This window comes from Triturus cristatus, chromosome 3_1 (assembly GCF_964204655.1).
Source record: "Triturus cristatus chromosome 3_1, aTriCri1.1, whole genome shotgun sequence".
NCBI classification, from domain to species: Eukaryota; Metazoa; Chordata; class Amphibia; order Caudata; family Salamandridae; genus Triturus; species Triturus cristatus.
In genome coordinates this window covers 1,041,146,984-1,041,291,162 of record NC_140583.1, presented here as the reverse complement: position 1 = coordinate 1,041,291,162, position 144,179 = coordinate 1,041,146,984, and the positions used below count along the sequence as shown (strand labels likewise).

General features: G+C 46.0%; 1 protein-coding gene across 1 annotated transcript; it reads left to right on the top strand.

The window, feature by feature from the left end:
* Positions 1-47,005: 47,005 nt before the first annotated feature.
* Positions 47,006-103,796, top strand: LOC146861465 (uncharacterized). The gene is made up of 5 exons (XM_085645779.1): positions 47,006-47,115; positions 47,313-47,335; positions 52,147-52,205; positions 52,798-52,869; positions 97,224-103,796. The coding sequence occupies exon 5, from the start codon at positions 99,777-99,779 to the stop codon at positions 100,980-100,982; it is 1,206 nt and encodes a 401-aa protein (XP_085501905.1). The 5' UTR covers positions 47,006-47,115; positions 47,313-47,335; positions 52,147-52,205; positions 52,798-52,869; positions 97,224-99,776; the 3' UTR covers positions 100,983-103,796.
* The last annotated feature ends 40,383 nt before the right edge of the window (positions 103,797-144,179 follow it).

The following is a 144,179-nucleotide window of genomic DNA, read 5'->3' as shown; positions in this document are numbered from 1 at the left end:
TAATCCCCCAACATAAAACGCGCCACAGGACTCGTTTGCACAGTGGTGAAGGGAGGGGGTGGGGCCTGAGGTGACATGTGTACACACACGCCCTGTGGCGCGTTTAAAGTTGGGGAATCAATTCCTCTTCAATCCTGAGGGTCCCTGGGGGCCAACTAGCCCATCAGGTACCTCCAGTAAGTGCCACAGGGCTGTGTTGCAGAGAGCTGGTCCAGGCCACGCCCCTTTTTACACCTCTCTGCAACGTAGCTCTGTGGTGCTTACTGGAGGCACCTGGTGGGCTAGTTGGACCTCAGAAACCCTCAGGATTCAAGGGGACTTTATCCCCCAACTTAAAACGCGCCACAGGACATGTTTGCACAGTAGTGAAGGGAGGGGGCGGGGCCTGAGGTGACATGTGTGCAAACACGCCCTGTGGCGCCTTTTAAGTTGGGGAATTAATTCCCTTTCAATCCTGTGGGCCCCTGGGGGCCATCTAGCCCAAAAGGGTGCTTCCAGTAAGCGCCACTGCGCTGCGTTGCAGAGAGGTGGTCCAGCCAAGCCCCTTTTTACACCTCTCTGCAACACAGCTCTGTGGCGCTTACTGGAGGTACCTGGTGGGCTAGTTGGACCCCAGGGACCCTCAGGATTCAAGGGGACTTAATCCCCCAACTTACAATGTGCCAGGGGGCCCCGTTTGCAGAGCGGTGGAGAAAGGGGGCATGACCTTTGTCTACCTCTCACCAATCCCACTATGTGGGGCTTACTGGAGGTAAAAGGTAGGCTAGTTGGCCCCTAAAGGGCCCCCAGCAGTGAAGGGGACTTCAATCCCCATCCAAGAGCGCGCCAGGGAGCGCGTTTGTAGAGTGGTGGACAAAGTGGGCGTGGCCTGGTACGAGTACTTACCAGTGCTGCTGTGTTGGAGTGACTGGAGGTAATAGTTTGGGAAGTCGGCCCCCAAAGATGTCCTTGGTGGCCAACTACCACTCTTTTCACCTCCAGTAAGTCCCACACAGTGGGATTGCTAATACGTCTTCGGAGGCCATGGCCCCCTTTGCCTACCACTCTGCAACCGTGCCTCGTGGCAGACTTCGGGATGAGGGATGAAGTCCAATTTAGTCCTGAGGGAGTTTGGGGGCCGAGAATCCCTCCTGGTACCTCCTGTAAGTCCTACGTCGCATAATTTCTTAACGTTGGTTGGACGGCCAGCACCCTTTCTCCACCACTCTGCAAGCACGACTACTAGTTAAAGTAGCATATTTCTGCACCTCTGACTTAGAGGTAGTTTTAATCCCCCTGCCCTATTATATACTAGAGCCTTACAGTGGAGGTCGGGCTAATCACAGGGGTACTCCAATGTATAGTGTTCCCTAGTGTATGTAGGTGTTTTCACTGTATTCTAAGTGTCTTTTAGAATAGCACTGGCTCTAGGCCTGGTTAGTCAGAGTCAGTTACCACCAGTACCCGTCTGAAAAAATTGTGGGCACAGGATGATATTGCATCAAGGCCTCTTTCTGCTCCTCTGTTGGTTCTTTCTGCACATGGCTTGCTTCTTCCTGTACTTTTCTTCCTCTTTGTGGACTTCTGTTGCTTCTTTCTGCATTTCTTTTGCTTCTTTCTGTGCGTTTTTTCTTCTTTCTTCACATGTCCTACCTCTGTAGGCATAGTTAGAAACTAGCGTTTAATAAAACTTTGAAATTCACTTAAAAAACCATAGGTTTCAGGCACGTTATAGTTAGAAATTTGCATTTAAAAATCCTTTGAAAATCACTGAAAAAAACATAGGTTTTAGGGAAAGTTATAGTTAGTTGGACATTTCACTTGTACAAAACCAGAGAAATTCCCCCGTTATAGTTAGTTCAGCTAACTATAACTCGCGCCCCCGCAATGCACTGCTGATGACGTCACATATTACATCACTCATGACATGGTCAGTGACATTACTGATGACATCACTGATGACATCTCAAATGACATCACTGATGACATCACTGATGACATCATCCATGTGATAATTTGATGCATCTTCTCACACCCTAATATAACCTTTGATACATCCACTCTAAATTACAGACTGCCATTCTCAAAACCATAGACACTCCAACACCAATAACTACATACCCACTCACGGATTCTTAGATTTACACACACATCCACTCACTCACCCGTACAGTCACTCATACTTATGGTCACTCAGTACAGGACAATCATATGCACTCATACACCTATATAGACACTCACACACCACCACTCATCCATAGAGGTACTCACACACCTAGTCAGTCATGCAAATAATTAATCACACTGCCATTTACTCACCTATACAGTTATACACACACCAGCTCACTTACTCATACAAATACTAGCACATTTGTACGCTCTTATACAGACACTGATACAAGCACACACTCATCCATACAGCCACTCTCACAATCACACACTCTCACTTATAGCCATTTATATACTCCAACACACATATATACTGCCTTTCACATATGTAGTTACTCACACATGTACCACTGAGATATACATTCACTCACTAACACACCCATACACACACTCACCCACCCATACAGTCCATCACAGATGCACTCTTGAAACCATGCACCCACTGAATCACCCACTCACACATCTATGCACAGAGTCACACACACCCCACCCACACAAACACTCAGGCACCCATACAGATACTCAGACAACCAATCCATAACCCATATAGACACTCATGTAGCTATTAACAAACCCATGCATCCACTTACACACCAACAGACAGATGGATACTGAACTAACTATAACGGGGGAATTTCTCTGATTTTGTACGAGTAAAATGTCCAATTAACTATAACTTTCCCTAAAACCTATGTTTTTTTCAGTGAATTTCTAAGGTTTTTTAAATGCTAATTTCTAACTATAACATGCCTGAAACCTATGGTTTTTTAAGTGAATATACAAATTAGTGTGTTTACTTGTGTATTTTGAGATGTTGGGTCAGGGTAGGGAGGGCAGGATGCCCCAGGGGGCATTGGGGGGCTTCCTCTGGCACGTCAAGTTCTTTTTGCCACAGATGGTTGAGTCTGGGGGATGTGTCCTCCAGGGATATGATGGCAAGAAAAGAAAGGTCAGGTGGGAGCACCTTCTAACCCCATGATCTAAATCTTTTGTGTGGACAGGACTGTCCACCAGTGGAAGCACCGATGCCAGGATTGTGTTGGGCGTGAGGGAGACCTACTGGATCACCTGGAAGTCATCATTGGCAGGCAAGGTGGTGGGTACATGACAAAAGTTGTTTGAGATCAGAGTATGATTCGACTGTTCCCAATCTAGGCCCAGAACCATATCTATGCCACCCTTTTAAATGTGCTCTATTGCAAGATGAAATGGGTGTCATGGTGTACTGCCCATCGCAACACACATTCCCATTGGAACATTTCACATAAATTCCTGCCTGAGAAGCTGTGTGATACACAATGCAGGATATTAACATGTCAAGTGTCCCGACACACCTGTGTTAAGACTTATAGGCCCATTTGACTACACAACGTCAAGTATATTGGCATTGGGGAGGATAAAATTGACTTATGAAGCTGTATATCAAGTTGTAGTCAGATTTAGCTCACATATACTGGTCAATTCTGAAAACCCCACTTTTAGAAAGTTGGTATTTTCTTGTCATAACCATTTGGTGTCTGCAGCCTGTTCCTGGGTCATGTGACTAGGCGTAGCTGGCAGTTGGTATTTGTGTATTGCTCTCAAACAGTGGGACAAAGAGAAGTTAGGTGTTGGTAGGATGGGCCACTCTGACTTAACGAGGGGAAGGGCATGTCACCTACTGCACTTGCACATCACAAAAGCTCTGCCTGAACACACTCACAGGGGTTTCTTACTAGTTTTTTGTGTCCCCAGACAAGCTGATGCCAGGGCAGAAGGAATGGGATGCCTGACACCTCATGGGGGTAGAAGACTGAAGAACCTTCTCCCACTTCAAAGCTGGCACCAGGTATACATATTGGACCCTTAGACTCAACTCTTCAGTACAGTTCTAGACCTGTGGAAGATTATAAAGAATGACTGCTGTGCTGATTTCCTTCAAGAAGGACTGCCACTCTGCTGCCCTGCTGTGTTGCCCTGCTGTCCTCTTGCCTGAGTGGGAAGGTCTGGGCCTGCATCTTGAACCCAAGACCACTAGAGTGACTCCAAGGGCGAAGTGCCTTGCCTCCTGATCGGAGCCTCAAGGACAGAACAGGCTCCAAAAACCTTGAACCCAGAACCTGGGCTGTGCCAGCTGTGAGTCTTGCCCTTCCAAGTGGTGCTACTCCAGTCTTTGACCCTTGGAAGTGGGCCTGATGGGGCTCTGCCAGCCCATCTATGGTCCCAGCAGTACCATCACAGCACAGTGCTTCGCCTCATCATGCACCACATCAGAACCGCTGCGCGATGCTTCGCCTCACCAAACTCCATATTGCAACCACTGCGCAATTCATCCTTGACGCAGACCTATGCCTCTCAAGCCCCTCGTTGAAGGCATCCTCAACAATGATGCAGGACTCTGCATCACAAGCCCTGTAACTTCTTTAGAACCAGCCAGTCAGCGATGCATCTTTCACGCAGGACTTTGCATCTTAGGCCCCTAATTGAACGTATCCTCGATGACAATGCAGGACCTCATATTGCAGCCTCGCAGACCCTCGAAACGCCCACTGCTCGGTGCATCTCCACATCAGGTCCTCACATCGCATTGGGTGGCGATGCATCCTCGACACTGGATCTCGCAATGCTCTAAAACATTGATTAAAGGTAGTCTTGTTCAACGGGCCTAACTTGGAGCGTGGGCCAGCTACAGGGACCATCATAGACGACCTGAATTTAGGACTTAGTCCTAGTCCGGCATGACCAGATAACCACGGTTAGTGCTTTGTGCTTTCAGGCACTATTTTCACTTATATCTTTAAAATTGCATATCTCCCGTTATACTGATTGGATTTCAGTTGGTTTGGTCGTAAATTATTGATTAAATCGTGCCCTATTTTTCTAAAGTGCTGTGGGAGTTTTCTTGTATTGTGTTTTCACATTATCACTGTAAGAACTGCTGCATAAATACTTTACTCATTGCTTCCAAGTTATGCCTGACTGACCTGTGCCGAGCTACGAGAGGGCTGAGCACTGGTTAATATGGGGTTTGCTTATGACTTCACACTGACAAGGATTGTGGTTGCTGATTGAGTAGTGTTTCACACCCCTTATCTAGAAGCCCATTTTTTACATTGGGGGCAGCAGTGGGATTAGAACTCGTGTTTGTGCAGTGCCATACAATGATTTTGTATTACACTGAAAATTCCAGATACATAATCTGAGACCAACTCAAGCCTTTTTAAATTTAAATTCCCCCTAGTTTTCTGATTGGCTGTTTTCCTTTTCTAAATGTAAGTTCTCTACCTTTTTGTCTTGTCTTAAACCATAGAGATGGAGATGGAGATGCTCAATGTGGACAGCCTCAGCAGGGTTGAGCTGCAGAATCTCTGCAAGGAGAGGGAGCAGCGTGCAGGAAAGAAGGCCACAAAGCAGGACCTTCAGACAACCTCCCTTGCCTATGAGGAGCTCACAAGGATGCAATCAAATCCTGAGGAGTCTCAGGAGGAGGATACTAATGTAGAGGATCATTATGAGGAGGATCTTAATTTAGGACTAGAGGAGGGCGTGACTTTGGGCCCTGAGCAGGATCACCCAGAGAAAGGAGACCATCTGCCCACAGAGAGAGAGACCAGCATGGGGGTTGGGAGCAATGTGGTTTGAAAGAGCCTGTCCCTGGAGGAGCTGGAGAACAGGAGGGCAGAAAGGGATCTCAAACTGAAACTGGAGGTCAAAGGACAGGAAGGCTGAGAGGGCCTCGGCAGGAAGGAAACTGACCATGAAGGAAAAACTGGCCTTAGAGTGACTGGCTCATGAAAGGTGCCTCAAAGAGCTGGTTATTAAAGCCAGGAAAGCAGAGTCCAGCAGGTATGGTGTCAGCATACTCCCAATGCCTACTGTAGAAAATAGAGTCTAGATTCCCAAAAAGCTGCTTTCTTACTTTTTTGTGGGCTATGACATAGATAACTGGTTTGAGGCCTATGAGGTTGCCTTTGACATGAGCCAGGTCCCCGCGGAGATATGGGGGGAACAGTCCCAGGAGGTATATTCCCAATGAAGGGAAGAATGTCCTGTTAGCCCTAGGGAAGCGGGACATGATGGAGTATCCTCTCTTGAAGGAGGCTCTGACCAGGAAGTATAGGCTGATGCCTGAAAAGTATAGGCAGACATTTAGGGACATCAGGAAACTGCCCCATCGCACCTGGATGGATAGTGTGGATCATTTTGCAAGGCACTGGATGGTTGGGTGAAGGGCAGTGAGGTGAAGGATTATCAAGGGCTGTATAATCTGATTTCTAGAGAGGACATGTTCAGTCTGCCTTCTTTGCAAGCTCTCTGGGGCCAATGAGCTACAAAATAAAGACCCCTGGCTCAGCACCAGGGTCCACAAGAAGGTGCCTGGGAGTCACGCCAAGAAGGGTGGTTCAGGTGCCCCCCAGCTGAGTGAGGAGCAGGTCCGGAGAGACATAGCCAGGTCCCAAAAAATAGGTGGGGGAAAGGGTTCCCATGCCCCTTCTGAGAAACAGGGAAGAGGTTATGGTGAGCGGTGGTCCATGTTACCCCATTTCTAAACCCACACAAGTAGGGGGTATCGGTCTGTCCTAAAAAATAAAACCACTGGTAGGACCTCTACAGGGGTGTCCAATGTGGCCTTAGGAGTAAGTAGTCCCCAGAGGCAGGCCACAGACCATGTCATGATATGCTTTAGCTGGGAGGTAGACTCAGAAGGTGAACTGGTGATCCCTGAGGGTGGGGGTCATCACGTCCACTAGGTTGAAGTGAGGGGGGTCCCTGTCACTGCTCTGAGGGACAACAGGGCTAGCCAGATCATGGTAGTGGAAAGGCTGGTTTCCCCAGAGCAGTACACCTGCCAGGTGTGTAGGGTATCCCTAGGGGTGGACTTTTTCCTCCCCCATGGTCCCTGGTATCCCTGATGTGGGGTGGGGAGATGACCCAGAGAAAGGCCATAGTTGGTTCCCAGATGCCCTTAGACTGCATTCTAGGGAATGAGTTGCCCATGGTGTCAGGAGAGCCGGGAGGGGCGGTCACCCAGAGCGCCCAGATAGTTCGGGTTTCTGGGGGAACCACTCCCAAAAAGAGGGCACAGTGGCCCAGATGGAGGGCCAAGAGGTGGACACAGTCTACAGTGGAAAGACCAGTGGATCAGGGGTTACCAGCTCTAAGAACAGAGCACCCGAAGACTGACCCTGGTGATGTCACTTCTGACCTGGAGGTGCTCTCTGTACTTTCACAAAGACAGAGGACTGGAGACCTGGCCGAAGCATACCTCTGCATGACACAGATAGGGTGTGTCACTCTTGAGAGGGTGGTGGTTCCCCTCTGAAAGTCCAAGCCCGCCAGACACATGTTCAGCCTCAGGGTACTGACCATGGGCGGAAGGCCAGTCTCAGGCTACCACTCATGGGCTGGTGGTAAGGAGAGTGGTCAGAGAACCCTGGATGGGGCCTGGACCCTGGTTCTTTACACTGACAGTATTACAGCTCGTAACTTACTGTTATTTGTGTTTACTCCATTTAAGTCTCTGTCTTAAATATAAGAAATGAGAAAGACATCATTTGTTATATGGTAGTTTAAACATTCAAGGGAGCATGGGCATAGCATCCTCTTCATGCTTAAGTCATGCATTAAGTTCCAAGCCTGATGAACCTCCATGCCTCTGAAAGAAATCACAGTGGACTGCTAATTGTGCTCTGCGTTGAAAATCATTCAGATAAATACAGGATTCATGCAAGTTCCTGAATAGTGTCACTGTAAATGTTGTCTGTGGAGCGCATTTTGAATTTGCATGCACTGCAATGTTGATGGCAGCACAATGTATGAAAAACATGCATCGCATAAGATAATAGTGCTAATAGTGATTGGTTTAAAAGTGATAATGCACACACAGTGGTGTGAAGAGAATGACACAAATAGCCTGCATTTTTCAAGAATCAACATCAAGTACTTGTTGCTCAGAATTTCCTCACAATATGGAGGCTCTAAGGGGGTGAGTCCTGTAATCACACACTGTGAAGGATCAGATGTAATATTACAAGGCCCTTCCTCTCTGGGTTATTTTTTAGGAAAAGATTCCCCAGCGCATACTTACTTCATCAAGGGTGATCGCCGCCTGGTTGAGTTACCTATTTTCCGACCTCTTGAGTTCCTTACGCTACTTTGTCCCCAGCTACATATGATTAAATACTCTGCGTGGTGCAGCGGTTCCGGGTACACGTGACACAGGGCCGGTCCTAGGATATGTGGGTCCCCGGGCAGAATAGGAACATGTGAGGCCCCTAAGCAGATACGACGTGGGATCGGATCGGGCCGGCTAAGAAAGTTCTAATTTTCCTTTAAATTAAAATTACACCCCGCCCCCACAGTTAACAGCCAACAACCATTGACAAAACGCAGCCGCGGCCGACTGGGTTTTGTCAATGGTTGTTAGAAGTTTAAGCTAAATGAGTAACTACCATAAATGATTTTACTTTCACCTTGTTGTTTTGACCAATAAGTAGCTCCTTCACACACACTTGCATAGAATCACAACTGCAATGCAGGACCATTGCTTTTGTGCTCTGCAGAGATGCCATATTTTGAATGGTCATGTAATCTGAACACCTTTTTGACCCACAGACAGGCCCAGTATGAAAGTTGTACTGCCTGCAGCCTCAACTCCAAAGTGCTCAACTGTAGCCTGTTCTAAACACCTGGAGGCGACTCAGTACAAAGGGTGCATCATCCAAGAGTAATATGCTGTGAAATAAAATACACAAACACACATGCTGTAAATAGCTAGCACTCTTGGCGAATGCAAGATTCAGTAAAGCATGAGAAATGTAAACAGGAACAAAATTACTGCCATGGATTACCCTAACAGCAGGACCACTGGAATTATGTGGCAGGAGAGGGTTAAATTATGTGGCAGGGTGAGTAAATTATCTGGCAAGAAAAGGCAAATTATGTGGCATAACCCGGCACATTTTGAAATAGTATTACTTCATTTTCTTAGCCATTTTTAAACTTGGTAACACTGTTTGGGCACTGGTTGCACCCCATTAGTAACAATTTAACACCCAAATTTAGTAGTGGGAAACAGAAAGTTGCCTATTCCAGCTCTTCAAAGGGCCTTCCCACATGCAGCAAGACGTGTCGCTTCATTTTTTGTAACTTTTGAACTGTTTGAGATAGAAAGCAATTTTGTTGTTAAAATCTGTAGATTATGCAGCAGCTGATGGATTATATGTCAAATGCATAATTATGCAGAAATAGCCGCCACCACACAATCGCATAATTCCAGTGGACCTGCCTAACATGCAGCATCAGACTGGGACAGAAAATAGGGCTCTGTACCAAAATGAAAGTGGCCCCCATTAGGGAGTTAGTTAGCTAGAAAAGTGTCCGATGTTTGCAAACTAGCGCAGTTTTCAACTTGTAAACACATGCTGTATACGTTTTTTGTAAGGTATGGAAGGACTGCACTGATTTGAGTTTGCTGCAGGCAATGTTTGCTTTATTCAGCAGCGGTCCGTGGAGGGAGTTCCGTGGGGCGGAAAGGCGGGGCGGGGGAGGGGCAGGGTGGGGGGTACTAAACACCGGAATATGGATAATTGGAGGTAAGTAAACAATTAAATAAATAAAACGAATTTTGTAGCACGCGCTGCACCGCATTTTGTGATGCAGGGCGCGTTACAAAATTCGTTTTATTTATTTAATTGTTTACTTACCTCCAATTATCCATGTTCCGGTGTTTAGTACCCCCCACCCTGCCCCTCCCCCGCCCCGCCTTTCCGCCCCATGGAACTCCCTCCACGGACCGCTGCTGGCTTTATTATCATAAAAATCAACAGTAAAAACTGGCTCACTTGACCATGAAGCAGGTCAACAACTAGCCAAACAAGCATTTGCAATGCAATCAGTCTCGCCTTTGGGACCTTATATGTATTTAGCTATGCAGCACATTAACCTGTGTGCTGAAACATCTACCGTTCTTTAAAATGGAGGAAAAGTAAACACCAAACTGCGTGCCACGCCAAGTATGGGAACATATGGAGAGAAATATCACCTTTCAGCGAGAAATGGTACAGTAAAAAGCCCTGATTTTAATATATCAGGGCCTTCGGTGGTCATATCACTGAAAATACAAGATTTGAAAACATTATTATTGTCTACGGATGCTCATGGAAGACAATTTCTATGGACTGGAATATGGAGAATGTTTAAGTGATTCTGGTATTTTACTGACCACTGCTGGTCGATTTCTATCAGAAAGTTAAATAGAGGCAGTTGAACAAGCAGAAATCAATTCTGGTATTTTACTGACCTCTACTGGTCGTTTTCTATCACGACAGTTAAATAGAGATAGTTGAACAGAAAAAAAAGTCCCTAAACGGAAGCAGACAAGTCCTAGTGCTGATCTCCAGAGCCCACAAAGTACATACACATATAAGTATATACTAAAGTATATACAAGAGGTCTCAAATGCTCGACCTAAAAATGATGAAATAATGAAGTACTACTATTACAAAATGTGCATCATTAAGCTGCAACATGTGCCTTTTCTTGGGCATAATTTACTCAACCCTGCTGCATAATTTGGCCCTCTCCTGCCATAGAAATGCAGGGGCCCTGCTCATAGTGTGTGCAACTTAATGGAAGGTCTCTGAAGTACTATGGACGACACTTCTCTTTTAATTGTGTGCAGGCTCGAGGCTTCACTGGAGCGCTGTGTCCAAGTCCGGGAGTATCATGAGAAGTATTGCATGTTGATTTAGAAGCCACTGCTCTGGGTAGTGATTAGAGATGGAGTGTATGTATGAATGGGTAAAGGGCATGATGATGAATGAGCAGGTAACATGGTGGATGGGTAAAGGGATAGATGCAGGCATGAGAAATTCTGACTGGACGGCTCGTGAATGTTCAACAAGAAGGTACATGTTAAACAAGTGAGTCACAGGTGCACCCAGTACAGGAATCCATCTAAGGCAATGGATAAAGGATGCTGAATATAGCGAATACATGATTGGCGAATGGAAAGTGTTGGACTTAGCCCTTCTGGCCAGTTCACCCCTTGAACTTTTTGCATTATCTTAGCCTTTTTCCTATGTTGTACTAGTGGTTTTAGGCCTCTAGGCGCTTTCACACTGTGTCCCAATGGAAAGTGCGTGCGCTCTGTGTATGTTTAGTGAGACTGACCTGCCCTCCCGTAGGAATGCATGGGGGATCTGAGTGACCGTGTTAAGTCCTGATGTGAGAGGAGTGCAGGGTCGAGTTTGGTATGTGCGAACTCGTGAGAGTGAATGCTGCGCAATGATGTGTGCGGCGTTACGGTGTCTTGTGTAGAAGTGCCACTTCTAGAAGCTGGCCTGTCTGTATAATAAATGTGCAGTGACTGTCTGGCTTGCGATTGGCTGGTGTGTCTGGCTCCAGGAGTCAGGATGGGTCTGGCCCGGTGGTGAATGGAGAGAGCTGCATGTTGATGGCAGGGAGGAGTACACCTGGGACCTGAATAGGGCTGGGTTTTCCCCACACAATGCTGGCTCCACCCCCTGTGGTGCGTCTAATGTCCCTGGCCTGTCCTGTGAATAGGGAGAGGGGCTGAGCAAAACAAAGTGCTCAGGAACCAGTTGCATCTGGTTCGCCCTTCCCTGCACCTTTGGAGACAAAGGATTCTGTGTATAAAAGAGGGTCTGGGACCCAATGAAAATGTTCTTGTTCTTGGACTCGAATCTGCCAGGGGCGTGCTGCTGCTGGGGCTCAGGGGAAGGCTTGCCTCCCTGGGCCCTGCCCAGCCCCTGGATGCCTGATGGACTTCTGGGACCTTTTTGGATTGATTCTCTTTGCCCCAGGACCTTTGTATCCTTCTAGCGCCTGGGAGCGCTTTAAACTAAATTGGCTCCCTTTGATTTGAGAGGGAGCCTGTGCCTTGTCTTTGCAGCGCTGGGCTGCGATCTTCTGAGGAAATCCCGACGTAGGGATTTCCCTGCATTGTGTCCTGTGCGGGTGCCCACCCCGCTCATTTATCTAGTTTAGTTACGGGTGCCCACCCCGCTTATTTAGCGTCTCGGCAGGTGCCCACCCCGCTGGTATCTTTATGCAAAGTGGGAGCCCACCCCGCGTCTCACTGTCGCCGGCCGGAGGCCGGAAAGGAAGTCAGGCAGTACGATGCCTGGAGCGAGGCGGGACTTCCACCTCATGAAAGGAAGTCCCACCCGCCAGGGATGCGAGAGGGAGAGAGTGCTGCCCGGAGCCTCAGAGGCTCCATGTCGAAGTCCCGGGTCCCAGGAGAGGGCCCGGGTGAAGAGAAGTGGCGAAGGGAAGCCGGCGCCTGCCTGTGCGGGGCTCCCAGGAGTGAGGGAGAGCCCCGCGGGCGCCAGCAGCCAGAGACCAGAGGTTCTCCCCACCGCCTGCATCGCCACGAAGAAGCGGAGTCCCCGACAGAGCCCGGTGAGTGGGGGCTCTAGTATGCATGCCGCCTCAGTGCTGGGGGGGCTCTTCAAGGCGCATGGTTGGTGCTTTGGTCTTCTGAGCGGCCCCGTCTAGCAGCGGGCCGCTCCAACGAGGCAGGCATGATTTTGAGAGTGCAAGTGCTCCTCTCTCTTTGGGGGCAGAGTGGTTTACAGAGCCCCGCGGGGCTCTAGCGATTGGCATAATTATTCTAAGAGCCCCGGGTGGCTCCAACACGTGGGCAAGTTGGTTCTTAGAGCCTGGATGGCTCCAACGTTTGGCGCATATTAATTTCAGGAGCCCCGTGTGGCTCCACAGTACTGGGGGACATATCGTTTTTAGAGCCTAGGTGGCTCCCACATTTTGGACATTATTTCAAGGGCCATTGAGAGCCCATGCCTCATTTTACTTCCCCAGCTGCGCAGCACTTAGTGCCAGCTGCAGCGTTTAGGCCCTGTTCTTGTCCCCAGCTGCCCAGCAAGTAGTGGGCAGCTGCTACGTTTAGGTTCTGGCGCAACCTGGACCCTAATGTGATTGAAGTACTATTGTGTTTTAATGCTTATGGTGTTAGGAAATGTACTGTGTGTAGTATGTTTTGCGCACCCTGTGTTAATGCTTATGGTGTTAGGAAATGTACTGTGTGTAGTATGTTTTGCGCACCCTGTGTTTTATACCTCTAGGTATGATTTCTGCATAGGAGGTTGTTTTACCTGTTTAGGTTTCTGTTAGGGAGATTATACTTCCCTGTGTGATATACGCCCCTAGTGTAATAATACTTAGGTGGTAGGGTCTAATGCGTTAGACTTATGAGAAATTGCATAATGTGTTTATGCCCCTGTGATGTATACAGGATAGGTTTTATACCTGATTCTATTATGATAATGCTGAGGTCATTATTGCGCCACTAGTTACTGGTTGTGCTCTACAGTTATAATTTGTGTTACAGTTGGTATATGTTTTACATTTACAATTGGTGATTTGTGCAAATTCTGACAGTGGTCCATGTGGCCCTGTCTTGTGTAAATAGTCCCCTGTAAAATTCTGCCCAGTGCCTGTTGGCACAGTGTAAATTATGTGATTATCATCTAATGTGTTTATTATAATACAAAGGCTATTTTTTATATATAACCTTGTGTGGAGTTTCTTTTGTGGTGGGCCTAGGGTGTTGTTGCTGTGTGCGCGCGCAAACGCTTTACACATTGACTCCGGGATAAGCCTGACTGCTCGTGCCAAGCTACCAAGGGGGTGAGCAGGGGTTATCTTTGGCGTGTAACTCCCCAGCCCTGACTTAGAGTGGTGGTTTCTGCCTGGCTTTGGCGCAAGCCCCAGCCAACCAGAAATTCCATTTCTAACATTGGTGATCAGCGGTGGGATTAGGACTTGCGTTTGCGCAGTACCACAGCGACGACTGGCTGCACTACAAAACTCTGCATTTAGATAGTCACATGGAAAGGGATTATTGTTCTAAATTTGTTTTAAGTGTCATTTATGTGGAAATGTGTTTCTGGATTCACCAGTAAGGGTGGGATCCAGTGGTGGCAGCAGATGTGTGTCCAGTGCATGTATTCCCATTCCCAGTTCCCAGGGTAATGGTACCTGTGTCACGTGGTGGTCAAGTTGAGGAATCAGGGGCGGTAGAAACTGTCTTACCAGTCTTGGGAGGGGTTTGGGGATGAATGTGTAATGCGCTGGATGAATGTGAACGTCCCATTCCCAGTTCCCGGAGCAATGGTACCTGTGTCACGTGGTGGTCAGGTTGAGAAATCAGGGGTGGTATAAACTGTTTTACCAGTCTGGGGGGTGTGTGTGTGGATGAATGGTGTGAGTTCTCTGAAATAAGGAGCTTGCTGAATACTTTGGTGTGAGTTCTCTGAAATAAGGAGCTTGCTGAATACTTTGGTGTGAGTTCTCTGAAATAAGGAGCTTGCTGGTTGATTGGGTGAGAGTTCTCTGGGATAGGGAGCTTGCATTGGGGAGTGATTCCAAAAGGAGTGGCTGAGGTGTCTTCCAGCCCAGCGTGGTGGAAGAGGTTCAGAGTAGCCCAGCTAGGTCTCGGTGTAGGGGCTACCGTCCTGACTCTGCGGAGAAGGAGTGGGTGGGACTGCGTGTCTCCAGGTGCCCGAAACCCAGTCTCAGGGCCTGGATAGTTTCTTTAGGGAACATCAGGTCGGTGGCCTAGGTTGTTCCAATAGGTCATTTGAGGAGGATCTCCCAGTGTCTAGAGGACGTGGAGTGTCTGTAATCAGAGCTCCAGCAGTCCTGGTGTCTGGCGGTACCGCTCCAGTTGGGAGGGTACGGAAGTCCAGAGGGAGGGGTGAGAGGGGGAGGGAGTCCCCAGTGGGATCCAGTAGGTCAGGGACCAGCCGGGAGGGCTGAGTCGCCACTGTGTGACCGTGGTGTCACCACTTCTGTCCTGGGGGGTCTGCACGCACTGTCAGATGGACAGGAGGTCGTGAGATCAGCACCAGGCAGACTGTCACACGACCCATTAGTTATGTGTCACCCTCGGTAAGTCCTGGTTCGCCAGGCATCTGACCAAAGGGTACGTCCCTCGGTTGGGGAGCCAGTAGTCGGTGTTTCCGGATCTGGACGTAAGGGCAGCTGTAGTCCTGAGGGCAGGTGGGGCTCATCTTAAGTGAAGAGACCCTGCTCTACAGTGGAAGGGGGTGCAGAGGGAGGGAGTCCTCTCCTCTGACCCCGGTGGATCCCAGGTGGTAGACCAGTTGATGGAGAGAGGTCCTGAACTGGTGGGAGAGTTGTGTTCTGGAGGGTGGTTCCCTGGGAGGGTGCGGAACCCCAGAAGTAGAGGTAGGGTGGGGCATTCTTGCCCGTGACCTCTGGTCAGCCTGAGGGTGCGGACCCTAGGTTAAAGGATCAGTGGTAGTTTGGAACTACACTGAGAGGGAGAGTGGAGAATGGCTTGTATGCCAGGGGTTACTACACCCCACTCTGGGTTTGGCAAGAACCAGTGGTATCTGGGTAGCCTAGGGCCTGGTCCTGGCCGGGGACAACTAGGTAGTACCAGTGGGGTAGCCTAGTTGGGCCTGAGTTTTTTTCGGTTGTTTTTTTTTCAGATGGAACCACGTTGATTCAGAATTGCGTAGAACCGGAGGGTGTCCCTGCAGTGCGGGCCTGCGTCCGTGTTCTATCACCCCAAGCAGGGAAGACCATCACGGTGGTGATTGGTCTGCCCTGCGTTTTGGCTGGAAGGGGGTTGTGTTGGACTTGGTCCTTCTGGCCAGTTCACCCCTATAACTTTTTGCATTATCTTAGCCTTTTTCCTATGTTGTACTAGTGGTTTTAGGCCTCTAGGCGCTTTCACACTGTGTCCCAGTGGAAAGTGCGTGCGCTCTGTGTATGTTTAGTGAGACTGACCTGCCCTCCCATAGGAATGCATGGGGGATCTGAGTGACCGTGTTAAGTCCTGATGTGAGTGGAGTGCAGGGTCGAGTTTGGTATGTGCGAACTCGTGAGAGTGAATGCTGCGCAATGATGTGTGCGGCGTTACGGTGTCTCGTGTAGAAGTGCCACTTCTAGAAGCTGGCCTGTCTGTATAATAAATGTGCAGTGACTGTCTGGCTTGCGATTGGCTGGTGTGTCTGGCTCCAAGAGTCAGGATGGGTCTGCCCCGGTGTTAAATGGAGAGAGCTGCATGTTGATGGCAGAGAGGAGTACACCTGGGACTTGAATAGGGCTGGGTTTTCCCCACACAATGCTGGCTCCGCCTCCTGTGGTGCGTCTAATGTCCCTGGCCTGTCCTGTGAATAGGGAGAGGGGCTGAGCAAAACAAAGTGCTCAGGAACCAGTTGCATCTGGTTCGCCCTTCCCTGCACCTTTGGAGACAAAGGATTCTGTGTATAAAAGAGGGGCTGGGACCCCATGAAAATGTTCTTGTTCTTGGACTCGAATCTGCCAGGGGAGTGCTGCTGCTGGGGCTCAGGGGAAGGCTTGCCTCCCTGGGCCCTGCCCAGCCCCTGGATGCCTGATGGACTTCTGGGACCTTTTTGGATTGATTCTCTTTGCCCCAGGACATTTGCATCCTTCTAGCGCCTGGGAGCGCTTTAAACTAAATTGGCCCCCTTTGATTTGAGAGGGAGCCTGTGCCTTGTCTTTGTAGCGCAGGGCTGCGATCTTCTGAGGGAAGCCCGACGTAGGGATTCCCCCGCATTGTGTCCTGTGCGGGTGCCCACCCCGCTCATTTATCTAGTTTAGTTACGGGTGCCCACCCCGCTTATTTAGCGTCTCGGCGGGTGCCCACCCCGCTGGTATCTTTATGCAAAGCTGGGGGCCCACCCCGCGTCTCACCGCCGCCGGCCGGAGGCCGGAAAGTAAGTCAGGCAGTACGATGCCTGGAGCGAGGCGGGACTTCCACCTCATGAAAGGAAGTCCCGCCCGCCAGGGATGCGAGAGGGAGAGAGTGCTGCCCGGAGCCTCGGAGGCTCCATGTCGAAGTCCCGGGTCCCAGGAGGGGGCCCGGGTGAAGTGGAGTGGCAAAGGGAAGCCGGCGCCTGCCTGTGCGGGGCTCCCAGGAGTGAGGGAGAGCCCCGCGGGCGCCAGCAGCCAGAGAACAGAGGTTCTCCCCGCCGCCTGCATCGCCACGAAGAAGCGGAGTCCCCGACAGAGCCCGGTGAGTGGGGGCTCTAGTATGCATGCCGCCTCAGTGCTAGGGGGCTCTTCAAGGCGCATGGTTGGTGCTTTGGTCTTCTGAGCGGCCCCGTCTAGCAGCGGGCCGCTCCAACGAGGCAGGCGTGATTTTGTTTCAGGAGCCAGCCTGCGCCTCCGTGGCCCCATTTGTTTAAGAGTCCCGGTTAGCAGGGATTCCACGGCACAGAGAGTGCCAGTGCTCCTCTCTCTTTGGGGGCAGAGTGGTTCACAGAGCACCGTGGGGCTCTAGCGATTGGCATAATTATTCTAAGAGCCCCGGGTGGCTCCAACACGTGGGCAAGTTGCTCCTTAGAGCCTGGATGGCTCCAACGTTTGGCGCATATTAATTTCAGGAGCCCCGTGTGGCTCCACAGTACTGGGGGACATATCGTTTTTAGAGCCTAGGTGGCTCCCACGTTTTGGACATTATTTCAAGGGCCATTGAGAGCCCATGCCTCATTTTACTTCCCCAGCTGCGCAGCACTTGGTGCCAGCTGCAGCGTTTAGGCCCTGTTCTTGTCCCCAGCTGTCAAACATCAAAAATACTACTAGAGAACTAGGGTCTAAGGGAAGAATATTTATAGACCTGCCCAAGTTCCAATCCCCACAACTAAACTATACACTCAAACAAGAACTGGGGGTCTAATAACAGACAGCACGGAAGAAAAAAGAGAAGGAGGTTGGTGCATAGAATCAATCCCGAACAGTCCTAGAGCAGAGCATGGATTACCATCAATCTCACTCGTAGGATGGAGCATATAATAAGAACAAAATAGCTCTCTCGATCGTTTATATCATTTGGTCATCCAACTTTTGGCAGAGGTATGTCTCTTGATCATGGAGACTGCCTCGCTTGTTTGAAGCTCTATTGCTCATTCGGGCTGATGGATGTTGGCCATAAGACAAGTGAAAAAGCTGTTGTGTCCAGGATGAATAATCCTATAAAGTGCAGTGCAAAGAAAACAGTGGAAACTAAAAAAGGTTGTGTAGAGAGAAAAATCCTAAATATTCCATTCACTCCGCACACCTTGATTAAAAGAGTGTAACAAAATTATAGCAGTGCTTCCTAGTGACTGCTATATATATATAGGTCGACATGTTTCAGCCATCCGGGTATACTACCCACAGCTTTCTTCAGGACCTGTATTTCTCTAAACCATGCTACTGCAAACAATTAGTACACTACCAATAGTGAAACGTGACCACACATATCCAAAATATGTGAAAATAAATTAAAATAAACAAGGTTGAAATTAATACAACCTCAATGAATCCTAATCCTCTGGATCACAGGGTGCAATCGTCACCCCACGTGATCTGGGATTGCACCTCACCTACCCTGGAACCTGGCTCGGGTGAAGGAGGCCCCACTCTGTCCGTCGTTGCCCCAAGTCTCTCCGAGCAGGGTGGGAGGCTCTCTCTACACAAACTTTTTTAGTTTCCACTGTTTTCTTTGCACTTCACTTTATAGGATTATTCATCCTGGACACAACAGCTTTTTCACTTGTCTTATGGCCAACATCCATCAGCCCGAATGAGCAATAGAGCTTCAAACTAGCGAGGCAGTCTCCATGATCAAGAGACATACCTCTGCCAAAGGTTGGATGACCAAATGATATAAACGATCGAGAGAGCTATTTTGTTCTTATTATATGCTCCATCCTACGAGTGAGATTGATGGTAATCCATGCTCTGCTCTAGGACTGTTCGGGATTGATTCTATGCACCAACCTCCTTCTCTGTTTTCTTCTGTGCTGTCTGTTATTAGACCCCCAGTTCTTGCTTGTCCCCAGCTGCCCAGCAAGTAGTGGGCAGCTGCTACGTTTAGGTTCTGGCGCAACCTGGACCCTAATGTGATTGAAGTACTATTGTGTTTTAATGCTTATGGTTTTAGGAAATGTACTGTGTGTAGTATGTTTTGCGCACCCTGTGTTAATGCTTATGGTGTTAGGAAATGTACTGTGTGTAGTATGTTTTGCGCACCCTGTGTTTTATACCTCTAGTTATGATTTCTGCGTAGGAGGTTGTTTTACCTGTTTAGGTTTCTGTTAGGGAGATTATACTTCCCTGTGTGATATACGCCCCTAGTGTAATTATACTTAGGTGGTAGGGTTTAATACGTTAGACTTATGAGAAATTGCATAATGTGTTTATGCCCCTGTGATGTATACAGGATAGGTTTTATACCTGATTCTATTATGATAATGCTGAGGTCATTATTGCGCCAGTAGTTACTGGTTGTGCTCTACAGTTATAATTTGTGTTACAGTTGGCATATGTTCTACATTTACAATTGGTGATTTGTGCTAATTCTGACAGTGGTCCATGTGGCCCTGTCTTGTGTAAATAGTCCCCTGTAAAATTCTGCCCAGTGCCTGTTGGCACAGTTTAAATTATGTGATTATCATCTAATGTGTTTATTATAATACAAAGGCTATTTTTTATATACAACCTTGTGTGGAGTTTCTTTTGTGGTGGGCCTAGGGTGTTGTTGCTGTGTGCGCGCGCAAACGCTTTACACATTGCCTCCGGGATAAGCCTGACTGCTCGTGCCAAGCTACCAAGGGGGTGAGCAGGGGTTATCTTTGGCGTGTAACTCCCCAGCCCTGACTTAGAGTGGTGGTTTCTGCCTGGCTTTGGCACAAGCCCTAGCCAACCAGAAATCCCATTTCTATCAGAAAGCGAATGGCAACTGCAGAGTGAATGGTCTCTGTAGAGAGAATGGTGACTGTGGAGTTTATGATTACTGAAGAGAATGGTGACTGAATGGTGCGTGGTTGCATGAGGATGAAAGGTGACTGTAGAGTGAATGGTGACTGAAGAGAGAACGGTGACTGTGGAGTGAATGGTGTCTAGAGAGAGAATGGTGACTCGCTGGGTGGTGAATGGTTGTATGATGGAGAATGGTGACTGTAGAGTGAATGTGACTGGAGAGAAAATAGTGACTGTGGAGTGAATGATGTCTAGTGGGAGAATGGTGACTCAATGGGTGGTGAATGGTTGCAGGAGGGTGAATGGTGACTGTAGAGTGAATGGAGTCTACAGGATTAATGGTAAACACGCAGTGAATGTTGGCTGGTGAGTAAATCATGACTGGAAAGTGCATGGTGACTATTAGTAATTGGTGACTACAGAGTGAATGTTGATGGGTGACTGAGGAGTGAATTGTGACTGCAGAGTAAATAGTGAAGTGTGACTGCAGAGTAAATGGCAACTGCAGAGCAATTCGTGACTGAAGAGTGAGTGGTCACTGCAGAGTGCTTAATAAATGGTGTCTGCAGAGTGAACGGTGCAGAGTGAATGGGACTGCAGAGTGAAGTCGGATAGTGTAAAGGTCCACTAGGATAGTAGACTTGCGTAATGTCTGGTTGCTTCCCTCTCCTTCTCATGATGATGCTATTGTTTTAATTGGTATGTTATTATTAAGATCCCATTGTCAATATACGGTATTGCCGCTGCCGCCGCCGCTTCTCTGTGTTCACACTCCCTTCCCAGTAGTAGCATGCGCGAAACTAACATTCGTGTTGGCTAGTGCTAATGAGAATAGAAGGTTTGATAGGAAAGATATTTTGTGTTTGTGTTCGTGACACTGTGCCTTCTTACAAAAACAATGACTATATACATTTAATTAAAATAATGGGTAGCAGCTGCAGAAAGGGAAAAACAAACTCATCACCGATTAAAAAACACAAACAATTCAAAGGTTTTGATAGCTTGAGCATGTACAGCTAAAAGACAGCGTCGATGTAATGTAAGCCGGAATATCATAAATAAACATTAAATATATGCTGAATCAATCCCGTTTGCAACATTGTGAGCAGATGTTCGTGATCTTGAATACACTAATGGGGGAGGCGGCGGGAATGTTTTCTTTGTAGATACTGATTGCACGATTTGTTCTCTTTTTTTTTCTTTTTAAATAAAAGGGACAACAGGGACGTTGTATTAGAGTGGGGAGAATTCTGGGTGAGGCACGAGGTTTAAAGTGGGTCCTCCACCCGCACCAAGACAAAGGGAGAGGGCATGGCGCATAACACCGAAAAACATGAACATTGCGATGGACTTTCAGGACCGAAGTTTTGAGAACAGTGAATAGAATATACTGAAGAGGAAAAGTCGCTTAGATATTAGTGCCAATATCGACAACACTCCCCATCCCTCCCACAGCAATACTTTGGAGAAATAATCAGATACGACACATTCTTAGAGGAGGAAATTGCTGCAGGTTCATTTGCATAACAAATATGCCAACATGGTGGGTTATCTTACGGGCGATCCCAGGTCAGGCAGCCCCTCCCTGCCTGTACGCCGGGTAAGCGGTGGGGAGGGAAACGGCATCAGGGTAGCATGCGAAAGAGGGCGATCAGTGGGCGGGAGAGGTATATGTACTTCTCCCCCTGCCCCCTTCTTGCCCGGAAGTGACGCAGACATGGGGGACCCTCGAGGGTCCCCAACACTGGGAGGCTGACTTTTGTGCCATCCTGTGGCACTAAGGGGGGCTGCCCTCTTAGGAGGGCCCCCTTCGTGGACCCGGGACAGCCCTGCAGAGGAGCGAGCGCGCGCTATAAAAGGACGGAAGCAGTTGCATTGCTCACCTGACTTCGGGGGGCACACCCTGCAATGGCGAAGACTGTGAAGATGGGAGGCGGGCTGCCGGGCCCAGAGCCTGGCCCTGTAGCGGTGCAGACAATCTGAGAGACGCCCAAATCAGCAGCATCCACCGGGTGGCCTGGGCTGCACAGAGGGGCGGCGCAGCATAGATTTTCAGATACACCTGTGTGAGGTGTCACGAGTTGGGAAGCCAGAGGTGCTGCGAAGCCCGGACTCTGCAGCAGAGGCCCTGAGATGAGGCTGTGTAGTATGCCGTAGAGGCTGCAATCTCTGCAGTCCAAAGTGAAGATCCGAGCAGCGGAGTTTGGAGCTGGCTAGACATCTGGTCGTAGGCCGAAGCAGACTGACAACTGGAAAGCACTAGTTGAGTGCGGGACAGTAAGCAGTTACCAAAGTCATGCAGCAGCTGGGAGCGCAAGCAAAAACGAGATGGAGAGGGCGGAGCAAGTGAGTGGCCGGGACGTGTGGGCGAGGAGAGAGGCACTAGCGTGTGCGCTTGGGAGAGCAGTCTGCTCATTTTCAAGCACTGCACTCGTGCTTGTGGCTCGCCCCTGCTCGCTTCCGCAAGGTGGATGCCGCCACAAGCACAAGTGTGTGCTTTAAAATGAGCAGAGCGACGGCTAAAGACCGTCCTATGCTGCGCATGCGTGCTGCGTTGGCGAGACCTAAAAACAGCCTACATACTTACCTGAGAGCAGGGCTTTAAGTGGGTTGAAAAAACGTGTCATTGCCTCCAGATAAATACTACAACAAGTAAAATTACACCTAGAACTAGCCAGTACTATTGGCTTTGTCAGTGGTTATTAGATGCATAAGATGAATACGCAGCATCTACAGCTTCCTTGTATATATTATTGAAAATGCTCCAGTTCTGACATGATGAGACTGTGAAAGAACTATAACGAGTCTCACTGAAGTTGCATTAAACGTAGCGAAGGGTGGCACTGCTGCTGAGTTAAGATTAGTTTTTTCCCTCTGAGGGTGAAGGCAAAAATGGAGAGCTGGCCCGTCTCATCACCTGTTTTTCAGAACTTTCATTCTTTCCGCAGATACTGGATCAATGTTTTTGCAGGCAAAGTTAAGGACATGAATATAGGGCCCCCTTTCAATGTCCATTTTAATTTACTGTCCGATCTAAGACTTGAGTGACCCAGCAGACTTTAAACCCTGCTCTATCCACTTTTGCATGCCGATTCTGCTCCTCTGCGAGGACCTCTTGTCTCAATGCCGTCGACACACCTATCTGCTCCCCCCCCCCCCCCACTGTATTCCATTTGTCTGGCCCCTTTTATTCGCCTCTCTGCTCCCTTTCCACGTGTCCTTGGTGAGCAGTTTCCATTGTGATGCGCCGCCATCACCACTCTATCCTTTGCTGTGCCCCTGCAGGATATTCTGTCTTTATTCATACAGGGGCAGGGGCAGGGGCAGGGCCACTTCACAGGCAAGGGCACTCAAATGCCTGTCTGATGGCTGTCATCAACATGCAGATGCAGCCATTAGGCCCACAGAGACGGGCCAGCAGGGGAGATTGACATAAAAAAGAAAAATATAAACTTTCAGGGCCCCCCTGGGCCTCGGAACCTCTGATGTGCTTAAAGGTGCGAGGCCCCATGGCTGCGAACAGGTGCGGGGCCCTGGGCAGCTGCCCACGTTGCCCTGACGTAACAAGCATGTAAGAGTGTCCACGTCAGGTCCTGGAGACCCTGGTCACACGCATGTGCTGCAGAACGTGATCGTGGCTATCAAAAAGAACAATGAAAAATGACAAACATGGTAATTTAAAGCGCATTTAAAAGAAGGGAACTGAGACCGAAAGAGGGCACTTACTTGCTCTGTCACTACCCCTCGTAAAAGTGTCTTTATTCATGTTGGGAATAATTGTAAATCCATCCTAGCATATTCAAAGGAAAGAAAAAGTGATTAGAAGTAAGTCACTGTACCTCATAAATGCTACCCTATATGGAATCATATTGAAAAATATCTTGGTGACATTAAAGAAAATTGCAAAAAAACTACGAAAAATTACATGGGGGTACATTGAGAACGGAGAGGTCAGTTTGAAACCTTCTTTCTAAATGTATTAGTGAGGAACTGAAAAAGCAAAAATCCTTCCTGGGCTAGTGCTTATAAATCATGTGAGCAGGTAAAAGTTCAGAACCATTAGATGTAAATACTAGTGCTAAGTTATTAAGCACATGGGTAGTTCAAGGTTGCTTCTAAATTTTGCATTTAGTTACAATGTCTGTGTAATCTCCCATTTTTGATGATCCAAGGGTGCAGAATAGAGATATAGTAAAATATTCAGTGTGTCAGTTGAGTTAAAACTTAGGTGGATGGCGCTCATAGTTGTATATTATTTCATGGAATATCATCATTTGATCTGTTTGTTTGTGTAGAAAGTCAGTATATCCAGCGTTGTTCGGTCTTAAACAAATGCCTTTCTGTGTTGCTGTTGTTATCTGCCACTTGTTCTTTGATGACCAATTTCACATCATTGGAAGTGTGGCCTTCTTTGAGGAAATGGTCCATCATTTTGATTGTGTTCCTTTTGCAATAGTTATTGATGTGGTGTTCGCAGATCTGTGTCTTTATGTTTCTTGTTGTCATGCCAACACAGTAGAGACCGCATGGGCAGTCTATTAAGCGCAGTTAATTGGCAGAATTTCAGTTATGCTTCCTGATTGTTCACACCCTTCCTGGTTCCAGGTTGAGTGTTTGTATGGTGGTTGTCAAATGGCAGATGCTGCAGTTCCCACATGCATAGTGTTCTGTGATATAGGGTAACGCCCATGTGTCCCGTACAGTGGTTTTGATTTCAGGGCTTTTTTTCGGGCGGGTGGATACTAAGCTATCCTTGAGGCTCCTTGCCATCTTAAAGGAACAAGCATTTGCAATGCAATAGGTCTCGCATTTGAGAGAGTTTAAGCTATTGGCATTGTAAATGACAATGCCTTTTATTTATGTTTTAAAAACCAACACGTAAATAAAAGGCATTGCCATTTACAATGTCAATAGCTCAAACTCTCACAACTGCGAGACCTATTGCATTGCAATGCAATCGGTCTCGCCTTTGGGACCTTATAAGTATTTAGAGATGCAGCCTATTATGGCACATTAGTGCAAGGTAGAGCTCCGTGGCTATAAATGTATCACTGTGTAAGCACTCGTCAAATAATCAGATGCAGCCACCTCTACAATTTGACACCATGTGGTAGTTTGCCAGCTAATGTAAAGTAAAATTGTACACCCATGGGGAGAGTAAATCAAGCTGAGATTAAAATTACATTTCCCCTGTGCATGCAAGCTGGCACACTTTTGACTAAGGATGGATGTACAAACATTGGGTTATGTTTTCCGTGAGCATACCCTCCACACAAGAACAAAAGTTGACCAAACTAAGTCACCTTTGCAAAACACATTGAATGCCATTAACCAGTGAGATTTGCATTTTGTTTTGTTTGCTCAGGCATCATAGTTGCATGTTTCCCTCTCGGAATATCTGTACTGTTCTCACTAAAGAACAGCGACCATTCTCAAACAGGAGTCTTCCAAAGACTCAAAAATGACCAGGAGCAGAAAAGTGGGGATGGATTCTGTAAACTTTCCTTCGCATTACTCCGCTTTTCTCCAGAAGCACCAGAGCGACTCTTGGCATGTGAGCTCCTTTAATGAACTATATTAGTTTTACCTATTTAAAACATAAGCTTTAACTTTGAGGAATCGGGTTAGGAATTCCTCCCACCACTGGATGGGGCCGATGCTGACACTCGCTGGGTATAAGCTATACCTGCTTTCTGTTGCCTGCCTCTACTGCAGAGCTTAACAAGGCACCACTGACAACGGGAGCGAGGGGGGTGGGGTAAAGTCACCACGGACAACGGGAGGGAGTGGGGTAAAGGGACCACGGACAACGGGAGGGAGGGAGGGAGGGAGGGAGGGGGGTGGGTAAAGGCACCATGGAAAACGGGAGGGAGGGGGGTGGGGTAAAGTCACCACGGACAATGGGAGAGAGGGGTTGGGGTAAAGGCACCACGGACAATGGGAGGGAGCAGTGTGACGCTGGAAAGAACACAGCACTGCAGCACTTTTTAACGTTTGAGGTGGGTTCATTGTTTTTCTGGAAGCATGAAATGCACATATATGTAGAGTTAGGAGGAGGCAGCCCGCACAAAGGCATACCTGTAGAACACGAACAGCACGGTGGATTCTGCATTTCCATTCAAGGGAAATAGCGCTTTCTCAAGCGCCTAGTAGGGGCGCGCTAAGCCGATAACATGCAGTGAACGGTCGCCCTTACCTGCAGCCCCGTCTCCTCAGGATGCTGGACTGGTCCATGGCAGCGGGTCCCGCGGCTCCCCTCAGTTCTCCTGTGGCAGACCCTCCATGCTGTACACGCACTAAGCTGATAACATGCAGTGAACGGATGCCCTTACCTTCAGCCGCCGTCTCCTCAGGATGCTGGACTCGTCCATGGAAGCGGGTCCCACGGCTCCTCTCAGTCCTCCTGCGGCAGACCCTCCATGCTGTACAGGAGCCAGACCCCACAGCAGGGCGATTCATATCCAGCAGCCGCCGCTTGTTCTTGGTGCAGGCCCTGCTTTAAGATGCCGTTTTCTGAGACGAGCGACCCTACCTCTGAAAATACATCTTGTGTGAAGCCTCGATGATCACACGCGCCTGTGGATCCGGGAGCCTTCCGGTGAAGGGGGGGGCAGGAGGGGTGAGGGTGATTTGTTTGAAGCCGGGAATCAGTCCCACCTCATTGCTCCTCGTACATGGATGCTGGTTCAGGGTTCACAACGCATACGCTGTTCTGTTCCAGTTCACGTGCATAGAGTTTCTCCTTGAAAGCCCCGGCCCATCACCCACATTAATATGGACTGATATCATCCGAAGATGAAAGGAAGCGCATTCCTTAAGCGCAAAAATATTCACAAGAGCAGAAAACGCTGTTTGAGGCAAAGAAAAGAGCCGCCTAGTTATCTGGATGACGGGAGCGAGTGCTCCATGTCTCCGGCTCCGCTATCTACTTCAGACCGCAACACTCTGCAAAAAATTGGGCCGCAACAGCTGCTTATACGTCTGCAAAGGGATTGTGACATGAACTGGATCTTTCACCAATCAAAACAAGAAACCCGAGGAGGTGAGGCTAAGGCACGGAGAGGAGGAGACAGCGTGCGGACGACGAAAACAAAAGTCACTAACCAATGACAGAGCCGACTGGCGCGTGCTCCAGGCGCGAAGGCAGCAAGGCAGCATGGTTGCAGGAAGCCCGATAAGAAAAGCATTTGCAACACATGGAAAGCAGGTGAGCCAGTCCGGGTGGGCCGGCCCAAAAAGCCAAAGGGAGGCAACACAGATAGCTCATTTCCAATGGCAGGCCACCGTTTAGCATAAACGGTGACGCCGGCCAATGGAAATGAGGGGCGGGGCTTAAAGCCCTTTTCTAAAAGTACCCATTAGCAATATTTCTCGCCGAGCACGCTGCACATGCGCGCTGCGACGCCAGGTGAGACCTAAAAAAAGTTTTTTCCCATCTTAGTTTCCCTGTTTGGAGTATGCCCCAGAGTTTGTTGATAACTTTTTTTATAGGTTTGGAAATAGTGTTATAGATGAGGACACATGTAGGTGGTAGGCCTGTACCGAGCTCACAGAGTTTCGCTTTGCGGAATTCCACATTTCCATTCAAGGGAAATAGCGCTTTCTCAAGCGCCTAGTAGGGGCGCGCTAAGCCGATAACATGCAGTGAACGGTCGCCCTTACCTGCAGCCCCGTCTCCTCAGGATGCTGGACTCGTCCATGGCAGCGGGTCACGCGGCTCCCCTCAGTCCTCCTGTGGCAGACCCTCCATGCTGTACACGCACTAAGCTGATAACATTCAGTGAACGGACGCCCTTACCTGCAGCACCGTCTCCTCAGGATGCTGGACTCGTCCATGGCAGCGGGTCCCGCGGCTCCCCTCAGTCCTCCTGCGGCAGACCCTCCATGCTGTACAGGAGCAGCCAGACCCCACAGCAGGGCGATTCATATCCAGCAGCCGCCGCTTGTTCTTGGTGCAGGCCCTGCTTTAAGATGCCGTTTTCTGAGACGAGCAACCCTACCTGTGAAAATACATCTTGTGTGAACCCTCGATGATAACACACACGCCTGTGGATCCGGGAGCCTTCCGGTGGAGGGGGGGCAGGAGGGGTGAGGGTGATTCGTTTGAAGCCAGGAATCAGTCCCACCTCACTGCTCCTCGTACATGGATGCTGGTTCAGGGTTCACAACGCATACGCTGTTCTATTCCAGCTCATGTGCATAGAGTTTCTCCTTGAAACCCCCGGCCCTTCACCCACATTAATATGAACTGATATCATCCGAAGATCAAAGGAAGTGCATTCCTTAAGCTCAAAAATATTCACAAGAGCCGAAAACGCTGTTTGAGGCAAAGAAAAGAGCCGCCTAGTTATCTGGACGACGGAAGCGAGTGCTCCATGTCTCCGGCTCCGCTATCTACTTCAGACCGCAACACTCTGCGAAAAATTGGGCCGCAACAGCTGCTTATACGTCTGCGAAGGGATTGTGACATGAACTGGATCTTTCACCAATCAAAACAAGAAACCCGAGGAGGTGAGGCTAAGGCACGGAGAGGAGGAGACAGCGTGCGGACGACGAAAACAAAAGTCACTAACCAATGACAGAGCCGACTGGCGCGTGCTCCAGGCGCAAAGGCAGCAAGGCAGCGTGGTTGCAGGAAGCCCGATAAGAAAAGCATTTGCAACACATGGAAAGCAGGTGAGCCAGTCCAGGTGGGCCGGCCCAAAAAGCCAAAGGGAGGCAACACAGATAGCTCATTTCCAATGGCAGGCCACCGTTTAGCATAAACGGTGACGCCGGCCAATGGAAATGAGGGGCGGGGCTTAAAGCCCTTTTCTAAAAGTACTCATTAGCAATAAATCTCGCCGAGCGAGCTGCGCATGTGCGCAGCAACGCTAGGCGAGACCTAAAAACAGGTTTTTCCCATCTTAGTTTCCCTGTTTGGAGTATGCCCCAGAGTTTGTTGATAACTTTTTTTATAGGGTTGGAAATAGTGTTATAGATGAGGACACATGTAGGTGGTAGGCCTGTACCGAGCTCATAGAGTTTCACTTTGCGGAATTCCACAGAGTTACTGAAAAACTCTGCAAGATTCTGCTGAGTTCCACGGGTGGGCGGAGTATACTGGTATTTTTTAGTCACTCTGTATCAGTATAAAATACCTTTCTTCGCCCAGGCCTTGTATAGCCAGGGTTATTACCCCAAAGCATGCATAGCACTTTTATTGGATTTTGTTTGTAATTTGTTTCCCTTTTGAGGGGCATTGGGTGTCTCTAATGTTTGCCTAATAAAGACTGGGTGCCCTTTATAAGTGAATCATCTATGGACAGGATTTGGCCAATCAGCTGGGACTGAGCTCACTTATCTCCTGGAGCAGTTACCAGCTCTAAACAAACTGTTACCCTTCTGCCATTTCAATTGAAAGAACTGGGTCGAAAGGCTTTCTAAGCACTGTTTTGGCTGCATGAGATCATATTATAGGAGTACATACATGGGGTGGTGGGCACGTAAGTTAGATGGGAGAGGGAGTGAGGTACTATAGGAGGGTAGAGATGTACAGTTTGAGGGAGAGAGTCAGATAGAGAGGAGAGAGTTAAATGGGAGTGTAAGAGAGATCCACGATGTGAGAGGGAGAGGTAGCTAAAGAGAGAGGTGGGAGTGAGGAAGGTGAGGGGTACATGAGGGGTGCACAAGAGATCCACTGAGTGAGTGGAAGAGGGGGGGTGAAAGAGAGAGAGAGTAGTGAAAAGGAACAAGAGAGTGACAGAGTGTAAGAGAACTGTGAGATGGAGAAAGAAAGGAGAGAACGAGGGTGCATGAAATATGGACCGGGCAGAGCCAAATGAGATAGAGGGAGGCAAAGGGAGGAATAATAAAAGAAAGTGAGGTAAATGAGTGTGATAGAGAGAGTGGAAGGATAGATGTGGGGGCGAGTGAGTGATGGAGAGTAGAACTTAAAAAGATGTGGTGGAGGTGAGTGTAGTGTAGCGTTCTAGTCTTCGTGTGTGCGCGATGACGTAGGACGCGGCGGCCATCTTAGAAAATCGGCAATTAGCGCGGTGCCGCGGAGCGGATCGGACGTCTCCCGGCACTCTCCTATAAGTATAGTAATTATTGCAATAAATACATTATATTGAGAAGCGACCTTGTGCCTGAGTCATTATCACCGGGTGGGGCAACAGCAACATTACAACTGGCGACGAGACTGGGACCTGGGGAACAGACGAATTCTCAGGCAGAGCCCAGAACCCACGTGGGCCACTCAACCATGAACCAAGGAAGCAATATCCACAGAGCAGGCACAAACAGTAAGGAGAGCACGGCAGAGGGGAAGTGCTGGGACTAAATGCAGATAGCACAGTGCATACGTGATAAAGAATAACTGCAGCTGGTGCACTGGCACGTGCGGAAGGACAGCGATCCACGCAGCCACACCCCAAGGCAAGGGATAAGCGGGTAGAACAACCGCATAGGAATGACACGGCCCACCAGAAGGGAAACCCGGGGGCCAAGACAGCGACCGGGGAAGCGCAAAGGCCAGCGCTCCTGTTCAAGGAAGACAAACGGACCGCCGAAGGCCCTGGCGGAGCAAGCAGGACACAGACCAGGGGGTGGAGCAGAGGGGCAACAGAGTCCCCCACGCATACCAAGGCAAAGCGCACCAGGTAGCCCCAGGGGTGAAGAAGAGTCACCGGGAAGAAGAGCAGACATGTGCGCCCAACCGTCCTCGCTCACGACTCCCATCCCATTCCTGCCGAAACCAGGAGACCCGTCGATGAAGTGGGAAGACTGGAGAGAATACTTTATGAACTACCTGGAAGCCCTAGAAGATGAAAACAGAGAAGCATTTCCGAGTAAGAGAAGGAAGAGAATATTACTTCACAACCTAGGCCCAGAAGGCATCAGAGTGTTCCAGAACATAGTCCCGTCGCCACGACAAGCGGCAGATGATGACGTATTCCAACATGCCATTGACGACCTGAACAAGCATTATAGACCGGCAGTGTGCACGTCCATAGACCGATACAACTTCCAACAAAGGAAACAGGCGGCAGGAGAGTCGGTAGACGAATATGTTGCCGCGCTGAGGAAGTTAGCTGCCACGGGTAAATTTGGCGCGCTACACGATGAATTCATAAAGGATCAGATCGTAATGCACACGATGAACGCGACGATCCAGGACAAGCTGTGGGTAAATGGAGAGGCGACCCTGAAGGAAGTTATAGCCATGGTGAAGAAGGCGGAGTTGTCAAAGAGATGCACGGAGGCGGCGAAGAGAGAGACAACAGCCAGGCCCATGGTGAACAAAGTCACCGAAGTGGAACCACCGGAAAGAAGCAAGGGAACAACGGGGGACGTGAGAGGGCAAGCAAAATGGACGCCCAAGTCAGCACCGGCGAAGAAGCCGAGTAATGAAGGCAAGAACACGTGCTACCGGTGCGGCAGACTTTCCCATCCAGCCTACGACAAACGATGTCCTGCGTTCCGAGCAAAGTGCATGTTTTGCGGTATAGTAGGACATTACGAGAAAGTATGTCGCAGAAACAAAAGCGAACAGCAGTAAAGTACGTTGCACAGGAAACTGAGGGGGAAGGTGAAGAGGAAGAGGAAGACGATGGAGTGTTGTGCATAGAAGAACACATAATGGGAATCGACTGCAAACGCCCCAAGAAACCCCAGTGTGACCTGGTGATAGGAGGTGTACCGATAAAGATGGTAGCGGATTCAGGATCTCCGTACACCATAATACAAAAGACGGTATGGGAGGAACACTTCAAAGAGCACCTAGGGAAACACCTGGAGCCCCCAGGCATTCACCCACTCACATTCATGGGAGACCCTATCCCCAATGTGGGGTACAGAAGATTGAAATTCGAATTCAAAGAACGGAACGCGAGATGCAAACTGTACGTGGCGGAGAAAGGCCCTTCGGTGCTGGGGTGGATGGACCAAGGAGACCTGGGAATACAATTGAACCCTGGAGGCACCACGCAAGTCTTGATGACCGGTGAAGAACAACGACCAGTTGCAGGGAAACTGAAAGAGGAATTCCCCACAGTGTTTGGAGGCAAGGTTGGCAAATTAACTAAATTCACACACAAGATAGAACTCAGAGCGGAAGCGAAACCGGTGTGTCACAAAGTAAGGAACATTACGATGGAAATCAGAGAGAAAGTACAACTGGAATTACGCAGATTAGAGGACAATGGCATCATAGAACCGATCACCAGCGCAGAATGGTTAGCTCCATTGGTAGTAGCAATGAAACCGAATGGCAAGGTGCGTCTATGTGTGGACTTGAGAGAATTGAACAAGAACATAATAGTAGAGAAATTCCCACTACCGAGGATAGATGAAATGCTGGCAATGACCAAAGGGGTGAAATGGTTCTCTACCATCGACCTCACATCAGCCTACCACCAGATAGCCCTACACCACACATGCAGAATACTGACGTCGTTCATAACCCCGTTCGGATGCTACCAGTTTCGCAGGATGCCATTCGGACTAGCCTCGGCAGCGGCAGTATTCCAGAAACTCATGCACAGACTATTCAAAGAAGTAGAAGGAGTTCAGTATTTCCAAGATGACATCTTGGTAATGGGGAAGTGCAAAGCAGACCATGATGCCAAGCTGTCCAAGGTCCTACATGTCTTGGAACGCAATGGACTCACAGCAGAGTGGGACAAATGCCGGTTCGGGATGACAGCGGTTACATACCTAGGGCATGAGATCAGTGACCAAGGCATCACACCTAAACAATCCAATATCAAGGCTATATGTGATGCGCCATCCCCTGGGACCAAGGAAGAAGTCAGATCATTCCTAGGCATGGCTGAATTCTACAGCAAATTTGTGCCTCACTTTGCTACCAAGACACACCACTTACGTCAACTCCTACGGGATAAAACAACCTTCAAGTGGACTGAAGAGACTCAGGAAGAGTTCCAGAAGATCAAGACAGACATCAGCACAGCAGTCCCCTTGAGTGGTTATGATCAGCAAGCTAGGTCAGTATTGACGACAGATGCGAGTGAAAGGGGCCTGGGGGCGGTCCTAATGCAAGAAACGAAGGAAGGGGAACTAGCCACCCTCAGCTTCGCATCCAGATCCTTATCGCCCACGGAACAAAAGTACAGCGTGATAGAAAAGGAAATGTTGGCAGAAGTATGGGCTATGGAGAAGTTCCGCCAATTCTTATGGGGCAGAAGATTCAGGATCAGAACCGACCACAAACCCCTGGTCAAAGTCCTCACATCATCGGGACATGTTAATGCGACCCCCGCATCGCAAAAATGACTCTGAAACTGCTGGACTACAGGTACGACGTAGAACATATTCCAGGAACCAGAAACAAAGTAGCAGACTACCTCAGTCGTGCCGCAGCCATAGAGGAAGCTCCAAGAGACTCCGAGGAAGAAGACCTTAGAGTGGCATTCACGGAAGATCACGAACAGGTGATAGGCGAACAGGAGTGGAAGGAAGCGTACAAGGCTGACAGGGACATCGAGGAGGTCAAAAGTACACCCTTGAGGGATGGCCAGAAAAGAGACACATGGGGACATCGCTCAGAAAATTCTTCGAAGTGAGAGAGGAGTTATCAGTGGGTGACCGAGGGATCTTCCTGCGGAGAGGTGAAAATGTAGTTCCGCCCCACGCGCTGGTGCCATGTCTACTAGCCATCATACATGAAGGACACCTAGGCATTGTGAAAACGAAGCTCAGGGCGAAACAGATGTATTGGTGGCCGGCGATGGACAACCAGATAGAGAGGCACGTGCGGGAGTGTGAACACTGCCAACGAGCCGACAAGTCTCAAAGCATGATGCGTCCTCCCTTAGGGAAAATTGACAACCCCACTAACCCTTGGGAAGATTTGTCGATAGACATCTTAGGGCCGATATTGGACAACCAAGGAGTCCAGAAATATGTAGCAGTAATGGTGGACCGGTACTCAAAGTGTCCGGAAGTGGACACACAGGAAGACATGGACACAGACAAAATATTAAAATTTCTAACAACCGTTTTCCTCAGAGAGGGGATTCCATGCTCTCTTCTAAGTGACAATGGGCCTCAGTTCACTTTAGACAAATGGAATGCGTACATGGGGAGGAATGGGATAAAAGTCAAACATACCTCCATATACCATCCTGCGGGAAAAGGACTAGCCGAGAGGTTTAACAGAGTCATCATGGGCTCCATACAATCAGTGATAGGATCAGGGAAGGACTGGGAGAAAGAACTCAGGTGCATGTTGTGGGCGTATAGGATTACCCCGACAAGCACAGGATACAGTCCCTTCCAAATTCTCAGAGGCCGAGACCCGTTCACAAGAGACAATGTTGTCTGGAAGGAGCGCACGATTACAAGCAAGTGGTCTCCCGCGGTAGTACAACATAATCTGGAAAAGGCTCAGAGAATATATACCGAACATTATGACAGGAGGAGGAATGTTAAGGAGACCGAGTTGGAGAGAGGAGAATGGGTGCGAGTCAAACTAGCCCAGTTAAGGAGAAAGGGCGACAGCAAGTTCAGTGCGCCCATGCAAGTAGAGGAAGTCTACAACCGAGCAGCTTTATTAAGCGACGGGAAAGTATGGTCCCAGGATAGGATGTCCAAATGCAACAAGATCTTGGGATGGAGAGAGAAAGAAAGTGGACAAACAGGAACCCCCCGGATACCAGGAAAGGAGAACAATCAGGAGAGAGTAGGACCGGGAGTAACCCGAGAAGGAGAAGGAGAAGGAGAAGGAGAAGGAGAAGGAGAAGTAGAGGAAAGGAGTGATCCGAGAGTGGAGGAACAGTCGGGAAGCACTCTCAGCTCGCCGTGCGGAGGAGTTCCCTGGAGTGGAGAAGGAAGGGGAACCAGGAACACCCAAGAAATAGCTGAGCACACTTCCATGACTCCGGTGAGGTGAACCCGCATGGGGAGAGCTGTGGTAAGGCCGTTGAAGTACAAAGACTTTGAGATGGGAGAAGGGAACACGGCGAACAGCAAGTAGCCCAGAGACAATAGCTTATTTGAAAATTGTTGTAACTGTAAAGAGGGGAGATATGTAGAGTAGCGTTCTAGTCTTCGCGTGTGCGCGATGACGTAGGACGCGGCGGCCATCTTAGAAGATTGGCAATTAGCGCGGTGCTGCGGAGCGGATCGGACGTCTCCCGGCGCTCTCCTATAAGTATAGTAATTATAACAATAAATACATTATATTGAGCAACGACCTTGTGCCCGAGTCATTATCACCGGGTGGGGCAACAGCAACATTACAGTGAGTACACCAGACTCAACGCCCGGTATGTCATAAACTGCAGCCACTGTTGCCTCTTCCAGGCGGAACTTGTTTACTTTACAGCAGGACTGTTTACTCCCAAGGCACCGGGCTAGCCTTGCGCTCAGCTCACATAGCCTTGTCACACTTGTGTTCCTCACCACCCCACCGACCACTTGGTTTCCTCCTGAGCATGCTCTCCCCTACTAACACCTCCACGTGACAAATGTAGGGCCTCCTGCCTTCTCTAGCCCAAAGTCCGCTCCAGCATGTCTGGCCCTGTGTTACTGTGTCCCCTTCTCTAAGGTGCAAGGGTCCTCCTCCCCCCATGGGGCCTCCATACTAGCCCACGCTTTGCCTCATTTCACACGCGCCCCTCACTCCTTTGGTCCATTATCAGCAGGGCCTCTAAGCTGACGTATCCCTCACTTGTAACTTCTACAACCCTGAAATGCATCGACTCCAGGAATGATGGTGTTACCGACCACAATGTTTTGCATGGAATGCTCGAAATACAGAGGCTGTGAAGATAGTCTACATGACGAGTTAAATGATAAAGAACAGTTCTGCCACAAATATAAGATGTCTGGGCTGGGTCAGAGATAACTATGCATGTGACTGAACCTATCTCAGCCTAACCAAACCATGCAAGAGAACTCAACTAATCTGCTAGGCAACACACATGGGGGGATAGTTACAATAAAATGTTGGAGCGCTGTGTAACTCAAAAATTGGTAGTGTCACGCTCTGACATTTTTTAAAAGCAGGGATATGCAGTATTTACAAAAATATGGCGCTCCCCTGCGTTTCCCCTAGCACTGGCGCTTAAATAGCTTCCTAGCGCGAGCGCAGGCACCCATGCATCATGTTGCAAAGGTGCCTTTGCTGCAGGGGCAATTGTTCATGTGCAGGAAGGGACACCTTTCTGCACATAAACAATCTTAAAAGGCGATTTGCTGTTTCTATGTGTGCTGCAGACTGCAGCACACATAGAAAGAGCAAAATACGAGGAGAAATTAATTATTTCTCCTTGTTTTGCCATCCTAAGACCAGGTTTTACCTGGTCTTAGTTTTTGGTGCGGCCCCATCCTTGTATATATGGGGCAGTGTCAAAAAGCAATGGGTGTTGCGGTGGAATGCCCACTGCAACACCCATTGCCTGCCCCTTTGCCGCAGTGGACTGCTGCAGTAAGGGGGATATTTCAAGGTGGTATTTAGCCATGTAAAGTGGCTTAACGCCACCATGTAGCTATGGGTAGAGAGCAATGCCACCTGAGGCGTTAGAGGCTTGTAAATATGCCCCATGGTTTTGTTATGGGCAAGGTAGTACAGAAGGTACACCTATGGATTAGCCTGATTGTGGTTTGGCGCTATGGAACCGGCTCGAACCCTGACCTACGAGGGACAAATAGACTTAAAAGGCCTGCAGCTGTAGGTTGATGATGTGGTTGATGCTTGCCTCACTCTCCTGGTGGTAATTGTCTTGTGTTGAATCTGAGAGCGCATGGTGACCTCCACACAGGCCGCCTCAGCCGGTGGCCCAGGGTCCGTTTAAGCACCTGGTTCCGTCCACACGCTGTGGAACTGGCAGCTCAGCTTGAGGCGGCAGAGGAGCTTAGGCTGCTGTAAGCAACTGACTGCATTTCTGCCACATCAGGTTTAAACTTAAGCACAAGCACAATCGCTTGCACACATGCCATAAAACAGCCCTAAACCAAATAACAAAGATCGCAATTTTTCACTTAGTGCTGCACATGCTGATTTATTGAGTTTTTGCTGAACGCCATCAAGGACGGACTGGTTGTACCGGGCATCGGGCATTTCCCAGGGAGGCTGGAAGGGTGGGGGGCCACTTCTGTTACTGGGGGTCGGTTTTGTAGCAGTGCAGCAGTTTTAAAGCACTGCAGAGTTCCTTCTATATCCAACAGTTATAAGGCAAAAATAAAGGTACCAAGATAACTCTGGTGATAAATGTACCTGTTGATCTGAGTTTAGTCTAGTGTCATCTAAGATAGTGCAGAGGGTTAATATGCCTCCTGCAAAGAGTGTGTACTATGCAGATCACAGAACAGTATTTTATGTGCATAGCTCAGTGGGTTACCAATTTTGTCACAGAGATTCTTTTGTTACTGTGCAGTTCATAAGTTACAGTCGAAATCTAACTTAGAAAGTTATATTTTTTCCCAGTCTTTTATTATCGTAATTTTGCTAAAAAGGGTTTATTTGGGTAGAACTAAATTCTTGTTAGTAAAGCTAATCTTAACCACTGTGTTACGTTCTGAATCCTGTTTGTGCTTCCCCAATCCAAGCACTCTTAAAAAGTGCCTACCAGTATGGATGACTTGCGAATCCTACACCTTGTAGTCCCTGTTGTCTTATGCAACATTTTCTATACCCTTATTTACACACATATGATTCATTGTCTCTGTATGTGAGTGTGATGTAAAATGCTCTAAAACCCTACACTGGTATGAGAGATGCTATAAAACAAATTAAACACATGTGAGAGAAGGTCTATGGAGAGATGAGAGGCACTGTTATAGAGTAATAGTGAGGGAATAATTGAAGTGCATTAAAAAAGATTGCCATATCCTGGTGCACTGTATCATCAGTATTTACCCTGCTTTAAAAACTAATACAATTGAATATCTAATGAAAACTGTCTTATAGAATACACAATTTTTGTCAATTTTTCCCAAATTTTCTTGGAGGGAGAACACCCCCCAACCCTCATTGTAGTGGTAAAGCTCGCTCAATGAACTCCCTCGCTATGCACTGTATGGAGACTGGTCTGCCAAATTTGCCATGGCTGCTTTGGGTACCCAGTCCAACCCTGAACTCTATGCTCCAAGTGAAGCATAGAGTGGCAAAATTCTGTGATCTCCGCTGGCGGAACCGAGTTCCCCACCCACCCTTATTAAGTGTGACTTTCCAAAAGAGCATTAGCTTGGGATTGAAATCTGACGTTTTGTTGCAGTTTCTTCTTAACCTGAGGAATTGTCTGTAGGGTACGTTTTCCCTCAAAGGTCGGGGGTAGAAGCTGTCAAATCTTAGTAGGGTTTTTTTATCTGTAGGCTTGTGATAGGTTTTAAAGTTGTACACATACAATCCTGCCACGCTTGGGACAAATGTGCTCCCAATGGAAGCCCCAAGTGTCTGTATGCCAGTGTGCCCTCATATTCGAAGTAGTTCCTTGAAAGTTCCAGGTGTGTACATTCAAGGATGAATGCCTTGAGTGTTTTGTATTGCTGTTCCCCTTGTTCCAGGGCTTCCCGAATGACTATAAGTGCATCCTCATGTGGGAGGTTGTGTACAGACTCTCCACACTGAGGCTTAGTAATACTCTATGTCCCTCAGTAAGCATTACAAGTCTTTTGTGTCTTTCAGGTATGTAGAAATGCGCTATACCAATGGCCTCACTTAAAAATCATAAAAATGGAATAGAGGATCCGGTAGGGAGCCTATACCTGACACTATTGGGCACCCCAGGGTAGAAGTTCTGATTTTGTGGATTTTAGGGAGTGTATAGAAATATGATGTTTTTGGGCTAGTTGTTCAAAGAAATTCTGCATCTTTTTGGAGATAGATCTGTTTGCTTACGATGTCTCAATGAGGTTCTTTATTTCAGATCCAAGTTGTTGAGTAAGGTCTGAAGTAAGAATTCTGTATTTTTTCTTTATCTCACAGGTGATGGAGACATTTGGTATTGTGGTCCTCTTTTTTTCCTGAATTACAACTCCACCCCCTTTGTCTGTAGGTTTTACGATAATTCTGTTTTGGATTCTCTTGTCTTTTAGTGTAATGCTTTCTTCCTTATTCATGTTGTGGAAGGCATCCCTGTCTCGTTCTTGTAGTGTCATTATCTCATTGAACAGTACCTGTTTGAATGTTAACACCTCACTAGAGATTGTAGTAGCATGGGGACAGAATGTAGATTTTATATTCAGACCTGTTTAACCCCTGTCCGTGTTGTCGGGGTCTTCAGTTTTTTCCAAAAAGGCATTTAGCTTGAGTTTCCTAAAAACCTCCGCCAATTCGCAATGCAGTCAGAACTTATGAAGGTGGGCTGTAGGTAAAAAACACAATCCTTTATTCAGGACTCTTAGTTGTATTTCTGTCAGTGATAGAGTAGACAGGTTTGTTACAATGTCCGGCCCCTGCTTGTTCCTGGGGATGTTTTCCTCCACATCCTCCTGAAGTGTACTCCTGCTGACTTAGTCTTCCCAGTGTATTTGGTTGTCTTTTCTTCTTGTTCCTCTTCCTCTTCCCCTTACTCCCTTCGATAAAAGAAATCGTGATGGGGGGCCCTGTGGGTAGGGTTACCCTAACCAAAGAATTGGTGAGGTTGAGCAAGAGGATAATTTTGTTGTGGTATCCCATCGGGTTGTTGTAGGGATTAAAGGGGTTGCATCCAAAAGTCTTTTTCTATTCCTGCCCAGCTGTCTTTGTTCTCCTCTCTACTAGACCAACTTTCTGTTTCCGATGTTCTCCCATTAGACAGGTTTGTGTCAATGGTCTCAATCAGTTTGTCAGTGTTTGTATAGTCGGGTGCCTAGAAAATCTTTTTAAATCCTGAAACTTGTGGATTTTGGATTGTGTTTGATTATCCTTATATTCGGTCATCTCTTTATTAATTTCTTTGTGTTTCTTCTTATATGAAGTTAAGGTATTTTTAAAGTGGTTCTCTGTGACTTGTATCTCCACTAGATTTGTCTAAGAGCGTCTTTTGTGTTTTTTTTCACATGGACGTGCGAAGGACATATCAAGCAGACCAAGTATGGTAGCTTGCTCGCTTTTCTTTGTTGAGTATATTTATAAGGGAATGTGCGGGGTCTCTCTCCTCACTCTCTATTGCTGTTACCCCTCTGACAGAGGGACACAACTGAGTTCAAAGAGGCACTGACAAGTGCACCTGCATAACAGGGCCTTTGTCCATGTTCTATTGCCTAAGCAGAGAAGCCCATCAAGGTATTGGTGCCTAGGGCCCAGCCCCAACTTACCTAGACTGTTCCTCCAACCAGTCTAAGGCTCTTTCAGACATGGCCATCTGACTTGAGGTCCCACATCATTGCGCTTCTCCTCTCTCCCTCTTTCATTAGTGTTTTTTTTGCTGTCACTCATTCTTAACTTTATTGACCCTCATCTTTCACTCTCCACAATGATAACTTCTTTCCACTGTCACTTGTGCTTCCATTTCACAATAGCTTCACTCATTTTTTGTGTCCATTTGTGATTTGCCTCATTTTGTGCCCAGTGTGTATTTGTCACATTTTTTTCTCTGTTTCTGCTTTGTCTCATTCTTGTACCTGTGACTGCTTTTTTCCTATTTTCTTCCCCGTTTCCCCCCCTCTCTCCAGGGACTCCCCCGCCGCCCTCCCATGCTTTCCCACCTCCCTATTACCCCTCTCATTACCTGTGTCTCCTTAGTCTTCCACGTGCCTTCAACCATGTCTTCCTCATGCTTTCCCCTGTCTCCTGAGGCGTGCCCCTCCCTAGCCCCGCCCCCATGCTCTTCCTTGTGCCAGGACCTACTTAGCGGCGGCTGATGCGTGACTCTGCTGTTGGCGAGCCAAAGGCAAGCCTGTCCGCACCCGTTTACACCAGGAGCCACTAGACATGGTCCATGCAACCTCCACCACTACACATTCTCCGTATTGCAAGCACTGAACACCGGACGCGGCCATGACTGCTGCTCCAGCTCCATGCCTCACTCCAAGGTAGGACCTTTCTCATGTGCTCATTGCCACTTCTCTTGCAGCATCATTCCCACTCCATCTGCCACGCACACCTCACCCTGCATCTCATGCATAATCCTTGACACCGGATCTCTCTGCAAGCACACCACCAAGGTATGGGACCTCATAGACTCCCACTCTCTGGACATACTTTTGCTCACTAAAACCTGGCTCAACTTATCATCCAGCCCAGCCATCACCATAACCATCCCTCCTGGATACTAGATCGTCCACCAAGACAGGCACCACATACCCGATGGAGGTCTTGTGATCATCCTCTGAGATACTGCTAGACCTGGCATCCTTGGCGTGGTTTGCTCCTAACGTTTTGTTTTCAGATTACCTATGTTGCTGGCTTTTGGACTCTGCACAATTTACCACTGCTAACCAGTGCCAAAGTGCTTGTACTTGCCCTTTAAAACATGGTGGAATTGGCTTACACCCAATTGGTATATTTAATTGCGTGGTGTTTGCCCTTTACTTTTTGCCTTCAGACCACCTGTTTTGCTGACTATGTTTTTGCTGGCCTTAGGAATGTTTGCACTTTACCATTGATAACCAGTTGGAAAGTGCTTGTGCTCTCCTCTTTAAACATGGTGTAATTGGCTTAAACCCAATTAGGATATTTAATTTACTTGTAAGACTGTAGTAAAGTGTCACTACCTATGCCCAGGACCTGTAAATGAAATGCTACTAGTCGGCTTGCAGGACTGATTGTGCCACCTGCCTAAATAGCACTTTAAACATGTCTCAGGCCTGCCACTGCTGCCATTTCAACCTGGCAAAATAACCCTATTGCCAAGCCCAGATGGCAGGGTACAATGTATTTAAAAAGTTGGACATGTACTTTCTATGTTTTACATGTCCTGGTAGTGAAAAACTTTTTTATTGGTTTTTCACTACTGCAAGACCTACCACTCCCAAAGGGTAACAATGTAGTTACCTTATTACATTTAAATATGTTATAATTTCCGAATGGGAGCAGGTACCCAGTTAATGTTTGGTGTCTTTGGATTTGTAATTACTAACTTATGATCAGGTCGGATTTTTAAATTGCATTTTAGAAAATGCCATTTTTCGAGAGTTGGCATTTTTCTGCCTTAGCCATTTAGTGCCTACAACCTGTCTCTGGGTCACATGACTGGGTGTAGTTGACAGCTGGACTTTGTGCACTTCTTCTAGACAGCCACACACAATATGGAGCTTATGTATGCTTGGATGGGCCATCGCTGGAAGGATGTAAGGGAGGAGTTGGGCCCAGTCCTACTTACACTTAGTAAAGCCACACAAAAGGCTGCATACCCCCTATAGTTAGCCAGGAGCCAGGAAGGCATGATACCTGTGCCCTTCAAAGGCATACATTTAGAAGCTTCTCCCCACTTCAAAGGCACAACTGGGTATAAATACTGAGCTTCAGGCACCAACTCTTCAGTACATTTTTGGATCTGTGTATACTATGCCAGGTGGAAGGACTGCTGTGCTACTGAAATGCCTACCACTCTGCTGCTCTGAATGATTGCTGCCCTGCTGTGCTGCCCTGCTTCCCTTTTGACTGGGTGAGAAGGAGTGGATCTGCAACTCTTGAACCCAGAACCCTAGAGTGACTTCAAGGGCTAGTTGGCTGGCCTCCTGATCTAAAGCCTTAGGGACACATCAGGCTTCCAAAAACCCTGCTCCTGTGCCTGTACTCTGCCATCTGTGAGCCTACCCTGCCAAGTGGTGCCACCCCAGTCCTGGACCCTGGGAAGTGGACCTAAGGTGCTTGCCAGCCTTTGCGGATCCAGCGGAACAGACATATCTCCTCTGCTGTGTGGGCAACCCCGAGCAGAACCGCCACATAGCCGCTGCTTGTGTGGATCGGAAATGTCACAAAATCGTGCATAGTAGTGCAGCCTTCTTGCCCCATCAGAACTGCCACTGGACGACGCATCCCCATGCAAGACCATGCATCTTTTGTCAATGGCAGCCTTGACAATGACGCCGGACAGCGCATTGAAGCCTTGCAGCTTCTCAGAACCGACACATCGCCCCGACCCACGCAATGGTTCCTCAGTGTCAGACTTTGCATCGCTAGCTCTCTTTGATATCATATTAGACAACGGTTCAGGACCTCGCACCTCAGCCTCACCACATCTCGGAACCGACACATCACTTTGGATGTGCTATGCATCTTCGATGATGATTGTCGCAATGTTCTGTAAGGTACTTTGTTCAGCGGGCCTAAGTGGGTCCTTATAGCTGGTCCTCACTGCATCATAGTCATCCTAAAGTTGTGACTTTGTCCCGGTCCGACGCAACCAGATATCCACAGTTGGCGCTTTGTGCTTTTTGATGCTATTTTCACTAAAATCTTTAAAACTGCATATCTCCAGTTCACCTGGTTGGATCTTTGTTGTTCTGATCATGTTTTATTAACTAAAAAGTACTCTATTTTTCTAATCTGCTGTGGGATCGTTTTGGTTCGTGGTAGTTCTCTTTATTACTGTTTGAAGTGTTGCATGAATACTTTAGATATTGCCTCTAAGTGAAGCCTGACTGCTCTGTGCCATGCTACCAGAGGGTTGAGCAGAGGTTAATTTAGGGTTGGCTTATGACTTCACCCTGATAAAGATTGTGGCTGCTGCTTTCAGCCCCTTCAACCAGTAAACCAATTTCTTACACTGTTGAAGTCAGACTGCCCAAATATGGTGTTAGATTATCCCTAAAGCACAATATCTTTGCTCTTTAAATGTGGGTTTTTTGGTGAACTATCTGCAGTCGCACCTCCTGAATGGTTGCTTTTCACTGGGGTTGATTTGGGCATGATTGCACTAAGGGCTTTTCCCTATGGAAAGACTGTGGAAAATTCAGAATGTGATCTCAATACCTTGGACAAAGGTTCATTTTCCAGGTCTGACAGTACTTCAGCTGCTTGTACTCCTGGCGTCCCGCATTCTGCTTGTCCCCAAGGCACAGTGACCTATGTTTCATCCATTGTGAGTGGGATTGGCACTCTGGGACATATCAGACAGGGTACTGATTTCTCCAGCAGTGTCCTGGATTAGCTGTGTTGGCTATTGCCTTTTTCATGGTAAGGTGGTGAGTTCTAGGACATAGATATTTTGTTGTCCGAAAGGGTGTTCCTTGCCTTAGTTTATGGCCAGGCTGTTCGGGTGCTCATCAACAACACAACAGTGGCATTCCAACTTAGAGAGTTTGGGCTCTTGTGCCTCGCATTAGGAGTTGCTGAAGTTGTGTTGCTGGGCGGCTACTCTTGATGTCCTACCATGAGTCATCTGGCTCTCTTGACATGATGGTGGGGGAGTTAGGCAGGTGTTATGCAGATCATGATAGGCACCAGCATCTAGAGGTGGTTTGCTCAATAGTCTCACTCTTGGGCTTGGCTCAAACAGACATGTTCACCACTCTGGAGATTACTTAGTGTCTGTTTTCTGTGCTCTACAGTGTACTTAGCAAGGAGACATGAGCATGCATCTCATGTGAGGTAGGATGTCTACTCTATTACACCTTGCCTGCCGTGTCCCTTATTCCTAGTGTTTTGAGGAAGCTGAAGTATGACCGTGCTGGTGATCCTGTGGACCAGATTGGGTAAAGGAGGCTGATATTCAGTGCTTGCTCCACCTCAGTGTTTATCCACCTCTTTCACGTTGCACAGTAAGACCTCCTATCACGGTGTGGATGGAAGGTCCTCCACCTCAATCTTCCTATCCCCCGCCTTCATTCTTGGAAACTGAGAGAGGCAATCAGAGTGCTTTCTGTTTGCCTTTTGGGATTGAGGTTGTCGTCCCAACTCCCCACTGTCCCCCCACAAAATCAGTTTATTTCAGAGGCTGGTCACACTTGTTGACTCATTATGCTGAAGAGAAAGTTGAATTGCTTAAGACACAGGTGTTTGATGTTTAGGTTTGTATTTTCCTTGGTCTGGCAAAGCTTTGGTCTGGGCGTAGTGAAAGGTTCCCTGTTGGCTTTGTCAGGTTTTCTTTTTTTACCAGTTTAGATTCATAGTTTAAATCACAATGTTGTGATACGGTTTTTAAGAAGTATGACCATATGTTTCTGACTTCTCCATCAATCATGCCCAGCGGGTCCTCTTTGTGCTTGATGTTGGTCATCTCTAAGGCTTTCACCTCCACTTGGTGAATGAGTAAACTGCAGGCCCTTCCTGTCCATCCACAATTAAACTGGTTCTTTCAGGACACGTTGGTTCTTCAGATATTGATATCCTTTCTCCGTAAGGTGGTCTCCCAGTTTTATGGTGGGCACTATATCACCATAATCTCCACATTGGACCAATCTGCGGAAGAGGCTGCATCACTTAGAACCACAAGATGCTTTTACATTGAGAGAACTAGATAAAGGAATTGCTGGATTATCTTTTCCTTGGCTTGATGATACATAATAAGGGAAAAGTAACTATGCCCTAGCCAAGAAGGTGCCTCCTGCACACATCAGGTTGCATTCCACTAATGTAAAGTCTGTTGTATCTGCTTTGTCAAAGGGGTGACAGCCCCGGACATGTGTTGTGCTGTCGCCTGGGCTTAAGTTCACACCTTCAGAAAGTACTACTGCTTTGGACCCTAAGTCCAAAGAGAAGGTAATTTAGCCAGATCTTGCTGCAAGAATGTTGCTTCAGTTTTCTCTACAGACTCACCACCATGCGGTAGTACTTGGATATTGACTCAAAAGGTCAGGTATCATCAAATAGAAGTATTAATCAGCTTCAGAAACAATTTTCCGATGAGTACACTGTGCGTCAGCAGATTACTCGCTGCTCGCTGCCTCCCCATTCTGAGTTGTAGTCTTGAAGACTTTTGTAACAAAGTCCTGATTTAGCTCAGTTTTACACACATAGCCATCAGGCTTTACTCCTTCACTATCTGTCTGGACTCCACATTTGAGGGCATGGAAAAAAGGATGTGCATTGCTGTCAGCTCTTATTGTGATGCATTATATGGCTCTGTGACCTCCAATCTGAAAAAGGTACCAGAGCGGTACTTGGAACTGGGTGATTGCATCTCTTGGTGGAGGGGAGCTAACTCAGGTTTGCTGCATGTTGAGGGAGATTCAAAGGGTGAAAAATCTGCAGATAGAGAAGATCCACCTGGATTGTTTTTGCTGAAGGTAAACAATTTATTCTTGTTGTTCCATAAATAAGTCAAAGCTGCTGCATAATTAGCTTCAGGACTTCTACCAAATTCCCTTAGTACAAGTTTTGCCGATCAATGGCCGTGGTTCCATTGCACAGATATGCAAGTTTTTTCATTGTCAGACGTTTGATAAAGAGTGAGAGAGAGTGTCTGTTGTATGATTTTTCTATGATGGCAGAGAGATTTCAAGATTTTGCCCTTCTGGAAAGAAGTAGCTTCTGTTATGGAAGAGATTCTGGGCTTGCTGTTTGCATGTGATCCCTGTGTGGTTATCCTGGGTGTCCTAGTAAAAGGACCACTGCCAGTGGCGGATCGCCTAAATCTTTAGAGAAGAAAGCCACCATAAGTAACCATTTGAATAACCTGGGATCTAATGGCCGAAGGACCGTCTGGGTGCAAGCAGCCATGATGTGGAATGCCCTGGAATTGGAAACCTCCTGCACTTCCTCATAAAGAGACTTCCAGACATGCCTGAGAGCTTTGGAATACAGTACACACAGGCGTCCCATCAGCAGCACCAGTAGACCACTTATGGGTTAGTGTAGCATAGAAATATTGACATCAGTCAATCAAAAAAGGTTCTATCTAAACGATGCTACCACTCCTGCCTTTTCAAGTGCCTGCTTTAATTAATGCTTTTGGAAAATGAAAGTAAGCAAAACCAAAAATGTTTTGAGATTGTATTACATTTGTCTTTTTGAAATGGAGATGATCAAAACTAAGGTGTCGCCCTAATATTTGTAGGCTATTTCAAGCTGTTAGCAGCAATGTGCTTGTGTTACTTCGGTTGGTCCCAGAGCACCAGTGGCCCTGTCAGATAATTCAAATGGAGTTGAGATTTCACCTGCAACATCAAAAAATAAATAGGCCTAGACCTGTTGTACAGAACACATAACTAGCATATTTCACTGTTCCAGTAAACCACATAGTCACAATTGTTGGGAACCGGTTTGTCGTCCTAGATCTATATATAAAACTACTGACCGGAATGAGAAAACCCAGAATAGCAGCATTTGGAGAGCTATAAAGCCCAAGGTGTTCTAGGGCTCGGGGAAAGACTCTTTTGTCTTCTTCTAAGGTAAGTCTCCACTCTCTATCTTATACAGATTTACACGCATTTAAAGGTTTTCCCCAATTTATATTGTCTGAGAAAAATCCAAACATAATTTCATAATATTTTTGTATTTAATTCTCAAAGTCTACTTTTTAGTAAACTGTTAACCAGCAGCAAAAGTCTTATAATTGAAAAAATATCTTTGTATCTCATTCCCAAAGGTGTACAGAACCAGACCCTACAGGTGAGTGCACTTAATGGTTATGAACAGCACAGACAGTTTTCAGATGTTAGCAGGTCCTGAGTGATGCTTAATCTGTAGAGATGTTGTGAAGTTTATTCTTGGGGGATTCTGTGCAGTGTCTAGCTAAATCCCTGCGCCTTTCAAACGTTTTGTGTTTCCCCTGTTTTTTCAACGCTTTACAAAATGCTGCTTTGAATAATCATCAATGTTGCATTTTCCTGCAGGGGTTAGTTTTCAAGCCATGTGTATATATTCTGTTGCTAATTTAGGCTTTGAAGCCCATAATAATGCCTTCTTCCTTTTTAAATGGGTTCTCTTTCATGTTTACTCAGCACATGCATTCTTAACATTATTATTACGACATACTTGAGTACTGACTTTGTAACTTCACTTCGGTATAATACAGATCGCTTCATGCCTATTAAGATTATTTTAATAAACATAGATATGTCATGCAGAAGTCACATTATCAGGCCCTGGTATCTGCGGCCTGATGACAATAATGTAAAATAAACACAGCCTTCCCTTAACCTCAAATGGAAAATATGACCATGTTGTGCTTATTTAAAAATGAACTTGATGCTGTGAGTTATTATGAAGGTGTCTGGGAAACACTGGTAGCTCGCAATCGAGTGGTTGGAGAAAACTACTCTGGAATGATCTCCACCTCAACCTGCATTGCTCTTTATCTCCCGACACCCTGAAATGCTTACAAAGGCAAATCAGTCAATTTGTATAGACTATATGTATGAAGGGCTCAACAGAGTTTCAGATCCACTCCCCCTGCTCCTGTAATGCATCTCTTCACTGCCCCATAAAATGCATGTCTCTGAGGATGATCAACCTATGTTGTTTTATAAGCTCACTTCAGTAGACCTCAGCCACTTGTCTGTAATCACAGCGTAACTCCAATGGTGCTGGAATAAATTTGAGAGTGGTGGCGCTGGCCAGTGGCCTCGCAAATCTCACTAAATTCATTTAGGTTCACAAAAATCCAATCAATCACAAAATAACCACAAGACTCTCACATGGGAGGGGGCAGATTATCTGTATTTTTTATTTTAAAAAGTCCCCAAAAATGTTTTCTGACCAACATTGAGAACCCTTAGGAACATTTTCTTTTCTCCTTAACGAACCAGATCACCGATAACAATTTTTTGTTTGCTTCCAGGACCTCTGTTCTTATCCATGACCTGTTTCATATTTTCTTTGTACATCTTGACCCTTTGCAAGTACATCATAGTCAATAGCAGACAACTTATCCTCACTAAAACTTTTTTTTAACCACCATGGCACTAAACTAGTACTTGATTTACGTCCCCTCAAGAGTTCAAATGGACTGGCCAAAGTGACTGAATTGGGAGAAGTCCTATATGCTAGTAACATGGATTGCAAAGCATTGCGCCAATTGAGACCACCCTTTATAGACAGTTGGATAGCTTCCTTCACAACCCGGTTAAAACGTTCCACCTGACCATTGGCCTCTGGATGGAACATAGCTATCTTTCTATGAGTTATACCACATTTCCCAAAAAATGACTCAATTTCCGTACTAATGAATTGAGGACCATTATCCGTAACAATTTCTTGCGGAATCCCTTCTCTGCAAAAACTATTGTCTAGAAACTCAATCACACTTTGTGATGTGACCTCTTTCACCATTTTGACTTCCGGCCACTTTGAAAAGGAGTCAATTAGAACAATGCCAAAACATTCATCTTTGGGTAAAATATGAAATGGACCAATGATATCTAGACCCAATTTCCTCCATGGGCCAACAGGAAAATCAACGGGATGAGATTCAACACGCAAAGGAACAGCTGATTTATCGCTATTCGAACATTTAGTACACTGGCGTACGAAATGCTCGACAGAGGAATCTATCCCAGGCCACCAAAATGCTTCCCTAATTCGTCTCCTAGTGAAAGAAATCCCAAGGTGTCCCTCATGACCGATCTCCATGATGGTGTCTCTCAAGGCAAAAGGTGGAATTATTTTATCCTCTCTCACGACTAACCCATATTCAATAGCCAATTTATCATGAATCTGAGAGAAACTCATCATATCACCAGACAATTTCCTTAATTCTGGCCAACCTTTCACAATGTATTTCTTAACAGTATTAAATTCGGCGTCCTTTCCCATTTCAGATATCCAGATATCCTCACACAAACTTGGTCTCCCACCATGTATTAAATTCACATCATGTGTGGTGAAAGCAACTTCACAATCATCATCCTGATAAATTTCGTCATTAACAATGGGTAATCTAGACATACAGTCAGCGTGCATATTCGCCTTTCCTTGAACATACTCAATACAAAAGCGGAAAGATTGAACTCTTGAGGATAATCTGGCTAACTGTGCAGACATAGATCTACCTCCACCAGGAGACATTAAAAATACAATTGGTTTATGGTCGGCTTTGATAATGAACCCAGTACCCCACCGGAAACTTCTAAAGTGTTCTGCACCCCATACACAAGCAATTCTCTTTCGATGACAGAGTAGTTTTTCTCTGCTTCTCTTAAGGCTCTAGAAGCATAAGCTACAATCCATTCATTACAATTGTCTTTTTGTAGTAAGACACCACCAAGTCCCAAACTGCTGGCATCTACCATTACTATACAGTTTTTTCCAGGAATAAATGGTTTTAAACATGGTGCATTGACGATAAATTTCTTTAAATTTTCGAATGCTTCAGACATTTCATTTGATTATATGAACTTAGCATTTTTCTTGAGCAAACACCTGAAAGGGTCTACTTTGGCTGAGTAATTTGGAATGGACTTTGCATAAAATTCAGTTAACCCAAGAAACGCAACTAACTGTTCCTTTGAAGAAGGTAAGGGAGCATTAACAATACTTTCAATGTGTTTTTGTTTCGGTTTGATGCCCTTCCCACTGATTGTGTGTCCTAAATATTCTACTTCCTTTGCTTTTATTTTGCATTTATCTAAACGAAGGGTAAGGCCCTTCTCAGATAAAGCCGCTATGACATTGTATAAGTTACGGTCATGTTCCTCATCATTCTTTCCGTATACCAGAATGTCGTCCTGGAAGGTAATGGCGCCAGATAAACCCTCCAAAGTTTCCTTCATCAATATCTGGAAAAGTGATGCAGCACTAACCAGACCAAACGGCATGCGGCAATATCTGAAAAGGTCCTCAGATGTAATGAATGCTGTAAACTTTTTAGAGTTTTCAGAAAGAACTACTTGGTGATACGCGCTTGCTAAGTCAATGCAAGAAAATTCTTGCGCATCAGCCAGAGCAGAAACCATTTCATGCAAGTTAGGAAGGGGGTGTGCATCAACCCAAATGGGACGATTTAAACTGCGTAGATCCCCCCAAAGCCTGAGTTCGCCTGAGGATTTTACCGAAATCACTATGGGAGAAACCCACGGGGAGGACTCTATAGGTTCTATGACGCCCTCATTGCAAAGATTCTTTAGCATATCTTTCAACTTGCCCCTATAAGAAAGTGGAACATTCCTTAGTTTGTGACGAATGGGTGTGGAATTTTCGTATAGTTTAATAACATGCTCAAATCCTTGATATTTACCTAGTTTACCACTGAAAACGCCTGGGAATTCCCTGATTAATTTATCAACTGAAATAGGTTCATTATGAGCAAAAGAATGAATGCCAAAAACAGGTGGATGGGCTCTGGGATCAAGTCTAATACCCAATTCTTGTTGATGTGGCCATCCAAGGAGAGATTTCCCTGACTTTGCAACATAAATTTTGCTAAAGGTATGGCTGCCAGAAAATTCGATATCTACAGAAAAATAACCTATTAACCCCTTCAGTGCCACGCCCTTTCCCCCTCCTGTGCCGGGCGTTGTATTAGTGGGTGCGGTTCATGACGAGATAGTCTCGTCATGGGCACAGCGCAACCGTGCTCCATGACGAGACTATCTCGTCATGGGCACTGAAGAGGTTAAGTCAATTTTGTGCCCAGTGTAACCCCCAGGAGACACATCAGGGTGAATAAGAGGTCTGTTGGGCCAATTCTCATAGAAACTTTTTGAAAAAATGATGGAACACCAAGCACAAGAGTCCACCAAAAATGTCAAACTAATTCCATCAACACTGATGAAACAAGAAGGAACTTTTGAAACACCATCGTCACTACACCATCATCACTGCAAACATTGATAACAGTATTGATCTCATTCTCATCATTATTATAGGGAGTGTCATCATCATCTAAATATTGTATGTAATTGACCTTCCTAGGAGTAGTTTTACAGAACTTACTAAAATGACCTTTCTTATTGCATTTAGAACAAACTTTATCAACAGCTGGACAACTCTTAAAGTTCGCTAAATGAGTATTACTTCCACATCTAAAACAGAGAAGGGATGGATTGCGTCTTTCAACTTTGCGTTAGAATTCTTGTATTTGCTCTCAGTTTTGTTGGAGTTGTCAATCCTTTGATTAAAAGTCTTTTTGTGTTTGTCAAAATCCTTGGACTCTTTGTTGACAATGAACACATCTCCTTTTTCATTGCCTTTATTTTCTTTTACGAATTTCTCAGAATGTTCAATGGATTTGGCGATATCGATGGCCGCATTTAAAGATAAATCAGAGGTGGACCACAATTTTTCCCGAACTTTTTTGCTATTGGTTCGCATTAAAATTTGATCTCTTAGTACCTGTTCATATGAGATATGTTCGAAATCACAAGAGACTGCAAGTTACCGGAGTGCTAAAACATAGTCTTCAATTGATTCATCTGGATGTTGTTTGCGTGAATAAAATATGAATCTTTCCATAACAAATATTTTTTTTTTCAAAAACGCAGATTAAGTTGTGAAGAAGCATACTGGTATACATTAATTCTCCCAGGATTAACTAAAGCAGGTAAGGTTTTAAACTCTTTCAATCCAAATCCTCCTAGGAAATGTTTTAACAAGGATAGTTTCCTTTCAGGTTCACAGTTGTCTCCTTCCATAACCTCAACATAGGCCAGAAACACAGGTTCCCACACCTCCCATGACATAGGAGGCTCACCAGATGGTGTAAGGAAAGAAGGAGGGGGTACGATGCCCGACATGTTTAAGTAACAATAACACAGTAAAAGATAAAGTCATAAATAATTGGAATATGCTTATAAGCATATTGAATTTAAAATGAGAATATTATCATATGTAAAACGTATTTGGCTTGTAGTCATAGAATGTTATATCCTTGTTTATCAAGAAGCAAATGATGTAAAATATAGAAAAAGAAAAAAGAAAAAAAAATATTGAAGAAAAAATAAATGAAATAATATACCTCACGTGCGTGTCACCGAAAATTTCCTTTTCCTGTAATATGAGCTTCACAACACGCGAAGATCGTGTGGTAGCAGGTATTTAGTTCCACTGAGCTGGAGGGAAATTAATGGACTTATGCAGCATCTGCACAGGCATCATTGGAGACTATGGCTGACAGTTTTTCCTCTTCTTTCCAGCTCCACAGGTCTCTCATTGGAGGCGACCACACCTGAAAGAAGAAGTGTCATTTAGAGAGCTCTCTGACATAGGTAAATAATTTACTATAACTGAGAGGTGTTGTTGGCACATGAACATTTGCAGCGCTTGGTGAAGGTACACATTGCTGAAAACCTCATAACACCTTTATGTGCAATCTGGCCCCAACTTTCTCCCTGCTGTTTTATCTCCAGGTGATGGGCTAGACTTGTTATGCCCCAGATCCTACATTGGCATTAGTCACTTAGATGCAGTATTTTGGGCCCGGATTCCCCCAGTCTCATTTCCGTACTATGTTGCTGACAACAGGTGCAAGAAAAGGGGTGCATTTAGGTGTGCAGTTAACATCTGTGGATGGGAAGGTTGATGGTGAGGTTGTCGTGGAAGAGGTGAAGCTGGTGCTGGACAGGCAGGAAACATCCAAGCTGCCCCAGTGCTGGAGGAATAGCTTGTGCACAGATTGGGCTGTGCCTGAGCTCGAGGACCCTGCCAGGTCCGCATATGAATTTTCTGGTCATAGTTTTCAGATGTTAAAATAGGAAGTGGTGTTACTGCATCTCAATAATCTAGGTGTAGGGGCACCGGGACACTTCTGGTCAGTGGAGCAGTAACCTACCCAGGGATACAGCTCCATCTAACTCGTAATATTGTCCCAAGTCTGGTAAAACAAATGGCATTTTTGAGCTTGTCCCAGAAAATATCAATATTGAATGCAAACAAAGGTGTGAAACATGTTTTTAAGTGTGCAGTAGTGCTCCAGAAGGCAAATATACTGCAAATCTTTAGTCATCTTTGAATTTTCTCTTCAATTTCCTTGGAAAAATCTTGATTTGATTTCTTCCCGCTCCCAAGCTTTTGAACATGTTTCCACTTTCATTTGCCACTGCTCCTACCAGTTATGGCCGGCAATTTTAGGAGAGAGGGGGCGGTTGGGACACACATGCACACATACACACTCACTCACACACATCACAGATGCCCAATCACACACACATCCATTCTCAAAACTCCTTACCAAATACTCAAACATGCACCCACGCACCAAATATTGATTGGAAAAAAAAGAACACTTAATTGTAGCTCTGACTCGGAGGCCCCAGGAGAGTTGGGAATGCTGCCTTCCTTCATTGGTTGACCTTAGGTCAGTCAATGAGGGAAAGCAGCATTCCCAACCTCTTCACAGAGTGGGATGGGGTCAGTGAGACTGCTGCCCCCACCCCACTCTGTGACAAGGTGCCACTGAATAACACTTGGCCTTGGGCACTTCAGGGCTTAAAACTGAAGCACCCAGGTCCGAGGCAATGAGTGATGCTCCTTCTCTTCACAAGGGGGAAGGCCTCAAGGACCTTTGCTGAGCTGAGGAGGCCACCCCCACAGGAGCTGTAATATCCTCAGCCCAGCAAAGTTCAGCTCAGGCAGCCAGGAGCCTGCTTATTTAGAACATGTCTAGGTCTTGGCTGCCTGACCTGAAAATGAAGAGTGTCTCTCAGGCTGACCTTTATACACTCTTCTTGAGGGAAAAAGGTGAGGGTGTGTGGCCCCCAGACCCTATGAATGGGCCACAGTTGGCTCCAACTTTAACTTCTATCAGAACTATTTAAGGAAGAATTGGCAATCATTTCTTAAGGTTTGTTTTCTTGCACCCTGATGAATTTGTCACACTGTTTTCCGAATCATCTACTGGTTATTAAGTATTGTGTAACACTGTTGCAAAAATGGATCATAGATTTTTTTTTTCTTCAAGTGATCCTTATTAGTTTTCGACAAATATACAAGAAAGGTTTCACCAATATCTTATGCATAGTATTACAACACCGGTTACAGAAATGGCTGTGGTGGATTGCCACCCCCAGTCACCAATACAATATTTTGAACCAGTGGTGGTAATTTATGACACAAATACAAAACGTATATATAACCAACTAGAGAGAGAGGGAACTTCACTCTTCCTCCCCCTGGCGAATAGACTAAATAACAACAAAAGAGTGAAAACAAAGAGAAGAAAAACTAAAGGACAACACAAGGAAATACCTCTTTAGTTAAAAGAACCCTCACTCACCAACCTAGTTGGTGACATGCTTCATCATTGGGTTCCCACCAGAGGGACCGAGTGTCCCCCTGGTGTGCTACTGTGGAAATATGGATTTTTATGATCGGTTATGTCCCCTATCTTGGACCCCAACGGTTTCATGTATAAATCACAAGTACATGTATGTTCCCTCCAGTTCCAGTTATGAAGACGCAAACACATGTGCGTCCACCGTCAACCTGTCCTCTTTCAGATCCGCCATGAATGGACCGGATATTCTATTCCTAAGTATGAAAGGCCACCGGCTTTATATGGTTCATTCATGCCATTTTACAGTCCAAGCGAGTAGGCCCTGATTCTGCCATCAAGCTTTTCCTGCCTTCTGCCTCTGAAAGCTCCAGTCTGAGCTCGCATCTGTACCCATGAACTTTGTCCTACTCCCTGCGCGGCTAACGGTGCCTGACACCAGCCTGTTGCCTGCCAAAAACTGTATTTCACCTTCGAAATTATCTGCTCCGCTCCCTATCCAATGCATTCCTGTCTAGTAGTTTAAGTAAACATTCTTCAAGCTACCGAGCAAAGGGCCCGGCTTCTCTGTCTTTATGCAAGTAATTCATAGCCCTGTTACTATGGAAGATTTCTGCCCTCGCATCTAGTGTAGACACTTAGACGCTTGTACACTCACTCACAGTCAGTATAGAATAGATTTTGTTCGAGAGACCTCTCTTTTTGGATAACACAGTTCTTTAAACATAGGATGTTAGATATGATTTGGGATTAGGTTGACTTGACCCCCCAGACTCCCTGTCTCCACATGTAGAGCTAAATGTCAAGTCCCCTTCACCCCCTAGTTGCACGTCAATCACACGTCATGCTGCTGCGCGCGCATTTCTGCCAAGTATTTCTGCTGACATTGCGAAATTCTTTCATGGAACCACCCTATTATGACATCATACCTGATGACGTTCTTTAGTTACACCCAGTTACACCCACTTTTGCTACGCATGTATGTTTTATCTTTGCTATCAATTGTTACGCCTCCTCCATATGTTTCACTATAATGCATATTGTATAAAAATGATTACTTGTCAATAAAGGGGGGTCTTCACTTCCTGAACCTTCGTGGTGATGGAATGTGGAGCTCCTCAATTCGAATTGATCCTGGAATAAAGCCCGTTCCGAAACTCTAATACCACGGATTCTGCCTCTCATTTTACTGAGCTATTATTATAGATTTTCCGCATCAAATTAAGTTCCGGTAATTAAATTATTTACCACATAAATGGCGCCCGAACAGGGACACTTTCTCATCTCACGCGCCGGCGGTGCGTTGTAGGCCCGGTCTCCTGTCACAGCTGGACGGACAACAACGCGTACCCACAGGATTTCCTGTATCTCCCTCCTGCCGAGCGGGGGTAACTGAGGCTGCGATCAACACCCAGACGAGGCGGTGAGAAGTGCGAAGTATCCCGACCAGAGCCTAGCTGAGAGAGCAAGATCCGAGGTATACAGAGGCCCACCAGTTCCGAAATTCCGAAATTCCGAAGTATCGAGTCGAGTCCAGTCCGGTCCGAGTCCAGTTCAGTTCAGTTCCGAGGCCTTCCGTTCCGAGCTACCCGGTGAGTACCATTGTCGGGGAGGCGTTCTGACGTGCACATAGGTTGTGCCGGTCAAGACGGGTTTGGGTACACAAATCCGGTCTGCACTGTTTCAGCAGTGTATCTGTACTGTTTAGCAGTATATCAAGTATGTCTAGTATATGAAGTCAGAATTATCTAGTTAGTATCGAGTATTATGCTTAGTGAACGGCCATCTTTGTTGTTCATTAAATGTTAAATGTTAAATGTTTTAAATACGTTCTGCATATTGTGGTGTGAATGACTGTTCATTATTGTGTTTCGTTGTATTAAACGGGTTCAAAATTAGGTATCAGATCAGATCAGTTCTCAAAATGCCGCTCTTTTCGAAATTAAGACAGATCAAAACTAGAAAAGGGGTACTCGAAGAAGCTGTTCCCATTCCTCCTAGGGACACTCCAGGGTACTTTATGTATCATAAACATGGCCTAGACGCCATATTATTTCTTGATTTATGGGTAGACTACACCAAGGAATTACCAGAAAGTCAGAGGTGGCCCGCAGCTGGGACCTGGGATGCAGATTGCATCGTGAAAGTAGAGGAAGAATTATGGAAAAAGAAAGCTAGACAATCACAGAAAGACGCCATTGAATTATGGCGTAAAGAATCGTATAGACGTACAGAAAAAGCACGTAGACAGGAAGAGAAGAGTAAGGAGAATTTAAATAAAGTTCGAGAAAATATATTAATTGAAGAAGGTACTCGAGTAAAATCAGAACAAGTAGACAGACAACGAAATGCCCTTATGAATGGTATGTATCCTCTCCTGGCCGAAGGATTACCTAAGGCTACTCCGGAGATACCAAAAGACTTGCCACCCCCATTGTTTCCGATAAAGGTACATCCCAAAGGGCATCCCAGAACCGCAGAAGATGTTTTTCTTTCCTCTTATTTAGACGACGCAGCTCCCGAGTATGCTAATGCTGCGCCACATAGACCGCCTGCAGAGGGGGTTCAACGCCAAGACCCTCTTCCGTCTGTACCTCCGCAACAGCAAACTCCGACACAAGTTCAGGCAAGCACATCTGCTTCGACATCTGTATCCACACCTATAGTTGCTATATCACGTTCGACGAATCCTTTCACATCCAGCACCCCAGGTGGGGCTACTGGAGGTACATCAAACATTTTTTCCACGCCACCCAGAGTAAATAAACTTTCCTTTCAAGAATTAGCCCACCAACGTACGCCCAAACTAGTAACTCCCAACACGCTCAAGGAACTTCTAATAGATTGTAGATATCACCCTGTGCCCGGAAAAGGGGACGAAATGATGCTAGCATCATTACGTATCCGACGAGCTGCTATATATTTAGGGAAGCTACCAGGAATGACTACACACTTAGAAAATATATATCACTTTGTCCAGTCAGGGCGAGATTCTGAGAGTATTAACAGAGCCATGGAGTACCAAAAAGTGGAAATACAGGGGGAACTGTTACGTTTCCTCATAAACTGTGTGATCAGAAATCAAGACCAACCAGGGGTAAATCCGAAAGAAATGCAAATTCTTACCACATGGAGTCAGAATATATCAGAGGGGAGACATGATAAACGATCATGTATAGTAGCTATGTGCCGAAAGATCCGCAAAGAAATAGAACGAATACACGAAGAAAGATTAGCAGTAGACGAACCTGAACAAACCGAAGACGAGGAAGAATTAGAACTGCCCACAGGACAGTTAGAAACCATGGCCTATGTAGGTAGAGGAAGATCTTGCAATAATACTAGATGCTTCACTGATCCGATACGTCCGGCACGTCCAGATAATAGCAGAAATTTCCAAACTCCTATAATAAATATAAGGTTCCCCGAACATTCGTTCCAAGCCGCTGACAACCTACTCCGAGAACGAAGGGGTTATCATATACTCGATTCTATGGACGAACAAGAATTAGCCAGGTCAGCCGTTCATTGGGTTGATAGTCCCGGAAAATATAGTGATGATACATTAGCACACACGTTTTTGAACCTCGCCCCAGATGAACAGCGTTTAGCTGGCATCTATATGATTCAACAACTCCTTATATTATATAAAAGCCAACACTCCGACCCTGGTCCCTTACCTGATATATTGACTAAATTACTCACGAATAAATGGAGAGGTTCAGGTACTGAGCTAATTAGAGAAATACTAGAATCCAGAAAGCAGTACATTCTTTTTGTATGTCCCGAACATGTTTCACTGCCCATCAAGGAAAGAACGACGTACTATATGGATAGACAGAATCCCTTACGCGAAGTGCACCCGATAAAAGGTGAGGACAATCAGTTTAAACGTGTGTTTGTATACACACCCATATCTAAAATAGAACTATTGGAAATGAAGAAGGTGGTACCCAGTCATGACAAAGACCCAGCGGGTTTCCACCGAGAAATTAAAGACATGTTGCTCATGGGAGAGTATACCTACCCCGACATTATGACAATATTGAAGGTATTAATGCCTGCGGGCATTTATGAAAAACTCAAGGAAAAGGATTGGGAGGTGGGAGACCAAAAGATAGATTGGACAGCATTAGAAAACGAAGAAAAAGCTCGAGGTCCAGGTGCAGGGCTTGGGGAGAAGACCAAAACACTACCAGGTTTACTAGTACAGGTACTGCCACGTTTATTAACTACGAAAAAGGAAGACTGGGGTGCAATCTCAGCCTGTAAACAAAAACCAGATGAGGACACTAGTGATTTCTACGCCCGATTCGAAAAATGTTTTGGTATAAATAGTGGAATAAAAGCAAGTAGCGAGTCGTATCCACATCTGTTTGTGACAAAGTTAGTTGAAAATTCTTTGCCCCAAGTTAAGAATAGAGTATTGAAATTCGAGAGTACCTGGCAAGGTAACACTCCGTCACAAATGTTACAAATGCTACAGTACCATCACAATAGAATTAGAGAGGAACAAGAACATGAACAAAGACGCATGAAAGACACGAAAATGAAAATGCTAGTTTCCCAGACAGTTCCAGCTGACGGTCATAAAAAGGGTATGACACAGTCCAGTGTTTCAACAGGTCCTGTAAAGGGGACATGCAACTATTGTAAACAGCCAGGTCATTATGTACACGATTGTCCAGTTTTAAAACATAATATCGCCATAGGTAATACAAAAGAAAGACCACGGCCACCTAGACAGGATCAGAACCAAGAAGGAGCCCCGCAGCATGCACAGTCCATGCCAGCTCCGCAACAGTCTCTGCCGGCTCCACCATCGCAGCCTATTGCTGCCACACAAACAACGACACGACAGATGTACCAGACCGCACAGTATGACTATCCTGATTATCAACGATACTCATGAAACAGCCTGGAGAGGGAAGTTGGCTTACCCCTTATTGAGGTCCCTGTAGATCAAGAAGGACCTTATGTACACAGTGAACTATTAGGCCAAGATAGAAATTTTTTACTTGATACAGGGGCAAGCCGAACAACAATAAAACATAGTGAAGTTCCAGGGGCACCCCTCTCAGGCTCACAGAATATTTCCCTTAGCTTTTCAGGAAAACCTATCGTTAACGAAGTATCACAGCCTCTTCCCCTTACGATTGGTCCTTTGACACGAACTACAGATTTATTGCTTACTAAATCATGCCCAGAAAACTTGTTAGGTATAAAAACTTTGAAAGCTCTAGGAGCTATAATATGTTGTTCTCCGGAAGGAGTAAGATTGTTTTTACGTGATTTCAAAGGGCACTATGTGTCCCGAGACATGGATCACCGACTGCAGACTTTACCCACACATTTATGGGCACAAGGCCCTACAGATGTTGGTTGCATGAACATTACACCATATCGAGTCACACTAAAGGCAGGAGTGGTGCTACCACGAATGCGACAATACAAGTTACCCCCAGATGCTGTAGTGGCTTTACTACAAATCATTGACGAGCTCATTACCCAAGGAGTGGTTGTGGAAACCGACTCCAATGTATGTAATTCACCGATAATTCCGATTCTTAAACGAACTGATCCAAAGGCCCCGCCAGTATACCGATTGGTTATTGATCTGCGCGAATTAAATAAATGTATTGTACCACAATACCCCGTAGTTCCAGACATTTCTTCATTACTGACAGCCATTGATTCCGAAGCAACATTCTTTACTGTAATTGATCTCAAGAATGCCTTTTTCAGCGTCCCAATAGATCCGGAAAGCCAATACTTGTTCGGATTTAGTTTAAATGGACGAAGCTTTAAATTCACACGCGCACCTCAAGGATTTACAGAAAGTCCCAGCATCTATAGCCAAGCACTGAAACGAGAACTCGACAGTATCCATATGCCAGTCAACACTGCCCTGCTTCAATATGTCGATGATCTGCTGATCACCGCTAGAAGCGAACATGAATGTGAAAAAGCCTCACTGACGGTTTTACATTTTTTGGCCGAAAAGGGGCACAAGGTGTCCCCTTCTAAGCTGCAATTCTGTGTCCAGCGAGTTGTTTACCTTGGTCACTCGCTGTCCAAGGAGGGAAGGCAGCTTACACCAGATCGCATCCAGTTAATTGCTAACATGCCAATACCCAAGACACAAAAGGAGGTGCGGGCTTTTATAGGCCTCACTTCATATTGTAGGCAGTGGATCCCTCAGTATGCATTTTTAGCAAAACCACTCATTCAATTGACAACACAGGAGGCAGCCACATCGACTGTCCTCCCTTGGACACAGGAACATACACAAGCTTTTGAAAGCCTAAAGAAAGCTTTATGCCAAGCACCCGTTTTAGCAACACCATGTTACAATAAACAGTTTACACTCTTTGTTACAGAACGCGAAGGTACTGCTTTGTCAGTACTCACTCAGGAACAAGCAGGATCACACAAACCGTGTGCTTATTTTTCTAGTACATTAGATCCCGTAGCTCAGGCTCTGCCTGCGTGCCTGAAATCAGTGGCAGCAACAGCTTTAGCAATCAGACAAAGCGATGCCATAGTGTTAGGACACCAATTGACAGTACAAGTACCACATGCAGTAGAGGTTCTCTTGAACCGCACACAGACACAACACTTGACTATAGCACGACTCACTGGTTACGAATTAACATTGTTTCAGCCACATATAGAAATCAGACGTTGTAGTACATTGAATCCTGCCACACTGTTACCTGTAAATGGAACAGACCCACTTGCACATGATTGTATTGAAGTTATCACGATCACGACGAAACCCAGACAAGACTTGACAGACGTCCCATTGTCAGATCCAGACCTGACGTTGTATGTAGATGGTTCATGTATGAGAACAAGTACAGGAGAGTTAGTGGCCGCTTACGCAGTCACAACAGACACTGAAGTCATTGAAACAAACCACATAAATACCTTGTCCACTCAAGCAGCAGAGCTCATTGCTCTGACACAAGCCTGTATTCAAGCCACAAATAAAAAAGTCAACATATACACTGATTCACGTTATGCATTCGGAGTTGTACATGACTTCGGCGTGCTGTGGCGAGAGAGAGGTTATTTAACTTCTCACGGTGCCCACATTCAGCACGGACCCCTCATTCATGCCTTATTAGATGCAATACATCTACCCACTGCAATATCAATTATGAAATGTAAAGCTCATACGAAAGTTACTGATATCATTTCTCAAGGCAATGATCTAGCTGACAGAACAGCTAAACAGACTGCTCAAACTCAAACATCCGACATGACAAAGACAATAGTCCCGACACCGACATATTGCATGACCGTTAAGGATCCCGCTCTTGACGTAATTGACATACAGACACATGCTACACCAGATGAAATAAAGAAATGGACTGAATTAGGAGGGACCCAAACGGATCAAGGATGGATGACGAAGGAAAAATCTGTGTGGTTCCTTCCTGATTCAATGGTCCAAGTTATCATTAACACTGTACATAGTCCAGCGCACCTAGGAGAAAAAGCTATGCTAGACAGCATTCAACACATTTGGTTCAACAAACATTTACGAGCAGCAGCTAAACAAAAAGTCCGTACCTGTATGATCTGTTGTCAGTTTAACCCAGGTAAAAGCATTCCTGTAGAACAGGGTGGATTTCAGCCTCCTGATCACTCTTTTGAAGTCCTCCAGATGGATTATATCCAGATGGAACGATGTCGAGGATTCAAATATGTTCTCGTAGTTGTCTGTGCTCTTTCCCGTTGGACAGAGGCATGCCCGGTTTCAGATTACACTGCCCCGACTACTGCCAAACAGTTGGTTCGAGAATTCTTCCCACGGTACGGTTTACCACGTGTTGTCTACTCAGATAACGGCCAGCCGTTCTCATCCGAACTAATGAAACACGTTTCACTTTTGTTAGGCTATCAGTGGAAATTCCACTGTGTCCGACACCCCGAGGCAGCAGGTCTCGTGGAAAGACATAATCAGACCCTGAAAATTAGATTGTCCAAAATATGTAGAGAGAAAGGGGTCGACTGGGTAGTAGCTTTACCAGTTGCACTCTTTTACATGAGAATGGTAGCACACTCTCGAACAGGGCTATCCCCTTATGAAGTGATCTTTGGTAGACCACCAAATATGTGGGGGACGCCTATACCACGTAAAATAACTGATATTGACTGTAATATGCTGACAGATTACCTGGCTTCCTTGATGTCTGCACTACAATCTTGTCGTTCACAGGTAGCTGCAGCCTTTCCCGACAACACCGAGGTGAAACCCCATGACGTAATTCCAGGGGATTTGGTGTTAGTGAGGAACTTTGACCGGAAGTCTCAGCTGGACCCTAGGTGGAAGTCGCCTCAAATCGTACTGTTAACGACGAGGACAGCCGTGAAGATCGAAGGTCGAAAGGGCTGGATACATTCAAGTCATATCAAGAAATTTCATGGACTACCGTCCGACGTAAATGACACACCTCGCGTGTCTTCACCGATTGACTCAAAGCTTCCTTTGGTTGAACTGAATAACAATGAACAATATAAACTAAAACTTCGGTCTAACAAGTCAGGCAATTTGATTGTTTAAGTCCTCTCCAAGGTGAATCGGTCGAATTTGTCTCTGACATGTATCCCTTAGACCTGTATAGAGAAAGAAACAGAAGGAGGAAGTTGAAACAACATGCGTACTGTAAATCACTGCGTAGTCATTGCACAGTGACATTATTAATTTTGTTTTTCTTAAGTCTTTTAATAATTACTGCAAGTATATTGTTGCACATATATTATCCTATTTCTAAACATGTTTATAATGTTACTGCTGAACATTCTTTTAGTGAATTACCCCCGCATGAGTTGTCCTATAGATTTGCGCTGCGCAATAACACTTTTATTAGTATGTTACATAATTCCCATCAGGTTAGCAATGCTACAGATTGTTGGATATGTGGCCGACTCCCTCCCTATCAGAACTATAAAGGAATTTTGCCTCTCTTTCCATACCCATTCACACACAATGGCTCCTGTGGAGCATGGTTTAGTTTAATTAATTCTCTAGATTCCAATTCTGCAGTTTATCAAGACAACTGGGTATGGGGAAATCTGAACTTAGTTTTACTCAAAGTCTGCTACCCTAACAAGGAGGGACTTCCCAAAAGAACAGGAACTGATCTAGAAAATGAAGTATATGGATTAGGTAATTTCACGCTTAATCTCATGATCCTGAATGTCGAATCCGAACCTGCACCAATTTTGCCCGCTATGTCAGTATTTCCAGTTAAAGGTGAATTATGTATAAGAAAGAATGGCTCTATACATATGGGCCATAGTAGATGCACCACTGTAATAGAATTTAGTGATCAAGGCAAGTCTACATTTAGAGCTTCCCGCCATTCCTACTTCATATGTGGTCAGACGGCATATATACGTTTGCCTCTAGATTGGGATGGTACCTGCTACATCGGATTCCTTATGCCACCTGTTTTTCTAGCTCCTCCTGATTATCACAGAAATACTCATTTAGTACACAATAGAGAAAGGAGAGATCTCCCAATAGTCGATTACACTGAGACAGCATGGGAAAAATACACAGATTTCAATAAAGGTCTCTTTCCCTATATAGGTACAGTTACCAATAGTAAGCTGATACGTAGATTAACCAGAACCCTTGAAGCAGTAGTGAACGAAACTATTTCCGCCCTAGGCAATTTAACAGAAGAGCAGTCTGCTATGCGGATTGTTGTGCTTCAAAATCGTCTTGTCCTTGACGTCATCCTGGCCGATAGGGGCGGAGCTTGTAGGATCATCGGATCAAGCTGTTGCATTTTCATACCAGAAAATTCGCCATCTGTATATAAAGCCATAACTCGCCTTCATAAGATTGTAAGCCAGATACACCAGAATCCAAAACCAACTGGACTTGGTCCAGTTGGTTTTGGAGTGTATTATCTACCTTTGGATGGAGGGTCCTATCCTTCCTAGGTATTGGCTTTCTCATACTATTCAGTTGCTGCTTATGCCTACAATGTGGACCAGCGATTTGTGGTCTGTGTGCCACATCGTGTATTCCACCACCAAGATTTCATTCATCACGGAAGAAGAAAGAAGAGCAAATGATGCTATATGAACAGATCAACGGATTGATGAAGATTGATATCCCTTAACGGGCAAGTAGGGGACAAGGAGGGAATGTGGAAATATGGATTTTTATGATCGGTTATGTCCCCTATCTTGGACCCCAACGGTTTCATGTATAAATCACAAGTACATGTATGTTCCCTCCAGTTCTAGTTAAGAAGACGCAAACACATGTGCGTCCACCGTCAACATGTCCTCTTTCAGATCCGCCATGAATGGACCGGATATTCTATTCCTAAGTATGAAAGGCCACCGGCTTTATATGGTTCATTCATGCCATTTTACAGTCCAAGCGAGTAGGCCCTGATTCTGCCATCAAGCTTTTCCTGCCTTCTGCCTCTGAAAGCTCCAGTCTGAGCTCGCATCTGTACCCATGAACTTTGTCCTACTCCCTGCGCGGCTAACGGTGCCTGACACCAGCCTGTTGCCTGCCAAAACCTGTATTTCACCTTCGAAATTATCTGCTCCGCTCCCTATCCAATGCATTCCTGTCTAGTAGTTTAAGTAAACATTCTTCAAGCTACCGAGCAAAGGGCCCGGCTTCTCTGTCTTTATGCAAGTAATTCATAGCCCTGTTACTATGGAAGATTTCTGCCCTCGCATCTAGTGTAGACACTTAGACGCTTGTACACGCACTCACAGTCAGTATAGAATAGATTTTGTTCGAGAGACCTCTCTTTTTGGATAACACAGTTCTTTAAACATAGGATGTTAGATATGATTTGGGATTAGGTTGACTTGACCCCCCAGACTCCCTGTCTCCACATGTAGAGCTAAATGTCAAGTCCCCTTCACCCCCTAGTTGCACGTCAATCACACGTCATGCTGCTGCGCGCGCATTTCTGCCAAGTATTTCTGCTGACATTGCGAAATTCTTTCATGGAACCACCCTATTATGACATCATACCTGATGACGTTCTTTAGTTACACCCAGTTACACCCACTTTTGCTACGCATGTATGTTTTATCTTTGCTATCAATTGTTACGCCTCCTCCATATGTTTCACTATAATGCATATTGTATAAAAATGATTACTTGTCAATAAAGGGGGGTCTTCACTTCCTGAACCTTCGTGGTGATGGAATGTGGAGCTCCTCAATTCGAATTGATCCTGGAATAAAGCCCGTTCCGAAACTCTAATACCACGGATTCTGCCTCTCATTTTACTGAGCTATTATTATAGATTTTCCGCATCAAATTAAGTTCCGGTAATTAAATTATTTACCACACTACGATGCCTGAATTACAGCGGATCGCTTTTTTTCGTGAGACAGTGTCAGTGTAAGGGTGGTGCAGATTAAAAGATTGGTGGCTTTATCCAAAAGTGATTTTAATGGTGGAAAACAAGAAATCGTTTAAAAACAAGTGAGGCGGACGTGAGCTGGCTGGTTAGGTTGACCAGGCTCGTCCGATTTAGTAAAAGAAGTGCATGGTGGTAGACATGTTTCTGCTTTACAGGGCAATTGTGCTAAGCATTCTTCAGGACCAAGAATCCACGGCGGTATACGCATGCTAAGGCGTATCCTGACCTGTGGAGGTATATACAAGGTGAAACTCACGGTTTTACCTAAGCGGACTTCTGGGATTTCCAAAAGCCACAGGACTCTGAAAGAGAAAGAACACACATAAAAAATACACAGATAATAAGTGGGATCAATGTTGTCTTTTGCTCAGATATCCCAGAGGTCTAATGTACATTGCAGCCTCGTGTTGAGAATTATCTAGGTAGTTAAGCCAGTGAAACCACGTGTACCAATAACTCAGGCACTCGTGTCAAACATACTGCCACTCCATACAATTTTGCTATCGGAGGGGTCGTAGTTACGGGTGACTCCCAGTAACTTTCAGGCACCTTGAAACATAGGCGTGATTCAAGCAATTGCTAATTTTATACATTGACAATTCAAGTGCTCGATAAGTGCCCCGTGCCAAAGCGCTAGTTCTGAGTGAGTGCGCTTTGGAGTTTGCATAAAAACATCGTTAGAGAATGGAAAACTTGGTGCTTATGTGAAGTAATTAATGGCTTCACGTCATGAGTCCGGGAGGGTGTGAGATACCTATGGAATTCTAGGATACAAAAACAAAGGGGATCAGCGGCGACGCGTTCCCCAAAGTTTAACTAGTACCGATCCCCGAAGGAACCCCCAGGACACTCACTTCCAATGTGCCACTCTCCCGCTGGCGACCTAACTGCGATCTACCTCGGACTCGAATGTTGTCGATATCCTGCAAATAGGGGGAGAAATGCCGGTTCCTGAACACGTGACTGGGGCGTGGGTCGGATGACGCAGCATGCTCCGGACACGTCGGCCGGAACACTAGACCGTAGCGGCGAACGCTCAATGGAAAACTTTATTGATTTAGTGTAAACCGCTCAGTGTTGTAACATGGGTCTACAGTAGAAAAATATGCTGTAGGTTACGGCTAAACAACCTTGAGACCCTCTATAAATGGTTCAGTGGTTATCTATATATAGCGCAGAGCAACCAAGTAGTGGGGGGGTTCTGAAAGATTGTATAAGAAATTGAGTTGTCGTAAGGTGAGCCGAGACCTAATGATATAAGACCTACTCAGTTGGCAATTTATGTTCTAAGTGAACAGCACAGATATAACTTACTATTACCACATGTCGTGATGCCTATTTGGTATCTATCTGTAGAGAGATGAAAAACTCACACAGGGTACATATAACAATATTCGGAAAGTCTTTGTCCAAGTGTATCAGCATTTCATCACTGATCCCCACGGAATGTTATCATTCAATCCATGTTGGTGCGTAGACAATCGATAGATCCAACGCTGTTACTTTTCAAACAGTGCTTGCTGCGTGTTCATATCTGGTTTCAGTTGTTCAATGATTGTCCAGCTTAAGTCATTGGTAGTATGGTTCGTTTGTAATAAATGGTCAGTGAGCTTTGTGTTATTCTTCCGGCATCGGATGTTGCTGCGATGCTCACAAATTCGTTGTTTGATCTTTCGTGAGGTCTTGCCCATGTACCTGAGCTCACAAGGGCAAGTGATCAGGTATACCACGTTAGTGGAGTTGCAGTTCGTGTGGGCCCTTTGTAACCATTGTTTCTCAGTTTCCAGTGCTAGGTGTTTTGTTGGGGCTGTTAAGTGACATATGCTGCAAGCCCCACAAGGGAAATGTCCCGTTACTGGGGGTAAACCCCAGGCATTCAGGACTGATTGGTTATTCTCCTTATCCAGATTTTTGGGACGTGTATGTCCAAAGGAATCCTTGATGCTCCTGGCCCGTTTAAACAAGAAGAGTGTTTTTTCCCAGTTGTGATTGTTGCTCTCCAGAATACGCCAGTGTTTCCCGATGGATTTACTGACAGCAGGAGAAGCCACGTTGTATGTTGTTACACATGTGAGGGGTATTTCCCCTCCCGTTTTGGGGTTGTCTTCCAGGAGGGATCCCCTGTGTTGATTCCTGGCCCTCTTGCAGCTTTTGTTCAATAATTTGCCTGGGTATACCCGTTTCTGAAGTTTGTCGGTCAGATCCTTAGCCTGAGAGCAGAAATCCGTTATCTCACTGCAGTTGGTTCTGAGGCGAAGGTATTGGCCGAAGGGGAGATTCTCCCTAAGTGGGTGGGGGTGAAAGCTAGTGAAATGTAGCAAGTTGTTTTTAGCTGTAGGTTTGTGATGCGTTGTGGTTTGTAGTCTGTTCCCAACCTTCCTGATGACAACATCGAGGAATACCATCTCGTCCTCTTTGTTAGTGTAGGTGAATCGCAGGTTGGGGTCACATGTTGGGGGTCACAGGTTGGGGTCACATCCATCCATAGAATTCCACGAGTGCTTGCCAGACAATAAAAATATCGTCTATGTACCTTTTCCAGAAGTGTGCTTGTGACGCATAAGGGTTCTGTGCCGAGAGTATGTATTTGCACTCAAAATCGTACACATAGAGCCCGGCAACACAAGGGGCAAAGGTGCTGGCCATCGAAGAGCCGGTAGACTGTAAAAAGAGATCCCCCTTGTATACAAAGACATTTTTCTTCAGTGCAAGTGTGGCACAAGCAACCACAAAATCTTTGGGCGTAGTAAAATCCCATTTGGCTGTCTCCAGAGTATCTTTAATAACCCTGATGGTATCATCCTGTGGGATGCAAGTGTAAAGGCTCTCGATATCAAGTGAGACAAGGAACGTGGGTTTATCTGGGATTTCCATTTCATGCAACAGGGATAGAAGGCTCTTAGTATCCTTGAGGTAGGTGCTGGTGGCCTGTATCAAGGTTTAAGAAAGAAGTCACAGTACCTTGATGGTGGTTCAAGCAGTGAGCCTATGCCCGACACAATTGGTCGCCCCTGTGGAGACATTTGGTTTTTATTCGTCTTGGGCAAGGTATAAAAGTATGGAATAATGCCCTTGCTGGTAGTCAGAAAATCAGCCTCGTGTTTGGTAATGTAACCATTGGTTTCTGCTTCATCCACCAGTTCTTTGATTGTTGCTTGAAGGTGTGGAGAGGGGTCATGATCCAGGTGAGTGTAGTTGACCTGGTTGTTAAGGAGAGGTCGCCACAGCCCCCTGGATAATAGATTTAATTTAATAATAAAATAAAATGTTGTTCACGGAGAGATCCTTAAAAATATATCAGCTTTGTCTCTGTTGATGAAGTAGAGCCATGCACATCTAGCACAGGCCAGGAGGACTCCATCCATGCTACATATCTAGGGTAGCCTCTTAAAATATGTTCAAAGAGAATACATCTTAATAGAATGTATTTGCATAGGAAATGGTTATCCTGAAAATCTGGCTAGGATCTGTCCTACTTGCCCTAGATATACTCCCGACCCCTTCCAAAATACCCGGTGACTGTACATGATTGAAACCAAAGCATAAAACTCCTCTGTGAGTACAGGTATTTCCATTGTGAACAAAAGTGACTGCAATTCCAACTGCATTTTATGATGATAGCAAAGTAAAACAAATTAATTTTCAGGTGCGATTATGGAATTGTTTTGGATGCCTGAGTCTGGCATCCAAATAGCAATCACTTCGTACACAGAAAAGTGATAAATAAGAGTTTAAAATGTTGAGTCAGAAAAGTAAATAGAGGAAAAAACTCACATTGGTTATGACATAGAAGCTAGAAGTGAATTTGCATTTTATCAAAAGAACTACAGATTCCCTAACCTAATGGGAACACACTTAACAATGTAACCAGCCACAAAATATCATTCCCTTGAAGTAAAGCCCACCCAAGGAATGGCAACAACTAAAAACATGTGAAAGCCAATGGTTGAAGGTGGCAGTATCAAAGCCCACTCTCTGTACCTCTTCTGTTTGAACTATTTTTGAAGAATTGATGACAAACCTAAAAAGGACCCTAGGTACCCAGCATTTTAACTACAAATGCCACAATACCAGAAAGACACAACAGTGTGTTATAAAGTCAGCCATTAGTTGCTGAACTGCTGGAGGAAAGCAAAAAAACGTGATATTTATGCCATTGCAAATCAGTACCAAGATCTGCAGAAAGCAAATTTCCCAAACCAGGAAATATGTCAACATCTGCTAGGACAATTGGGATTTAAGCTGAATTGGCAGGGAAAAACGTACATATATTTAATAGGCAAAAATGAAACAATGCACCTCATTCACTACAAACAGTTTGATTCACTATCTGTTTCTTGTTTTAAACTTGTGGATTAAAAACTACATGCAATGTTAAACAGGGGGCGCTCCTCTGCCAAGGGAGAGGGGCGTCGCCCTACTGCATTTTAGCATGGCAAAAAAATAAAATGATAATATCGCAATGTTATTACCATTTTATTTTTCCATGCTTAGGCAGATTTGTGGGGTGGGCTAGGCTGGACAGGATAGGGGGGAGGATTGGTGCACCCTCCTAAGTGCGCATGAATGTTTGGCCAGCCCTCTGTGGCCGGCCAAACATTACTGCGCACTTTGCATGTTCTCCGCCCAGGCTGGCTGACAGCCTGGGTGGAAAACATGCCTAGGGTCCCAGTCCCCATCTGAGCTGAGAACCGCATTGCAGCGTTGTGGTTGGCTTAGGGGAGCCTGGGTGCTTCCTGCTTCGTGTTCGAACGGAAGCCAGGGAGAGGACTGTTGGCAGGTAAGTGATCTTTTTTTAATTTAGTTCGCCCCCCCCCCCCCAATCCTCCCCTCCCCACCTCACTACTGCTTCGCAGGAGCAGCCGCTCCTGATGTTAAACAAACACATTTTGAAAGTTAGTTGAGGTCAGGAAACATACCTTAAGGACCAGAATCACCTTTAGGGAACAGGGACCCCCACCTACCCTGGCTGTGTATATGATCTTGAGTCCTCTCCCTGCTCTTGCACCTTCTTGTACATAGTCACTGCTCTGAACAAACCAGATACACTCGTGCCTACATACAAACGCAAGGCAAAGTGCACATGTAGGCTATTTCTGTGCTGAGTCCAATATTCTATGTTCAACACAATCTGCTTTACTATGGGAGGTAGAAAGCACGGTTTTAATAAAGTGCTGTTCAATGCAACACCACACAATGAATTGTTAGCCGGCATCCTTTGGAGTAGGTTCGGCAGAAGTTATATGGTTTTATTTCCTAAAGAACCTTGATAATTGTTTCTGTTTGTGGCAATACTTTGTGTATCTATGTCTGTTGGAAGTTCAAAATAGCTGGTTTATTCCACATTTGCCTGTAAACACATGATGTACTGCACACTTTGACTTCCCCTGCTGCATGTTTAAAACAAATGTGCAAAATAATTTAGTTCTCCATAGCCAAATAATTCTACTGGCCCATTCATTAATAATTTGGAATAGAAAATCGATGGAGAAACTAAAAATCTTTAATCTCCGCATGTTATTTTTTAGTGGCTGTATGGAATATCAACACTGATTAAATTCACGCACAGTTGTTCGAATTTATTTTATTTATTAAATTGGAACATATTTAAGTAATGTGGTTATAGCCCTAGAGGGCAGCAGAGTGATGTGTGTAAAACATGGAAAAATGCGCCATTATGTGCTGATCCCAGATGCATGGCAGACTTTAACAGGCTTTGGCATAGTCAATAGGTCTGGATTGTAAATTCAGTTATACTAGAACCATTCAGTTTGCTAATGCTTGTTAAAAACTACAGTTAGTTAAATAAAAAAAGCGCGCATGTGCTGTAAAGGTACTGCGTTTCAACTGGCACTGTGTAACTAGCACAATAAACAATCCAGTTGCCACTAATATGTTTGCGAATATGGTGTTACAACAGCTTTGTGCTGTAGGCCACGTAAAAATACAGTTTTGAAGTTCTACAGTAGATGACTTGCTTTAAGTGCCTTGCGGCAGATGGGATGCTTTCGAAATTCTGCAGAAAAGTGAAGCTCCCTTAATGTTTGCAGCTGCAATCAGCACAGTAACCGCCCCGACAAGGACAGCACTCAGAATTTAATATGCAACCGGCAAGAGAAGCAACAACATACTGGGGACTACTTTACTTGATCAGTGCAGACTGTCAAGAAGACACGCAAGATCTGTAAAATGCCGATGGTTGAAGGTTGCTGGCCCAAAGGAATACAGCATGCTACAATGCATGCAAAACATTGCGTTCCTTAACCCCTTCGCTGCTAGGCCTTTTCCCCTCCTGTGCTAAGCCTTTTTTGGGGTATTTGGGGTAGTGCGCGCTTAGGCCCCTGTAACTTTTTGACCACATTAGGTATCCACGCCAAATTTGCGTCCTTTTCTTCCAACATCATGGGGATTCTAAAGGTACCCAGGGTTTGTGGATTCTCCTAGAGGGTTCCCAGAAATTAGTCAAAATACAGCAACATTTTGGTTTTTTTGTGAAAAATGGGGAAAAGTGGCTGCAAATGAAAGCTTCTGGGTTTTTCTCTGCAAATGATATCAAAAAAGGGTTTGTGGGGCTGAAATCACTATTTCTCCAGCTTTTAGGGAATGACAGATTTTTGTCAGAAATCCAACATTTTTTACACAGTTTTGACATTTTTCTGGGACATACCCTATTTTTGCTATTTTTGTGCTTTCAACCTCCTTCCAGATAATGGTAAAAATGGGTAGAAAATCAATAATGGATCCTGGAAAGCTATACATTTTTGAAAAGTAGACAAAATTCTGAATTCAGCAAGGGGTCATTTGTGTAGATCCATCAAGGTTTCTTTATAGAAACTAACAGGTAAATATAGGAAAAATTAAAAATTTGTTGAAAAAAGCAGCCTTTTGAGTCAACGTTTTCACCTGTAACTTCTTCGAATTATGACATCTCTTTGAAAGCAATGTACCGTTACATCCGGTGGACCTTCCTGGTTGTGGGGATATATAGGACTTGTAGGTTCACCAAGAGCCCAACGAACCCAGAGTAAAAAACTGAGCAGCATTTTGTAATGTTTTTTTTTTTTTGTTCCGGGTATATAGCAATTATTGTGGGAAAATGTATACATGGAAAAATCGGTATGAAAGACACCTATGTATTTCTGAAATGGGAACAAATTACAGAGTTTAGAAACAGTGCATATTTGGACATTTTCGAAATTGGGAATACTCATACTTGCATGACAATTATTGGTCATTTTTCATAATGACTTTTTTTTTACACAATGTCTTTCATTTGGAAGGGAGAAATGCTTTAAAAATCAATAGGTAATAACAGTTGCTTTACAAATCTGAACTACCCTAAGTCTCCCGATAAAAATGGTACCTCACTTGTGTGGGTAGGCATAGTGCCCACAACAGGAAGTGGCTCAAAACCTAAGGTGAACACACCACATTTTCACACTGAAAATTTACACTTTTTTTGCGAAGAGTCTAGCTGCAGTTTTTGAACCCTAGCCCTGCCGGCACCGAGGGAAACCTAGCAAACCTATACATTTTTGAAAACTAGACACCCAGGGGAATCCAGGATGGGGTGACTTGAGTGCCTCCCACCAAGGTTTGTTACCCAGAATCCCTTGCAAACGTAAAAAATTGACAAAAAAAACACATTTTCTCCACATTTCTGTGATGGAAAGTGATGGAATCTGCGTGGATCCACAAATTTCCACCCACCCCGCGTTCCCCAAAGTCCTACGAGAAAAATGGTACCTCACTTGTGCGGGTCGGCATAGTGCCCGCGACAGGAAACGGCGCAAAACGCAACGTGGTCACACCTCAAGTTTGCAGTGAAAAATGACCCCTTTTTGGCAAAGTGACTAGCTGTAGTTTTTGAACCCTAGCCCTGCCTGCACCTAGGGACAACCTAGCAAACCTATACATTTTTGAAAACTAGACACCCAGGGGAATCCAGGATGGGGTTACTTGACTGCCTCCCACCATGGTCTGCTACCCAGAATCCCTTGCAAACATAAAAAATTGACAAAAAAAACACATTTTCCCCATATTTCTGTGATGGAAAGTTCTGGAATCTGCGTGGATCCACAAATTTCCACCCACCCCGCGTTCCCCAAAGTCCTACGAGAAAAATGGTACCTCACTTGTGTGGGTAGGCATAGTGCCCACGACAGGAAGTGGCTCAAAACCTAAGGTGAACACACCACATTTTCACACTGAAAATTTACACTTTTTTTGCGAAGAGTCTAGCTGTAGTTTTTGAACCCTAGCCCTGCCGGCACCTAGGGAAACCTAGCAAACCTATACATTTTTGAAAACTAGACACCCAGGGGAATCCAGGATGGGGTGACTTGAGTGCCTCCCACCATGGTTTGTTACCCAGAATCCCTTGCAAACGTAAAAAATTGACAAAAAAACCACATTTTCTCCACATTTCTGTGATGGAAAGTTCTGGAATCTGCGTGGATCCACAAATTTCCACCCACCCAGCGTTCCCCAAAGTCCTACGAGAAAAATGGTACCTCACTTGTGCGGGTCGGCATAGTGCCCGCGACAGGAAACGGCGCAAAACGCAACGTGGTCACACCTCAAGTTTGCAGTGAAAAATGACCCCTTTTTGGCAAAGTGACTAGCTGTAGTTTTTGAACCCTAGCCCTGCCTGCACCTAGAAACAACCTAGCAAACCTATACATTTTTGAAAACTAGACACCCAGGGGAATCGAGGATGGGGTGACCTGACTGCCTCCCACCATGGTCTGTTACCCAGAATCCCTTGCAAACGTAAAAAATTGACAAAAAAAACACATTTCCCCCACATTTCTGTGTTGGAAAGATCTGGAATCTGCGTGGATCCACAAATTTCCACCCACCTCACGTTCCCCAAAGTCCTACGAGAAAAATGGTACCTCACTTGTGCGGGTCGGACTAGTGCCCGCGACAGGAAACGGCGCAAAACGCAACGTGGTCACACCTCAATTTTGCAGTGAAAAATGACCCCTTTTTGGCAAAGTGACGAGCTGTAGTTTTTGAACCCTAGCCCTGCCGGCACCTAGGGAAACCTAGCAAACCCATACATTTTTGAAAACTAGACACCCAGGGGAATCCAGGATGGGGTGACTTGACTGCCTCCCACCATGGTCTGTTACCCAGAATCCCTTGCAAACATAAAAAAATTGACAAAAAAAACACATTTTCCCCACATTTCTGTGATGGAAAGTTCTGGAATCTGCGTGGATCCACAAATTTCCACCCATCTCACGTTCCCCAAAGTCCTACGAGAAAAATGGTACCTCACTTGTGCGGGTCGGCATAGTGCCCGCGACAGGAAACGGCGCAAAACGCAACGTGGTCACACCTCAATTTTGCAGTGAAAAATGACCCTTTTTTGGCAAAGTGACTAGCTGTAGTTTTTGAACCCTAGCTCTGCCGGCACCTAGGGAAACCTAGCAAACCTATACATTTTTGAAAACTAGACACCCAGGGGAATGGAGGATGGGGTGACCTGACTGCCTCCCACCATGGTCTGTTACCCAGAATCCCTTGCAAACGTAAAAAATTGACAAAAAAAAACACATTTTCCCCACATTTCTGTGTTGGAAAGTTCTGGAATCTGCGTGGATCCACAAATTTCCACCCACCTCACGTTCCCCAAAGTCCTACGAGAAAAATGGTACCTCACTTGTGCGGGTCGGCCTAGTGCCCGCGACAGGAAACGGCGCAAAACGCAACGTGGTCACACCTCAATTTTGCAGTGAAAAATGACCCCTTTTTGGCAAAGTGACGAGCTGTAGTTTTTGAACCCTAGCCCTGCCGGCACCTAGGGAAACCTAGCAAACCTATATATTTTTGAAAACTAGACACCCAGGGGAATCCAGGATGGGGTGACTTGACTGCCTCCCACCATGGTCTGTTACCCAGAATCCCTTGCAAACATAAAAATTTGACAAAAAAAACACATTTTCCCCATATTTCTGTGATGGAAAGTTCTGGAATCTGCGTGGATCCACAAATTTCCACCCACCCCACGCTCCCCAAAGTCCTACGAGAAAAATGGTACCTCACTTGTGCGGGTCGGCATAGTGCCCGCGACAGGAAACGGCGCAAAACGCAACGTGGTCACACCTCAATTTTGCAGTGAAAAATGACCCTTTTTTGGCAAAGTGACGAGCTGTAGTTTTTGAACCCTAGCCCTGCCGGCACCTAGGGAAACCTAGCAAACCTATACATTTTTGAAAACTAGACACCCAGGGGAATCCATAATGGGGTGACTTGAGTGCCTCCCACCATGGTCTGTTACCCAGAATCCCTTGCAAACGTAAACAATTGACAAAAAAAACACATTTTCACCACATTTCTGTGATGGAAAGTTCTGGAATCTGCGTGGATCCACAAATTTCCACCCACCCCGCGTTCCCCAAAGTCTTACGAGAAAAATGGTACCTCACTTGTGCGGGTCGGCATAGTGCCCGTGACAGGAAACGGCGCAAAACGCAACATGGTCACACCTCAATTTTGCAGTGAAAAATGACCCTTTTTTGGCAAAGTGACAAGCTGTAGTTTTTGAACCCTAGCCCTGCCGGCACCTAGGGAAACCTAGCACACCTATACATTTTTGAAAACTAGACACCCAGAGGAATCCAGGATGGGGTGACTTGACTGCCTCCCACCATGGTCTGTTACCCAGAATCCCTTGCAAACATAAAAAATTGACAAAAAAAACACATATTCACCACATTTCTGTGATGGAAAGTTCTGGAATCTGCGTGGATCCACAAATTTCCACCCACCCAACGTTCCCCAATGTCTTACGAGAAAAATGGTACCTCAGTTGTGCGGGTCGGCATAGTGGCCGCGACAGGAAACGACGCAAAACGCAACGTGGTCACACCTCAAGTTTGCAGTGAAAAATGACCCCTTTTTGGCAAAGTGACTAGCTGTAGTTTTTGAACCCTAGCCCTGCCTGCACCTAGGGACAACCTAGCAAACCTATACATTTTTGAAAACTAGACACCCAGGGGAATCCAGGATGGGGTGACTTGACTGCCTACCACCATGGTCTGTTACCCAGAATCCCTTGCAAACATAAAAAATTGACAAAAAAAACACATATTCACCACATTTCTGTGATGGAAAGTTGTGGAATCTGCGTGGATCCACAAATTTCCACCCACCCAACGTTCCCCAATGTCTTACGAGAAAAATGGTACCTCAGTTGTGCGGGTCGGCATAGTGGCCGCGACAGGAAACGACGCAAAACGCAACGTGGTCACACCTCAAGTTTGCAGTGAAAAATGACCCCTTTTTGGCAAAGTGACTAGCTGTAGTTTTTGAACCCTAGCCCTGCCTGCACCTAGGGACAACCTAGCAAACCTATACATTTTTGAAAACTAGACACCCAGGGGAATCCAGGATGGGGTGACTTGACTGCCTCCCACCATGGTCTGTTACCCAGAATCCCTTGCAAACATAAAAAATTGACAAAAAAAACACATATTCACCACATTTCTGTGATGGAAAGTTCTGGAATCTGCGTGGATCCACAAATTTCCACCCACCCAACGTTCCCCAATGTCTTACGAGAAAAATGGTACCTCAGTTGTGCGGGTCGGCATAGTGGCCGCGACAGGAAACGACGCAAAACGCAACGTGGTCACACCTCAAGTTTGCAGTGAAAAATGACCCCTTTTTGGCAAAGTGACTAGCTGTAGTTTTTGAACCCTAGCCCTGCCTGCACCTAGGGACAACCTAGCAAACCTATACATTTTTTAAAACTAGACACCCAGGGGAATCCAGGATGGGGTTACTTGACTGCCTCCCACCATGGTCTGCTACCCAGAATCCCTTGCAAACATAAAAAATTGACAAAAAAAACACATTTTCCCCATATTTCTGTGATGGAAAGTTCTGGAATCTGCGTGGATCCACAAATTTCCACCCACCCCGCGTTCCCCAAAGTCCTACGAGAAAAATGGTACCTCACTTGTGCGGGTCGGCATAGTGCCTGTGACAGGAAACGGCGCAAAACGCAACGTGGTCACACCTCAATTTTGCAGTGAAAAATGACCCTTTTTGGGCAAAGTGATGAGCTGTAGTTTTTGAACCCTAGCCCTGCCGGCACCTAGGGAAACCTAGCAAACCTATACATTTTTGAAAACTAGACACCCAGGGGAATACAGGATGGGGTGACTTGACTGCCTCCCACCATGGTCTGCTATCTAGAATCCCTTGCAAACGTAAAAAATTGACAAAAAAACCACATTTTCCCCACATTTCTGTGATGGAAAGTTCTGGAATCTGCGTGGATCCACAAATTTCCACCCACCCCGCGTTCCCCAAAGTCCTACGAGAAAAATGGTACCTCACTTGTGCGGGTTGGCATAGTGCCCGCGACAGGACACTGCGCAAAACGCAACGTGGTCACACCTCAATTTTACAGTGAAAAATGACCCTTTTTTGGCAAAGTGACGAGCTGTAGTTTTTGAACCCCTAGCTCTGCCGGCACCTAGGGAAACCTACCAAACCCACGCATTTCTGAAAATTAGACACCCGGCGGCTTCCAGGGAGGTATGGCTTGCGTGGATCCCCCAACGTTTCCTTACCCAGAATCCCCTGCAAACCTCAATTTTTGCTGAAAAAATCACTTTTTTCACACATTTTGGGGTGGAAAAGTTGTGGCATCACCGGGCTCACACAAATTTACCACCACCCAGCGTTCCCCCAGGTCTCCCGGTAAAAATGGTGCCTCACTTGTGTGGGAGGCCCAAGTACCCGCGGCAGGCAAGGGCCCAAAACATAGTGAGGCGACATCAAAATGGCCTATCGCAAAACCACCTGGTTTTGCAAGGGGGGTCACTTGGGTTTTTGGCCCGGTGCTCGGCGGCCATCTAGGGAAACCTACCAAAACCATGCATTTCTGAAAACTAGACACCCGGTGGCTTGCAGGGAGGTATGGCTTGCGTGAATCCCCCAACGTTTCCTTACCCAGAATCCCGTGCAAACCTCAATTTTAGCTGGAAAAATCACTTTTTTCACACATTTTGGGGTGGGAAAGCTGTGGCATCACCGGGCTCACACAAATTTACCACCACCTAGCGTTCCCCCAGGTCTCCCGGTAAAAATGGTGCCTCACTTGTGTGGGAGGCCCATGTACCCGCGGCAGGCAAGGGCCCAAAACGTATTGAGGTGACATCAAAATGGCCTATCGCAAAACCACCGGGTTTTGCAAGGGGGGTCACTTGGGTTTTTGGCCCGGTGCTCGGCGGCCATCTAGGGAAACCTACCAAAACCATGCATTTCTGAAAACTAGACACCCGGCGGCTTCCAGGGAGGTATGGCTTGCGTGGATCCCCCAACGTTTCCTTACCCAGAATCCCCTGCAAACCTCAATTTTAGCTGAAAAAATCACTTTTTTCACACATTTTGGGGTGGGAAAGTTGTGGCATCACCGGGCTCACACAAATTTACCACCACCCAGCGTTCCCCCAGGTCTCCCGGTAAAAATGGTGCCTCACTTGTGTGGGAGGCCCAAGTACCCGCGGCAGGCAAGGGCCCAAAACGTATTGAGGTGACATCAAAATGGCCTATCGCAAAACCACCTGGTTTTGCAAGGGGGGTCATTTTGGTTTTTGACCCGGTGCTCAGCGGCCATCTAGGGAAACCTATCAAACCCACACATTTCTGAAAACTAGACACCCGGCGGCTTCCAGGGAGGTATGGCTTGCGTGGATCCGACAACGTTTCCTTACCCAGAATCCCCTGCAAACCTCAATTTTAGCTGGAAAAATCACTTTTTTCACACATTTTGGGGTGGGAAAGTTGTGGCATCACGGGGCTCACACAAATTTACCACCACCCAGTGTTCCCCCAGGTCTCCCTGTAAAAATGGTGCCTCACTTGTGTGGGAGGCCGAAGTACCCGCGGCAGGCAAGGGCCCAAAACGTAGTGAGGTGACATCAAAATGGCCTATCGCAAAACCACCTGGTTTTGCAAGGGGGGTCACTTTGGTTTTTGACCCGGTGCTCGGCGGCCATCTAGGGAAACCTACCAAACCCACACATTTCTGAAAACTAGACACCCGGCGGCTTCCAGGGAGGTATGGCTTGCGTGGATCCCCCAACGTTTCCTTACCCAGAATCCCCTGCAAACCTCAATTTTAGCTGAAAAAATCACTTTTTTCACACATTTTGGGGTGGGAAAGTTGTGGCATCACCGGGCTCACATAAATTTACCACCACCCAGCGTTCCCCCAGGTCTCCAGGTAAAAATGGTGCCTAACTTGTGTGGGAGGCCCAAGTACCCGCGGCAGGCAAGGGCCCAAAACGTAGTGAGGTGACATCAAAATGGCCTATCGCAAAACCACCTGGTTTTTGCAAGGGGGGTCACTTTGGTTTTTGACCCAGTGCTCGGCGGCCTTCTAGGGAAACCTACCAAACCCACACATTTCTGAAAACTAGACACCTGGCGGCTTCCAGGGAGGTATGGCTTGCGTGGATCCCCCAACGTTTCCTTACCCAGAATCCCCTGCAAACCTCAATTTTAGCTGGAAAAATCACTTTTTTCACACATTTTGGGGTGGGAAAGTTGTGGCATCACCAGGCTTACACAAATTTACCACCACCCAGCGTTCCCCCAGGTCTCCCGGTAAAAATGGTGCCTCACTTGTGTGGGAGGCCCAAGTACCCGCGGCAGGCAAGGGCCCAAAACGTATTGAGGTGACATCAAAATGGCCTATCACAAAACCACCTGGTTTTGCAAGGGAGGTCACTTTGGTTTTTGACCCGGTGCTCAGCGGCCATCTAGGGAAACCTACCAAACCCACACATTTCTGACAACTAGACACCCGGCGGCTTCCAGGGAGGTATGGCTTGCGTGGATCCCCCAACGTTTCCTTACCCAGAATCCCCTGCAAACCTCAATTTTAGCTGGAAAAATCACTTTTTTCACACATTTTGGGGTGGGAAAGTTGTGGCATCACCGGGCTCACACAAATTTACCACCACCGAGCGTTCCCCCAGGTCTCCCGGTAAAAATGGTGCCTCACTTGTGTGGGAGGCCGAAGTACCCGCGGCAGGCAAGGGCCCAAAACGTAGTGAGGTGACATCAAAATGGCCTATCGCAAAACCACCTGGTTTTGCAAGGGGGGTCATTTTGGTTTTTGACCCGGTGCTCAGCGGCCATCTAGGGAAACCTACCAAACCCACACATTTCTGAAAACTAGACACCCGGCGGCTTCCAGGGAGGTATGGCTTGTGTGGATCCCCCAACGTTTCCTTACCCAGAATCCCCTGCAAACCTCAATTTTAGCTGGAAAAATCACTTTTTTCACACATTTTGGGGTGGGAAAGTTGTGGCATCACCGGGCTCACATAAATTTACCACCACCCAGCGTTCCCCCAGGTCTCCAGGTAAAAATGGTGCCTAACTTGTGTGGGAGGCCCAAGTACCCGCGGCAGGCAAGGGCCCAAAACGTAGTGAGGTGACATCAAAATGGCCTATCGCAAAACCACCTGGTTTTTGCAAGGGGGGTCACTTTGGTTTTTGACCCAGTGCTCGGCGGCCTTCTAGGGAAACCTACCAAACCCACACATTTCTGAAAACTAGACACCTGGCGGCTTCCAGGGAGGTATGGCTTGCGTGGATCCCCCAACGTTTCCTTACCCAGAATCCCCTGCAAACCTCAATTTTAGCTGGAAAAATCACTTTTTTCACACATTTTGGGGTGGGAAAGTTGTGGCATCACCAGGCTTACACAAATTTACCACCACCCAGCGTTCCCCCAGGTCTCCCGGTAAAAATGGTGCCTCACTTGTGTGGGAGGCCGAAGTACCCGCGGCAGGCAAGGGCCCAAAACGTAGTGAGGTGACATCAAAATGGCCTATCGCAAAACCACCTGGTTTTGCAAGGGGGGTCACTTTGGTTTTTGACCCGGTGCTCGGCGGCCATCTAGGGAAACCTACCAAACCCACACATTTCTGAAAACTAGACACCCGGCGGCTTCCAGGGAGGTATGGCTTGCGTGGATCCCCCAACGTTTCCTTACCCAGAATCCCCTGCAAACCTCAATTTTAGCTGAAAAAATCACTTTTTTCACACATTTTGGGGTGGGAAAGTTGTGGCATCACCGGGCTCACATAAACTTACCACCACCCAGCGTTCCCCCAGGTCTCCCGGTAAAAATGGTGCCTCACTTGTGTGGGAGGCCCAAGTACCCGCGGCAGGCAAGGGCCCAAAACGTAGTGAGGTGACATCAAAATGGCCTATCGCAAAACCACCTGGTTTTGCAAGGGGGGTCACTTTGGTTTTTGACCCAGTGCTCGGCGGCCTTCTAGGGAAACCTACCAAACCCACAAATTTCTGAAAACTAGACACCTGGCGGCTTCCAGGGAGGTATGGCTTGCGTGGATCCCCCAACGTTTCCTTACCCAGAATCCCCTGCAAACCTCAATTTTAGCTGGAAAAATCACTTTTTTCACACATTTTGGGGTGGGAAAGTTGTGGCATCACCGGGTTTACACAAATTTACCACCACCCAGCGTTCCCCCAGGTCTCCCGGTAAAAATGGTGCCTCACTTGTGTGGGAGGCCCAAGTACCCGCGGCAGGCAAGGGCCCAAAACATATTGAGGTGACATCAAAATGGCCTATCGCAAAACCACCTGGTTTTGCAAGGGGGGTCACTTTGGTTTTTGACCCGGTGCTCAGCGGCCATCTAGGGAAACCTACCAAACCCACACATTTCTGAAAACTAGACACCCGGCGGCTTCCAGGGAGGTATGGCTTGCGTGGATCCCCCAACGTTTCCTTACCCAGAATCCCCTGCAAACCTCAATTTTAGCTGGAAAAATCACTTTTTTTCACACATTTTGGGGTGGGAAAGTTGTGGCATCACCGGGCTCACACAAATTTACCACCACCCAGCGTTCCCCCAGGTCTCCCGGTAAAAATGGTGCCTCACTTGTGTGGGAGGCCGAAGTACCCGCGGCAGGCAAGGGCCCAAAACGTAGTGAGGTGACATCAAAATGGCCTTTCGCAAAACCACCTGGTTTTGCAAGAGGGGTCACTTTGGTTTTTGACCCGGTGCTCGGCGGCCATCTAGGGAAACCTACCAAACCCACACATTTCTGAAAACTAGACACCCGGCTGCTTCCAGGGAGGTATGGCTTGCGTGGATCCCCCAACGTTTCCTTACCCAGAATCGCCTGCAAACCTCAATTTTAGCTGAAAAAATCACTTTTTTCACACATTTTGGGGTGGGAAAGTTGTGGCATCACCGGGCTCACACAAATTTACCACCACCGAGCGTTCCCCCAGGTCTCCCGGTAAAAATGGTGCCTCATTTGTGTGGGAGGCCCAAGTACCCGCGGCAGGCAAGGGCCCAAAACGTAGTAATGTGACATCAAAATGGCCTATCGCAAAACCACCTGGTTTTGCAAGAGGGGTCACTTTGATTTTTGACCCAGTGCTCGGCGGCCATCTAGGGAAACCTACCAAACCCACACATTTCTGAAAACTAGACACCCGGTGGCTTCCAGGGAGGTATGGCTTGCGTGGATCCCCCAACGTTTCCTTACCCAGAATCCCCTGCAAACCTCAATTTTAGCTGGAAAACTCACTTTTTTCACACATTTTGGGGTGGGAAAGTTGTGGCATCACCGGGCTCACACAAATTTACCACCACCCAGCGTTCCCCCAGGTCTCCCGGTAAAAATGGTGCCTCACTTGTGTGGGAGGCCCAAGTACCCGCGGCAGGCAAGGGCCCAAGACGTAGTGAGGTGACATCAAAATGGTCTATCGCAAAACCACCTGGTTTTGCAAGGGGGGTCACTTTGGTTTTTGACCCGGTGCTCGGCGGCCATCTAGGGAAACCTACCAAACCCACACATTTCTGAAAACTAGACACCCGGCGGCTTCCAGGGAGGTACGGCTTGCGTGGATCCCCCAACGTTTCCTTACCCAGAATCCCCTGCAAACCTCAATTTTAGCTGAAAAAATCACTTTTTTCACACATTTTGGGGTGGGAAAGCTGTGGCATCACCGGGCTCACACAAATTTACCACCACCCAGCGTTCCCCCAGGTCTCCCGGTAAAAATGGTGCCTCACTTGTGTGGGAGGCCGAAGTACCCGCGGCAGGCAAGCGCCCAAAACGTAGTGAGGTGACATCAAAATGGCCTATCGCAAAACCACCTGGTTTTGCAAGAGGGGTCACTTTGGTTTTTGACCCGGTGCTCGGCGGCCATCTAGGGAAACCTACCAAACCCACACATTTCTGAAAACTAGACACCCGGCTGCTTCCAGGGAGGTATGGCTTGCGTGGATCCCCCAACGTTTCCTTACCCAGAATCCCCTGCAAACCTCAATTTTAGCTGGGAAACTCACTTTTTTCACACATTTTGGGGTGGGAAAGTTGTGGCATCACCGGGCTCACACAAATTTACCACCACCCAGCGTTCCCCCAGGTCTCCCGGTAAAAATGGTGCCTCACTTGTGTGGGAGGCCCAAGTACCCGCGGCAGGCAAGGGCCCAAAACGTAGTGAGGTGACATCAAAATGGTCTATCGCAAAACCACCTGGTTTTGCAAGGGGGGTCACTTTGGTTTTTGACCCGGTGCTCGGGGCCATCTAGGGAAACCTACCAAACCCACACATTTCTGAAAACTAGACACCCGGCGGCTTCCAGGGAGGTATGGCTTGCGTGGATCCCCCAACGTTTCCTTACCCAGAATCCCCTGCAAACCTCAATTTTAGCTGAAAAAATCACTTTTTTCACACATTTTGGGGTGGGAAAGTTGTGGCATCACCGGGCTCACACAAATTTACCACCACCCAGCGTTCCCCCAGGTCTCCCGGTAAAAATGGTGCCTCACTTGTGTGGGAGGCCCAAGTACCCGCGGCAGGCAAGGGCCCAAAACATAGTGAGGTGACATCAAAATGGCCTATCGCAAAACCACCTGGTTTTGCAAGAGGGGTCACTTTTGTTTTTGACCCGGTGCTCGGCGGCCATCTAGGGAAACCTACCAAACCCACACATTTCTGAAAACTAGACACCCGGCTGCTTCCAGGGAGGTATGGCTTGCGAGGATCCCCCAACGTTTCCTTACCCAGAATCCCCTGCAAACCTCAATTTTAGCTGGAAAACTCACTTTTTCCACACATTTTGGGGTGGGAAAGTTGTGGCATCACCGGGCTCACACAAATTTACCACCACCCAGCGTTCCCCCAGGTCTCCCGGTAAAAATGGTGCCTCACTTGCGTGGGAGGCCCAAGTACCCGCGGCAGGCAAGGGCCCAAAACGTAGTGAGGTGACATCAAAATGGTCTATCGCAAAACCACCTGGTTTTGCAAGGGGGGTCACTTTGGTTTTTGACCCGGTGCTCGGCGGCCATCTAGGGAAACCTACCAAACCCACACATTTCTGAAAACTAGACACCCGGCGGCTTCCAGGGAGGTATGGCTTGCGTGGATCCCCCAACGTTTCCTTACCCAGAATCCCCTGCAAACCTCAATTTTAGCTGAAAAAATCACTTTTTTCACACATTTTGGGGTGGGAAAGTTGTGGCATCACCGGGCTCACACAAATTTACCACCACCCAGCGTTCCCCCAGGTCTCCCGGTAAAAATGGTGCCTCACTTGTGTGGGAGGCCCAAGTACCCGCGGCAGGCAAGGGCCCAAAACATAGTGAGGTGACATCAAAATGGCCTATCGCAAAACCACCTGGTTTTGCAAGGGGGGTCACTTTGGTTTTTGACCCGGTGCTCGGCGGCCATCTAGGGAAACCTACCAAACCCACACATTTCTGAAAACTAGATACCCGGCGGCTTCCAGGGAGGTATGGCTTGCGTGGATCCCCCAACGTTTCCTTACCCAGAATCCCCTGTAAACCTCAATTTTAGCAGAAACAATCACTTTTTTCACACATTTTGGGGTGGGAAAGTTGTGGCATCACTGGGCTCACACAAATTTACCACCACCCAGCGTTCCCCCAGGTCTCCCGGTAACAATGGTGCCTCACTTGTGTGGGAGGCCCAAGTACCCGCGGCAGGCAAGGGCCCAAAACGTAGTGAGGCGACATCAACATTGCCTATCCCAAATGTCGCATCACTACGTTTTGGGCCCTTGCCTGCCGCGGGTACTTGGGCCTCCCACACAAGTGAGGCACCATTTTTACCGGGCGACCTGGGGGAACGCTGGGTGGTGGTAAATTTGTGTGAGCCCGGTGATGCCACAACTTTCCCACCCCAAAATGTGTGAAAAAAGTGATTTTTTCAGCTAAAATTGAGGTTTGCAGGGGATTCTGGGTAAGGAAACGTTGGGGGATCCACGCAAGCCATACCTCCCTGGAAGCCGCCGGGTGTCTAGTTTTCAGAAATGTGTGGGTTTGGTAGGTTTCCCTAGATGGCCGCCGAGCACCGGGTCAAAAACCAAAGTGACCCCCCTTGCAAAACCAGGTGGTTTTGCGATAGGCCATTTTGATGTCACCTCACTACGTTTTGGGCCCTTGCCTGCCGCGGGTACTTGGGCCTCCCACACAAGTAAGGCACCATTTTTACCGGGCGACCTGGGGGAACGCTGGGTGGTGGTAAATTTGTGTGAGCCCGGTGATGCCACAACTTTCCCACCCCAAAATGTGTGAAAAAAGTGATTTTTTCAGCTAAAATTGAGGTTTGCAGGGGATTCTGGGTAAGGAAACGTTGGGGGATCCACGCAAGCCATACCTCCCTGGAAGCCGCCGGGTGTCTAGTTTTCAGAAATGTGTGGGATTGGTAGGTTTCCCTAGATGGCTGCCGAGCACCGGGCCAAAAACCAAAGTGACACCCCTTGCAAAACCAGGTGGTTTTGCGATAGGCCATTTTGATGTCACCTCACTACGTTTTGGGCCCTTGCCTGCCACGGGTACTTGGGCCTCCCACACAAGTGAGGCACCATTTTTACCGGGAGACCTGGGGGAACGCTGGGTGGTGGTAGATTTGTGTGAGCCCGGTGATGCCACAACTTTCCCACCCCAAAATGTGTGAAAAAAGTGATTTTTCCAGCTAAAATTGAGGTTTGCAGGGGATTCTGGGTAAGGAAACGTTGGGGGATCCACGCAAGCCATACCTCCCTGGAAGCCGCCAGGTATCTAGTTTTCAGAAATGTGTGGGTTTGGTAGGTTTCCCTAGATGGCCGCCGAGCACCGGGTCAAAAACCAAAGTGACCCCCCTTGCAAAACCAGGTGGTTTTGCGATAGGCCATTTTTATGTCACCTCACTACGTTTTGGGCCCTTGCCTGCCGCGGGTACTTGGGCCTCCCACACAAGTGAGGCACCATTTTTACCGGGAGACCTGGGGGAACGCTGGGTGGTGGTAAATTTGTGTGAGCCCGGTGATGCCACAACTTTCCCACCCCAAAATGTGTGAAAAAAGTGATTTTTTTCAGCTAAAACTGAGGTTTGCAGGGGATTCTGGGTAAGGAAATGTTGGGGGATCCACGCAAGCCATACCTCCCTGGAAGCCGCCGGGTGTCTAGTTTTCAGAAATGTGTGGGTTTGGTAGGTTTCCCTAGATGGCCGCCGAGCACCGGGTCAAAAACCAAAGTGACCCCCCTTGCAAAACCAGATTAACTATTGTTCCTACAGCGTGAGAATTTTGGAGTAAAATTGCAAAGAAAATGTGGCAGACATTTTGAGGTTTGCAGGACATTGGGGATAAAAAAAACTTTTTGAATTCACAAGAGAGACATCACCATGAACTCCCATGGGTTTTCGACAATATATACAGTTGGTGGGTTATTCTTACATGGAAAGTGTACCTTGGCAGAGAAACTAAAGACAAACATTGCTGCACAACCATCTATTCCTCAAACACACACACATACTGGTTGGATTTGGCACGAGGGCGAGTCATGGTTCAGTGTATTAAATTTTATTAACTAGAGATTTCACAAAAATGAAATGCACTGTCAATAATTAAATTCACAAAAAACCAAACCAATGACTCGCAGCTCGTGAGCTGTAAAGCCACGTCAAGGCACCAATCACTTTACAGGCCATTCACACACCTTTCATACGTGATACAAACAAGACCATTCGCACCACCAGGTACAAAAGCAACACAGTACAAAATTCACCAAAAAGGGACAAGGTACACCCTGCTTCAGAAAGACAAATATTACTGCACAGCCATCTAATCCGCAAGCACACACACATACTGGTTGGATTTGGCACAAGGGTGAGTGATGGTTCAGTAGATACAATTGTATTAGCAAGTGATTTCACAAAACATGAAATGCACTGGTAATAATTGAAAGGGCGAGAAACTGAACCATTGACTCACAGCTCGTGAGCTGTAAAGCCACGACAAGGCACCAACCTCTTTACAGGCCATTCATACACCTTTCATACGTGTGAGACATACAAAACCATTCACACCGCCAGCCGCGGGCCCATCACATAACAAAACTCACACCAGCACACAGCGCCATTCAAGGGCCCATCACTTTCACACGCCCACAATCCAGACACAGCAACTACACATGCTGATGGATTGCGTGGAGTGGCACTCAGCTAGCAGTGTGTGTAGTGACCAGCAGAAAGTCACTACTCACACACAGCCAGCCGAGCTCCAGTCCACACACACCGCTAGCAGAGCGCCAGTCCACACACACCGCTAGCAGAGCGCCGTCCACGCACACCGCTAGCCAAGCGCCAGTCCAGGCACACCGCCAGCCAAGCGCCAGTCCAGGCACACCGCCAGCCAATCGCCAGTCCAGGCACACCGGCAGCCAATCGCCAATCCACGCACACCGCCAGCCATGCTCCAGTCCACCGACACCTCCAGCCAAGCACCAGTCCGAACACACCACCAGTCCACGCACACCGCCAGCCAAGTACCAGTCCACGCACACCGCCAGCCAAGCACCATTCCACGCACACCGCCTGGCAAGCTCCAGTCCACGCACACCACCAGCCAAGCTCCAGTCCACGGACACCTCCAGCCAAGCACCAGTCCGCACACATCACCAGTCCACGCACACCGTCAGCCAAGTACCAGTCCACGCACACCGCCAGCCAAGCACCATTCCACGCACACCGCCTGCCAAGCTCCAGTCCACGCACACCACCAGCTAAGCTCCAGTCCACGGACACAACCAGCCAAGCACCAGTCCGCACACACCACCAGTCCACGCACACCGCCAGCCAAGTACCAGTCCACGCACACCGCCAGCCAAGCACCATTCCACGCACACCGCCAGCCAAGCTCCAGTCCACGCACACCACCAGCCACGCACCAGTCCACGCACACCGCCAGTCCATGCACACCGCCAGTCCACGCTCACCGCCAGCCAAGCACCATTCCACGCACACCACCAACAAAGGGCCAGTCCACACACACCAACAGCCAAGCGCAAGCCTACACACACCGCCATCACATTTAGGATTTTTTTAGAAAAAAATAAAAACACAAACAAATCGCAAATAGATACAAATCTTCTAACAGAAAATCAGCAACTAAATACATTGCACTAACACCAACCTTGAAACAGAATCAAATTATCCAAAGAATACAGACCAGGCAGTTCACTTTACCACTCATGAATGCTCCCAATAATTCTTTCGCGTGTGGTACGCTCTAAAACAAGCAGGAAGACACAGTGCAGGATGAGAAGGACAGTCGGGGCAGTACATACGACTCTCCTTCCGCGTACCTCTTCGCCAACAGACTCTACATCTCCTACTGGGAAAATCTTTTGAGGGTGTGGGAGGAATGTGATCTGGAAAGTGGCGATCTTTTAATCTAGCAACATCCTCCACCACTCCAACTCTAGGAACACTTGCCTGTTCCACTACAACAAGGCTGCCTATTACAGACTCCTGAAACTTAGCAAAAGTCATCTTTGACTCAGGGCAAGAATCCTGGAACACAACAAAAGCATTAAACATTGCCAAGTGGAAAAGATGGATAGCCAACTTCTTGTACCAAATGTAAGCCTTACGAAGAGCAGTATAAGGTTCCAACCTCTGATCTACTCTGTCAACACCACCCATGTTCCTATTGTAGTCTAAAATGCACACAGGTTTGCGCGCTTCAGCGACCTGACCCCAAACAGTCACAGGTGCAGTGCTTTCATCATGGATGGTAGTCAGCATGTAGACATCTCTCCTGTCTGAAAACTTCACAGCAAGAAGCTCCTGGCAACGCAACGCACTGCACTGTCCCCGCACAAGCCTTTGACAAACAAGTTCTTTCGGGAAACCTTTACGGTTAGAGCGGATTGTGCCACAAGCAACAGTGTCCACTTTGGCCAATTCCCTGAACAACCGCACACCAGTGTAGAAGTTATCTACATATAAATCGTGGCCTTTGTTAAAAAATCCTCTACCAAGTTCCCAAACAATTCTCTCAGTCACTCCAAAAGTGGACGGACAACCAGGGAGGTTAATCCTAGATTCCTTACCGGTGTACACCCTGAAATTAGAGACATATCCAGTCCTACTGTCACACAGCATATACAGCTTTATTCCATAGCGTGCCCTCTTACTAGGAATGTATTGCCTAAAAACCAAGCGGCCCTTGAACAACACCAAAGACTCATCCACTGCAATTTCTTTCCCAGGGGCATAAATCTCAGAAAATCGATCAACAAAGTGATCAAGGACAGGCCTAATCTTAAAAAGACGGTCACAGTCAGGGTGATCTCGTGGCAACGCTAAACCATTATCAACAAAATGCATCATCCGAAGCAGAAGCAAATACCTGTCACGACTCATGACTGCCGGAAAAATAGACATTGCCATCAAGGGACTGCTAGACCAATATGAAGACATTGATGGCTTCCTTAGCAAGCCCATCAAAAAAGTTAAACCCAAGAACTTCTTCATCTCTTCAACATTTGTGGGAGTCCACCGGGTAGCTCTAGAGTAGGGCCTAAGTCTGGCACTGTTGTCCCTCAAAAACTGTTCAGCATACAAATTAGTCTGCTCAACAATCTCTGCCAAAAACACATCGTCCATAAACAACTGAAAAAAATTTACCGGCAAAAAGTTTTCAGTATTCACTCTAGACCCTGGAACACCAGTAAACTCTGGCAATGCCGGCTGCACCATGCCTGGGGCAACCCAGAGGTCATCACTTTCAAAGGGAAGCCTTGCAGCCCCAGCCTTCAGCCCAGATGCCTCTTGCCGCACTACACCAACGGGAAGCCTTGCAGCCCCAGGCTGCAGCCCAGATGCCTCTTGCCGCACTATCGGCACATCAGTCTCCTCCTCTAACACAGGCACTTCATCCGCACTAAGAGTATCTTCATCATCCGATGACTCCATACGGAGAGACAACTCACTGCCAGAATCGTCCCCTGCCTCCTCTCCCTCAGATGCAGAGTCAGTCTCTGAACCATGGTCAGAAGAAGACTCAAACAGCAAACCAACAACCTGCTGAGCAGTAATCCTGCGGCTAGCCATTATACTTACTAAGATAGAAGACTGCACAAACAAGTCAACAACAACCAACAATGTGCAAACCAAGTAAGTAAAGAAATGTGTACCTTTATCACAAAGATCAATGTACTCAAAAAACTATACAGTCCAATTACAAGAGACAGCTGCACTCACCAGAAATCAACTCTGCAGTGACACAGCAAAAACCAACGATATCGAACTAGAAAGAAGAAAAAAAAACGAATTACACACAAGACAACAAAATACACATCGAGCACCAATGCAAAAAGTTTTTGACACTCAAAAAACAAACATACTGCTATTATTACACCAATTGCAAAAAAGATTCATGCAGAGAAATCAAACACATTTACATTGTACAAAAAAGAGTCTCTTACCAAACTACACAAACAGCAGAACCACCAGTAACAACATGGCAAACTGAAAAGAGCAAAAGCCTTCACCTAGAACAAAAAAGTAAAAAAAAAAACATTACTATTGCAATTCACAAAAAATATAACAATAAACATTATAACATGCTATGTTACTACCCAAATGGTCAATCGGGTTATGTGCCAGGTGGGACAGAAAACAGCAGGAAAAAAACAAAGGCTACTCTGTCCCGGGGCGGGTGGGCCAAATACATATTATAAAAATTGCCCCCTGGAAGCGACTCCTGCCAAAGGGGTCACTTCCATTTTTATTTACACTAATTCCCTGGTGTCTAGTGGGCTTTTCTGCCCCCCCCCCCTGGAGCCAGAAACGAACCGAAAGACGACCGATCTGCCCCCAGGGGGGGCAGAAAAGTCTGAGCATAAATGATTCCCCCAGGGAAGCGACCCTTGCCCAAGGGGTCGCTTCCCAAATGAATAAAACGACATCCCTGGTGTCTAGTGGGCTTTTCTGCCCCCCCCTGGGGGCAGAAACGGACCGAAAGTGGACCGATCTGCCCCCAGGGGGGGCAGAAAAGTCTGAGCATAAATGATTCCCCCAGGGAAGCGACCCTTGCCCAAGGGGCCGCTTCCCAAATCAATAAAACGACATCCCTGGTGTCTAGTGGGCTTTTCTGCCCCCCCCTGGGGGCAGAAACGGACCGAAAGTGGACCGATCTGCCCCCAGGGGGGGCAGAAAAGTCTGAGCATAAATGTTTCCCCCTGGGAGGCGACCCTTGCCCAAGGGGTCGCTTCCCATATCAATAAAACGACATCCATGGTGTCTAGTGGACTTTTCTGCCCCCCCTGAGGGCAGAAATGGACCGAAAGTGGACCGATCTGCCCCCAGGGGGGGCAGAAAAGTCTGTGCAATAATTATTCCCCCTGGGAAGCGACCCTTGCCCAAAGGGTCGCTTCCCAAATGACGAAATGGACATCCCTGGTGTCTAGTGGGGCATCCCTGCTCCACGATCGCGACGCTGTGCGCGATCGTGGGACAGGAATGCCCAGCATTGAGTCATCAGGGGAGAGGAAATACTCTTTCCTCTCCCCCGATGCCTCAAGGCCTTTGAATTCCGCCCCCCCGCCACACCGCAGCAAAACACTCACCCTCCCCGTTGGACGCGCTGGAAGAAATGAATTCCAGCGCGTCCAACGCTTCCTGATGACGCCGGCGCCAGCTGTGCGCGCTGATGTCATCAGGAAGCGTGGGGGGGCTCGGGGGTGGCAGCGGAAACTCTTCCGCTGCCATCCCCCTCTGTGGGGGCACGATCGATGCCCCAGGGGGGGAGCGCCAGCGCTTCCCCCAGGGGCTGTGCTCATGACGGAGCGGTTCCGTCATGAGCACAGCGCAACCGATGCTCATGACGGAACCGCTCCGTCATGAGCATCGAAGGGGTTAACAATGAAGTCGTTACAACGACTGCGATGTTAGAACACGATGCCATTACAACACAAGTCATTACATTGACTTGCAGTAGATGGCACCATAACATTAGGAATGTATAATTTACTATTCCAGCTCCAGCCTACGCAACAGTAGGGAAGGTGTTGGAATAGTAAATTATACTATTCCTTATGTTATAGCGCTAACTACTGCAAGTCGATGTAATGACTTGCGTTGTAAAGTCATAGCGGTCTAATGACCGTGATGTAAAGTTTTGCCCCAGACCAAAGTCCCTTACTGTATGTTGTTAATTGTAAGTTGAATATTGTGTCAGTGTTGTTGCTAACTGCAGCGGCGGTTTCTGCTCGAGGGCGTTGGGGCTCCACCCCCTTTACTTTTACCCTCAGGCAGGTTATAATTAATGTAATTTGTTCACGTTAAATCTGTTCTATTTTTTCTTTAAAAAAACACACACACTCGTCATGCTGGCAGAGGGGGTTCTGAACACTGCCAGTCACATGCTTCTTGATTTGTTGCGTTAACAACAACATGCTGATCCTGGGTGGGCTGAGCCTCCTATGTATTTGCCGGGCTGAGGATCTCACTGCCCTGGGGCCTGTGAGGTCATCAGCTCGGCAAATACATAGCCTTGAGTACCAGTCTCCATCCCCTGATGGCGTGAGGGTAAAATTAGCCCCGGGCGGCTTAGACAGAAGCCCTATAATGCTGGGGCTTCACGTCAATCAGGGAGTGGAGAGCATGGCCACCCCACCCTTTCTCAACTCCTCACAGAGGGGTGGGTCCATCCCTGTGATGAGTTGGAAAAGGGTGGGATAGAGGCTGCAGGAAGGCAGAAAGCAAAAAAATCGAGTCTGTGCAGTCTGTCATCAACACTTTTGAAGACACTGCGCAGACTTGATGTGTCTGATTCCCACGTTGCATATATGCAGGACCCCATTTCGAGCTCCATTCCCACAACAGCTCCTATACTACCGTTATATGGAACAATCTTCCATTGTTTGGAGGCCCAGGTCTCGCTGGTGGGAAGCAACTTTATTGACAACATGTTTACTGTTCATTTTTCATAGGACACATCCAGCTATTACTGTACAACTGGTTTGGGATTGTGCAACTAAATATGAACTCGAGAAAGCCACACTGTTAATTAATTAGCTTTGCAGAGTGTCCTCTTTTTGAACAAATACCTGTTTTGTTTGATTTCATTTTTGATTAGTCATGAAAACAATTTACACATCCCCTGTTGAAGCTTTTACCCATGCTGCATGTAGCGCCATGCACATGTAATACATTCTCAGCTTTATTGCACCTGGCTGTTTTAATCAATCACCTAATTAAACATTGTCTCTCAAAACCCCTTTACTTCAAGGAAGATCATTTTGCTTCTGGTCATCACGACTATTGTTGTGCTTAATTCCTTGCTGATTTCCTTTGCCATTTCTACTCTGCAGTACACACATCTGACAAATTAATGGCTTTCAGCAAGCTGGTTACAACAAAGATAAAAACAGCTATTTTATTATTAAAAAACATGTAAAGAAGATTTGCATGGAAAATAATGACTGGCCTCTCAGAAAATGCCATGCCCCTCTAACGTGAACCTCCCTGTCCACCTCCAGGCTCACCACTCTCAAACTTCACCAGCCATCACTGAAAATGAGATCTGTCCAGATAACAATTGTTTCCTTTAGTCAGACCTAAAAATTGGAAAATCTGGGCATATTATCAAGCACGGCGTTAAAATTATCGCCGCTTTAGCGGCAGAAAACTGCAGCTAAAGCGGCGATAATGGGCTTGATAATATGCCGCAGAGAATTCCAATAGAAGCCCATGTTCACACATGGGCTTCTAAGGGAATTCCCAAGGGCATATTATCGAGCCCATCATCGCCGCTTTAGCGGCAGTTTTTCTGCCGCTAAAGCGGCGATCATTTTAGCGCCGTTTCTTGATAATATGCCCCATCATCGTGTGATCATAAGCTGATCATGAGAGTAGTTACAATTCTAAGGAAATCAAGTCATGCATCATAGGTGCAGGTTGATGGGGATTGAGATCTCAGTGACCCGATAATCCATTCATTCTGTGTAGAATGGCAAAGTTACTTGTGTGAGCTGTTAAAGGTTTGTCAAGGTACATTAGTACGGGCACAACGTGCCATTCACTCCTCCCATACTCCCCCCTTTTCTTCCAGCGCAGCTGTCCCAAAGAAAGCTTAGATTCGGGTTATGTTATCCAAGGCGTAGCCTTTTATTCACATCAAACAAGGTTATTCAAACCAATACGAAAGTGCAAGTATACTAAACTTGTATATAGGAAATATTTACAACAACACACTTTAGCGGCATCAACAGGTCACAGGCAGTAAGGCAAATAGGCATGACAATAAACCCGCTCTTCAACTTGGCCTTCTCGGCCAATCCAGCACCTACTCTGCTGCGCACATTGTGCCAGAAGGTCCCCAACGCGCTACAGTAAGCGGTTGCACTACTTGAAATCCAGGCACAGCTTAGCGCACCGGCCCACCGGGATACCTGAACACAGGCTGTCTTCCCTAGGTTCAGTCAGTCTATACGTCGTGGGTTAAGGCAGGAGAGTCCAGCTTCTGGGCCGGGCAGGGCGCCCCTCCCATAGGCGCGGGGTTGCCTATCCAGGAGAGCAAGAAGGTTTTGGATTCTTTCCTGAAAGTCAGGAATGAGATGGCTAGTGTCAGGTGGTGGAGAAATTGTTTAAGAAGTGTGCAAATGCACCTAATTTTTTCTTAAGAAGTTTAGTAAAACTCCCTAAACATTTTCCAAATGACACAAAATTACACTTTCATACTGAAATGTGGTCTGGTGGTATCCAACTTTACTTTTTTTGGTAGCTCACACCCTGTATAAACTGTATTATTGTTCACTAATGTTTATTATTACAAATAGGACTTATTATTATAGTAATAAACAAATCTCAAAAGATATCACCAGGATTCTGGATTGAGGAAAAAATAAATGTAGATGAGAAATTTCTGTCCGAACCAGCAAAAGTGCATGTTCTGTTAAAAACAAATTATGCATAGTCATGTAATATAAAATGTTGAGAAATTCCAAACATTTTGTGTAGCACACATTCCAACAGATCCACTGGTTGAATTAAAACTTCAACTAGGCTAAGGGACTTATTTACAAGCCCATTGCACCACTTGTGCGTCACTTTTATTGATGCACCGCCAGAGAGAGGCTTGAGGAGGCGCAACGAGGAGAAATACTTTTATTTCACCTCGTTTTTTTCTCTTTCTATGCATGCTGCATTTTGCAGCACACATAGAAAGATGATTGATTGATGATTGATGATTGATTATGTGCAGAAAGGTGTCCTGCACAAAATCAATCATCCCAGCAACGCAGGTACTCTTGCAAATTGACTCAATGGTGTCTTTGCTGGCGCATGGCTCCTGTTTGTGTGCCGGCGCAGTGGAGAAGGTAGAAATGGTGCATTCCTGTCCTTTTATTTTGACGCACAGCAAAGCAGCAGGATGGCTTGCTGCACTGCTGTGCGTCAAAATATTGTAAATGAGGCCCTAAGTTTTCTCTGTCGTTGACATGGCAGTGGTCTACAAGGTACAGAAAGTAAGCATTGTTTTGATGGTAAAGAGAATGTGAACTGTTTCTCATCATATGAAAGTTGCGCCTAATTATCTCTTTCTGCTTTTTGCAGAGAAAGCATAATGAGTTGCTACGCAGAGGAAGATCTGTTTGCAGAGTCAAAATCGAGGTCCTACAGGGATTCAGATCTGGGGCTCTTCTCGGACCCTAAAGATGGAAAGCTCTACGAAATGTACCACGGGACCACCGTGGATGCTGCAGAGGATATTATCAGAAATGGCTTCAAATTGACGAGGGATGGCAAGTTAGGGTCAGGGGTCTATGTCAGCAGAGCGACTCATATAGCCGGAAGATTCCCCAAGCATTTACGTCACAACAATGTGATTCTAAATCTGAGAGTCAATGTGGGTAAATGCATTAAGATTCAAGCAAAGGGGCACCCCCTGCAGAAAACCTGGCAGAGTCAATATGACTGCGCCTGGATAGAGTATGGGAACCCCTGGCTTGATTCCTTCCATGACAGAATTTGTATTGCAGATCCAAGGAGGATTAAAGTCATAGGTATAAGCAGTGCACCAGGCGGTCAGCGGGGCAGGCTAGAGGCCTTAATTAAACAATGCACAAAATAAAACGGTTAGTTGACACCGAGGGGAAGATTTACCAACTTTTCATACAACCCAGCACAGCAATCAAAGTTATTGTGCTCCGGTGGGTGAAAAAACATTTCCCATTGTTTTAGGCAACTTTCCAATGCAAATCATGATTTGTGTTGGAAAGTAAACCCCACCACAACACTTTGTGCTGGGTTTGTGTCACTTTTGTAATGCAAATCCAACACCAGGTATTAATAAATCTGGGCTTTAATGTCTAGTGATAGTAAAATAATCTGAAATAGTATCAATTAAAAGGACCGTTCTGCAAAACTGAGATGTTATTAGACAGATGCTGAAAACTTTGGGAAGAAGCACATTTTCTATGCTGACTTTTTTCTGACAAGCGATAAGAGTCCTAGACTCTAACTACGAGAGGATGCTCCTCCATCACTTCGAGTGCTATTACTGAGACCGACCTCCAGCCCCTGTGTTGCTTGTGCTGGATTTGAAGTTGTTTCTGCAACGAGTGGTCTATGTAATGGCCACTATTGATGTGATGTTCAGTCACACGATTCAAAGTGGAGAACAGGAGACAAGGGAAACCCTACTCACTGGGATCCAGGGTAAGTAGTATATAAACAGAAACAGTGGTTTCTGTGGGCTAGTACAGTTAATACTGGTAATTGTGAGCACAATGGCAATTCCCTTGTCTCCTGTTCTCGACTTTTAGAGCGGTGGCTGCACCGCAAGGGATTTATTCTGTTTCAGGATTTCCCATTAACCCTATAACAATATAGGGTCCGTTTAGTTGCTCTTGGGTTATGGTGTCCGAAGGAGAAGCTCCATATACACTGATGAATATATTGCAAAAATCTTAAGTAGTCCATCTTTGTTTTCCACACAACCAAGTAAATCTGTGAGTCTGAAACAACAATTATTGGAGAAATTAGAAAAGGCCAAGAAAAAACATGTTAAAACAGAATTATATGCTCGAATGCTAACCGATTATCTTAAGGCAGGCATTATTCCACAAGGATTGCAAGTCAGGAACGTTCCTGGCATCTTTCGGGAAGATACCAAATTCAAAGGGAATTCCAGCCACATCTCCACCACCTGTTCACGCCATTGGATGGTGCTGGGTGTAGAAACTGCTGTAGAGCATGCTAAAGCTGAATTCAAGGAAATAGAGGAACTAGAAAAAGAACTTCTAGGAGGGGACAGAATAGAAGCTAAAGCACTCTTAGATACACTGACCAAAAACATTGATGAGTTCAATACATTTGAGCTGAAGAAAAAGGCAGATAAGGTCACCAAGGACATAAAAAACTTCACCCAAAAAAAGGCCTATCCCTATCTCAGAGAGGACTACTACACAACAATAGGCACACAGAATAGGCAGAACACCTGGGGTAGATTCAGAAGGAATCAACCTATTACTTTCTCTGAATCATCAGGGGGCTCTGAGGACTCAGGCGCGCAACCAATTCCGAGTCGTTCAGACAACCACCCAAGTCAGACTTTTTTAGAGAGATGTGGCAAGGCCAAGGGCAAGACGTGATATCAGTACCCAGGAGAACGCGAGACCAGGCGGAAATGGGGTCCCCAACCAAATTAGACCAGGCAATACAGAGTAATGTAATACCAATCTTTCATCTTTCCCAACACATACTATCCTCAGCTGAGGTGTCCTTATTAAGTAAGGGTTTTTCGTATGAGATCACTGAACGTACCAACTTTTTAAACTTGAAAACCAAGCTTTTTCAATTTTTTTGCAAGATACGATTACGCCTGTTCATTAGAGATAGAGAACCCACGCAGCAAGATTTAGTGACAGGCCTAAAACCACCATCTACTTTCTACCCTTCAAATTCAATGATGCCACCCGAGCTAATAGTCTTTGAAAAACTAGTACTAGGTGGTCTTGATAACCTATAAACCAGCAAATGTTTCATACCTAGCATTTTTGTCACTTAAAAATAATAAGGCAAACATTCTTAAACCTGCAGACAAGGGAAGTGGCATTATGATCCAGGATCGCAAAGACTATCATGTAGAAATCCGCAAACAGATCAATGAAGAGAAACACTATAAAAAAACTAGGCATGAACCCATTGATAGACATTAGAAAAGAAATTCTAAAGTTCACCACAGAAGGTAAAGAACAGGGGTATATCATCAAAAAAGAATTTGAGTTCTTGAATGTTGAAGACCCAAGGATCCTAGTCCTGTATACCCTCCCTAAGATCTACAAAAGCACCACTAATTCTCCAGGACGCCCACTTCTATATGGGTGTGATTCGGCCCAGGAACCAATTGGAAGGTTCATAGACTTCTTCATCAAAGATTTTGTTCCAACACAAGAAACCTATGTGAGGGACAGCATGCACATGATTAATTTGGTAGATGGTATGCCCTATAACATCGAAACAGACTGTCTGGCAACTATAGATATCTCATCCCTGTATACTAATATACCACAGGAGGAGAGCATATTGATAATAGAGAAACTGTTGGAGTCCAGAACAAGGCCAAAACAGGTTCCCACAAGTTTCATTATCTCCCTACTTAGGATTGCCCTGCAATTCAAGTACTTTGTCTCGGAAGGTACTTATTACCAACAATGCTCGGGGACCAGCATGGGGGCTGTTTTCGCCCCAAACTTAGCTAACATCTATATGGACTATGTGGAACAGACTTTTGCTCTGAACATGACGAATGGGTACCACTCCAACATTAAATGTGGGAAGCGGCACATTGACGATATTTTTCTTATTTGGTCAGGCACAGAGACAGAATTTCATGATTTTGTTATATATCTCAACAACATCCAGAAACATCTGACTTTCACGGCCACTATACACAAGTCAGCTGTAGCCTTCCTAGACCTGAGCATAAAACATGATAATGGCACTCTTTACACCAGTCTTCACAGAAAACCCACGGAGAGGAACACGCTCTTAGCTTACAAAAGTCACCGCCCTCGGGCTCTAAGGGATGGTTTACCTTTTGGAGAATTTCTGCGGCTATGCAGAAATTGTTCACATAAGGAAGATTACATGAAAGGGGCCCTGGTACTGAAGTCTAAACTGCTTGCCAAGATATATCCCAACAGACTAATAAGGAAGTCCCTAAAACATGCTTGGTTCTGCCTGAGAGATGAATTACTACCCACCAAAGAAAAGACTCCCATTGACAGACTTATTTGTGTAACCACTTTTGGTGTGCATACCAACAGGGTCCACAATTTAATTAGAAAAAAAATGGGATCTGATAAGTAAATATCGATTTCACAATGGATCCTCCTATGTTTGCCTTTAAACGGGGTAAAAATGTAAAAGATCATTTGATACATTCCTCCACAGAGAACATCACTGTACGAAGAAACAGAATCCTGGAATCAGTCTGGGGGCTCCCTGAATTGAAAGGACATTTTAAAGGTGGTAACTGTGTCTCCTGTGCATTTACGTTTGATACCAACAAATTTGAACATGCTAATGTGAGACAGGCACTAGACCTTTTCTCAAACTGCAACACACGCTATGTGTTGTATTGTATATGGTGTCCTTGTAACCTACCATATATTGGACAGACATCTCAACCAATCAAAGCGCGAATCAGACAACATCGGAGTCGCCGCAGGTGTTCTGTCACCAATGCTCCACTGGTAACCCATTTTGTTGAAAAAACCATACAGCAGATGATATAAAATGTCAGATCATTGACAGAGCAATTGTTCCAGAAAGAGGCGGTGAAGTCACGGAAATCTTGCAAAGAATAGAGTGCCGCTGGATAGAAAGGACCAACTCTAATATGCAAGGATTGAATTCGGCTGCGGAATGGCGTGGTTTCGTGGCCTCATTACTGAACTGATAGACCAATGCCAACATTGATTTTGAAGAGCTCTAGATCCATGTAATTGTGCATCACCATTGTTCTACATTGTTCTTCGATATGGCGTTACTATTTCATTATCAATGCAAAAAAGGACTAATGTAGTTGTTGATACATCTATATTGATGTAAATGTACATAATTGTTGTTTTACATTCCTTTTGGTGATGTTGTGCATAAGTAGTGATTCATGTAGTGGGATTTTAACATGTTATAATACAATTTAATAATGATTTCACAGGCTCACAAAACTGTTTGCAGACTTTAGAATCGAGTGTATTATCAGCAGTAACATGCAATACTGGTACAGCATTCTGGCCAGCACTCACTCCTTTGTCCCTCGAGTATTTTCCTGGCCTATCCAGTGTCCTTGCAACACGTTCCACATAGTCAGACTTTTACTTTACAGTCATAGACACACCTTGGCTTTCTGCTGGTCACCTTTCTTTCATTTAAGCCTTGAAAACCGCTCCTGATGCAACATGGCTTTTCCCATTTCTACTTCTCAACAGAACACAGAACACCGGATTACACTGTCAGGCCGCTATCTCCAGTGATGCCTGCTGTGACTTCTGGTGTTGGCGGGCAAACCTCTTATTATTTGAGCGCACAGCGAGTTTCGGCCCCCTGTCATTTGAACGAGGTAGATGGACTTGTGCGGCTCTGCTGTCATGCGTGGCGGACACACGCGTTGACTATCTATTTATCCGGTACATCCTTTCCAGCAGATGGTAAGAAAATTTCCCCCCCTGCAGTTAGGCTAAAGGTATCTACTAGCAATCGGGAAAAATACCCTAATGGTAATCTGCTCACATTTCAGGTGTACATAGATTGACGTGTCTCTGCAACACAGATACTATTCGGATGTTTACCCCCACAGGTCGGAGTGGTTTGCATCAGCGCAATCAGCATTAATTGCTTTGACCCAGGCAAGGACGCTCTCAGTTTATTCCTTACCATTTGCATCGCCTAAATCTCCTATTTCTTATTTAATACATTCCCCCATTCTTTTCAGATACGCATCCAATTACACATAATGTGGTGTTCCTCTCATAACACCACACACTTCATCATTTTTTTGCGGATTGCTATCATTGACTCCCCTGTCAGTTTTTCCCTCACTGGGGTAAGTCTTTTTTCTCTCTCACCATCTGCCTTGTTTAGCAGACCTAATGTAAAACGGATGTTACAATTTTTGCTTTCATTCTCTTCCGCATGTGTAGCGCCCGGCTGGGTCCCATGTGAGTACCCTTTCAACACTATCACCTCCCTGGGGTGCACTTTGTCATGCTGACAGATATTTACCCTTTTCAGTTACAGGCCGCCCCTTATTGTTCCATACAACCATGCTGTTGTTTCAGCGCTCACACTGATGCTATCCTTCTCTTCCTTTAATTATAGATGTCACTACAACAATAGGTCCTGAAGAGACTCCATACTGGTATAGGGGTCAAAACGTTGTCGCCAACAATTAAAAGCGAACCATTCAACAGCCCCTATGATTGTATAAGGAGGCTGCTTCTATTGTTCATCATTTTTGATGGTCGACTTTACTTCTATTGGAAACCATTTGATTATGTCACAATATGTCACTATCTCTGTAGGTTCCATATTCACTGGGGACACTTTGCACTATATACATATATATATATATTTTTGTCGGATTTCATTGTTTTATATATATGAATAACTACTGTTATTACCAAACATTGAGTGGTATATGGTTTCTTCTCCTTTGGATAGCGACTTAACCCTTTTCTATTGCGATTGTGCTTACAATTACCAGTATTAACTGTACTAGCCCACAGGAACCACTGTTTCTGTTTATACACTATTCAAAGTGGTCACATTCATCCGTTCAAAGACTAGTTTTATGGGGAAAGCAGTTCACCTGGCTACTTTACATCCCCTTCTGACATCAGTGCTTTGATGGATGAACTTCCATCTTTGATTGTTTACATTAAGTTCCAGTAGGGTACAGTAAATGCAGTGGGAACCCTTCATTGCAGATTTCTTTTAACTTTTTCCTTCTGTTTTTCTCCCAATCCTATAAGTATATTATTGATTTGTTCCTCCAAAGCTCTTTGAATGCCCGCTCTATATATATTGATGAAATTTATCAAGATCACTGCCAAAGAAGATGGTGTTTTGGTTCCAAAAGATATGGTGTCTATAACTAATAAAGTTGTCTTGGTCACTTGCTTTTGTTGGGCTGTGTTGTTGCTATTGGCAGGCTTTAAGACTACAGTGGAAGCCCCTGTGATACTGCTTTGTGTAGTTATTGTCACCTTGGCTAGGGGGATAAAGAAAGTTGGTAAGTGAGAGATCACGAAGCAGGGTGGAGGCCTGCGGACCTCAGTGGGCTCTACTGGTGGTGCAAACGTTTGGTGGCAGAGAAAAAAAAAAATGAGTACAAAGCACTGGAGTGTCTGACATCTCCTGCACTGCAAACTGTTTGGCAGCTAAGAATAGCCCACTTCAATACCAAATGACAATACTAAAGGACTCTAATGGATGTAATCAGGATTCTCTTTCTGGAATGTATTTTGAATAAAATGGTTTATTATAATGAGATTCAGAATTAAATACTTTTTATTAACATTTTGTTGCCATAGCTAACTATCCGTCAGATAATATAAATGGGTACATCAAGCTCTGAAGTGACTAACAGGCAATCCCCAAACAAATCCCTCCCCTTGCATCTTTTCAGCTGTCTCCCAGGGCCAGACTGGTAACCCAACACAGCCCTGGCAAATATTGTCAGACCAGCCCCCATACGGTGCATAGTGAGCGGATTGAGTGAGTCTGACCACTACAAGTAGAGTTTTAGGGCCCCCCCCATAGAAAATCTGGGCATAAATGGTGCATTCTACAACACATATTTAATTACATGTCCAATCATATGATCTTTTAACGCATAGTAAATGATGAACTTACAGTGCGCCAGAACTCAACAATCTTTGTTGGGGCCCTCAATCATTCCTCACTATAACATTCGAACAGTGTCCCTCTCCTTGGCCCCTCTCTCACATGTATTTCATTTGCTTTCAAACACCTCTCATACGAGTGTAGGGTGTTGCAGCACTTTACATCACACACAAATATAATGATAATGAATCATATGTCTGTAAATCAGTGTATAGAAAATGTTACATAAAATAAAGGGGAGTGCAAAGTGTAGAATTCATGTCATCCATACTGGTAGACAATTTTTAAGAGTGCTTCCTCTGGAGATAAACAGACTCAGAATTCAGAATATAGCACGGTGGTCAGGTTTGGCTTCACTAATAAGAATTTATTTCTACCCAAACAAACCCTTTTTTTTGCAAAATTAGGATAATGAAAGGCTCTGAACAAAACATAACTTTCTAACCTGTCCCATGTAGTTTGCATGCAGCTCTTTGATGACACTTCATAGCTCATTGTGCTAGATTATGATGATGATCGTAACTTATGAAATGCAAGTAACAAAAGGGTCTCTGGGACAAAAGCAAAAACATGGAAGCTATGCACATAAAATACTGTTCTGCGATCTGCATGGTACACGGCCTTTGCAACAGGCATAATAACTCTCTGCGCTACCTTAGGTGAGTTAAAACTGCAACTAGACAAAACTCTGATCTCTCTCCAGTAAGTACATTAATACCTAGAGTTAGTTTGACACTTTTATTGATGCCTGAAAACTGATGGCTATACAAGGAACTCTGCAATGCAACAGGTGCTTTAAAGACTGCTTCACTGATCCAAAATCAGACCCCTGTAACAAAACCGGCCCCCACCCTTCCGGCCTCCATGGGAAATGCCTGATGCCCGGTATGGCGAGTCTGGCCTTTCTCACCACAACCCTCCCCAATGCTTCTGTGTCAAAATTAGGTTGCAGGGTTATTAAAGTTCTCAACTTCTAGAGTGCTAATCGTGTCCGCACCTGGACTAGATACGCCTTTATGATGCTGTCAGACCCTGGCATAATAGTCTTCAAGCTTAGAGGGTGCAAGAGTTTCAGTGCTCTGAGGTGCTTTGGGAATGCCAGTTCTTTAAAGTCTATGCTAAAGTAGCCCAGAAGGAAACCCATTGTTTAGTGTAAGCTTTCGCCTATCCCGGCAACAGTTTCAACAAGTTCCACTGTGCAGTCACGCAAGAGTTCCACTTAAGTAGTCTTCTTCCTCAGAGCTACTGAAACTGTCTCTGACCATCCCGAATGCTTGTCACCATACGCTCGAGTTTACCAAAATGCCACCTCTCTGTGGTAAGAGTGGGTTTGCACCTTTGTCCTTATTGGTGCCTTGCATGGAATTTAATATGACTTTGAAATGGCCTCACGTGCCATATTTCCTATCTCTCAACTGCCGCTCACTAGCCATGCATATGCTAGAAAATTACGATTTACTGATAGAACATTACCTAGCTGCAGTTTTCATATCTTGGCTGTCCAAATATTCAGAGCCAGATGTACTTGCAGCCATTCCCCAAGGCTATTCAATTGTCAGACTTGATAGGCTAGCGCTAAGGGGGGGGGGGGGATTGACATTATTTTTAAACAGTCTGTGCTGTGTACGTTTACAGATGTAGCTATTACAGGGTGTGAGGCAGCTTTTTTTCTCTTATTTATTCCAGCAATTTCACCCTAGCTGGGTTTTTGATTTGCCACCCGTGCATTTGGTTTTATGGCATCTTTAGCGGATATATTTCCACCATTTGTTCTATGCTATTCTAATTTCACTGTCATTGGAGACCTCAGTCTCCACTTTGATGACACTGCTTCTCCGTCAGCAGCCGCTTAGGTGGCAGACCAGGAAGTTCTCCAGCTCTCCCAATTGGTCCTGTCCCTCACGCATAGGTTGGGTAATACCATTGGCCCCATTTTTAGGTCGAGCCTAGCGCAGCGCGCATGCGCTGCACTATGTGAGGCTGCTTGTGAGCACTTCAAACCTTTCTGTGTGGGTCTGACTCCACCCACGCATTTGGTTGGCTGTTGCCTGTGTCATTTTCTTTTTATAGCCTACAAATGGCTGAAGGCGGGCACATGTCCCACCTTTTTGGCAAATGTTCACTCCCACAGCGTTTGGCTTGTGGGAGCGAGCAGCGGCACGCAGGCTTGCAGCTGCATTCCTTCCTCATCGTGGATCAGGTTACTAATTAAACACAGCGCGGTCGTTTTCACTTTAGCGGCCGCGCTTGTTTTGTTTTGTATTCTGGTACTTTTTTTTTGTTTGGTGTGCCACGATTATTTCATTCTCTCGTTGCCCACTCAATAAATAAAAAGGATAGCTCTAGCGGTGACCTCACACTCACTACCGGGCACTGTGCTTAGTGTCTCAGCACGGCGCCCGCTTCTATTTCAACATGAAGGGCGCACACAATCAACAACGGTGCCCATGGCTCACAGCCCCTCATCCCCAGGCACCGTGCTGAATGTCTCAAATGGACACCCATTTTTACTTTACAAACTCCAGCTATTTCACTCAGTGAGCTGCGCACGTAAACGAAAATGGTAAAGTCTTTACAAAAGGAACATTTGTACAGTAAAATCTGATTGCATGTAAAATCCAAACAATGCACCGCTGCTCCATGCATCCATGTGCCAAATCAGTTTTTTAAGTTATGTTTTCTAGTGCCCGAGTGTCTGCCTCTCTCTGCATGCTACAGAATAACAGTGGTCTGTAAATGTACACAACTGGAGGATTGGGGTGGTTGAAGGGAGACTTTCTCACTGCTTCAAGCAGGAAATATTTGTGCAAATTAGGAAGCTCTGCAGCCCTCTTCTTCGGCAGTAGTTTACATTTTCTAGAAAAACCTTCTTTGGAGACTTACATGTGGTGACATACATTTAGTTTTATATTTCAAATTCTTGGAGGTCATTTGTCATTCGGTGCTGTGAAGATATAAGATAAGATTTCCCCACAGGGCCGTAATCAGCAGTACAAACGCAACGCTTAATAGTGCTTGATAATTCCGTGCGCCCCTTTGTCTATAATGCTTGCATTCCATTATGGGGCCTTTACGTTTCTCACTTCTTGTGAGGGTCCTTTAATGTCCGAGACATCTTCTAAAAGGCAGGAATAGTTTGGCGTATTAAGCGCCTGCTGCTCGTTTATTTTCCGTGTGTTCTTCTTTGCGTATTGTATAAACCTCCAAGTGCACATCCTATGTTTATGGAGTGATGTTGCTAGCTGGCGATGACTTCTGCTGCGGGAGTTCCTTGTAGATCATGACAAAAGGTGTTATGTCTGTAAAACTACGCATGTTCTAATGCCAGTAGCAATTCAGGTGGTCAGTGAGGTTTGCCTGCAGGTTGCATGTTTACAGCGGCGTCACTAGGGTTGGTGTCACCCAGTGCGGTAACTCATGGTGTCACCCGTGCGGTCCGCATCCACCTAGTGACGCCACTGCACTGGGTGACACCAACCCTAGTGACGACGCCGCTGTCACTGATCGAGTCAGTAGCATTGATCAGCCGAGTCTGAGGAGGAATAGCAGATGACAGAAGGCGGATGTCAGCTGCGCGGCCTTCAACGCTGACTCGTGCTAGGATGGGACCTCAGTGCTTGGCCCAGGCACAGGTGTAGGGAGTTCATTACTCAGCTTTCAGTGAAACTCACTAGATAAACAGTTCTCACACTAATAGTAACATTTGCAATAATCTGGTGGTTAGCCGGCTCCTGAAATGGGAGAATGAGGGAAAGACTCACAGCAGCCGAATGCGTTTTCATTGTTAAACTGACTCCTACTTTAACTATGGCTAGCTTACGTGGGCACACCTTACCTATGGGCAATTGTAATGTAATAATCAGTCACCCCCTTGACATGTGGGGTCAGGTGGAGTTTTGGACTTTGCAGACGTCACCGGGAGTGATGCAAAGGCAGCCCCGGGGCATGCACTGTCCTGGGGTGCAGGAGGTTGTATGCACGAGCTTGCTGCAGCATATTACAACACTGTGCTTTCCTCACAGCCCTAGTCAGCAATGCCAAGCAAGGTGCCAGGCTCTAAACTGCAAGTGCGATGAGCAGTACGCTGCCCCTACATTCACTGGCCTCTCACGGGGCACCACCTTCGCGCAGAAACCTCCCCTCTGCATGACTGAGGCTGGTGAACGACCAGATCCTCGCGACGATAACAATTAAGGGTCTGTGATTGAAGAAAGGCTTAATGAGCACGTGCACATATTCACACATGCACACGGGGCACGCACAGACAGACATATACACACACATGCCCAGACATGTACACACACATAAACACATGCACACTCATATAAACAAATATACACATGCACACAAAAAGGTACCCACAAACGTGTGCTAACGCACATACCCACACTTACATGGTCACACCCACATCACACCTTGACTGCACTTCTTCAAGCTAACAATCACACCCCTTCTAATTAACAATGTCAGCTGCTTGTTGCATACCACTAGCTGTCCACCTGCCGTGAAAGAGGTCTGTGTATCACAGCGCTGGCTGTCCACCTGCCGTGCGAGAGGTCTGTGTATCACACCACTGGCTGTCCATCTGCCGTGCGAGAGGTCTGTGTATCACACCACTGGCTGTCCACCTGCCGTGCGAGAGGTCTGTGTATCACAGATTTGGCTGTCCACCTGCCGTGCAAGAGGTCTGTGTATCACAGTAGAAGGGTCCGTTTCCATATGTCGCTAATTTGATACAAAAAAAATGAGAGCAGGGAAACGCCAGCGAGGGATTTTGAATGCCCGAGCCTTAACATCGAAGATGACACAGGGAGACCGTGATTGGTCCAGCTTCGGGCTCCATGGTTGGCAGGTTTAGAGGCACTCGTGGCTGAGTCATGGCCCTGGGACAAGTCAAAAGCAGACGGATCTCTCAAATATTTACTCTATTTTTTCGTAGTTCTACTAAATCTAAACAGTACATTGTTTTAATAACACATAGCTGCATTTTATAATCATTGGAATTGCACAATGTAATGTACTTAATTGCAGATCTCAGAAGCATGAAACACTATAATTGGCCCTTGGGATTCTAACCCATAACCTACAAAACACCGCATCTTACTGCCGTACATTCAACTCACTGAGCCATTCGGCCAGAAATTATTTGTAATCTTTTTTAAATATGTATTTCCGTTAAAATCTCTGACAAAGGGAAACAATTTAATATTGAAATATAGGAATTATGGCGGGTACATTAGCACCAGAGCTCTGTAGTGGTGACAGACCGATCCGTGGCGGGTTACCAGCGGAAGTGTAGCCTCCAGTAACAGCCACGCCCACTGGGTACTGTGGTCTGGGAACTGCCTCGAGCGCCTAGCTCTCTTTTGTTTCTACCTTTGGGCGCTCCGGCCTCGTGCGAATGCGACATGCGTCACTCGTGCAAGTAGTGAACTGTCGATTTCAGGAACAGAACCAAAACCCAATGGTGCTGGAATTATTTTCAGTGTTGGTGCTGCCATCGATGTTTCATAATATCAAAATGGGGTAACCCAGTATCCCTCAGAACCTGGGCAGTTTATCAAAATAATACAATCGGTTCTGTCGGGTAAACAGTATTATTTCTAGAAAAAACTTTCATTTGTTTGTTTATATGAACACACATAGAGACCATAAATACTTTTCAAAACGGCTTTATGAATTGCATCATTCATAGATAACTGATTGCAAAGGCTGTCAAATGTGAAACATATTAGTGACAAAGTGACATAGTGCTCAGTGCTGTGGTGAAAAGTGCATAATATATACAATGTGACTTATGGAGGTACTGATAATTTACAGAGGCCAGTTAAGCGAATATTTGAAACAATCTGCAGATGGATTGAATGAGTCTTTTGTGCAGAGTATTTCCAACTGATCCTTGAACAAATGTCGACGTTTCAACCCAAGGTAGCGTTATTCGCTAGTCAAAACGGGTCTTCATCAGGACAGGGAGTGACAGCCAGAAGTAGGCCCAATGTAACTTGTGGGGCAGTATGTGAAGGTAGGCAAACAGGAGCAGTTGTATCCTGTACAACCTGGCTAGGAATTTGGTAGGTAAGTACGGTTAAATTCAAATCCTTTGATAGATGAGTCAAGCAGAACCGCATAAGGGATTAGTCAGAAGCGGCAGGTATGAGGATAGACAAAAGTTCTATCCTCAGAAGGAACGAATCACATCAATATCAGCTCGGCCTTGAGTAATTACTTCATACTCGGTAGCGCGCAGGCAAGCGTCCTGTCTCTCGCGGAGTCTCTCGGCCCAAAAGACTCATTCAATCCATCTGCAGATTGTTTCAAATATTCGCTTAACTGGCCTCTGTAAATTATCAGTACCTCCATAAGTCACATTGTATATATTATGCACTTTTCACCACAGCACTGAGCACTATGTCACTTTGTCACTAATATGTTTCACATTCGACAGCCTTTGCAATCAGTTATCTATGAATGATGCAATTCATAAAGCTGTTTTGAAAAGTATTTATGGTCTCTATGTGTGTTCATATAAACAAACAAATGAAAGTTTTTTCTAGAAATAATACTGTTTACCCGACAGAGCCATCGATGTTTCAGCACTGAAGTTGTAGGGATTGTGAAAAACAAAGCGTCACACAAAGAACAATCTTCTCTTTCCGCTAAATAACCGTTTCTACCTCCCTGCCCACTCTCCTTTGCACATTTTTAGATCTCCTCCCCTTTCCCTTATTTTATTCCCTCTCGTGCCCTCGCCTCTGCCCTGCCTCCGCCGGGTTCTTCCCTCGTGTCTCCCCAGCAAACTCTACACTTGTACTGTTAGTAACCTGCACGCCACTGGCGTAACGAAACCTGAGGGGGCCCCCCTGCAAAGTGCATGGAGGGGCCCCCTTCCAGACTTACTCATAGCTGACAATGTTTCAGATTGCTATGTGTCACATTTTCAAAATTTCAATGCAACTATGAGTGAGATTTCGACGAGTATGAGTAGCACTTTCTTGCGAGTAAAAAGTCAAGCAATAAAGAAAGTGAAACATAAAAATGTCAGAAATTAATTAGACCGAGGAACTCTAAGATCTTAAAACTGGTGTAAACCACTGCGGTGGCTGACCCATAATTACACTGAAATTATGAAAATGTCACATGTAGCAATCTGAAACCTTGGTCAGGCATTCTCCCAGATGAGGGTACAGTCCAGTCTGCCCATAGCTGCCAAGAGTTAATGAACGCCTTTGCCTCACTTATCATTAATACTTCAGTTCTTCTGAAACAAACAGATGGAATCAGGAGCAGAAATCAAAGCTCTCAGCCGGCGGACCCCATCCAGCAGTATCCTTCCTTAAAAGTAAGCCGAGGGGGTTAGTACTCATAGTTAGAGGTTGCCTCCCCTACTCTCCAGGACGGAAGAAGTAGCAACAGAGAGGCCCAGCCATCCTGGATTGACACTCCAAGGCCTGACCCGGCAGTCACGCAGCCGCGTTGCTAAAATAGAGAGTGAGTTAGTCATTAAAGACAAAGTGCGGGCACAGGGAAGCAGAGAGTGTGGCACCCCTAACCAACACCCTTGGGGTGCCCCCTTTGGCCCCAGGAGTGTGGAGGCAATGGCTTGGTGACCCCAGCCTGCTCGGATTGGTGTTCTCAGGCCAGGGCTGCGGTAATAAAGTTGCAGCTGAACGGCGTTGCTAAAGGCCGAGCGGGTTAGCTGAGGGGATGGCAACCCTGATCCCCCTGCATGTGAGCGGACATAGACAGGGGCCACAATCTCTCTCGGCACACCTGTGAGCATGGTGGTACTGTGGAGTGAGGGTCTGACTGCCCCTGCAAACACAAGACCCCGAGCACTCGGCAGGAGCCCTCCAATACCTTTGGGCCAAGTTAGCACAATTAAATGGCTCAACATTCAGTGGGACAACACTGCGCATCCGGTCAGACATTCAGTGGGACAACACTGCGCATCCGGTCAGACAAATAAAGGTGCCACTTCCGCCGCCGGGCCAAAACTGCCTGCTGGTCCGACCTGTTAAATAACCTTAAGTACACTAACTCACACAGGCATGTTCCGCTCGATGTGCACGATAATTAGACATTGAGGGCATGCATGTAAATGTAAATGTTGTAGACAAGCGCACAGCTGCCCCAGCAACGGGGCATCCCGGCGCTGTAGACCGCTGGGGAACCCGTCCTGGCTATCCCTGTGAGATGGTCCCTTTCTGGGTATCTCCAAGGTGAAACCAGGCATCCCCGGCGTCTGTGGGGGGCCGTTGTAGAGATGAGGCAAGCTTAATGCCCAGAGTTGCCGAGTGTGTTCCTGGTTAGAGTAGGTACCGAGGCGAGAATTATCGAGTCCGTTTTTGACCCTGGTCCACGACCCTGCCGCGTCGGGAATTGAACCCTGGTCCCTGGCCGATTCTCTGCTTACGGGTCTGCCGCCTCTAACTAGTGAGCCACACCTCTCCATACGTGTGTGTGACCTTTACATCGTAAATTCCAATCAGACTGACTCGAGCCGACCCTTCACTGATAACGCAGCGTATTGTATGATGTAACAAGCAGAAGTCAACTTGAGTTTTTATGTTCTGCTGCAGTGCTGCACTGATGTTACTTGGGCGGCTGAATTAAACTGTGTGCAGACTACATACAGAGCTGTTGTATGTAACTGTACGCAGGCTGAATGAATCGCGACTCCTAAAAGTAAATTACAATGGGAAGAAAAGAAGAAACAGCGCGTGACACTTCACTTACTTTGTCAGCGCAGAGCCCCATTGACAGTAAGGCCAGTTGCGACGATTGCACAGTCCGCAGTCCAGATCGGACACTCCTCTCCGACTGACGTGCATAGTATTGGCAGAACTGGCTGCACTGGACTCGCTGCAGGCGGCACCTGAGCCGAGTCAGTCATGCTGATGCACCACCACGGCCGATTCATAACGCCCGCGAGCTGAGTGCTGCAGCGCAGGCCCAGTGTCCTGACTGAACAAAAACTGAAACTATGCCGCGCAGCCGCGCCCGCCCACGGCGCCTATGGTGATTGGGCAAATTAAATCACGGGGCATGCTTATGACGTCAAATAATGCGCGGTATCACGTAGAACATTGTAGCTAGCTGGGAGCTGAGCCAGCCCCCTCAAGCCTGTCGGACGAGAAGAGCCAGCAGGCAAGTAAAGAGCTGTGCACTCAGTGGAGGTCACTCTGGAGCTCTCGGGCTATGGAACTGTGCTGAGGGGGCCCCCCGCACTGCTGCACTCTCTGTACTGCACTGTGCTGTCACTGCCTGGGCTCCGGGCGCGGGGCTCCCCCATGCAGGCTGGTCCGCGGGCGGGGGTCCCATTATTTAGCACGTTGGTGTCACCCCATGTGAGGGTGTCACCCGGTGCGGTCCGCACCCCCCGCACCTCCCTAGTGACGCCACTGTGTTTACATCTGCGGGTTAATGCACCTGCTGCAAAGATCTGCGTGGTACCACACAGATCGCACGTTGGAACCCTGAGGTAGCTGATTCAGACTTTCATCCTTCAGTGGTGGATAACTTGTATGATAAGTTAGGTAATGATAACAAAGTATCTGTAAAGGAATTCAGTTTATGGTGTTCGCTCTAAAATTAATTTGATTTATTTATATTTGTGTAACTCTTTTAGATGAGCTTCGTGTGTTTTCATCTAGAAAAGGGGGCACCTTTCCAGAAGGCTAGGAGGGTCGAATTATGCTATTGGCTGAGCCGTATTGACGGGAACCAGTAGTCGTTAGTTCGCCATTAAGATTTATATGATGCGGAGTCAATCCTGGTTTATATTCATTGTGCTGTAACTGCAGAATGCTGCGGCCTTCGTTGCAGAGCAATAAATGTAATTCATAGTGTTGTGATGATAATATGCCCTATATTATGCACGTGGCCATTCACCGTGTGCGAGTGTTTAGCCCTCTCATTCAACGCTCTGTATTTTGTGTGTGTTTAATCCAGGCCCACTGGAATTATGCGATTGTGCGGTCGTAACTATAAAAGTTCTGCATTTGCCACATAATCCATCATCTGCTGCATAATCTTCCGAATTTCACAAACAATGTTTTTGTTCCTAGCTCAAAAGTTTCAAAAGTTACAAAAAATGTAGTGACATGTGTTGCAGCACAGTGGAGGTCCTTTGCAAAGTCATATTGGAGTGTGGGGAATAAGAATAACAAAAATCCTGCACTTTCCTAACCACAGTCTAGAGTGTCGTCAGTGTGCTGAGCTTCCCCAGCCAAATGTTTAGACTTGGAGTTCGCCAAGTTCTTTTTGAATTTACTAATTTACATGTATATAATATACTTCTAGGGCTTTCAGTTTCATTCATACTACCTCACACATTGCTTGTAATATGCATAAACGCTTGCAGATTTGGAATGCTGGCCAGGGCTTTCTGTTGATAATTTCGTTTTTTTGTTATTTTGCATTCCAAATTATGCAATAGTTTCAGTAGCCCAGTAAAATCATGATTGTTCTTTGGGCGCTCTCTTTCCCCTTGTAAAAAAGCTTTTCTGGTGTTCTCTTTTGACCATTTGTGGTTGCTCCAGAAAGCAGTCGCCTTCAATGGGTTTACACCATCTGGGCAATTATTTTGCCTCATTATTACAAAATTAACAGCCATAAGCAACTGAAAGATAACCAGTTAAGCTTTCAAAAGGGCCCCAAAGGAGCACATGACCACACATTTCTAGTAACTCTAGCCGCGCTCAACATCTCATGGCATGTCTCTCCTTCATACTCTTGACCAGAAAAAACATGTCTTTTACCAGACACTCAATTCCCTCTTACAGCTCCTTTCCTTGTTTTAGTTTGAAACCCTACTATTGTAACTGTATACCTATTTTGTTCTTATGGAAAGGTTGAACTACAGTTGTCCATACAGATGTATTCCTAAATCTGACTGCATGATGTAGTAATTGTATACATCTTCAATCCTTGGCGGCACAGCACCCAGTATAAACTGCTGCATGGCTAAACACTTATAAGGTCCCAAAGGCAAGACCTATTGGCCATGCCAATGCTTGTTTCTAGTTTGACCAGTCTATCTGTTGATCCCCGTTGTCCACTTCTATGGTCTGATCACTTCATACTTTTCAGGTCCCTAGTGTTAAATTATATAAGCGTTTCTGGCCAGTCGACCAGAACACGGAAATGGGCATGGGTGACATGTGCCAATTTCACCCAGGCTCTGGAAGTGAGTCGCCCTATTTTAGATAGTTGTGTAGACATAGGTAATTCCCAAATGGAAGGCTGGAGAACTGATTCACTTGATCAAATAACACCAATGGCAGACCATAATATTAGAAGAGTCACGTCGTCGGTGGAACGGTTCAATGATGAATTGCTTATTTTTTTTTTAGAACTGCAAGCGCCTTGAGCGCGTTCAGCGTAGAAAGTTTGATCTCACTGATAAGACCAACTATCTGTTGGCCCTAAAGGTTTAAAACAAATGTATTTGGCTTATCTGTTGCAATTTTTATACTGGTAAAATCGAGCCAGCCCAGAACTCCTCCAGAGAAATCTAATCTATTGTGAAGTCTGTATCCTCATTGGATCGAGTTTAAGCGCCCACTACGCCTTCAGAGGAATGCTGTAAGGCCTGAGCTCAGATCTTTCGTGATAAAGTGGCATACATCCACTCCTCCTTCTTTGAGGCCTTAACTTGTGGTTGAAATCTCCAGTTGACCTTTCCGGGCTGCCATCCTTCCAACCCACTGAACTTTAGGAATTGTCCCAACTGTTGGTATCAGTCAAGTCGGGTTCTCCTTTTGACACCGCATCTCCCGCCATCCTGGAACGAGGAATGGTGGTAGTACTACCAGTGCTCGTGACTTACTTAACAACTCTCTCAGGATGGTCCAAGTTCCACAAAATTGGAAACACACCACAGGGGTCCCAATTTCAAAAAACCTCTTTTAGATCCAGCCAAGCCTGAAAATTATAGGCCTATTTCTTTGCTTCCATATTTTTTCCAAGGTCGCTGAAAAATATGTAAACCAGCAGCTTTCGACCTTTATTGAGGTGAAGGAGCTTCTCCACAGGACCCAGCTAGTTTTCACCCCCTGCATAGTGCATAGTCCGCCTTGCTGCTTGCTTTTGAGACCAATCGTCCAATTGCTGACAGGTGTGATACCGAAGCATTGCTGCCTCTGGAACTGAATGTATGACTGTAGAACGAAAGCCATAAGGCCGACAGCTTCTATCACGAAAGTGTCTGAACGAAGCTGGCATTATCACACCAGTTTCTTGCTCAAACTGTAATACCGCTTCGGCACACAGTGGCGGTGCGTCCATTGGGGGCGTTCGGGCATTGCCCCGCCAATGAAAAATCACCCACCAATGAGAAATCGATTGTTCTACTTCTGACACTAATTCCAGCAATCAGGACTCCTGATTGCAATGGAATTAGCGTTAGAATTAGAACTAGGAGGGATGCTGGAGGGGGTGGGGGCGGGGCTGCGGCATCACTCAGGGTGAGTGACAGCGCAATAATGCGCATGTTCATTTATGGGCTGGTCGTTTTTAAGACCAGCCCGAACATGCGCACTAAGCCTTCCCCTTAGGAGAGCGAGGGTTGCTTCATTTGCAGCCCCCGATCTCCTAAAGGGCAGGGAGTGACCCTGCTCCAGACCAATCCTGGCACTGCTGGACTCTGGAGCAGCATCTGGATTGGCTGAGAGCCTGAGAGGGCTTGCCAGCCAGTAGCACCCAGAAGACTACACGGTGAAGGCGCCAAACACGGACCCCAGCCCAGAAGCAGACAGCAGAGGCGACGGACGGACCAGGTCAGGTAAGTTTACTTTATTTTCAATCTCCCCGCCCGAGACTCACCGTGAGACTCCTCCCCCTGCATGAGACCCCCCCTGCATGAGACCCCCCCTGCATGAGACCCCCCCTGCATGAGACCCCCCTCCCTGCATGAGACCCCCCCTGCATGAGACCCCCCCTGCAAGAGACCCCCGTATTGCGAGCCGCAACTGGTGCCGAACTGTAGAGGAAAATGAGAAAGGGCTACAGGCCAAACTACAAAAAACAAGGGTGCTTGTGCATCTTTTGCATTATATCGCTTGTTTCATTTTGAATTTGGAGGCCGCCCAAAGCAAAATATTCTGTAACACTTTTCTCAAGGGTTTCCTGCAGCCACTTGATATAGGTTATCCTGTCCAAGCAACGTTTCAGTGACCTTCCAGCACCCGCCACCCACCCACAAAATATGCTTGCTGTTTGTTAGACAAGGGAAGTTTGAGCCACGCGCCATTTTATGAAGTATCAGCTTTGAATTAAGGCGGTTGGAGCCACGCGCCATTTTATGAAGTGTCAGCTTTGAATTAAGGCGGTTGGAGCCACGCGCCATTTTATGAAGTGTCAGCTTTGAATTAAGGCGGTTGGAGCCACGCGCCATTTTATGAAATATCAGCTTTGAATTAAGGCGGTTGGAGCCACGCGCCATTTTATGAAGTGTCAGCTTTGAATTAATGCGGTTGGTTTAAAAAAATCGGTACTAGGTCCAGAACTGTCTAATCAGCTTCTGTTGCCAGAGAGAGACAACAATTTGCGCACTTTTAAAATGTCCACGAGCGAAGACTGACTGCACTGCACACACTGCAGTCACGCTTAGGCCACGTAAGAAGGGGGCTTAAACAGGCTCGGAAAGTCCCTGTAATTAAAACAACAAATGTTTTTTTCCCTTTCATTTCTACTCTCCCAGCGGGGCACCTAATATTAGCAACGGAGGTGACTAAACGCATTTTAAGATTTGAAGGCCGAAATCCTTTAGCGGGCGGACGGCCCGAAAATTTGGGGTAACTTATCTGCTAGAACAAAAAACAAACCGGTACTTAAATTGATTCAAAATCTCTCAAGTACAAGTCACATTTCATATTCACAAGGATATAATTATTTCTGCAAAAACAGACTGAAGCAAACACGTCCAAGACCTCGGCCTGAACTGTTATGTGATGTCTGATTTGACGGGCATTTTCCTCCTCTCCAATCCCCACAATGGGCCTCGATTGCTCATTTGCAAAAATGATCTTTTTAATCATACTGTACTCAAACGAAAATAACTCTTCTACCAGTTAAATGACATTTTTCTAAATGAGCAATTGGGGCCATTAAAGAGAACGATGACTGAAATATTTAAACACCTTCTTGCCGTTCCATCAAAACGTAATTAAAAATGTGCCAGAATTTGGGCTAACATGCCTTGTGTCGATATTAACTTAACCATTTGATGCACTGCACCGTAAACAACTGCTGACGGTAGTTAGGACATTGTAATATTGATGTGGGTATATATGTTTTAATTTCCTGTCTTTTTTGTGTGGGCATAATTATATGTATGTAGTGTTGTGTTATTTATGAGCATGTAGGAGATAGACATGTCACGTCACTTTTGTGCATTATAAATGAAATAAATACAAGTAAGCGTGGCTGTCACGGAATACTGACACGTCACCCTGCAGAACTCACAGCCCAGTTTTATTTTGATCTAATGCACTGCAATTGTACAATGGCTCTGACGATGTTTACTCGCACCCAAGTGAATAGCACAGAGACTCGAGGGCTGGCTTTATAAATCCGGTTTACCAACAGCGCCATCTCGAGACTCAAAGAATCAGCTTAGCATGAAACAGGCAAACCCACAGGTAGCGAATGTGGTATGAAATGAACATGAAATGTCAGCATGCAAGTGAACTTGTGGTTCCTATCTCTATTGTAATCCAGCTCTTTGATCTGTTTTAATACCTTTTAGTCAAAGAGCTTGTTTGCCAAGCAATTTCAAAGATCACAACTTTTCGAATCGTAGTGCATGCCTGAATTTTTATTTACAAAGGTCAGCAATAGTTTGAAGTCTCATGCTGTGCTGCAAGGCGTATTGTTTGCGATTCAGTGGGCTGTAAGAAGCATTGCTAAGTATGCGCTTCGCCGTGCACCTTACACTGTAATGACCATGTTGTTTACGAAAAGGAGTGGGGCCTGGAATGGCTTTTTTCTTTTTATTATACCTGAGATATTTCCTCTGTCCTGGCTGGATAGAACTCATACTTCCTTCATGTTACATGTGGAAGGAGTTTTCTCTACTGGAACTGTTGACTCATGGAAAGGTAGCGCAGAAGGTTAATGTGCCTGCTGCAAGGAACAAAAGGATCTCTCCGACAAAAGCAGGGTCTCAGTGCAGTGTTAGAAGTGGGGGGGAACGGAAGGGCACGGCGTGCCCCTACTTTTAAAAATTATGCTAGTCCGTTCCCCTACTTCTTGATTTTAAAAAAGCGTCCCGGGACTGCCCTAATTCAGGCCCGGTTCTACCGGGTGGGCCGGGCCCACCCAAACATTAGCCTGGCCCACCCAAACTGGAGCCTTGGCCCTTGCAGTAGGGGCTTGAAGGCAGGCGCGAAACGCCACGGGGCTCAAAGTGCTTCAAAGCCCCCCCCCCACCTCCCCCGTCGTGTGTGTGCGCCCGGGCGCGCACACACAGACAGTTTTTGAGATTATCGCAGCCGTACCTGAGTACTTCACAGGTCTTTAAAAGACCATTTACATGTTAACGAGGCTTTGTTTCTTTTTTCACCCCTTCATCTCCACCAGGGGCATGGCGAAAGGCGACAAATCCTTTCTTTGGCCGCGGTAACCTTTGCCTACTGTCCTGCTGCGTGGATATTCTTTTTCTATGCAGCGCAGGAGAAAAGAAGTTTGTTTATTTTGATTCACCTTTCCCAACCCCTGCAGCTGCTTATCACTTCAGGCTGTGACACTAAGTTTGAATAATGGAGTAGGTAGGAGAATGTGTCACTATTTGTTTTTCTTTTTAAAATCTGCACAGGCCCAGCAGGAAATGTACTTCGTGTGTGCTTCCTTTAATCCGTTTTTAGGTCTCGCCTGAGACAGCACTTTAGCGCTGCTCTGGCGAGACTTATAGTAAGCAAGTTTTGGAAGTGCAAACGAGTGCTTTCAGGCCTCCAAATACAGTGCATGTGTGCCGGGCGCGCGCACCATTTGGAGGCCTGAAAGCACTCGTTTTCTTTCACTTTCGCCTGTCACACAGCCGCGCTTTGAAGTGTGATCGCGATTGCGATCACTTACATTTCGCGGGCGCTTTGATGTTTTCAGTGAGCCGCGCGGCCACTGAGGACATCAAAGCGCCCGTGAACACCATTTGCCACCCCCTTCCTGCTTGTTTTAAAGTTTACAAACTCTCAATTTACTGCAAAAAACGAGAGCTGGGTGCACATGCCCACGTAAAGAATTCAAAGACAAATTTATTGCTCACTATTATCACTGGGTGCCAAATCCTCCTTCCACCCCAATAGCAGGCGGCAGCAGTACACCCTGGTCTGTCCAACCAAAAGGCACATGCAGACTCTACAGCCTATCAGCTCTTCGGGACTGTGATGCGCTGCTAGTGGCTGAATGTCTCCAATGCTCCAATCCCGAGCCACTTTACACATTAGCAGTACCGCCCCCTCCAGATTACCCTCAGAATCCGTTAAATCGTGAGATTGGTTGTTAAACGACCGGAAGTACCTACGTTACGAACCAATAGCATGCGTTAACGATCAGCTACGGACATGAGGCTTGATTCACGGATGGTCCCTGTAAGTAGCTGTATTGCTGCTAATTTTTATTTGCTTATGTGTGCCAATTTACTCGGTTTTAATTTTTTATGAGTGACATTTCAGTACCGTGTATGAGAAAAGAACAAAGCAGTAATATAGAAACTGCCCCATACACGTCAGAAATGATTCCTTTTTGTGCACGGTAATAATCTAGAAACTTCCTTAAACAACCACAGCGTTCTGTAACTTCTTACAGAAGGTCGCAATTTTCCTTTTCCTTGTTATACAAACATCTGTGGTGCCATAATAAACAACATGCACTGCAATTTGGTATCTGGCTTTCAACAGAAGGCACAACAGCACGCATATAATGTCATTTGGTAAACATGTAGGTGAAGTTCTAAAAAACTACTTTAAAAAGAAACACACCCTGCTGACTTTTAAGGTTGAATTAAATCAAAACATCTATCCAAAGTGGAACAGTCGTTCCTTGCCATAACTATCCTTAACAAGCATTTGCAATGCATTAGGTCTCGCATTTACGCGAGTTTGAGCTATTGGCATTGTAAATGACAATGCCAATAGGCATTGTTATTTGCAATGTCAATAGCTCAAACTCGCGTAAATGCGAGACCTAATGCATTGCAAATGCTTGTTATTATTATCATGGCTGATACAGGACAACAATAGGACAATAAAAAAATGCCCAGATACCGCTGGCTATTAATGATCCTGCTGGAGAGCAATCATTTCTCTGTTAGTAGTTAAGTGCAGATGAACAGTTTTTTATGTGGAAGCTTAGTGGGTTACTGTCATTGTGACAGAGATCCTTGTGTTACTTGCAGTTCAGAAGTTAGAATCCTAACATAGGACAGTGACCAATGAACTGTCATCAAAGAGCTGCATGCAAACTTGAATGGTATAGTTAGAACTTTGCGTTTTTTGTTTTGTGATATAGTTAGAACTTCCCCAGTCGTTCTGATTCATTGTATGGTTCTCCCCTCCGGTGAGGGGCTGCGAGCTGATTTTAGCATCATTATTCTGCCTGCATCATTTTAAGAACTACTGACACGTTTTAGCGCTTTACGAGAATTTAAAAAAATCGCCGATTTTACTGTGTGTGCTGCTATATTTTAGTGTTAGGCACTCTGACACCCTAACACTCTTCCTACCGCCCTTCTGAGCCCCGCACAGCCGTTTTTCGAGCTGGTGCGAGGGTCGGGTAGGCGCCATCTTGGGTGTAGGCTGGGGGAGCGCTCTAGCTGACGCTGCCTCCCGCCCTCCCACTCTACTTAAGCCTTGCTCTTCCTAGGCATCGGTTGATTCATTGTATGGTTCTCCCCTCCGGTGAGGGGCTGCGAGCTGATTTTAGCATCATTATTCTGCCTGCATCATTTTAAGAATTACTGACACGTTTTAGCGCTTTACGAGAATTTTTTAAAATCGCCGATTTTACTGTGTGTGCTGCTATATTTTAGTGTTAGGCACTCTGACACCTTAACACTCTTCCTACCGCCCTTCTGAGCCCCGCACAGCCGTTTTTCGAGCTGGTGCGAGGGTCGGGTAGGCGCCATCTTGGGTGTAGGCTGGGGGAGCGCTCTAGCTGACGCTACCTCCCACCCTCCTTCTCCCCCTATATAATGACAGACGCAACCCTACGGCGCAGCGGGCGGGCGCAGCGGGCGCACCAGCGGCGCGCCAAAGGCGCGCCAAAGGCAAGCCCGTCTGCGCCCGTCCGCACCGGGCCTAGGGCCAGAACCCCTGGCCAGAGTCCCCGACAGGGATTATTAACTTATTCGAAATCTGCCTTGCTGGAACTGCGCACGATGGCTAATACCCAATGTGTCCAACATAGCCTGTATAGAGTCCTGGAAACCACAGAACTCATATGCCCTCATTGTAACATTAGGCTACATATAGCTAATGATAAGGTTAAGACGAACACCACTACAGCCGTTAACACCATAGACTTTTCTGCAGCACTCATTAATGCACGTTCCTTGGTAAAGCACCGGCAGGAAGTATCCGACCTCATCTTGGATAACAACTTAGACTGTCTCTATATAACAGATAATTGGTAGGGAGCAGCGCACTCCTATTTACTCACTTTAAAATGCTACTCTTGTAGATAATGTAGGTGCTGCAGTGATATGATTGCTGTCAATCAAGCATACAGTCGAAGGAAAAAGAAAAACAACCAAATGATGATTGTCACTGCGCACAATGCTAAAGGGTAACAAAGACCCTTGACTGGTAATCCCCTTATCAGAGAAGTAATCAAACACAACGGTCAGGTACAAACGAACATATATTAATGCATATATGCGATAGGTAAATACACACATGTCAATACATATATGTCAATACATATACAAGATATAACACTTGTGTGATGACCTCAAATTGTTACATTCGTATCAGAACATAAACATGATATGTTTTTGGTACATTTAATTGGTTACATGAGAACATAAAGGTGAGCCCAATGCATTTCGGGACAATCGTGTCCCTTCATCAGGGGCAATCTAAAACAGAAAACAATAATACAAAATATTACTCGAGATGAACATTACATGATACTCAATGAGAAACTTTTACTTTAGTGTGGTAAAACAATGAATCTCCCTCTGTGGGTCAACGAGCAGCGTGCCACTATTGATATGGTGTACCAATGAATGAAAAGACGCCATCACCAAAGATAGAAAAACACCGTGGTTGTAACGGTGAAGGGTGAGTTTTTAAAAAAAATAAAGGAATGGATGGAACATGGTAAGAAAAGGTAGAGTTAAGGTCAAGTGAAATGTGGCGAGTGAAACTCACCTCATGTACTATGTCGCAAAGGAAACTCGATGAGGTAATGAGTCATAACAACCGGACAACAACGCTGTTGCGTTAAAAGACGTGAAAATGTAATAAGTAACTAAAATCACAAGTCATGGTGTGAATAATAAGCGAAGTGAGAGGAACTTCACTTACCTACAACTGTAAAATAGTGTCCACGGGGTTAAAAAAACTGAAAATAAAAACGAGCAAAGTAAGTGGGTATTCAACCAATGCCTAATTAGCCGTGAAAAATGCGGCGTACGGAGGATCAAAAAAACGGACAGAAAAACTTACATTATTGGCGTGGTGCAGGAGCGTGGACCGTTGAAACAGGTAGAAAGCGAAGCCGGAGCGCAATCCTCTAGGGAAAGCAACCAGCTATTAAATGCAATGAAGGCGGAAGCACGGGAGCATAAGCTGGCTTCCGAGATAATCGAACTAGAAACAAGACTGGCGAGTGTCGCCATGATGGAACGGAGTGTTGTCTCCATGACAAAGGTTAGAAAAAGGAGAAAATGTCGCTAGTGAGAAGGGCCTGGATGAAAAAGAAGGCATTACAACAATAAATGAATACCCACTGAAAAAGACCAGAACCGGATAAAATAAATAAAATAAAAACAAAAGACGACAATACATTTCCTATAAAACTACTAGGATAAGGGAAGCAATATAAATGGAGGGGCTTGAGTGATAAAGTGCACAAGAGGGTATGACTAAAACCGAAAGCTAATATGATGAATAGCTGTGGACAGTTGTAAGAAAGGTAACAGAAGATCGGTAAAGGATGGTGGAGTCAAGCATATACAATCTATGATACGAAAGAACACATGTGTCCTATGGGACTCAAAGATGAGAAAGGTGAGGCAAGTGAATTCAAATGAAAGGTAAATATGATGAACAAGGCAGGAGAAAAAGCCTATAAGGTGAATAGCACCAGGGACCTATAGAAGACAAAATTGAAGACAGGGTACGATGTGGGGGTGCTGTGATGAAAAAAGAGTAGAGAACCAAATAGTGAAGAATATATCAAGAGTGATGAACTGCAAAATTCAAAGGCAAATGTCTATAGGAAACATGTCATATCAAGACGGTCGTTGAGACTAAACGGGGTCAGGGTACGGAGTTTTTGAATCCAGAATATTTCTTTGCGGAGTAGCACATTGGTTACATCTACCCCTGGCTTAACCTTTATAGTTTCAATGATTTGGAACCGAAGTTGTGAAATTGTGTGGTGTGCTTCTGTCCAATGGGTAGCAAGACTTGAGGTGGTGTTTTTGTTTCTGATCCTAGATTTATGTTCGGTAATGCGAGTTTTGATTTTACGTTCCGTCTTCCCTACGTATGCTTTTCCACAAGGGCATTTGATACAGTAAATGACATGTGAAGTGTTACAATCACTAGTGTGTTTAAGCTGTATCTTTGAACCGGATGCAGGATGAGTAAGGGTATTGCCCGTGATCACGTTGTTGCAGTGTACGCACGCTTGGCATTTGCGTGTCCCATGATATGTACTCGGTTTTTCCGTGGTTGTAGTTGGTTTCAAAAGTGTGCGTAAGTTTCTACCTTTGGTGTATGCAAACATGGGTTTGTTTTGGAATAAGTTTTGAAAATCTTCTTCTTGTTGGAGAAGCTCCCACCGTTGGCCGCACACCTGCATCAGCTGTGATTCTCTCTCAACAAGCTGGCCCTTCCACATCATCTGTCTCTCCATCAACTGGAGCAACATCTGGTCCTTCGATTCCATCTTCTTTTTTAACACAGGCTATGGATCACGGGCGTCCACCGTCCCAACCAGATTCATCCAAACAAACACAGCTCGAAAAACACGTAGAGGGCAAGGAAGGAAGCGGAAAGTCCTTACGCAGTGGGAAAACAGTGAACTAGTGATCAATATTTCTTCCCACACGCTCAGTGATCAAGAAAAAGCTCTCCTTGGCCGTGGATTATCGTTTGTACCTACATCCCACACCACTCATCTCCAGACACAAGGGGAATTTTTCAAATTCATGCGAACTATACGATTGAAACACTTCTTTAACAACGTTGTGACTATTGAACAGCAAGACTGTGAACCAATTCAGCAGCCATTCAAACCCAAGAGTACATTTATGCCTCCTTCTTCGCATAAAACTCTAGATAGCTTTGAGACTCTGGTCAATAAAGATCTTGAAAAACTTAACTATCGACCAAAACATCACAGCAACATCTCTAGATATGATCGTAACATCATCCAGAACCTAGCAAATAACCCGTCGATCATAATACAACCGGCTGACAAAGGAGGCGCCATAGTAGTCATGGACACTGCATACTATCACCTTAAAGTATCTTCACATGTCTCAGACACCAACACTTATATGTTACTTTCATGTGATCCTACTGTTCAACTTCAAGACATGCTCAACTCACTACTTAAGGCGGCATGCGATAATGAATGGATTGACGACGCCAAACGTCTTTACCTTATGACCACCAACCCACGCCGGCCGCACCTGTACATGATCCCTAAAATACATAAGAACCCTAATGATCCACCATTTCGCCCGATAGTGTCTGGTTGTGGTTCCATTTTTGATCCTATTGGGAAATTCTTGGATTATTATTTACAAAAGTTCGTGCAATCATGGAGTACATATCTAAAGGACACAACACATTTTCTTCAGGCTTTACAACAAGTAAAGATTGACTCTCAAAGTTCCATCTACCTCTGCACCATTGATGTAACAGCTCTTTATACCTCGATCCCACACACAGGAGGTCTTGATGCAGTGGAATGGGTTCTTCTTAAGATGGAGGACATTGACACCAACAAAATTTTCATTCTTCAACTTCTCAAATTTTGCCTCCACAATAGTTATTTTGAATATCAACATCAATTCTACGCCCAACTCACTGGAACATCGATGGGCTTTTCTGGAGCTCCGGCGTATGCCAACATCTATATGGCACAATATGAGCAGGACAACATCATCTTAAATCCTACTTGGTGGTCCAAAATTATCTTGTATTATCGTTACATTGACGATATCTTTCTCATTTGGAATGACAGCATTCTTTCCTTTACCACAATGATTGAGACCCTCAACAATATTAATCCACACATTCAACTTACATACTCGATTCATGAGGACACTATTCATTACCTTGATGTACAAGTGGCTAAAACTGCTTTGAACCAATTCACCACGACAATTTTCCACAAACCAACAGATCGAAATAGTCTATTGTCTTTTGCAAGTTTTCATCCACGTAATCTCATCAGAAACCTTCCATTATCTCAATTCATTAGGATACGCAGGATTTGCTCTGATACTGCAAATAGTTCCTTTGAAGTACTTGAAACCTCAAAACGTTTTCAAGCAAGAGGCTACCCCCAGGAAGTATTGACGAATTGCCTAATGAAAGCTATGGCTAAACAGCGACACAAACTTTTGATACAACAACCACGTATCTCCCAACAAAGACTGGTATTTGTAAGCAGTGTTTCTACCACATCCACTAAAATTAAGAACATCATCAACTCCCGATGGGAGCTTCTCCAACAAGAAGAAGATTTTCAAAACTTATTCCAAAACAAACCCATGTTTGCGTACACCAAAGGTAGAAACTTACGCACCCTTTTGGAACCAACTACAACCACGGAAAAACCGAGTACATATCATGGGACACGCAAATGCCAAGCGTGCGTACACTGCAACAACGTGATCACGGGCAATACCCTTACTCATCCTGCATCCGGTTCAAAGATACAGCTTAAACACACTAGTGATTGTAACACTTCACATGTCATTTACTGTATCAAATGCCCTTGTGGAAAAGCATACGTAGGGAAGACGGAACGTAAAATCAAAACTCGCATTACCGAATATAAATCTAGGATCAGAAACAAAAACACCACCTCAAGTCTTGCTACCCATTGGACAGAAGCACACCACACAATTTCACAACTTCGGTTCCAAATCATTGAAACTATAAAGGTTAAGCCAGGGGTAGATGTAACCAATGTGCTACTCCCCAAAGAAATATTCTGGATTCAAAATCTCCGTACCCTGACCCCGTTTGGTCTCAACGACCGTCTTGATATGACATGTTTCCTATAGACATTTGCCTTTGAATTTTGCAGTTCATCACTCTTGATATATTCTTCACTATTCGGTTCTCTACCCTTTTTTCATCACAGCACCCCCACATGGTACCCTGTCTTCAATTTTGTCTTCTATAGGTCCCTGGTGCTATTCACCTTATAGGCTTTTCCTCCTGCCTTGTTCATCATATTTACCTTTCATTTGAATTCACTTGCCTCACCTCTCTCATCTTTGAGTCCCATAGGACACATGTGTTCTTTCGTATCATAGATTGTATATGCGTGACTCCACCATCCTTTACCGATCTTCCGTTACCTTTCTTACAACTGTCCACAGCTATTCATCATATTAGCTTTCGGTTTTAGTCATACCCTCTTGTGCACTTTATCACTCCAGCCCATCCATTTATATTGCTTCCCTTATCCTAGTAGTTTTATAGGAAATGTATTGTCGTCTTTTGTTTTTATTTTATTTATTTTATCCGGTTCTGGTCTTTTTCAGTGGGTATTCATTTATTGTTGTAATGCCTTCTTTTTCATCCAGGCCCTTATCACTAGCGACATTTTCTCCTTTTTCTAACCTTTGTCATGGAGACAACACTCCGATCCATCATGGCTACACTCGCCAGTCTTGTTTCTAGTTCGATTATCTCGGAAGCCAGCTTTTGCTCCCGTGCTTCCGCCTTCATTGCATTTAATGGCTGGTTGCTTTCCCTAGAGGATTGCGCTCCGGCTTCGCTTTCTACCTGTTTCAACGGTCCACGCTCCTGCACCACGCCAATAATGTAAGTTTTTCTGTCCGTTTGTTTGATCCTCCGTATGCCGCATTTTTCACGGCTAATTAGGCATTGGTTGAATACCCCCTTACTTTGCTTGTTTTTATTTTCAGTTTTTTTAACCCCGTGGACACTATTTTACAGTTGTAGGTAAGTGAAGTTCCTCTCACTTCGCTTATTATTCACACCTTGACTTGTGATTTTAGTTACTTATTACTTTTTCACTTCTTTTAACGCAACAGCGTTGTTGTCCGGTTGTTATGATTCATTACCTCATCGAGTTTCCTTTGCGACATAGTACATGAGGTGAGTTTCACTCGCCACATTTCACTTGACCTTAACTCTACCTTTTCTTACCATGTTCCATCCATTCCTTTATTTTTCTTAAAAACTCCCCCTTCACCGTTACAACCACGGTGTTTTTCTATCTTTGGTGATGGCGTCTTTTCATTCATTGGTACACCCATATCAATAGTGGCACGCTGCTCGTTGACCCACAGAGGGAGATTCATTGTTTTACCACACTAAAGTAAAAGTTTCTCATTGAGTACCATGTAATGTTCATCTCGAGTAATATTTTGTATTATTGTTTTCTGTTTTAGATTTCCCCTGATGAAGGGACACGATTGTCCCGAAATGCATTGGGCTCACCTTTATGTTCTCATGTAACCAATTAAATGTACCAAAAACATATCATGTTTATGTTCTGATACGAATGTAACAATTTGAGGTCATCACACAAGTGTTATATCTTGTATATGTATTGACATGTGTGTATTTACCTATCGCATATATGCATTAATATATGTTCGTTTGTACCTGACCGTTGTGTTTGATTACTTCTCTGATAAGGGGATTACCAGTCAAGGGTCTTTGTTACCCCTAGCATTGTGCGCAGTGACAATCATCATTTGGTTGTTTTTCTTTTTCTTTATAACAGAGACATGGACGGATGAGGCGTCCGATCCAGACATGGCAGTTGCGGCCCCCCCAGCCTATAAAGCCTACCGTCTAGATAGAGTAGGGAAGCGTGGAGGGGGGTTAGCCATCATAGCCCGCCATCACGTAAGTGTGAGAATATCACATATCCCTTCCACCTCTTGTGAAGCCCTCCAATTTGATCTTAAGCTTACTCCGTCGTTTCACTTCAAAGGTATGCTTTTATATCAACCCCCAGGCGCCCGTACTGGCTTCCTCGCCAACCTAGGCTCGATACTCGAAGCATTGGCGATGGAAGACTCATTTACAGTTATGGGTGATATGAATTTCCATCTTGAGAAGTCTTCCGATAACGATACCCGTACCTTGATATCAGATATGGATACCTTGAGTCTTCGGCAATTGGTCACTATCCCCACTCACAAGGCCGGCCATACTCTGGATGGCATCTTTTCCAATATGGAAGGCCTAAAAATAATAGATACCTTGCCCATGCCTTGGACTGATCCCTATGCCATCTTAATGAGAATCTCAGTCAAGGCGAACAGGACTAGAAAACACCCCGCATTGAGACCAGAACCTTTTAAGGTCTGGAAAGATATCGACCAGACGGAGTTAACTGCTCTTCTGGATAGGACCCGGCCTTGTCTGTCCACTGACCCCAACACTGCCACATGTCAATTTCAGGAGTGGCTGGGCACTGCCACAAACACCTTAGCTCCGACTAAACAGCTTTCGAGAAATAGAACAGCGCCCTCGGCCCCGTGGTTCACAGAGGAACTGCGCAAACAGAAACAACTCTGCAGAAATAGGGAAAGGCATTGGCGCAGATCCTACAGCTCAGAAAGCAAAGCTAGCTACAAGGAAGCACTAGGGCTGTATAAAGCCCTTATTGTCGAAACTAAGAAAAAGTTCTTTACAGAACAGATCGATAACGCCAAAAACTCCAGTAAAAAACTGTATGAGATCACCAAGATCTTAGCGGGAAACACTCCGGACCTAGTTCCGCCACCATCCCAATCTTTCTGCGACTCATTGGCCAATTTCTTTTTTACCAAGGTGAATGACATATATCAAGCATTCACCGTTAAAACGGTAATCCATTCGCCCATGTCTGACAGCATGACTCAGGATACTGAACTGTCCCAGTTCACAGACCTCGCAGAGACACAAATTAAGGACATTATTGCTACCATTAAATCTGGATCTGCATTAGATCCCTGTCCTCTCAAGGTCATCCGTCCGGTGATGGATTGTTTGGCTTCTGATATCACCTCAGTCTGTAATGCAATGTTCAGAACTGGGATATACCCGGATTCACTGAAGAACACACTGGTTAAGCCTCTTTTGAAGAAAGCCAATCTGGACAAAGAGCAATTAAAAAACTACCGCCCCATAGCTAGCCTACCTTTCTTAGCCAAGGTAGTTGAGAAAGCTATAAATATACAACTTTCGGAGTTTGTAGAGAAGCACCAATCACTGGACAACACCCAATTCGGCTTTCGTAAGTACCATGGTACAGAGACTGCCCTAATTAAAGCGACTGAGGATATACGAGTGATCCGGGACCAGGGAGGAACAGCGGTACTGGTATTACTCGATTTATCTGCAGCCTTCGACACGGTCGACCACAAGATCTTGGTGGACCGTGTCGGAAAGATGGGCATTCGCCACCTGGCAAAGAACTTGCTCTCCTCCTTTTTGGCTGGGAGAACGCAGGTGGTCACATTGGGGCATTTTCAATCAGACAAGCTGTCACTGCCGTGTGGGGTACCCCAAGGCTCATCTCTAAGTCCGACACTATTTAATATCTATGTGTCGGACCTGGCATCTGTCATCAAGGCCCATGGGATGAGCCATACCTCCTACGCAGATGACACGCAGCTTGTGTTGGCCATTAATGGTGATGGAGAGAGGGTAGCAGAAAACTTTCAAGGGGGCATGCGGGCGATTGGATAGTGGATGGCCTCCAATTGCCTAAAACTAAATTCCGAAAAAACGGAGGTGGTCATTTTCGGATATCTCTCACCCAGTTGGTCTACTATTTGGTGGCCGCCCACGTACGGGACCCCCCCTAAACCGGTCCGTACTGTCAGAAATCTGGGAGTGACTTTTGACGAGAACCTGAATTTTATGGCCCACGCAAACAAAACAGCAGCCACTGCCCACCATAAACTAAGGCTGATTAAGAAAATTATGCCATTCTTGCCAGCTGCAGCAGGAAAGACACTGGTAAGTTCCCTGGTGTTGTCCTCCCTCGACTACTGCAATGGCTTATTCATCAATGCCCAGGCCAGAATGACTAATAAACTGCAGACAATCCAGAATGCTGCAGCCCGTCTCCTGTCTGGTACCCCGAAGTTCATGCCAATCTCGGAGGCCATAAAAGATCTTCACTGGCTCAAGATCCGGAATAGGATTAAATTCAAAACCCTTTGTATAGTATACAAAGCACTGCATAATCACGGCCCGCATTTCCTGAAAGCCCATCTTAGGCTCCACTCATCCACAAGATCGCTTCGATCTAACAACCTCAATCTTCTGTTGGTACCGCAAACCAAAACAGTCACTTGGGACGATAGGCGCTTCCTGGTGGCCGCTCCCAGACTGTGGAATTCTTTGCCAGTAGCCATCAGAGAAAGCTCGTCCCTGATGCAATTTCGCAGAAAAATAAAGACCTGGCTGTTTGGTCAATAACAGCTGCCGATTTAGCCTCTGTGGGAACTTTACGCACTGTTTCTAGCGCTGAGACGCCTACGGGCATTTGTTCGCGCTCTATAAATTGTAAAAAATAAATAAATAAATAAATAAATAATGTTGCTAAAATGAGTATCTTTGGGCAGATATACATTTTTATCAGTAAAGCTGACCCCCATGGAATACTCTTTAAATCCTGAGTTTGTGCTTCTCCAGACCAAACCCTCTTAAAATAACTGCCCACCAGTATGGATGACATGTGATTCATACACCTTGTAATCCTCATTGGCTTATGTGACATTCCCTGTAGGCTGATTTACATACTTGTATGATTCGTTGTCTCTGTATAATGTGTGCGTGGTGTACTGACACACACTACACTGATATGAGTAGCGCTACACAACAAATGAAATGCATATGAGAGAGTGGCTACGTAAAGCTGAGGAGCACTGTTGGAGGGTGGCAGTGAGGGAATCTGAGGAGGAGGTACTGGGAGTGGCTATGGAGCGATGAGGGGCACTGTTGGAGGGTGGCAGTGAGGGAATCTGAGGAGGAGGTAGTGGGAGTGGCTATGGAGCGATGAGGGGCACTGTTGGAGGGTGGCAGTGAGGGAATCCGAGGAAGAGGTCATGGGGGGAGCTAGAATTTGATGTCCGTTGTCCTACCTGTTTTCATCATTATATTTTCTGTTATAGCGCCCAACACAAACTTTCTGCTCTGTAATGAGGGCGGTCTGCACTTAAAGCACAGAAGAGATCAGCACACACCCTTTCTATTCATCACGTCTCAAATGGGAAGGCAACATGTGATTATTTAAGGTTTAATATGAATTATTCACATTAAAATACATTTCCAAAGTCCGATATGTTTCCAATCACAGAATGTCCCCAATACGCTTAAAAGTGGAAGCACAAGCCATTTGTCTCCGAGCCATGGAGTTTCTGTCATCAGCACTTCTCCTATTTTCCACAGGACCAGTTCAAACATGAATAGCAAAATATCCTAGTTTGCAAATGTTGTCTGAATAATTATGATCCTGGCATATTTGACACATAACACATCTGCTACATAATCTGACAATTTTAACTTACAAATTGTTTGTAGCTCAAACGGATCAAAAGTTACAAAAAATTTGACTTGTGTTGCTGCGAAGTGGACAGCCCTTCGCAAATTTTGCACCCTAAGTGTGCCGGGTATGCGCAGACATGGGTCCTGGGCTCACTGTCCCAAAAGCAGCTAAAGTCAGAAAGCCGGTAGCGAGAGCTCAAAAGATATATTATCAGTAGTCCGGTAAGGAGAGATTAGTAGTTTCTCGTATCTACTTTAAAGTGAAGGATCAATAAAGAACTGCGACAGTTTTTCTTTTCCTCAGTCTTATGCCAATGGAACAGTAAAATGTGTAAACTATTTAACTGTGTCGGTTGTGCACAATACCCTTTCTCACCATGGTGGTGATGCTTGAGAGTAGTGTAGCGTAATGCTAGAGCTGAACTAGAGCGTACAAAGCGAGTAAGGGTGCCTTTTTTTTTTAGGAGGATTTGCAGTCTGGGTGTTGCTACTCCCAAGATAATTTTGAAAAAAAAACTATAGGGTCAAATACTGCATTTTATTTTCAACACCCCATTTTTACACAAATTCTCTCAAAAGCCATTACTGTGCCAAGACAACATCCCCAGGAGTTGACCACATTTTTTTTCAAGATGCACAATATGTTCCTCCCATAAGTAAATATTTACCTCCACTTTGCCAAGGCCTGTGTTTTGTCCTGCTTGCTCACATGTTATCTCACTCAGGCTCACTACCCCCATTATTCATTCTCATTCACTTTCCCTTTTACTCAAAATTGCTCACTTGCACTCACTCTTCAACATTCGGTATCACATTCTCACTCTCGCTCTGATTACCTCATTCTAACTTACAGTTTCACTTACTCTACGTGACTCCTTCTCACTCACTTTCATCGACATACACTCTTTCACTCATGCTCAGTTACATTCAGGCACTCAATCATTCACACCCACATTTACTTACTCGCACTCATTCTTCTTTGCAGGACACGAATACATATGTGCTATACTATGTTTGAGCAGCTAGCTGGCTGACATGAATAAGAATTATTTATTTATTTATCTCACTTGTAAATGTAAAATGTAAACGTTGTAGACTTGTAAAGCGCACAGCTGCCCCAGCAACGGGGCGTCCCGGCGCTGTAAACCGCTGGGGAACCCATCCTGGCTTTCCCTGTGAGATGGTCTCTACTGGGCATCTCCAAGGTGAAGACAAGCATCCCCGGCGCTGATGGGGCCGTAAGTGGAGATTAAGCAAGCTGTTGCCCAGAGTTGCTGAGTGGGATCCATGGTTAGAGTGGGCACCGAGGCGAGAATTGTCGAGTCCGCTGACCTTGGCCCAAGACCCTGCCACGTCGGGAATCGAACCCTGGTCCTGGGCCGACCTCTGCTTCCGGGTCTGCCACCTCTAACCAGTGAGCCACACCACTCCACTTGTGAAGCGCACTCTCACCTAACAGGCATCCTGGCGCTGACAATCAAGAGTGCACAATTTGTGGATAAGAAGGTGCCCTTGTGGGTTTCCGTGAGTCAGATCAGATTCTCTTGAAGAGTTCCTTTGTCTCTGAGCCCTGCTTAACACATGTGTACAGGAGGAGCCCTATATTCATGTCCTCAATGTTTGAGACATTGGCACTGTGCTAACCACAAGCTGGAGCTTGCTGTGGGTGATGTTTATAAAGAAGTCGCAGGCATTAATCAGCTAAAATATTTTTGGGATAAACTATATACCACCTACCATGCCTCTCCGAAAAATCAGAGAGAGCTTGGAATGTGCTCTGGAGGTAGAAGTAAGACTTCTGGCAATTGGAAAGGTGCTAGATGTACGTTGGGTGTCCTCAAGTGAAAGATCTGTGAGAGCTGTTTGAAATAACTACAAAGCACTTATTAAACATTTCATGGAATCTTCCGAAGACTCAACGAGGAGTGACATTGAGCAGAGGAAATATGCTGGTTTAAACCGTTTATTAACCTCCCTGGTGTTTGTTGAAAATATGGGCATTTTATATGATGCTTTCACAGAACTGGGTTACCTATCCAGAAGGCTGCAGCGGCGTGATATGACCATATATGAGGCCGATCGTTCAAAACAGATGCAGATTTTAGTGTTTGAATCAATGGCTGATGCACCTGGGCCCTTTGTTTGCTACAACTGCATTAGATGCTGCTGAACGGATGCAGTTTGCTGGTGTAGGACTGCAACAGAACAAAGGCTGTGTTAGCATCAATAGGGCACAGTTCTTTAGGAGCTTAGCAAATAACCTGCGAAAAAGGATGACAATGTCTAATGCATCAAATGTTTCTAGATGCACAAGCACAAACAATGATGAAATAGAATACAAAGAGTTAGTACATAGAATGAAACTCCTACAACCAGTTTATTGGCCAGATCCAGTAGACATCTTATACGGTGAGGGAGAATTACAAAACCTTTGTAGCAGGTTGCATGTATTTGATACCAGGCAGTACATCCTTGGTTTCAGAGAGTACAAACAAAATAAAAATTGCATCTCTGAAAGCCTGAAACCATTAATGCACATTATAAACACCTTTTGTACCTCAACTGCTGAATGTGAACAGGGCTTTAGTGTAATGAATGATGTGCTCACACCACTGCGGAACAGAATATCAATCAATCGTCTGTCTTCTACAATGTTCATAAATATCGTGGGGCCACCTGTCATAGAATTTAAACCTGAATTTTATGTTCAGAAATGGTTAGAAAAAGGGAGGAGAAGTGCAGATGAAAGAAACTGCATGGCTCGGAGACAAATGGCTTATGATTCCACTTATAAGCGTATTTGGAATATTCTGTGATTGGAAACATGTCCCACATTGTAAATGAATTAAATATAAACAACTTATATATTAAACCTCAAATAAACATGTTTATTGATTCTTTGAATTAAATAACGTTATAAGCTGTAACTGGTCAGTGAAATGCCAAACGTTCAAAAATTGTTATGTTTTACTATTTCTAGCCACACCTCCGAGACCGCCCACTAATCCAATCCTTGGGTTATTCCCGCCCCCAGAGTCTCCGCCCACAGTTCCCCTACTTTTTTTTCCCCACTTCGACCACTGGGTCTCACTGACCTATTTAGATCATGTGCATATTGTGATCATCATCAGGTACATGTTCTTTGCAGCAGGCACATTAACCTGTTTTGTTACTTGCAGTTTGTAAGTTAAAATCCTAACATACAACAGTGAGCTATTAACTGTCATCTAAGAGCTGCATGCAAACTGCATTCATGTAATAACTGCACTTTCACAATTGCTTTAGTAACCTTCCTGCTTTCTCAAATTTGCTTGAAAATGCACCATTTTTCCACTCTTTTTTCAAAATTTTCTCGGGGGGAGAACAACCCCCCAACCCCCTTAGGTTGTTCTTGCTCGCTACAGTACAGTATGACCAGCATTTTACGCCACACCACTTTCAAATGTCACCATCCGCCACTTTTGGCACATACAGCTGAATTAAAATATATTAATACAACGAATGTTTAAATCAGTTGCAATTCAACGTTTTTCAGTAAATCATATCACTTAACTCTGTCAGACCGCAAGCGAACTTTGTAAAGAGCCCCTTCTCCCCTGTGCTTAAGACAAGCACTGCCAAAAGCAACACATCTAGCCTTGGCAAGCATGTATTTTTTACATTATATTTTTGAAAACATATGCAGTTGCCATTAGAAGTGTAATATTAACAACAAGTAAAAGTGGCACATTCTAAAGGAAAAACAACAGTTGATGGACAGAATGCAGAACAATGTCATACATTCACCCCAGTACAGAGATCTGGGCCTAAATCCATCGTTTTTTTGCTCACCATGCCATTCCAGTTTGAACCCAGCCATATGCAAATCAGTCTTGACCCGAAACCAGTCCTAGGATGCTTGTTTCCAGTCCAGGGAGGACCTGGCCTGGCAGTTCGGGCTGGACTTTTCCCATTGGGCACAGGATCAGGACTGATTTGAATATGGCTGGGTCTAAACTGGAATGGCATGGTGAGCAAAAAAACGATGGATTTAGGCCCAGATCTCTGTACTAGGGTGAATGTATGACATTGTTCTGCATTCTGCCCATCAATAGTTCTTTTTGCATTTGTCACCCCGAGTGGGATGGGTATGCTCAGACGTGAGTCCCGTGCTCTCTATGCCACTGGAATCTAGCTATCCTGGCTGAAGAGGGGTGACACCCGGAAACCGGTCCTAGGATGCTTGTTTCCAGTCCAGGGAGGATCTGGCCTGGCAGTTCGGGCTGGACTGTACCCATTGGGCAGAGGATCAGGACTGGTTTGCATATGCCTTGGTCCAAACTGGAATGGCATGGTGAGCAAAAAAACGATGGATTTAGGCCCAGATCTCTGTACTGGGGGGAATGTATGACATTGTTCTGCATTCTGTCCATCAATAGTTCTTTTTACATTCTAAAGGAGGCATGCATATGCTTGTAAAAGTAAAAATGGCCTAGCACAAAAGAATAAATAATTAAAAAAACATAAAAGGAAAGCAGAAATAGAAAAGGAATTAGCCTGCCAGTTCTGGTACTCAAGTAGCATACTTTTTTAGGTGGATACGCACAAGCAAAATGTTGTCTCGCATAGTAAAGAAAGTCAATATCTGAAGTAAGTCGACCAACTGTCTTATTCTGAATGATGTGGAGGTGGAGTCCAAATGTAAATGACACTTGAATACACCAACAGATAAAGATACCACTGACTGAAAATATATATATATCTATATCGTTATAGGGATTTTTCTTGGACAACATAAGACTGCCAAGACAGTTAAACCTCTCTAGGCCAGGGTAAAAAAAAAAAAATTACACCTAAAAGGTCAATGGGTAGGGGGGGTTTACAGGGAGGGGATGAAGTCATGAAAATAAAATGGGGTGTTGGATTCCAAAGAACTGAGACCTGAAGTGCTTTGCATAATCCTCATAGGGAGCACTAGAGATGCAGTGACTGGATGGGGTAACACTGTTTGGCTTTTCTCCCTGGACAACCATCTCCTGGCATCTCCCCAGTGCTCTTTTCTACTACTAGCATTTTTTCGGTTGTGGCGCTTTGTAATGCGCTTTATTGCCTGGCTTTACTAGACATTGGGGTCCCATTTCAGAGATTGTAAAAGACACCTCGAGTTCCAGGGTGGTTCTTCTGTCACTCTTCCGATACGTTAGCACAATTTACCGATCCAACCGGACATGGCATTACTTGTGGGGTTCATCCAGGTTTATAAGTGAGTTCACCTGTATGTACCCTTTCCGATGTATTCTCTGCAACTCTTTTGGGATTGCCAAAGCTTCCAATATAGGCTGAACGAGGAACTCTGCGGCTGCCCAAGGCGCCCCCAGGGTGCCCTAAGGAGGGTGGGCCTCTAGTGCCAGCAAGGCACCAGCCCCCGCCCTCTTCTCTGTGTGGGGACCCCTCAGGGAGGAGTGCCCCTACCCTGGCAGCCAGGGTACTGTGGTGCGCAGGGCGCGTCATTTCTGGGGCACGAGGAACGGGGGGAGGGGAGTATATAGGCCTGCCCCACCCACTGGCCTTCCTCTTTTGTGCCCTGGACACGCCGTGACGGGTTGTCTCGCGTCATGGCATATCGTCGTGAGCCACGCTGATCATGCCTCGCGTCGTGGTCGTCGCCTGCAGGGCGTTTGGCGGTCCCCCCCCCCACTTTTTAAGGGTGCCACTGTGCCTGTGTGGGGCTCTACTCGAGTGCCACCCTTTGTTCCTCTCGGGGCATGCTGGCGGGCAAAGGGCATCCGCCGGGGATGGATTTATTGTTGGGGTCTGGCGTCGAGGCATTGTCCCTCCGGTTGACTGCACAGAGGGGAAGGTGCCGTGCGCTGGGTATAGATTGGCCCCATGGTGCCTGAGGGTCGATCGCATTGTCTCCGAGATTCGTTGGCATGGCCTTGGGGATCGGGAGTGCGGGGTCGGTCTGCTGCGAGGTTTAAGGTGAGTGTGCACTACCGTCCTTCCCGCTCCACATCCACTAACAACGTTTGGTCTCCTTATCTGCTGCCAGCTCCCTGGGAGTCGAGGACGGGCCAGTCAGGAGCTGGCGGCAGGAAGAATGTGTGGATGGGGCGGAGGGTCGGGTGCTAGGGGGTGGTTTGGCTCACGGCGAGCATCCACGGCCGGAGCACAGAGCTTCGCGGCCCTGGTTTATTCATGCCTCAGTTTGAGGAGGCTGATTACGTGGCGGTCCCCACACAGTCAGTGGGTTGTGACCCCTCACCAGCTGTGAAGGGCTGTTGCCGAGCGGGGGCTCACGAGATATGATGACCTGTGGGGGGGTTTATTGGGGGTCATGATGCGAGTGTGCGTGGTCTCACGGTTCGGCGTCTTTATTGCCAGTGCTTAGACGCTAGAGGTTTCAGCATCGTGTGAAACTTTAGGCTGTGCCCATGGCCAAAAGGGGGCTCAGTGGGGATCGACCGTGAGCAGAGTCCCACGGCCTCGTGTGTCAATTTCTGACTAGCCTGTGGATGGGAGCGGAATGCTTTCGTTTTCTCTGTATCATTAAACACTCCATAGACTCGTACAGTGGATGGAAACTTGTAAGCCGCTCTGTAAACTGAGATGAAGTTTTGATAATCCACATGGCTCTTCGGCTCGTCCTAAGTCCGCTGAAGCATGTGTGTGACTCATACACAGTTGCTGTCTGGGACTGGGTGTGTCAAGTATTTCTATCGCCCCAAGGAACACCAGTGCAGCCGATCGTCAGGAACCAATGGTCTGTTCCGCGTTTAAAAAAAAAAAAAAAAAGAGCATAAGAAAACCCTTGCTTCTTGGTGGTCGCATTTTCTAGAACAACCCTCCTTTCCCTTGAAGGGGGCATGCTGCCTGAGTAGTAGTAATAGCTTCAGAGAGGGACTTTGGCCAACCAAAGGGAGCACCACGGGGAATCTGAGGCGCGGTGTACATTGTATATTGAGGCGCTGTGTACACCGAGTCACACTGAGGCACTCTGCTGTTATTGAGGGGCGCTCTACACTCCTTTAGGTGCACTGCTCACCGAGGCACACTGTAAACTTATTTTAAGTGTGTTACGTAATGTTTATTGTTTCCATCGGCGAGTTTCACAAATTTGCATGCAAGGAAGGTTTTTCTTAAAAAAGTGATACTTAAGTGCCAACTCTTATTTCCATCTTTGCAGTAAGGTTTGAAACGGAACATGTTTTTTTCACATCTTCACACATATGCGCCACCTCAGTGCGCGCCAGACAACACTGGCTATACATATGCACTCAGGTGAGATAAATGGCTGTTTTTACGTTTGCTTGATCAGCAGGCAATCTTTAATCTTTTAAGAAAATGTTGGTACTGTGATGTTTTATTCGCTAAACAGAAACTCAGAGCATTGACGCACCGCACCTTGCAACATTTTAAACAGTGGCTTTTGGGATTTGGAACAGGGGAGTCACATGGGCGTTACAAATATATTATTATATAATATATGTGTCCCAACATTGAATAATCTGTATTTGAGACGAACTTTGACTATTATAAGAAATTGTAGTTTGAAGAAAAATGGCTGAATTTTCAAAATATATTTGATAATCCATGTGGTGTCGGGGGGAGACATTACTAATATTGCCTCTTTTACATTTCTGCTGTTAACCACTCGTGATGCGCTGAGATGGTATTTGCTAGTAATTTTGCATATGATGGCCACGAATGTAATCTTGGCTGATGAAGTCACTATTACAACACTTATAAAATGACTAGCTCAGATGAGTTCAATTGAACATAAGTAGCTCTTATTAAAGAAAACGTTAGACCCATGGTATAGCCTAATGGTGCCGGTAGGTGCCAAAGTACGCAACTGTATTTACACTGTCTCGCCTTTGGGTCCTTGTAAGTCCCAAAATGATATTGTGCTGTATAACCAAATACTTATAAAGGTCCCAAAGGCGAGACCTATTGGCCCATCACGAACAATATCAGCTACATGAACACCGCCTTGTAAGGCCCCCCTTTTACGTATGATGGGGTATTTTCCACCGACTTCGGAACCGACGTGGGTGCATAGAGTGGCGAGGTGCATCATGGATCAACACTGGTGTCGGGCGTCCGTGTTTGTGGTGTGCAGGGCGCGGTGAGCCTCGTCGCTCCCAGTGAGAGGCCTAATTGCTTGTGTAAGGCTCTGGTGGTGGAGAGCAGGAAGGACTTGGTTCGACCAGGTATGGCTTGGGCCTGCATTGCACTGTGAAGTTGAGCTGAGTGTTAGGTGTGTGCGGGTGGCGTTTCAGGGTGGCCAGTGCAGTCTGTTCGCTTTGCTCCTGTAGCGGCTAGAGACAATGGGGTGCTGCAGCGGGCTCTGCGAATCGCAAGTGCAGCTGTGGCGCAGGGTGCTTTTCTAAATTCAGGTACATAGCCCAGGCTGAGTTGCCTTTAGGGACGAGCTCAGAAGTGAGTCACACACGCGTGGCAGCAGGCCTCCCCCGGTCGATGCCAGGCAGAGTGGGGGTCAGATTTCGGACGCTGGCCAGGCCTCATTCCTCGGGAAGCGGTTCGACATTGGCTTTAGAGGAGGGGTCTCGCCGTCCTAGTGGATATCCTGGAACCTGGATGTTGCCATGCAATGAGGAGACTGAAGTACTTGATCAGAACTTGAAAGTATCAATTGTTTTATGTGTCATTTATGGGTGTTTAGTGTAAGGATTCTTGACTTCCCAGTTCCTCTCTTACAACACTTTGTTGCGACGTTATCACACGTATAACCAATTATTCCCATGAATGAAGCAAAATATATATGACCAGTTTGGTGTACAACGTTATAGTGTATCATTAACCTCATAAGATGCTAGAAGGCAAAGCAGTCACGGCTAAAGGCTGGATTGGCCGATGAGGTGTTGTGATCTCATTCTTGGTTGTTGGGAGGATTCTAGGAAGCAGCGTCTCTGGAATGTCACGCTAGATTGTGCAGCCTCCTGATGTCACTTTCTACCACGTAGCCCCAGCTGTTTCCCATTGTTTTCTAATCTCAGCTTGGAGAAGAAGCATATCACAGTACCCAAGTCACTGTCTCTGCTCCCACCACATTTGGTAATCATGCATTTGGGCCTAAGCTGTAGCATGTGACGGACGCTCACAAGTTCTTCTATTTTCTACAGTCCCCCCCCGATATGGGTGGAGTTCCTGCAGTGCTGCTGCCCCTCCCTGTGGAGTGCTGGGCCTCCATGTGCATGCTGTGGGATCTGTGGGTGGTTTGGGGCTCCGGTGGGAGAGCAGCGCCTTGCTCTACTTGGCTTTTAGTGGCTCTTCCTTGGTGTTCTCACGTTCTGTGCGCAGAGGAATCTTAAATAATGGCATAAAGGGTCTTGTTTCAAACCTTCCCAATTTTCTGTTATTGTATGTCGAACAAAGCTTTTTCAATTAAGAAATGGAAGGAAAGGTGTGTCGCGGTGCGTACAATTTTAGTATGTGTTTTGCTCCTTTACATATCCTATGTATTCCCTGGCTCCCCTTTCATACCAATAGGTTGCAGGTTGCGCAGTTTGATCGACTTTGACTCTTCCACCCCAGAGTTAAATGCTGGAATATTGTGAGATAATGCTGCCTAACTGTAAATCTCAGGCACGTAAGGATGTAATTTAGGAAATGGTTATTGACTTTGACTGACTAGAAGGGAGGGGCCTTGTCCACTTCAGCGCACAGATCAGTTTGGTAGCTTGGCCCGTCGGCGGCGCAGCAGGGCTTGCCTGATACTTTGAGCAGCGGCTCATGGCGGTGAGGACGCATGGACTGATGTTCCGGCCCGTGGTCGTGAAGGAGTGGTGCTGGAGATGCGGCCCGGCTCGTAGTGTGGCGCTTGGGGGGTGCCTCCTGCGCGGCAGCGTGGTTTTCAGGCAGAGGGTGACCAGCGCGTTGAGTTGCGCAGCCCTGTCAGGCCGAAATTTCGGCCATCTGATGCGGCCTGGGTTGTTTTACGTTGCGCCATTCCAGTGGGCTAGGATGCGGGCAAATTGCCAGCCCACGGGGTAGCGCATTTCCCGGCGAATGTTGTCCCGTGGGGGTATTCAGTTGGACGGGGCCCCCACCTCTGTTTTTAGGCACCGCCATTTACATTTGGTAAACTTGGGGGAAAGGCGCTATCCACGAGGCCCGGTCTTTCAGCTGTGTGTACAATTTGAATGTAGGTTCTCATTTGTGTGACTTTAAAATCCCAGGAGCCCGTACGTGATATGGCGGGTGTGTATTTGTCCCCGGTTTGGCGACACCGCGTGCCAATAGTCAATAGTCCTCGGGTTTCAGATAGTAGAGACAGGTTGTCTAATATCTGATACATCCCTTATGGCCCCAGATAAACTGCTTCTAATGGTTTCGTCTGGTTTGGCTGGGATTTACACACATTTTACCTGTTTCACTGGGGGGTATGGTTGATGTCAGCTGATTGGTGGTGTTGATTAGTGTAATGGTCCCAATTGCGGTTGAGCTTGCTATACCATGAAGGGAGACACCTATTGCTATGTTCAACACGTTAAGGTGACAGCGTCACCAGTTCATAATGTATGGTTTTCATGATTCTATGCAGCAAAGCCAGAATTGTGGCTTCAGTTATCTTATGCAGCTAACAAGCATTGTTAAGGCCAGTGGTATTGGCGTGTTGTAGGTGCACTGTGGTTCTGTAGCATATATCCAGAGGCAATGTCAGAAGCCACATAATAACAGGTCTGTCTGCCTTGCCACCGGTTAGCAGCCCAGTGGT

Coding starts and splice junctions, on each gene's coding strand:
- LOC146861465 (XM_085645779.1), top strand. CDS start 99,777: ATGAAGAGAAACACTATAAAAAAACTAGGCATGAACCCATTGATAGAC.